This window comes from Myotis daubentonii, chromosome 8 (assembly GCF_963259705.1).
Source record: "Myotis daubentonii chromosome 8, mMyoDau2.1, whole genome shotgun sequence".
Lineage (NCBI taxonomy): Eukaryota > Metazoa > Chordata > Mammalia > Chiroptera > Vespertilionidae > Myotis > Myotis daubentonii.
The window spans coordinates 90,665,443-90,794,354 of NC_081847.1; the positions used below are offsets into that span (position 1 = coordinate 90,665,443).

General features: G+C 41.0%; 1 protein-coding gene, 1 long non-coding RNA gene and 1 other non-coding gene across 11 annotated transcripts; 2 read left to right on the forward strand and 1 right to left on the reverse strand.

Annotated features, from left to right (window-relative positions):
• Positions 1 to 38,574: 38,574 nt before the first annotated feature.
• LOC132240047 (uncharacterized) lies at positions 38,575 to 41,645 on the reverse strand. The gene is made up of 2 exons (XR_009454214.1): positions 41,329 to 41,645; positions 38,575 to 39,799 (listed from the first exon to the last, which is right to left on the reverse strand). It is a non-coding gene; the product is annotated as an uncharacterized LOC132240047 (long non-coding RNA).
• A 56-nt stretch (positions 41,646 to 41,701) lies between these two features.
• TRAPPC8 (trafficking protein particle complex subunit 8) lies at positions 41,702 to 115,933 on the forward strand. Of its 9 annotated transcripts, none has more exons than XM_059707384.1 (31): positions 41,705 to 42,172; positions 49,060 to 49,254; positions 52,705 to 52,788; positions 59,282 to 59,371; positions 60,649 to 60,823; positions 62,881 to 63,034; positions 65,310 to 65,403; positions 65,854 to 66,113; positions 66,469 to 66,584; positions 67,303 to 67,453; positions 70,856 to 70,956; positions 72,715 to 72,820; positions 79,199 to 79,219; positions 80,095 to 80,226; positions 81,813 to 82,037; positions 83,714 to 83,822; positions 85,409 to 85,603; positions 86,022 to 86,156; positions 88,552 to 88,622; positions 89,100 to 89,226; positions 93,598 to 93,752; positions 99,095 to 99,537; positions 101,257 to 101,404; positions 102,684 to 102,780; positions 105,160 to 105,228; positions 105,317 to 105,375; positions 107,866 to 108,033; positions 110,170 to 110,271; positions 112,696 to 112,841; positions 113,870 to 113,959; positions 114,915 to 115,933. In XM_059707384.1, exons 1-31 carry the CDS (start codon positions 42,016 to 42,018, stop codon positions 115,147 to 115,149), a joined length of 4,410 nt encoding a protein of 1,469 aa, XP_059563367.1. In that variant the 5' UTR covers positions 41,705 to 42,015; the 3' UTR covers positions 115,150 to 115,933. The 9 variants fall into 9 exon arrangements, with proteins under 9 accessions (XP_059563374.1, XP_059563367.1, XP_059563368.1 ...); XM_059707385.1 differs by having other exon boundaries at positions 86,022 to 86,152; positions 88,548 to 88,622; XM_059707386.1 differs by having other exon boundaries at positions 41,706 to 42,172; positions 65,857 to 66,113.
• Positions 80,453 to 80,584, forward strand: LOC132240364 (small nucleolar RNA SNORA31). Its single transcript, XR_009454286.1, has one exon. It is a non-coding gene; the product is annotated as a small nucleolar RNA SNORA31 (small nucleolar RNA).
• Positions 115,934 to 128,912: the final 12,979 nt, after the last annotated feature.

A 128,912-nucleotide genomic window follows, 5' to 3' on the forward strand; every position in this document is an offset into this window, starting at 1 on the left:
TGTAAACGTAACCAAAAATATCACTTATTAATACGATTTACTTAGGGCAGTGGTTCTCCACCTTGTCTGCACATTAGAATCACCTGGGAATCTTTTTAACATCCTGATTTCTGGGCCTCATCCTCCGGAAATTCTGTTTCTTTGTCATGGGGTGGGGCCACAACATTAGTAACAAAGAAACAGAATTTCCGGAGGATGAGGCCCAGAAATCAGGATTTTTAAAAAGATTCCCAGGTGAATCTAATGTGCAGCCAAGGTTGAGAACCGCTGCTTTAGGGCCTACTGTATGCCAGGCTCTATTCTGGTGCTGGGGACGCAGTTCCCAACAAACAACATCCAGCTTTCACAGGACTTACTAAAAAAAGGAAATTTATTTTGAGATAATTATAGTTCCACATGCTTTCTAAGAAATAATTCATAATACATACAATCCTATATAATACAATAATGCACATAAATATAAAATAATCCCATGAACCTCACCCAGTTTCCCCAGACTTGAATTTTCATGAGAAGGTGTGAGTCATTGACAAATAAATGAACAAGATCATTTCGGATAATAAGAGCCATGAAGAAGCTAAAACAGGGAGAGAGGGTAGGGGAAGGATAAGAAGGTCAGAGGAGACTTTTTGGATGAGGTGATATTTGAGCAGCATCATGAATAATGAAAAGGAGAAAGCCATTCAAAGATTTAGGGACAAAGCTTGCTAAGCCCTGGTTACAGGGAGTGAGGCAAGAACAACAAACAGAAAGAAGGGGAGTGGAGTTGGAGCATGGGGGACCAGGGGTGTAGATGGGATGAGAAGAGGTAGGAACCAGGCCTGATCATATCCAGTTTCACAGGCCTGGACCAAGAGTTTGGGCTTTATTCCAGGTGCCATGATTTGATTTGGTCTGCTATGTGGTGTCAAAAAGACGGGAACAAAATAGGAAAGCAGAGAAGCCAGTGAGGAGGCCACTGAATTAGTCCAAGTGAAGATGATAAAGGCCCGAACCTGCAGGTTAACTGGGTAGAAGAGGAGAAATGGACCGGTTTGGGATATATTCAGAAGGAAGATCTAACAGGGCTTGCTGATGAACTGGATTCCAAAGACCTTCACCTCAAATGCCCAACAGCTTACTGACCCAGCCACCTGGTTGCTTTAGGCATCTTCAGCTCAGCATGTGTAATAACAAACTCATTATGGTAGCCTCCCACCTGTCCCACCTCCAGCTGTTCTCTCTCTTAGCAAGTGGCACTACAAGCCAGCCGGGAGCTCAGCACAGACACCTGGAAGCCATCCTTGATTTCTTCCTCTTCCTCATTCACACTGAATCAATCACAGTCACAGTCAGCATTCTGGCCTCCATATATGTCTCAGAGGTTTCTTATTCAGTAGTGGTTGAATTGTTTTATGTTTCTCTGTTCCCCTGGCCAGTTACCACTTACTTTAAATCACAGCATGCTCTGGTGTGACCGGCTGCAGTAGCTCCTATTCTTTCCACCCGCATTCACTATGGCCACACTGCAAGTAAAGTGACCCTTTGAAACACAAATATGTATCTTGTTACTCCTTGCTCAAAACCCTTCAATGCAGTAGTTCTCAACCTTGGCTGCACATTAGAAGCACCTGGGAATCTTTTTGAAATCCTGATTTCTGGGCCTCATCCTCCGGAAATTCTGTTTCTTTGTTACTAATGTTGTGGCCCCACCCCATGACAAAGAAACAGAATTTCCGGAGGATGAGGCCCAGAAATCAGGATGTTAAAAAGATTCCCAGGTGATTCTCATGTGCAGCCAAGGCTGAGAACCACTGCCTCAGGATTAAATTCTTACTCTGATTTACAAAGCCCTGCAGATTTTACTCTTTCAACACGGCAATCACTGTCTCCTTTATACTGCACGGCTCTGAACTTCTCTACTTCTTTCACTTTTTTGAGTGCACTGAGTTCTTCCTGTTTTCAGGGCCTTTGTACCCCTTTTATTTTTTTTTGCTTTGCTTGACACCCATCGCTCTCAACTACTTTCAACTCTAACTTCAGGTCTTAGTCTGATGACTTTCTTTCTTTCTTTCTTTCTTTCTTTCTTTCTTTCTTTCTTTCTTTCTTTCTTTCTTTCTCTCTCTCTCTCTCTCTTTCTTTCTTTCTTTCTTTCTTTCTTTCTTTCTTTCTTTCCTTTTTCTTTCTTTTTCTTTCTTTCTTTCTTTCTTTCTCTTTCTTTCTTTCTTCCACATATCTTTATTGATTTTAGAGAGGAAGGAAGAGGGAGAGAGAGATAGAAATCTTGATCAGCTGCCTCCTGGGGATGGAGCCGCAACCTGGGCATGTGCCCTTGACCAGAATTGAACCTGGGACCCTTCAGTCTGCAGGCCAACACTCTATCCACTGAGCCAAACAGTTTGGTGACATTCTATACCACATCCACTTCTCATACTACCTCTTCAATTCTTTCATAGTCTGCTCTATTTGCCTTCCAATTGATTCTGCTTGTGGCTACTCCAAAAGTTAGAGAGAATGTATATAAAGTACTTGGCATGTATGAGGCGATACATATACTTATATATGTAACTCAATACTAATCTTACAAGGTAGATATTATTGTTCCCATTTTATAGGGTCAGAAAATTTAACTTAGCAAAAGGTCACATAGTCAATAACTGGCAGAATCATGTTTTAATTCTAAATCTTTTATTTTAAAATCCATGTGCTTTTCACTAAGGCACTTGTAACAAAATGAAAAGTGTTAAGACGCTTGGGAAAAATAAACAAATTTAAAAAAAATAGTGCAGGAAAATGGGATCTGGGAGGATAGATGTTTAAAAATCAAACATCTGATATTATTTATAAGGCTCTTAATAAACTTATAAAGCTGGCAACAATGATGAAGATGATGATTAAGGTGTCAGCCAGAGAATAAATTCACAATCCAGACCGTGGGCCCTAAAGGGCATTAAGAAGCACAGCTTAGTATAAATCAACATCTCTGGCATTAAGAAGGCTCATGCATCTCTCAATAAGCCAAGGGAGAGCACAACTGCCAGGAATGCACACTTTACTTACTTCCCTGAACAGAGTGATGGAAGGAAATGAATTTACAACTTCCATTTGTGCCAAGCCAGCATGGCCATGGCATACTCAGTCCCTGTTCGGGCGCCATATGTGCCGAGCCAGCTCAGCCAGGTTCAGTGAGCTTGAGAGGGGGCAGTGAAGAATTGAGAAAAGACAGACAAGAGAAGGAATCTGGGTCTGAAGTTTATTTTTACGCCAAACTCAGAGAAAACCTAAATGTCCATAGGGAAATACTTCCTTAAAGTGTAGTAACCTTACTCAACAAACAGATAAAACATCATTTAAAAAACGTGCAGCTTGCCATTTTTAGGCCCATTTGTAGTATTTCCTTTTAAAGATGCACATAGGTGACATGACATATGGGTATTTATTATAGTGCTAGGGGCCTGATGCATGAAATTCATGCAAGGGCCTTGGCCCCAGCCCCACCCACTGCCACTGCCTCTGGAATTGAACCCAGGATCCTTCAGTCCGCAGGCCAATGCTCTATCCACTGAATCAAACTGGCTAGAACCGTAGTGTGTACTTTTTACCCCTAATTGCCCACCCCTGGTGTGATCTGCCACTTTTCTGGTGTCTGTCCTTCCTAAACATAGGTGATACACACTTCCTTTTTTGCCTTCTAGCTCTGCAGCTTCTTACCTATACTTCCTTTTATCTTGATTAATTTATTCAAAGTTAAGTTCTTACAACCAAATCACTGACATATTTATCCTTTATTCTCAAGGCCTTTCATAGCCTGGCAGGAAAGATGGACAGAAAAATAGCATTACATTTATAGTTCAATATGAGAAAGAATGATGCTCTCTTAGCCCAGGGGTTAATATAAAGAAAGAGAAGGGAGCCCTAGCTGGCTTGGCTCAGTGGATAGAGCGTTGACCACTGAGGGGTTGCGGGTTTGATTCCAGTCAAGGGCATATGCCTGGGTTGTGGGCTCGGTCCCCAGTGGGTGGTGTGTAAGAGGCAGTTGATCAAAGATTCTCTCTCATGATTGATATTTCTATTTCTCTCTCCCTCTCTCTTCCTCTCTGAAATCAATAAAAATGTATTTTTTTATATAAATTTTATTGACTTTTTACAGAGAGGAAGGGAGAGAGACAAAGAGCTAGAAACATCGATGAGAGAGAAACATCGATCAGCTGCCCCCCGCACATCTCCCACTGTGGATGTGCCTGCAACCAAGGCACATGCCCTTGACCGGAATCGAACCCGGGACCTTTCAGTCCGCAGGCTGACGCTCTATCCACTGAGCCAAACCGGTTTCAGCAATAAAAATGTATTTTAAAAGAAAAGGAAATAAAGGGAAGGGAAAGAAAGAACATTCCAGAGAGAGGGAAACTAGAATGAAAGAAAGGTGGAACATTCCAGGTGAGCGCAGATAAGGAGGGAAGAAGTAGCACTCTCTGCTAGAAGAGTCTATAGTCCTTGTTTCAGAATTTTAATCACACAGAGGGTAATGAGGAGAGAAAGAAACTGGAGACCTAGGCAGAGGTAAGGTCATGGAAGCTACATTTGACAGGTGAAATATTTTCAACTTGCTTCTGTGGCTTTGTGGGTGAGAAGTGATCAACCAAAGAACTTGTATGCATATATGCATAACCCATGGGCACAGACAATAGGGTGGTGAAGGCCTGGGGCAGGGGGGTGGTGGTGGGGGGTGGGGGTGGGGTCAATGGAAAAATAAAGTTTAGGGAGAAGAGTGACATAGGCACTCTGCCTATGTTAAGGGGTCTCACACTTTATCTAGTATCAGAATCACCTGAGGAGCTTATTAAAACGGCCTCATTTCAAGGTATTTCAATTAAATGAGCCAGGGGTGAGCTGTGGAAGCTGCATTCCGATGCCGGAGTCAATGGGCCATTCTTAGAGAAACAGTTCCAATGTGGTGGGCAAACAGCAGGTCCTTCAGATTCCGCTGACAACAACAGAGACGTCAGGTGCCAGGAGTTACTTACATTCATTCCTAAAGTAATCGGCCCTTAACCTAGACCACACCTTCTCAATCCTGGATGACATTACCCTGGGACCCAACATCCATATTCCTTAATTTACAAAGACAATTAAAAAAAAAATACCTATCTATAAAGCAATCTGCTGGGGTCCAGCCCCAGCGGGTCCAGGGATTCCCAAAGGTGTGGACGGAGTTGGCGAAGAATGTTTTACACAGAGACAGCATTCAGAACTCTCTAGCTTTCCTTAGTCTCCGTGGATCTTCCTGTGCCTGGCTGAGGCCACAGAGAGAGAGAGATCCCAAGGCAAGCTGAGCCTTTATTTTATAGTGAGAGGTAAACAAGGTAGTGGTTACCAAAGTTACACTGTTCTTGTGAGTTTCACTTGTTTACACTGTTCTTGTGAGTTTCACTTGTTTACACTGTTCTTGTGAGTTTCACTTGTTTTTGTTCTTGTGAGTTTCACTTGTTTATACCATGGTTATACTTCCTGCACTTCCTCAGCCCATTAGCTTCCCAGATAAGATCTAGGGAGCCTCATAAGGTCAAGCCTAATTGTGCTAAGAGGACTGTGCCCTCTAAGCTGGGAATTGTTTGTGACTTTACCAACAGGTCAGTCCGAGGCTTAACCCTATATCGGCTCCCCACAGCAATCGAGAGTAATATTCATAGTATTCTACAGAAACAAACATCTGAGGTGTGATCTTGAGTAGTGTTTAGCACCCCTCCACAATCTCAACTGTTATTCGATGACAAAATGAGGCACTACTCTCTTCTTAAAAGGACTTCATCACAGTTCTGCTGAAAGCAAGATCTAGGAGTAAGTTCAGCCGGGTGAGCCGGTCAAGGACCTGGATCTCTTGCCCAGTTTCAGCATAACTGGGCCTTCACACTTGAGAACTGTCCTCTGTTTTCCCGCCAGCCAGTCTCACTGCTGCTGGTTGATGGATTTCCGGAGAGCAAATCAGGGGCCGCCATCCCCATGCCATTCTGATCATTGCAGCTCACTGCACGGCGGACAGTCACATTGCAGCATATCCTCAAAGCATGCTGACTCACTCCAGGATAACTCCGTGGGCAGCACACCTGGGTGATGTTTACGCCAATCCACATTTGGGGTGTTCTGGTTCAATGAGCATGAAACCACGGCATGCCTAGAATGAGAAAGGATCATAGAGGGCATCTGACCCAGTTCTCTCACTTGGCAGACACGTAAGCAGCTTCCCAGTGAGGTGAAAGCATCACATTGCATCCCTCAACATTTCAAATGAAAAATTTTTAATCATTTAGTACTTGGAAAGCCTGGCCTGTTTATAAGAGATATCTATTATCATAAACGATGAAAGGATAAGTAACAATAAATGATGTAAATGGTAGTTTAAAACAAAATTAGAAGCAATATACCAAGGTAGCCCAAGATTATTTATAAATCTTTTCATGATTTTGTGCAAAAATAATTATATAGTTTGCCATTGAACATTCTTCTATAACCTGTACAACTAGCTACCTTTTACTACAGAAGAATGTCAGTGCTTTAGGTTTTAACTACAAATATGTAATTGCTTTCTACGCTGCCATTATAAGCAAGTAATATAGATAATCTATATATATAAAAGCCTAAGTGACCGGCCGACTGGCCAACCATTCAACCATCTGACCGGTAGCTATGATGCACACTGACCAGCAGGGGGCAGACGCTCAATGCAGGAGCTGCCAAGCTGCAGTGACTTGGCAGCTGCCATTCTCAGGTGAGGCACCCAAAACCAGAGAGGAGGGAGCCCGATTCTGGGGTGTGTCACCTGAGAACAACCCTCTCGCAATCCTGAACCCCTTGGGGGATGTCAGAGAGCCTTTTTCAGCCTGTTCCCCGCAGGCCAGGCCAAGGGTCCCCACCAGTGCACGAATCCATGCACCGGGCCTCTAGTAATATAAATAAGATGTCCCTGGAGTGAAGGAAATGTAAACTTTGCTATTCCCATTTTACAGATGGAAAACTCAAGCATATAAATAGGCCTAACACCCAAACACACCATTAATTTCTGGCCTATGCCTTCACAATTTGAAATGTAAGTCAGCTGAAAAATAGACACAAAGAAAGTTTGGGAGAAGTTACATTCCAATGATCTGGAGTGTCAACAACTAGTGTGTGGGTTTTATGCAGGAATTTCTGTGAAGATAAGTGCTAGGAGCTATTCTTCTGTGCCTCAAACCAAGAGAGCAATTTCTCCATTTAAAAAAATGGCATACCAGTAAGAGTGTGGGCATCATCTTTTGACATTTTGTCAAAATCCATATCAGGTAAAAGAGCCGTAATGTCTTCATATGTGGGAAAAGCAACAATTGTCTTTAAGGAAGTGCTAGAGAACACTCATTTTTGTGTAGTATTGTGTCCCACTCCTTCCTTCCCTACTCCCTTCCCCATTTATATTCGGTCTCTTGGTCCTTTGTATAAGCCAGTGATGGCGAACCTTTTGAGCTCAGCGTGTCAGCATTTTGAAAAACCCTAACTTAACTCTGGTGCCATGTCACATATAGAAATTTTTTGATATTTGCAACCATAGTAAAACAAAGATTTATATTTTTGATATTTATTTTATATATTTAAATGCCATTTAACAAAGAAAAATCAACCAAAAAAATGAGTTCGCGTGTCACTTCTGACACGCGTGTCATAGGTTCGCCAACACTGGTATAAGCGATAGGAAAGGTGGGACAGGGCACAGAGACATGGTCCACGTAGGAACTGTGGGCCACAGACAAAACAATGGGCCAGAGGGGATGATGACATGCTGCATGGCAACTCTGCAGATGCCGTGCTAGGTACATAAAGCCTTCTGACAGCTGGTGCCCAGCCAGGTTAGGTGGGGTGACGGCTGGATGGGGTCACTCTCTGACCCTTTACAATTGGCAACAGACATGAAAGGAAGAGATGTTATGGATCAATGGACACTGGAATTAAGTTTATTAATTTTAAGACTTCAACTGAGATTACTAAAAGTATAGCATTTCTCCAACTCCAGTGTAGTATACCAAAACAATGTATCATCACTGGCAATAAAAGCACCCTATTCAAGAGTACATAAAAAAGTCATACAAAGAAAATTAAGTTAACTCCATAAATGCTTCTTTAAGGCACTGGGTGATTGGATCTAGCATGTTAAAAAGATACCACAATTTTTCTTTAGTGTATGTATAAAGCTCTAATGAATTGTTTTGGCCTATTTTTTTTCTTCTATTGATCCCAATATAAAACTGACTTCCCTTCTAATATATTAAGCTGGTTACTATTAAAATGCCAGTGTGGGTGAGGTGAACCACTTTGTGATCAGATGCAAATAAATACAGTCCGTCAAATCTGAAGCTATTCATTTTTTAAACATATGAGCCTAAGCAAAGACTGAAAAATAAGTGGCTTAAGTTTGCTTATATTTAACCTTTGTTTATATTTACAATTGCTATTTCTTATTTCCTTATATTTATAATTAAATACTAAATTATATTTATAAATATTGTTTATATTTGCAATTTCAATATTTCTTTATAATTACAATTGCTTGCCATAATATATAAACTAACAAACTCAAAAGATTTCATGACAATTCTACTTTGTTCGATTCGTTTCAGAGAATCATCTGGAACTCCATTGCCAAATGAGAACGAGTAGCCAAAAGGTTGGTCGAAAACTGAGGTTATGAATAGTGCTTTGTAGATAGCAGTAATACACAGGACAAGCAGGCTTTAAACAATGTTTGTGTTAGAGTGATATCAGCTCAACCGTAACTGTGGGTTAATTCTACTCCACACACAAAGCTTACAGCAATAAAAACGGAACAAACATTTTAAGCTGAACCGCTGTGCCCGGCCCATAGGAGGCCTAACAGGGAAGTCAGGCCTTTGTGGCGTGGGGGTGCCCTCCTTCTAGCTAGCATTATTCTGGTGGTCTCCGCGTCCAGGTGAAGGTAGAAGACCCGGGGACTAAGTCAGCAGCTGCAGTGAGAGAAGAATCATTGCGTCTTTCTCTCTGAGGCTCTGGGGGGGGCGGGGGGGGGGGAGAGAGAGAGAGAGAGAGAGAGAGAGAGAGAGAGAGAGAGAGAGAGAGAGAGAGATGCCAGATGGCTCTCGGTGAGATGCGCTGATGGCTCTGCCATGGTCCAATCCCCTTGGAAAGGGATGGCTCCACAGCGAATCGATAGGGCAACGCCATGGCTCCTGCACCGCGGACCTGCGTGGGCAGAGCACCCGCCCCGCCAGGACCGCTTCTCACGCCGCCAGTGACTGATGACTTGATGCAGACACAGCAGTGGACCCCCCCTCTCCGCCCCCCCCCCCCTTCCACGCCTTATTTGTGTTGACACGGTGGGTTAGCAGCTACAGAGCAGTCACAGACACAGGAGCTGCTGCTCGCAGGTGCCGTGTGCCCATCGGTCGGTGCGGGCCATGGCCTGGCTCCCGCGCCTCCCCCCGCGCGGGCGGGCCTCCGCTCCCTGGGGAAGGGGGACCTGGCAGGGCCACGCGGCTCCTCGCGGCGGTGCCGGGTCTGCACGGCACGAGGTTTCCGGGTCTCAGGGCTGCACGGCACCGTGTGTTCTAAGATGACAGCAATGAAAAGGGAAAGCTGCGAATGACCCCCGAACCCGGCGCTACTGGCTTCATTTCCTCGTATGGCCCTGCCGAGTCCTCCAGAGCGAACCTGCTGGGGCTTCTCTTCTGCTTAGGGCTCCCCACCCCCCCCACCCCCGCCTTTCCGTTCAGCCGGAGCAGCCTCCCTCCTGGACGTGACTTTGCACCCAATGCCCCTCCCCCAGCCGCCAGCCGCTGTTTACTAACTGGTCCAGCGGTGGCTACCTGACCCGCGCAGGGCCCAGAAGTCTGTTCCTGGGAATTTTGAAATCAGGAGGCAGCGAGATTTCAAAAGATAGAGGAGAGCGCCAGGGAGGGGGAGGGAGGAAAGGAGCAGTGTCTGCGGTCGCTGTGGCTGTGACAGGCGGACCTGGGTGGTCGCGCTCTTGGGGGGGTGTGGGGTTGGGGGACTGGCAGTGAGAAGGGGGAAGCCCAGAGGGATGTGGGGGGTGAGGCACCTTGGATTCTACAGCGTTTTGGGCTCTGGCTTATTCGTGCGCCCCAGCGGGACTCTGTCCTTGGATTCTGTGAAATGTCCTGATTTTCCAAAAAGTTCTCTTTTGCGTAAGATAGCTGCAGTGGGCTCTTGTTCCTTGTAACCAAAAGGATCTGAACAAATAATTGAAAACAAACAAACAAAAGCCCAAATGCTCTAGCCCTGGCTGGTAGCTCAGTTGGTTTAACAGCGTCCTCCTGATCAAGGCACACACAACCAATGAGTGTGTAAATAAGTGGAACAACAAATCCAGGCAGCTCTCTCCCCTCCCCTCCCCTCCCCTCCCCTCCCCTCCCCTCCCCTCCCCTCCCCTCCCCTCCCCTCCCCTCCCCTCCCCTCCCCTCCCCTCCCCACCTCTCCCCACCTCTCCCCTCTTCTCTCTCTCTCTCTCTCTCTCTCCTCCCCTCCCTTCCTCTCTCTGTTTAAAATCAATCAATAAATTAAAAAAAAATGCTCTAGGCCTTTTTCCATTGTCTGTCTCACAAGAACGCCGACAGGTCTAGGGGGAGGCGGTGTGAGTGAAGTCTGGAGGTGCCCTGCTATCGGCTGTGACCAGACCAGTAACTCACACAGACTTCAGTTGATGGGGGAGGAGGCTTACTGACAGGCACCTGCCAACCCAGAGGAAGTGCAGCTGCCGGGCAGACTTCATTTCCTTTTATCGTGCCCCTCGTGCCGCCTCCTTCTCAGGGAAGAGGTGAGGTAACTGCCAACGAAGAGTTCAAGGAAACATCCCTCGTGTTCCCACCCCATTTTCACGGCCCTTAATTCTGGCTACAATTCCTGTGGCTCAGGCCCTGTCAGGTGCTGAGGTGAGGCCTGAGGTCTTTTTCAAAATATATTTTTATTGATTTCAGAGAGGAAGGGAGTTGGAGAGAGAAACTTCAATGAGGAGAGAGGATCATTGCCTCCTGCATGCCCCACACTGGGGATCGAGCCCACAACCTGGGTCTGTGCCCTGACCAGGAATTGATCTGTGACCTCCTGGTTCATAGGTCAATGCTCAACCGCTGAGCCACGCCAGCTGGGCGAGGCCCGAGCTCTTAAACTAACACCTGGAGAGCAGGAGGGAGATTCCCCAGGGTCACTTTCCTGCAGAACACGGCTGCTACGAAGGGAAGGTCAGGGGTGGGCAGAGGCTGGAGTCTGCTCTGCCCTCCCCTTCGGGCTGGCTGGCATCTCTACACTTGCCCCTTCCTCCTCCCTGTGAGGAGCTGTGGGTGTAGGACAGGGGTGGGCAAACTTTTTGACTCGAGGGCCGCAATGGGTTCTTAAACTGGACCGGAGGGCCGGAACAAAAGCATGGATGGAGTGTTTGTGTGAACTAATATAAGCTCAAAGTAAACATCATGACATAAAAGGGTACGGTCTTTTTTTTTTTTTTTTTAGTTTTATTCATTTCAAACGGGCCGGGTCCGACCCGCGGGCCGTAGTTTGCCCACGGCTGGTGTAGGATGACCAGTACTGCTGTGGAGCCAGACTGCCTGAGCTCTGTCAGGTTTGCGGCTTTCCTCTGCGTCTTCTTGTCCCAGCAGCAGCTACCCCTGTCACAGTCTTTGCTTAGAGAAGGCACGGGCGCCTTTGTCTGCACTGAGGAGTCTTCAGTCCATGTGGCTGATGTCTCCTCCTGAGACAGCCCTGGAGGCCGGGAATGGGCCAAGCAGCTCCCGCGGTGGGTGAGCCTCTTGGCCATGGGCCAGATCAGCCACATTTTAGCTGGGATGCATCTGCTTCTGTGGCAACTTGGTATTTTTCTTGGCCTGGTATTTCTCAGCAGAGGTACCGGGCTTGGAGATGGCTGGCACACAGTAAGGACTATTGCAGGTGGCTGAGAGGCAGCACAGATAAGAGCACAGAAATCTCAAAACGGAAGGCCCAGGCTTAGCTGCCAGCTCTGGCACTCACCAGCTGTGTGAACTTGCATAGCTTACTTCACCTCTCTGTGCTTCATTAGCTTCGTCTGTAAAACAGGGTTAGTAATGGCACCTACCACATAGCGTTGTGAGAATTGAATGAGTTAGTATATGTGAAGCACTTTGAAGAGTGGCTGGTACATTAGAAGCCCTCTTAAGTATTTCCTGGCATTGTTATTATTATTATTATTATCATCATCAATTATTACCTTAGGTTGGATTCTGAGGAAATAGACTCTGAGATAGGAATTCAGATACAGGAAAGTTATTGGGTAGTACTCCACATCCCTGCCTTCCTGTAATTTTGGGTCCAGTCATCCCCTGAGGACAAGTGTAATTCAGAGGTAGGACAATTTCTAGTGGCCATGAGCCACTAGCAGACATCACTCCTGGCAGATGGCGGCAATCAGTGCCTTGGCATGGGGAGGTCTGAGTGGGGCATGGCAACATCTACTACATACATCTCCATGCATGACCCCCCTGACATGAGATGCATTCCCCAGGAGCCAACCCAAAGACATCCATCGGTGGTATCAGTGCCAAGTTCCGTGATCTGCGCATTGTGTTGTTATCTTTATCAATTCTAGCTATAGTTCCTCAGGGGGCCTGGGTCTGGATGATGAATCACTCCCAACAACCCAATATTCAAAGAACTGATTAAAATGATAGGAAATGGGAGGCTGGGCAACAACACAGAGTTCAAAACACATCATTTCCTGTTGGACAGAGAGACTTGGTTAACCGGTCTGAAGCTATGCCCCTGATGGGGATCTGCTTTTTATTGTCCTAATTGAGCCCTAGTACTGTCCTCTGGGGTGACCTCCTTTATTCAGAGTCCTCTTCGATCATATCTGGGCTGAGCACCAACACAAAATCCTCTGCTCAGGGCTAAGCAGCAACCTATTTAGCAATCTATTTCTTGATGGTAGGCTTTCCAGGTCATGGGATTATTTGGGGATTGAATGGTTGGGAGATGTTGAAAGTGATGATACTTCCAAAACTCCTCAATAAACTTCCTTTATTGGGCCGAATTAAGTCATATCCATCTTCAAAATAAGAATGGCCTAAATAATTGAGGCCTGGGATCCTGAGGTATTCATTGGGAAAGGGGGTGGGTTTATCAGGCTGGAGCATAGCTGTCATCGGTTTCTCAACCATTTGTCTGCTATACAATGAGAAAGGAAGTCATTGATGTTGGGCAGTGATCCAAACATTGCCCCTTTAGTAATTCAACTGGATGAACTGGTTGACCGAGCAAGATATATGAAGCACTTATGAACTTGGAAAATTTTGCAGGCTGATTTTCCCCAATCACACTCAAGAATCCCAAACTGTTCTTTCAGCCCAAAGAACTGCATAAGGAAGATGATCTTTTCTGGAATATAGTTGAGGTAGAGGCTTCACAGGAAACTATGTCAGCAGCAGAAAAGGATTAGCAAGTTAATTTATTTGTTCTTACTTGCATTGCTATTGGCTTATTGTTCATTTTACATTAGATGCTCTGGTTTTAGAAACATTAATGTCAAGGGTTAACTAATAATATACTAATCGATTGTCTTGTCTGTCTCCTCAATTAGGGACCTGATCTCATTCAACCTTAGGGACCTAACAACTAGTTTACGGCTTAAACATGGTAGGAACATGAGAGTTTGTTAGATGGCCAGTGGAAGGTCCCTGGAACTAGTCACTCAAAGTTACTTCACATTTCCCGATAATTTAAAGATGAGCTCTACTTGGAAGGAAACGTTTACTTCTCTATCTATGTAACTAACATAAATTGCAGGAATATAGGGAGTTCTTGGGAAATTGAATTATTAATATTAATGTCAACATAATTTTATAAGTAAACAAAGTCTTCTCAATTACTTGAAAGTAGTTAAGAACTATCTGCTTAAGATGTATAAATATGTCATCTATTGTTATGTAGTGAAAACCTATTAACAATCATCATTTAGCCCGGCTGGTGTGACTTCCTGGTTGAATGTTGATCTATGAACCAGGAGGTCACGGTTGGATTCCTGGTGAGGGCACGTGCCGGTTGTGGGCTTGATTCCCAGTAGGGAGCGTGCAGGAGGCAGCCGGTTAATGGTTCTCTCTCATCATTGATCTTTCTACCTCTCTCTTCCTCTCCCTTCCTCTCTGAAATCAATAAAAAATATATAAGCAAACAAAAAAAGAAGTAAAAAAAAAAATTTCATGGATTCTCAGCCCGACAATCACTGAGGCAGGACTTCCTCCACCCTCTTCCAGTTTGGCCATGGGTATTTCTGGGGGCTCTCATGAGGTATCCCACACATGCTTACAGAAGAGGCTGTTTGCACTGGGCACCATCACTGAGTCACAGATTCAGCCCACTTTGCTGGAGGCTGCTGTGTGCTCTGGCAGGGCTGCCCAGATTCTCTGCCTAACACAGGGCCACTTCCCCAGTATATCTACAATTGTAATTGGCACCACTCTCTCTGCTGGTTATTACCACTGAAAGAAGTATCTTTTCCTATTAATAAACATAAGTATATAAGATACTGTTATTGGTTCATGTTTTGTATTTAGTTGTACACATCAATAAACGGTCATATAACTTTGTTATATATTTTAATGGCATTTTATGCATTGTACCATAATTGATTCAACCAATTCCCTATGATTGAATATCTGGTTATTTTCTTTTTTGCTATTATAAATAATCCTGCATTGAACATCCTTGCAGTCAAACTTGCACTTTCCTTCATTTTTGCTGTAGGATCCTAAGAGTTAATTTAACGTCTTACATGCTTCTTAAAAACAAGGAAATGATTTTACAAGTAATTCAAGGACTGAATAGCTTTCAGAATGTAGAAGAGCCACTGATAAAAATAGAAAACACTAACAATCATACCCTGTATGCCAGTTTAATTACCAGCTACAACAATTCTAGGAAGAGCTGCTCAGTGGCTGAGAGAGGCTATCTTCCTGACTCCGCGGGTGTTGTTTAGAAACTGCTCACCACCAAGTAAACAATGTGGTTTGGGAATGATTTTCAGATGTTGTTATTGCTTTGCTTCAAATACGTAGCTAATCCATTTGAATCCAAAGAAAAATACAACAGGAGAACTTAATGAGCTTCTTCCATTTTACCATTTTTTACTAGTTAAGCCGTGTAAACATTTAAACAGGAGAAGTAGAGTTTATGTAAGAGAGCATTCCAGAGAAACAAAAAAATGGGAGCTCTAAAAGGGCAAAGAAAAGCCTTCCGGAAGTTTCTAGAGCAGAGCTGGCTGTTGGATTTGCTAGGACCAGAGACAAACTCCCAACTGAAAAACGGAAATTAGGAGGGAGACGGGGGCTCCACATTTCCGTCAGTTCTGCTGGGTTTCTGCTGCTGGTTTCTCTGCTGTCGATCGGAATCTAAATCTGGTTTGCCAGGGGCAAATCCCAGGTCAGCTCCCTGTCGGTTTCTTCCAGTCTGCATTGTTTTTCACAGACAGCTTCTGCCTGCCACAACCTCCACTCGCTGATAAGAAAATTCCCTAAATCCAGAGAGATCCCTTAGTCGTCACCACTACACTGAGTGACGTACAATGCATTTCCTGCCTAAAATAGTAATAGCTATCCTTGGTAGAAAGCTCCTTACTTTCATTATTCGAATTACCTTAATTATCCTCACAATGGCCCTCCGTTGCTGCAATCTGCAAGAAGCAGAAACCTGACTCAAGCCTGTTTGAACAATAAGAAATTGTCTTGGCTCCTATAACAGGAAGTTCAAAAGTAGTATTGGCTTCAGGCATAATTCGATCAGGATTCTGGCTCCATTTCCCTGCAACGCTGTTCAGTTCTATATGTCAGCTGTGTTCTAAAACTGATTTCCCTGGGGGTGTGGATGGGCGCTGGAGGCAGTTGGGGTTCCTTCTGTGCTTCTCGGTGTATGGAGTGAGAGAGAGAGAGAGACTTCCTGTGGTTTGTCTAGCAGAGCACAGAGAACGTTTCTCCCAGCCTCCATGAAACCCTTTGCATGAGTTCACTCGAGCTGCCATAACTAAACACCATAGGCTGGTGGTTTAAACAAAAGAAATGGTTTTTGTTTTTCTCACAGCCTGGAGCAGTGGTTCTCAACCTTCCTAATGCTGCGACCCTTTAATACAGTTCCTCATGTGGTGGGGACCCCCAATTTCATTGTTGCAAATTGAACATAATGAAAGCATAGTGATGAATCACAAAAACAATATGTCATTATATATGTGTTTTCCGATGGTCTTAGGCGACCCCTGTGAAAGGGTCGTTCGACCCCCAAAGGGATCGCGACCCACAGGTTGAGAACCGCTGGTCTGGAGGCTGGAAGCCTAAGATCAGAGCACCAGCATGGCCGGTGCGGGCGAATGCTCTCCAGGAGCTCCATGCCTCATCTTGGGCTCCAGGCATGGAGGGCTAGGTGCAAACATAAATAGTTCCCCGCTGCCCTCTGGGCTATTATTGAAGGCCTTCTAAAACAAAGTCTTTACATTTTAAAGGTCTTTTAAGTACTTCTTACCTAACTTCATTGATGGAATGTCCCCTCCACTTTCCTGAAATCTCTGGCAGGAGGGTGAATCAATCAGCAATGGCCAATTGTTTAACCAACCCTCCAATGTACTGAAGTCTCCATAAACCCCCTTAAATCTCTTGCCAAATCCAGCTGCTTGCAGAACTCCAAGCATCCCTTCCATCACTAGATCTCCCTGCACTGGTTCACGCTGTTCAACCTGACGGGACGCCTTTGACTGGATTTTGTGACTCTCCTGGTGGGAAAAAAAACCAGAAACGTTGATATGAGATACTGCGATATTCTTCTTCATAATACAAAATATATGTTTGGTCTTTACCCCTGTTTCTGTTTCACAGGCCTCTTAAAACACTTGGAATGTCTGAAGTGATGAGAGCACTGGGAGGATGTTTTTGTTATAGTATTTGATCCCTTATTCTGTGTTTCTGAAATAGCTCCAGAGCCATGAACGTGAGCGCAATGTCTTGCTGTTCATAACAAGCCCCTTTCAGCCACACCTGAGTTCATGTTACTGAGGTAATTTTTTGGAAAGCTTCCAAGGATGAGGGCTGGTTGCCAGGGCAACCAACTATGATTAGAGGGATGGCACTTTCAGGACCCTCCATCCTAAACCTCCAGGAAGGGAGAAGGGCAGGAGGGTGAATCAATCAGCAATGGCCAATGGTTTAACCAACCAACCTTCCAATGTACTGAAGCCTCCATTAACCCCCTAAAGGACAGGGATGGTCATCCCATGAAGGTGCTAGGAGCGAGGCGTGCCCAGAGAGGGCATGGAAGCTTTGGGCCCTTTCCAACATACTTCGTTCTATGCATCTCTTCCATCCGGCTCTTCCTGAGTTTTGTCCTCTTGTCATAAACCAGTAATCTAGTGAGTGCTGTTTTCCTGAGTGTTGTGAGCCGCTCTAGTAAATTAATTAAACCTGAGGAGATGGTCCTGGGAAACTCCAATGTACAGGTGTTCAATCAGAAGCACAAGTGACAACCTGGACCTGTGATTGGCATATGAAGTGTGTGTGTGTGTGTGTGTGTGTATGTGTGTGTGTGTGTGTGTCTGTGACGGGGGTGCGGTGCAGTCTGGTGGGACTGAGGATGTCTAGGCCCAAGGTGGAGCCACTCCTGCCTGGGTGTTGTATCAGCAAACCAAAACTAAGGTAACTTTCGAGTTCCTGTAAACGCTCTGCTGGACCGGAATCACAGTATATCCAGCCAGGCCACCCCCAGCTGCCAAGACTCTGTATTGATTTCCTTGTTCTAAATGAGGTTAGATATGCCACCTCAGCCAATCAACGCAACCCAAATAGTTTTCCTTATTTCCTGATTGACCTGCTCGCCCTGCAAGGAAATCTGGACCTCCAAGCCAATCATGCCCTGTTCCATGCCGCCTCTTCTAACAGCCCATACAACCCACCTGCTGCCCAACTGTCCCTCCGCCTCTTCTAACAGCCCATACAACTCACCTGCTGCCCAAATGTCCCTTGGGGAGAGTGCGTCACTGTTTGTGAGGCACCGAGCTTTCCCATGCTCAGGTTGTTTCCCTTTGAATAAAGGACATCAATCTGGTTACTGAATTGTTTTATTTTTGTCATTTGACAGCCCTTAGCCTGTGGGATCGGATGCTAGCTTCAGGTAGATGTGTCAGAATGGAGTAAAATTCTAGGATACCCAGCTGGTGTCCCAGAATTGCGAGGTGTATGGAAAACCCACACATCTGGCATCAGAAGTGAGTCAGTATTATCAAAGGGTATTGAGAGTAGGGGAAGCACACGGGAGTGTGGCTTTTTTCTTTACAGGTACATATGGGTTTAAGCCCTCTGCTGTTCCCTGGCTGAGTGACTTAGGACAAGTTGCTTAAGCCCCCTGAGCCTCAGTTTCCTCCTTTGTAGACTGCAGATACTAATACCTATTTCCTAGGGTTGTTCTGAGCAATCCAAATCCATCTGTGACAAGAAATGAGTATACTTAATAGACGGGAAGTCCTTCAAATCCCACTGCCTTCATACATTTTCTTTCATCTTCCAAAATTGAAGTGGTGACTCTCTGCGCTGGCATACAAATCACAGCTAACACAATTGGTTTGATTATTAACCAAGTACTGTGTTGTGATTACTCTTCTGTTGCTGTCTTGGACTATTTGAAAGACTTAACTATTGAACTTTCCAATCCTATATAATAAAAGGGTAATATGCAAATTGACCCTAACAGCAGAACGACTGGGAATGACCGGTTGCTATGATGGGCACTCACCACCAGGGGGCAGATGCTCAATTTATAAAGATGGCTTCTGCCTCAGTTCCTGTTGCAAAAGTTGTTTTCCTGGTATTCTGGAATTTCCTGGCACTCCAACCATTTCCTATCAAGAATGGCATCCTTGCCCTAACCGGTTTGGCTCAGTGAATAGAGCATCGGCCTGTGGACTCCAGGGTCCCAGGTTCGATTCTGGTCAAGGGCATGTACCTTGGTTGTGGACATGTCCCCAGTGGTGGGTGTGCAGGAGACAGCTGGTGGTCAGTGTGCTCCCATAGGGGGAGCTCAGCTCAGCCATGAGCCGGGCAAGTGCAGCAGTGGCGAGAGCCTCTCCCGCCTCCTTGGCAGTGCTAAGGATTTCCAACTGGAGGAGCTGGCCTAAGCTGCAGTCAGATATCCCTGAGGGCTCCCGGGCTGCCAGGGGGATGTCTGACTGCCAGCTTAGGCCTAACCCCCCACCAGAGAGTGGGCCTAAGCTGGCAGGTGGACATCCCCCGAGGGATCCTGGACTGTGACAGGGCCCAGGCTGGGCTGAGGGACCCCCCGAGTGCACGAATTTTAGTGCACCAGGTCTTTAGTTGGGTTATAAGCAACTTGTGATCTGCATTATGGGGACAGTGTCTTGCCCATATGTCTGGAAAGAATACCCACTGCAGAACTTTCTCTTCTTCGGGGGTGGTTAACACTTTAATATGCTAAGTAAACAGCAGTCATTCTCAATGGCTCACAATAGAAACACACACAGGGAGACTATCCACACCTGCATTTTAACAGATGGTAGGGGTCATTGTGATGCAGATGTGGCTAGTACCGGACTCTGAGATTGCCAGTAAACGCAAGAGCAGCCTGCTTAGCCCCCTCCCCAGGTGGTCCTGGGCCACTGTTTACATTTCAAAGTCCTTTTGCCCCAATTTATAAAGATGGCTTCTGCCTCAGTTCCTGTTGCAAAAGTTGTTTTCCTGGTATTCTGGAATTTCCTGGCACTCCAACCATTTCCTATCAAGAATGGCATCCTTGCCCTAACCGGTTTGGCTCAGTGAATAGAGCATCGGCCTGTGGACTCCAGGGTCCCAGGTTCGATTCCGGTCAAGGGCATGTACCTTGGTTGTGGACATGTCCCCAGTGGTGGGTATGCAGGAGACAGCTGATCGATGTTTCTCTCTCATGGATGTTTCTAACTCTCTATCCCTCTCCTTTCCTCTCTGTAAAAAAGTCAATAAAATATATTAAAAAAAAGAAAAAGAAAAAAAGAATGGCATTCTTTATGGTTCCAAGCAGGACCACACAGTATGTTCCAGGCCAACTCGCAATGCTTTTCCTGGTATTGGAGCTCTGTCTTCTCCTTGAGCAGTGGTCGGCAAACTGCGGCTTGGCAAACTGCGGCTTGAGAGCCACATGCGGCTCTTTGACCCCTTGAGTGTGGCTCTTCCACAAAATACCGACTTCTGCGCATGGGCCACGAAGTTTCAATCACACTGTACATGCACACCCGCACGTGGTATTTTGTGGAAGAGCCACACTCAAGGGGCCAAAGAGCCGCATGTGGCTCGCCAGCCGCGGTTTGCCGACCACGGTCCTTGGGGACCAAGGGCCTGTCTCTGAAACCCAGGCTGGCTGGTGAGTGGAGGTTGCCACCAAACACCAGATCTCCGGGACAATGCTCGCCTTACCTGAGGGCATGGCTCTTTGCCCTCCGGGCCGGACTTCTCTTGTCAGCTGAGGCAGACTCCCACCCCTTCCGAGGGTAGTGAGTGTGGCCAAGGGCCAAGATTGGTGCCTGTTTTACTGAGAAAATAGCCATGCTTCCTGCAACAGGGCAAGTGCTGCTGCTAATCCAATGATCTGGTCAAAGTACAAGCAGTCCTCAAACACGGGGACACAGATACACGGTAGTTTGCACTCACAGGGCTTTGCCAGTTCCGCTCGTCTTGTAATCTACAGCACACCCAGCCCTGCACAAAATAGGTCATCAGGTCAGCATGCTCTTTGGAGTTCCAGCAGACCTCGTCGCCTTGGGGGTGACTCTCCCTCACCCTACCCACTCCAGCTTATCTCCTGTGGGGGGAGGGGGGGGTCTCTCGATCTCTCTGCCAAGTCATTGACTTGAGTTTCTCCGACTCCTAATCTGAGGTACCACTTGACACCAGAATAGGCCCCAAGACACCTCTGCCTATCATTATAGTTTTTCCTTTAGTTAAAGGCACCTTCGTAAAAGGCCATATTAAAAATGCATATTGACTTGATGGCAGAGAATGCCAATTATGACACCTAGAATGTCATTGCTTTAGGGTTATCACAATACTGATACTTTCAAAGGCAGCACTTTTAAGGTGTGTGTTTAGGGGGGTAATGGGAGGGGATTGATATCATTTGTCAAAGGGCTATCAGTATAATTTGTCTCCTTGAGGGTGTTTCTGGTAAGTAGGAGAACAAGATTAGAAGAGCCCAATTAAAAAAAATCCTCTTTGAAGTAAATTCAGCTCCTTTCTCCCTCTCTTTGGTGATCTATCCACTTCTGGAAATTCAGGTAAATTCAATTCAACAAGCATTTTTTTGAGGCCAACTTTGTGCCTGCATCCTACTAGGCACTGGTGATACCAAGAGGAATAAGACATAACCCTGGCCTTCAAGAAACTCAAAACCTGGTGGGCCACTCAAAAAAGAATTATGTGATCCACAGAACTTATCTGTCCCTAACTCAGTCAAAATTTCAGCCCTCGCAGTTGTTTTTATTTCACTTGAAAAATCACACACACACGGTTAGAAAAACAGAAGAATCACACGAAAAATGACCCACCACTCCAGCGTACCTACTGCCTCTTCCACGGACAGTTTCTCAGGAGATCGCAGTGCGTTCTAAATCTCTCTGTCCTCTAGAGATCTTGTTTCTTTTTGGCTGTTGAATCTTTGTATAAAGCAGCTTAACCGCAACTAGATTCACACTCACAGTAAACCCCACTGAGTAATTTCCTCCGACCACTTTCAGAAGCCAGAGCAGAGACAAAGCGAGCAGCATGGAGCATCACAGCTGTCGCAGGATCTGAAAGGCTGCCACCTGCACGACAGACGCACTGCCTCTGCTTTTCTTCGAAGGGCACGTGAGTCCCGGAGCACCAGTGGGCGCATTTAGAAGGAACATAAGCAAGAGCCTGCTAATCACTGTTTCCTAAAAATAGAACGGGCTGCCTGGGCAAGCAGTGAGTTCTTCTCACTGGCTTTAAACAAGGCAGAAGCTGGACCACTCTTTGAAAGGGGTGCTATAAAGATGAAGCTGCCTGTACATGTCTCACATGGCATGTGTGGCCTGCACTCAGGAAGGAGGAGCCCCTGAAAGATGCCGGGCCAGTTTGAACCCAACTGAATCTCTTTTTGTTGTTGTTAATCCTCAACCCGGGAAGTTTTCCATTGATCTGTAGAGAGTGGAGCGGGAGAGACACACACAGAGAGAAACATCCATGTGAGAGACGCATCAACTGGTTACCTCCCACATGGGGATTGAATCTGCAACTGAGGTACATGCCCTTGACCAGAATCGAACCCAGAGCCCTTCAGTCTGCGGGGCCGATGCTCTATCCACTGAGCCAAACTGGCTGGAGTCCCAACTGAATCTTTTGAAGACCTCCTTTTTTCTTAAATCTTTTTTTTTTTTTTTTGTGAGAGGAAGAAGAAGGGAGAGAGAAGCATCCAACGGTTGCCTCCGGCATGCATCCCCAGAGGGGGTCGAATCTGCAACCTGGGTATATGCACTGACCGGGAATCGAACCACCACCTTTGGGTGTCTGGGACAACACTCCAACCAACTGAGCCACACTGGCCAGGGCTGAAGATCTCCTTTGTTGCTGCCTTCTAAAGTACCGAGTATGAAAAAATAAAATACTGAGTATGGAACGTTCATTGAATGAGCTGCTTTCTTTTGGGACTGGAGGAAACGTGATCAAACACGATGTTATCTGTGTGGTTACCAGGTTAGGACACCCTCGAGGAGGTATTAACACGAGGACTGCTGGTTGGGTCCGCCGGCTTTGCCAGTTTAGAAACACATCTGTTTGAGAAGTGACTCACTTCAGGCCGAAATGCTGTTGCTTTAAAAAAGAGACGGAATCTGGGACATTAGTCAAGCATTTAGAACAAAGTTTAAACCCAAACTGGGATCGGTGCCTGGGTATTCATCAACCTTGCGAAGGAAAACAAAATAAAATTGAAAACAATCTGTGGAGATGAAGTAAGGCAAAGAGTCATCGGGACATGTACATGTTTGTGCAGATGCACTTTTAATAATGTTGTTGCTTGTAATGTGCCACCGATGACAAGTTTGAAACCAAGCGGACATTTTCTTCACACGTGCTTTAAACAGGACCCTAGCGTTCATTTAAAAAGCTGCTTGGGTCCGGTGTGGCCTCTCAAGCATTTACTTGGCTCATCGTCTGGAAAACCAGCATTTTCAGACCCAGAACTCTAAGTTATAAAGAAATATTTCTCCTCATAGGAGTTGCTACAACCCATCTCTGTGTCATTTATAGAGTTGGTTCATCTATATAACAACTGTTCTTTTATGTATCTTTAAAAAATCGTAATGCCGAACCGGTTTGGCTCAGTGGATAGAGCGTCGGCCTGCGGACTCAAGGGTCCCGGGTTCGATTCCGGTCAAGGGCATGTACCTTGGTTGCGGGCACATCCCCAATCGGGGCGTGCAGGAGGCAGCTAATCGATGTTTCTCTCTCATCGATGTTTCTAACTCTCTATCCCTCTCCCTTCTTCTCTGTAAAAAATCAATAAAATATATTTAAAAAAAAATAAATAAAAAATCGTAAGAGCCCTAGCTGGTTTGGCTCACTGGATAGAGCGTCAGCTGGGGACTGAAGGGTCCCAGGTTCGATTCCCTCAAGGGCATGTACCTTGGTTGCAGGTACATCCCCAGTAGCGGGTGTGCAAGAGGCAGCTGATTGATGCTTCTTTCTCATGGATGTTTCTAACTCTGTATCCCTCTCCCTTCCTCTCTGTAAAAAATCAATAAAATATATATTTTAAAAAATCATAAGAATAGTTTACACTTACTAAACCTGTATTCTGTGCAGGCATTGTTCTTCATATGTATTAACTCACTTAAGAAAATCTGCATTAGAGGTGAAAAACTTAAGGAGGAGAATAGACCTTTTTCGTACATGCGCAGTCCTTGTGTTGGTGATATGTATAGCAGTAATGGCCTTTGGTTTTTTTAGTGTGTGTGTGTGTGTGTGTGTGTGTTTCTCAATGAGATTGTCACACTCCGCTTTACTTGAGACTAATCCCAGAAAGTTCAGAAAAGAGAAGTTATCTAAGACCCACTGTATCAGAATCTCTGGGGGCAGGACTCAGGAGGCTCAATTTTTAACCAGTATCTCTGGAATTCCTATCAATATTGAAGTTTGAGAACCACTGCGTATCCCTGGTAATTCCTATCAGTGCTGAAGTTTGAGAAACGGTGCTGCAGTCCCTTGAATTACCCACTGGTCACCCTTCTTTTGCTTCTCCTTTAGGAGCCTTGCCCCTCTCAGGGCGTTCCTGTTGTTTTTTCTCCTTTTCACGGTGCCACTGGCATTTCTACTCAGTTGCAGGTAGAATGGGAAACCTGAATTATCCTGAGAAAACATATTGGGAACCCTCTTCTTGTATTTTTTTTTTTTAAAAAAAAACCATACATCGGGGAAGAGGTAGAATAGAGAACGCCACACACACATAAGGTCAAGAGTCCATGAAAGAAACAGAACGTCTAGCAATCACCATAGCACATACCTGTGTCTTCAAGACTGAACGTTGGCAATTTTATTTCTTGCAGGTGTCGTCACTAGCAGTGACTGACAAAACCAAGCACTGGGAGTCTCTTGGTTTTTCAGATTTTCACACCTCTCATAAAATATGCTTATTTAGCCACTTAGTAGCATAGCATTGTTTTTGAAAAAGTAGTACGTGTTTATGGTAAAACACTAAAAATGTATAAAAGGATAAACAGTGAAAAATAAAGTCCATCTCACAGTAGCTGCAACCAATGACACACCACTGGGGCCAATTTATATCCCAGAGATAGGTGTTCTATGCGTACCAAGCATATAAATGTATATATAACCCCCCTTTTGTACACAGATGGGAGCATGCTGCGCACAACACTGGACATCTTGCTTTATTCCTTCAACCACAGATCTTCCAGATTATTGCAAATTAGCACATCACTCTTGTTAACAGCATATCCATTATGTTAGAATAATGTAGCTCTGGCTCCCCTTTGTCACTTCATGGATCAGAAGGTATCTTGCAAAGACCTCCTTGAGGACTGAGATCACTGTCTCCAGGCTTTCTCAACCACGCTTCCTGCCAGGTACGCTCCAATGTGACAGCGGTAACATAGCTGAGGACTATTTAACCCCACTCTGCTATTGGCAATCACCCTAGGTAGACCTTAGGTCCCGTCAATAATGTTGCACAGCTTACAGGTAAAAGGAAGATTGAAGGGATAGGATTTGCTAAAGCAGGGTTTTGCAATTTCAGGCTGCGACCTATGGGTAGATTGTGAAATCAATTGGGCGGGTACAGAAAAGGTAAGTATTGTTTTAGCAGACATTTGTTTCCATTTGACAAGTATGTGTGGACTTGTTTCTGATATGAATTATTTCCCTAACTGAAGTCACAGCAAAACCAAATTTGAAAAACCACTGTGTCCAAGTGTACTCCATGGGAAAACAAGTCCTTTAAATCTTAATGAAATGTAGGGGGATTATGGTGTTAAAGATAACTGAGGCATATTGAACATTGGAAGAGTTTTATTTTTTGAGCAAAAATCGATTGGAACAGGGCAGTGCCGGAAACAGGTAGGAGCGCTCATGGGACAGGAGGGGGGTGAGGGGTGGAGTTGGGGAGAAAACTTATACAGAGAAAGTGTGGGAGTAAAGAGAGGAACTGATGGGCTACAGCTTCAAGCCCTGGTGGCTGTTTGTAGTTGATTGTCCTTAGGTTTGGTTTCATAACTTTGAGGCATTTACAAGCTGGGATTTGGTTTGCTCAGTAGGCCCACAGGATTAGAGTCACCTGCCTGACAGCCTCTTTGTTCAATTGATTTAACAGTGATCAAATATGTTTGATCCGGCCAATTTGCCTTCTGGAGGTTCAAAACTCCCATTAGTATATTAAAAACCTTCAAAATCTTGCATTGAAGAACCCTGTTTAATTAAACATTTCCCAAAGATTGGCTGCAGAGCCTCCTCTGTGTGCCTCACCAGCACGGCCAAGGGTGAGCCTGAGGAGGGGTGGTGAAGGATTGAAGATAAGGCAGACAAGAGAATACAGCTGGGGCTGGGTGGATCTTCTGTGCCTGGATGAGGACACAAAAGACACAGCCTGAAAGCTGATGCTTTATTTTATAGTCAGATTAAAACAAGGGTAGATTAACATGTATACGAATGTTCTTGTCTTGGCAACACTTGCTGCACTTCCCACAGCCCATTAGCTACTTAGGAAGGAATTAGGGAGGGCTACAAGGCCAGGCTTAATTATGCTAGGAGAGCTCTCCCCTCCAGGCAGGGACTTGTTTGTGGCCCTGCCACAGGTCAGCCTGAGGTTTGACATTAGAGCTGCTCCCTACACCTCTGGATTCCAGAGACAACACCTGTGACCCTCCTCCGGCCCTGGCATGGGGAGAAGCGCGTGCACCTGTGCGGCGTGGCCTCTGAGCTCCGCCCGGGAGTCCTGTCTGTGAGTGCCAACTCCTGTCCCCGAGTCTGATCTACCTCAGTCCAACCCGGATTACTACCCAGGGGACTGTGGTGTGGACACGGAGAGACGTGCAGGCCACTGACCGTCAGGAAACAGCACCCAGGACCCAGCTGCTCACCCTGCCTTGCTTTTGATCACTCATTTAAATACTGGGGTTTCTTCCAGGTCTGTGGCCAACACCTCTTTTCAAGCTTCCTCCAATCCAGCCATGCTAAGTGAGGTAACCCCCCTGGGGCCAGAGTGGGAGACCCCAGGGCCTGCCCTGCACAAGTCCTTCTGCAGCTCCGGATTTTTAACGTCTAGGAATGACTTGGTAACTAACTAGGCTGAGATACTGTCGCGCTGGACAAGTTACTTCACTCTTCCGGGTCCCAGTGCCCGTGTCTAAAATACAGAGGTTGGCCCTGACCGGTTTGGCTCAGCGGATAGAGTGTCAGCCTGTGGACTCAAGGGTCCCAGGTTTGATTCTGGTCAAGGGCACGTACCTTGGTTTCGGGCACCTCCCCAGTGGGGAGTGTGCAGGAGGCAGCTGATCGATGTTTCTCTCTCATCGATGTTTCTGACTCTCTGTCTCTCTCCCTTCCTCTCTGTAAAAAATCAATAAAATACATTTTTAAAAAAATAAATAAAAAGTAAAGAGAATTAGGTAAAACTAACTTAATAATTAACATATTAAAAAATAAAGTAAAATACAGAGGTTGGACACTGCTTTGGGAGGTCCCATCCTGCATCAGTATTTGGGTCTTTAATCTGATGTTCTTGATTTTAAAGTAATCCTGAAAAAAATGTTCCCTCCTTGCCAGGCCTTGTATCGACTGCTGGTGAGATGACCAATAACATTTGCATCTTGTCCCCAGCAGTCACCAGCTTGGACAAATTGTGATTCCAAACTCTGACCTCGGTGCAAGAGCATTTTGAGAAGGGCAGACTTGTACCTGGTTACTATTGTGACTACAGAAAACATGCCTTCGTCTCACAGAAGCATCTGCTCTGCTCAAAAAAGAAATGTGAGCGATGTTTATGCTGGAAAATAGATGGTGCCAGTTTTGTTTCTTGTTCTCTTCGAGAAGAGCCGCGATATCAAGGAGTGTCTGGCCAACGGCCGCATTGTATTCATGCTCTGACTAATCCTCTCTGGTGCCATTCTCTGTTCAGGCAAGAATCACTTCTGAGCAGCCAACAGACTGCTTGAAAACGGAGTGAAATTAAATTAGTTACTGATGCAACTATTCCTGAAAAAAGGGTAGAATACCCATGCTAAACCTAAATTCAAATATACTGAGAAGGTGGGTACAAAATTAAATGTCCCATAAACCTTTAACCGTATATTCTGTAAGTGTTCTTAAACACACACACACACACACACACACACACACACACACAAACAAAAACAAAAAAAGAAACAAGCAAAACATGCTGGCTTTTTATTTGACAACATCCAGGCATATTTTTGGAGTGTCTGCTACGTACATGGCAGTCACTGTCAAACTTGTTTTGTTTTTTTAATTTCTATTTGTAAGTGAAGTCCTCTCCAGACGATGGGAGACAATAGCTGTATTGTACCGTGTACTGGTCGGACCACATCTGGAACACTGTGTCCAGCTCTAAGCACTGCATTTTGAGAGGAACACAGACAAATGAAAGTCTCCTCTGAGAAGTGAGGGAAAAATGGAGAGGGAACTTAAAACCGTGCAGAAACGGAGCTGCCAAAGAGGGTGTGTATTTTTAGACGGGAGAAGAGCAGGTTATGAAGGCACACAATAGCTAGGTAGCTCTCTTCCGATATGTAAACGTAGGCAGTGTTCTAATTTATTGCTCTGGAAAGCAAAACGCAGACAACAGGTTGAAGTCCTGCAGAGCCACGGCTGAGCTCAACCCCAGGTGCAGCTCAGTCTTTGCTTTGGTGCTAGTATTAGTACTTGATCACAGAGGGAACCAAACACAGGCTGGGCTATCACCCGGCTGCAATGGGGTCGCTTCTGCTGAATAAGTTGCAGGGAGAGTTGGAAGGGGTCTACCTCAGCGAACGTGCCTCAATCAGAGTTGACCCCTTCCAACTCTCCCATCCACACTCGTCTTGTGTACTTGTTTCGTCTCCTCTTTCGTTCCTATATGTCCAAACCATCTCAACATACCTTCCTCAATCCTCGACACTACACCTTCTTTCACTCCACAACCTTCCCTGTACATGCGCGCCCGCACGTGGCATTTTGTGGAAGAGCCACACTCAAGGGACCAAAGAGCCGCATGTGGCTCGCGAGCCCCGGTTTGCCGACCTCTGCCCTAGGAGACTGCTGCTAGGAGACAGCGGGAGGAGTAAGTCTCCCCTTTCCAGGAGCACTTAGCTGCATGGCAGGGGTAGGGCATACTCTCAGATGTCAGTCCATCGGTGTTGAAGAATAGAGAAGCCTACAGGTTCTGATGATGGTTAAAAAAACACGACTTCATATTTGAATACTAGCATATATTTGTCAAAGTTCGTTCACATGTTATGCGACCAAATAGAACATTGTAAAAACTTTAAAATAGTCTTGAAATGTTCGGAGTCCGAAACACCAAGTTCTGGGTACCCAGTGAAAGGCCAGTGAGTGTGGGGGGTATCAGTGATGACCTCTGCATTTTATCTTTGCAGTAACCAACACAAAGGTCATTTCCCGGATTCGCATTTTGGCCGACTGTGTAGTTTGGGCGGTGAGAGTGAGTTTTGTGGTGCATATGTATTGTCCAGAGGGAAATCTGACCAGGCAATTGACACAATTGCTTAAAAGCATGGACAGCAGGTCCAGGCTGCATTTCATAAGTCTATTCTGGTTGGTTCTAATAAATCTTCTCGTTTTAGGGCTTGTGCTAGTGAATCCTCAAACTAAAGCAGAAACATTGAGCACTATTTTTTCAAATTATTATTCTTTAGACCTGTGCTACTTCTCAGAAAAGGTCAATTCTAGTATTTCTCAAGTGCAACATTAAGAATTTGATTCAGCCCAGCCAGCATAGCTCGGTGGTTGAGCCTTGACCTATGAACCAGGAGGTCAAGGTTTGATTCCCAGTTGGGGCACAGCAGCCGATCAATGATTCTCTCGTATCATTGTTGTTTCTATCACTCCCTCTCCCCTCCTCTCTGAAATCAATAAAAATATATTTTAAAATATATTTAAAAAATAATTTGATTCAGGTCCATTCAGGAAGTATTTAATGAGGAGAAAGTACAAGCTCTGACATTACAGCTCTGGCAACAGCAGAGGCATAGCCTGTAATAGACAGGACTGTGGAGTCAGGGCCTGACAGCTGGAGTTATTTTATTTTTAATTTATTTTTTTGACAGCGGGAGTTTAGCTTCTAACTCCACCACTGACTGCAGCCAGTTAATTTCTCTCGGCCTTGGCTTCCTCAGTTGTGAAGTGGAGATAATGACAGCACCCACTTCTGACTAGAGTTGCTGTGCATTTTCAGAGAATTCACACATGGAGAACACTCTCACATCTAACCTTTGGTAAACGGTCTGGAAGTGCCAGCTGTCATTATTCAAGGATTTCTACTCGGAGTCCTAAGAATTAAGCAAACATTTCCTTAACCCTACCATGTCATTTGAACTATCAGGAAAGAAATTTAGATCCTAGACCTTTTTTAGAAATTACACTTTCACTGTCTTAGAATTTCAATCATAGATGGACAAATGTAAACATAATAACGTTTGGCTATCCTATCTAATAAAAGAGAAAAATGGTAATTGGCGTACGACGATACCCTTTTCATTGGCTAATCAGGGCTATATGCAAATTAACTGCCAACTATGATTGGCAGTTAACTGCCAACTAAGATTGGCAGTTAACTGCCAACAAGGTGGCGGTTAATTTGCATATGTAGGCACAATGCAGGGAGGCAAAAGGGAAAGCAGGAAGAAGCCCCCTGCCACTGACAGTGATGGGAAACCCAGGGGGGAGCTAAGAGCTGGGGGGCAGGGCAAAGGCGGCCCTGGGGCCGCCTTTGCCCTGCCCCCCAGCCATGATTGGAGAATCAGGCGCCTTTGCCACCCTGGCCAGTGATAGCAGGAAGTAGGGGTGGAGCCAGCGATGGGAGCTGGGCACGGTTGAAGCTGGCAGTCCCGGGAGCTAGGGGTCCCTTGCCTGGGCCTAAAGCGGAGCCCACGATTGCGGGGCCGCTGCAGCTGCGGGTCCCCGCTGCCCGGGCCGGACGCCTCAGCCAGAGGCATTAGGCCTGGGCAGGGGCGGAGCCTGCAACCGCGGGGAGCTGGGGGTCCCCTGCCCAGGCCTGACACCTCTGCCGGAGGCCTCAGGCCTGGTCAAGGGGCCGATCCGGTGATTGGTGATCGGAGGGTGATGAGGGTCAACTCCTCTGGCCGAGGCATCAGGCCTGGGTGGGGGGCGGAGCCGGGGGTTGGGGGGATATGATGGTCCCCTTGCCTAGGCCTGAAGCCTGGGTCAGAGGCGTCAGGCTTGGGCGGGGGGTGTAGCAAGCGATCAGAGGGAGATGGGGGTCCCCTGCCCGGGCATGATTCCTGGGCCAGAGGCCTCAGGCCTGGGCGGGGGCCAGAGCCAGTGATCAGGGGAAGATGGGGGTCCCCTGTCCAAGCCTGACACCTCTGGCGGAGGCGTCAGGCCTGGGCAAGGGGCCGATCAGGCGATCGGAGGGTGATGGGGGTCTACGCCTCTGGCGGAGGCGTCAGGCCTGGGCAAGGGGCCGATCAGGCGATCGGAGGGTGATGGGGGTCTATGCCTCTGGCGGAGGCGTCAGGCCTGGGCAAGGGGCCGATCCTGCGATTGGAGGGTGATGGGGGTCAACGCCTGAGGGCTCCCAGTATGTGAGAGGGGGCAGGCTGGGCTGAGGGACACTCCCCTCCCCACACACACCCAGTGCACGAATTTCGTGCACCGGGCCCCTAGTTTAAAATAAAAGGATTTCATGTTTAAAAAAATGAGAGACTTTCCCTGGCTGGTGTGCTCAGTGGTTAGAGCGTCAGCCCTCGCATCCAAGGGTTTTGGGTTTGATTCCTGGTTAAGGGCTCATACCTGGGCTGCAGGTTCGACCCCCAGCTCTGGTCAGGGTGGGTGTGAGAGGCAACCAATTGATGTCTCTCTCTCTCACATTGATGTTTCTCTCTCTCTTTCCTTCCTTCCTTCCTTCCTTCCTTCCTTCCTCCCTTCCTTCCTTCCTTCCTTCTTTCCTTTCTTCCACTGTAAAAATCAATGAGGAAAAATATCCTCTGGTGAGGATTATCAAAGAGAGGGAGGGAGGGAGGGGGGAAGGTGGGAGGGAGAGAATTTAGGTATATGTAGATTAAGGGACTTACTGGAGATGGACAGAGGAAGACTATACTAAGGGATTTTGTTTTCTGATAAACTCTAAAGCATTGCTTAAGTATATAAGCCATAATCTGCAGACAAAAATAAATAAATACCCAGAGCCAACTTTGGATCACAGATACTATTAACCCTTCTGTGCCCTTGGTGTTTTTATAAACACAGCTTTCAATAGAAGGTCAAAGCCCAGCTCTAGTTTGCACGAGTGAGTTAAGTCACATACCTTCTGGGAAATGTACTCATTTGCTTTCTTTAAAAATATATTTTATTGATTTTTTACAGAGAGGAAGGGAGAGGGATAGAGAGTTAGAAACATCGATGAGAGAGAAACATTGATCAGCTGCCTCTTGCACACTCCCCACTGGGGATGTGCCCGCAACCAAGGTACATGCCCTTGACTGGAATCGAACCCGGGACCCTTCAGTCTGCAGGCCGACGCTCTATCCACTGAGTCAAACCGGTTAGGGCCTCATTTGCTTTTATATGCCAGCAACATTAAAATAGCATCTATACACAGGCAAGGTGGAATGGCTAACTGGGGAAAGCAAACCATACAATTCAAACCAAATGACTGCCTTTGGTCTGAGTTATCCAAATAACTATGACTAAATTGGCTGTTCTTTGTTTTATTTTGTTGGCGTTCTTTCTGAAACCATGGGGTCAATGGGAAAAGTAGATGAACAAAATTATTCAAATAGTTGTCCCAATTTTCTACCCAGGGACAGTCAGTGCTGGCCTTTAAAATAGATAATTTGAGGTGCAGTGGAAATGTTTTGCCCAAACATAGAACCTGAGCTCCTGCCATTTTACTGTTACAACATAAGTTCTATTTAGATTTTATGTTTTAAAAATATTGACACGACTCAGATGTTTACTTTAAGCTAGTATCGGCCCAAACCTACATTTATGGTGTCACTACTGCCTGTCAGCAGAAAGCAAGGCTAGCACATTGAGTTCTAAATGCTGTCTAGGAGGAGAAAAAGAGCTCAGACATGCCATATAAGAGAGGACCAATGTTTTTCAGTTTTTGTTTTTAATTGTTGACAGTAAATTTCCCATTTACCAGTTCCTTCCCCTTTACCCTCTTCCTCCCAGCCCTGCCCACCCCAGGCCACTATTATCTGTGTCCACTGGTTATTCTTAATCTCTTCCCATCTCCCCTCGGAGACACATTAGTCTGTTCCATGCCTCCATGTCTCTGGACTTATTTTGTTCATTAGATTCCACTTATAAGTGAGATCATGTGATGTTTATCTTTCTCTGACTGGCTTATTTCACTCAGCATAACACTCCCCAGGTCCATCCATGCTGTTGCAAAGGGTGAGAAAGACCTTTTTTTACTGCTGCATAGTATTCCATTGTGTAGATGTACCACAGTTTCTTTATCCACTCACCTGCTGATGGGTACTTGGGCCGTTTCCAGGTCTTAGCTATTGTAACTTGTGCTATGAACACAGGGGTGCGTATATTCTTCCTGATGGTGTTTCAGGCTTCTTAGGATATATTCCTAGAAGTGGGATCACTGGGTCAAATGGCAGTTCCATTTTTAAATTTCTGAGTAAATTCCATGGGGTTTTCATAGTGGCTGCACCAATCCGCATTCCCACTAGGGTTCCTTTTTCTCCACATCCTCCCAGCACGTGTTTGTTGAATGTAAGGCTATAAAATTTTCTCTGAGCACTGCCTTAGTTGCATTTCCTCTCCACCCCAAATAAGTAGCTTGTATTTTCGTTATCATTCAATTTGAAATATTCTACATTTCCGTGTTGTTGTTTTTAATTTGGCCCATGGATTACTTAGAAGTCTGTTGTCTAACTTCTAAATATTTGAAGATTTCCAAATATTATGGACTCAATGTTTGTGTTCCCCCCCCCCATTCATATGCTGCAGCCCTAATGCCAATATAGCTGTATTTGAAGATGGGGCCTCTAAGGAAGCAATTAAGATTAAGTAGGGTCCTAAGGGTGAGGACCTGATCCAAGAGAATTAGTGTCCTTATAAGAAAAGACACCAGGGGATGCAGAGGGGACCCTAAAAGGCCTTGGGGCTCCACAGGTCGTACTTGAGGGGGAGCCTTTCGAAGAGACACTCATCCAGCCCAACCTGGGGCCCGCTGCCTCCAGAGGTGAGTCAAGTGTCACCCATCTTCCTGATGAGTTTCACCTCCTCACCCAGGAAGTGGTACTCAGGGAAGTGAGGAGTTGAGCTCTGCACAGGTAGAACCAGGGCCTGCAGATCCACTAGGGCAGTGGTTCTCAACCTTCTGGCCCTTTAAATACAGTTGCTCATGTTGTGACCCAACCGTAAAGTTATTTTCGTTGCTACTTCATAACTGTAATGTTGCTACTGTTATGAATCGTAATGTAAATATCTGATATGCAGGATGGTCTTAGGCGACCCCTGTGAAAGGGTCGTTCGACTGCCAAAGGGGTCACGACCCACAGGTTGAGAACCGCTGCCCTAGGGCCTGGGTCAGGTTCCTCGCCAAGGCCAGGGCAGCCTTCATGGCGGCCTGAGTTTTGCCCAGTGATCCTGGGGAGAATGCGGCCACCACGCTGGTTTTGCATCTTTAAGAGACGCTGGGCGCCCTGGTGCTTCTTCTCTGCCAACTCGAGGAAGAAGTGGTCCACGTCCTCCAGAGCCATATCATCACGGCCGGTCAAAATAGAAGCCCAGAGAGAGGTGGCTGACCACAGCCTGCACCTCGATGGAATAATTCTGACGAATTTGGGAGCTCATGGTTGTTCGGCAACAAGGAGTTAAGGTAGGAAAAAAACCCGGTGTGTTGGCTGGTCTCAGAGCTGGTTCTGAAGGTGGAGACTGGATAAGACACAGGAGAGTGACTGGAGGGACACAGGGAGGCTGGGTTCCTGGGCCTATTCCATCCAAACACTGTTGAAGCAAGAGACAGATCCAGGACCACCAAGGGAACTGTCCATAATTTTATTTTTTTAAAAACTGAGTCATATTCCACATATGTATATACCACAATTTCTTTATCCAATTCTCTGTCGATGGACATTTAGGCTGTTTCCACATCTTGGCTGTAGTGAATAGTGCTGTAATGAAATTGAAATGCTAAAATGTCTTCAAGATACTGAGTTGAATTCTTTGGAATTGCACAAAGTAGGATTGTTGGATCATATGGTAATTCTATTTTTAAGTTTTTTTTGAGGAACTTCCATACTGTTTTATTTATTTACTTAAAAGACTTTAAAAAATTGATTTCTAGAGAGAGGAGGAGAGAGGGAGAAAGAGATAAGCATCAATGTCAGAGCAAAACACTGACCAGCTGCCTCTTGCATGCTACTAGAGATGGAGCCTGCAACCCGGGCATGTGCCCTGATCGGGAATTGAACCTGTGACCCTTCAGTGCAAGAGACAATGCTCCAACCAACTGAGCCACACCAGGCAGAAACCATACTGTTTCATATAGTAGCGGCACCATTTTGCATCCCCATCAACAATGAATATCACTGCCAACATTTGTCTTCTGTTTTTCTGATAATAGCCATCCTGACAGGTGTGAAATGTTATCTCATTTGATTTACGTTTTCCTGATGATTTTGTGATGTTGAGCATTTTTTTTCATAGGACAATTGATCATTTGTATTTTTTTTTTTTGGAGAAATGTTCATTCAAGTGCTTAGCCTATTAGTTTCTTTCCTATTGAGTTGTAGAAGTTCTTATATATTTTGGAGATTAACCCTTTACCAGATATAGAATTTGAAAATATTTTCTCCCATTCCATATGTTGCCTTTTCATTCTATTGATTGTTTCCTTTACGGTGGAACTTTGCAGCTGAAACTATTTGACAATAACCCCAAAAGAAATCTCCTTTTTTTTTTTTTTTTTTTTTTTTGCCTGAATCTAAGTGGCTATGCCTTTGCCATGATTTGTCTTCCTCCGGATTCCACATTTCTGTCTTACTACTCTCTCTTCTCCGCTCTGCTTCACAATACTGGGGAAAGATTACCTAGGGCAGTGATCGGCAAACTGCGGCTCGCGAGCCACATGCGGGTCTTTGGCCCTTTGAGTGTGGCTCTTCCACAAAATACCACGTGCGGGCGCGCATGTACAGTGCGATTGAAACTTCGTGGCCCATGCACAGAAGTCGGTATTTTGTGGAAGAGCCACACTCAAGGGGCCAAAGAGCCATATGTGGCTTGCGAGCCGCAGTTGCCGACCACTGATAGGGGATATTAGTGAAGTAGACTGTGCCGTGTTGGGGGTTAAGTATGGTTCAGAACCATGGAGAGCGGCATTCAGGGTTCAAACCTCTAACAGCCATGATCTATCTGATATTGACACGTCTTTGTTGGCCTGGTCTAAACCCTAGAGTTTAGAGCAATGCCTAACATATAAAAAGTAGCCAATAAATATTTGTTGAATGAAATGAAATGACATGCATTCTCCCTAGTGGAATCAATGTGTGGAGGACTATGAACATTTCTGTAGCTCTTGATACATGCCACCAAATTCTTTTCAGAAGTGGGACATTAATTTATACAGCCACCAAGTAAAACTTTGATTTTTCTCTTTATATCCTCACTCATTTTTCTTGTTTATTAAAGTACTAAAGGCCCAGTGCATGAGATTTGTGCACTGCAGGAGGGAGGGGCCTCAGCCTGGCCTGCGCCGTCTCACAGTCCGGGACCCCTTGCTCCTTACCACCCACCTGACTCAGAGGCAGGAGAGCCTCCCGCCACCACTGCTGCACTCGCCAGCCATGAGCCTGGATTCTGGCTGAGTGGCGCTCCCCCTGTGGGAGTGCACTGACCACCAGGGGGCAGCTCCTGCGTTGAGCATCTGCCCCGTGGTGGTCAGTGTGCAACAAAGCGACCGGTCTATCGATTTGCATGTTAGGATTTTATTATATAGGATATTTGACAAACAATATTATATTAGCTTCAGGCGTACAACGTAGTAGATCGACATTTATAATCCTTATGATGTGATCACCACAGTAATTCTAGTAACCATCTGTCACCATACAGACTTATTATGATAATATTGACTATTTTCCCAATGCTGTGCATTACATCCATATGACTTATTTTTCATAACTGGTGGTTTGTACCTCTTCTTCTTCTTCTTCTTCTTTTTTTTTTTTTTTTTTTACCAATTCCCCCACCTCCCTGCCCTCTGGCAACCTTCAGTTTGTTCTCTGTATCTATGAGTCTGTTTTTGTTTTGGTTGATTTGTTGTGTTTGTTTTTTTATTGCCCATTTAAGTGAAATAATATGGCATCTGTCCTCTCTGACTTACTCATTTACTATAATACCCATTTAATGATGTTAAGTCTTCTGATCCATGAACATGAGATGTCATTCCATGTGTTTAGGTCTTTTTAATTTTTTTTCAAATTGTATATATATATATATATATATATATATACACACACACACACACACACACACACATATATTTAACTTGCATAGCTAGTTAGCAAAAAAAATAACTATCCCTGTTATTTTTGTGTAGCTAAAATAATTTTTAATGTATTAGAATTAAGAATATTTACAAAGAAGTACTCATTAGTCCTGGCTGGTGTGGCTCAGTTGGTTGATGGTCGTCCTATGCACCAGGTCACCAGTTTGATTCCTGGTGAGGGCACATATCTGGGTTGTGGGTTCAATCCCTGGTCAGGGTGCATATGGGACCCAAGCGATCAATGTTTCTTTTTCTCTCTCTCCCTCTCCCCCCTCTAAAAAAAGAGGAAGTACTCATTAAAACAATACTTGTTGCTCTAATTAATTTCTTAAATCGGAAGAAACTGATTTAGTTAATATATAAAATTTAGTTAATATATAAACTGAGAAAAGTATAATGAAAAGTGCTTGAGACTGGAAGTCAGGAAATTGGGAAGCTTTTGCTAGTTGTGTGCCTAAGCAGGCTTATAACCTTTGCAAAAATTATTTTACCTCTCTAGGACTGTTTTCTCACATACAAAATAATATTGCAACTTTTCCTAAGTAGGAAATCAAGGGGCTATGATAGTAATCAATATGGCATGCAACTGTATTTATTTATTTTTAAAATATATTTTTATTGATTTTAGAGAAGGGAGAGGGATAGAGAGATAGAAACATCAATGATGAGAGATAATCATTGATTGGCTGCCTCCTGCACACCCCACACTGGGGATTGAGCCCACAATAGAGCATGTGCCCTGACTGGGAATCGAACCCTGACCTGGTTCATAGGTTGACACTCAACCACTGAGCCAAGCTGGCCGGGCCTGTATTTATTTTTAGATCAAATCTTGAGAAATAAAGTATTTATAAACTGTTTGCGGTTGAGATGTTCAATATTTCCACCCTCCCCCCATCTTAGAAGTATGAGTGAAAATATATATTTTTACTTGCTGCAGATTAAATTAGAGGAAGCTATATATGGAGGTTAAATATCTATAAGTATAAAATAAAATTATGGGCTTTAGAATGCAAAATTATGGTTATGATTCATTCTTAATATAATTGAGAAATAGATGCCATCTTTTGTAATCAGAATATTAATGTTAATAAGTTGTCTTAAAACATCCAGTACAGTAAATAAAATAAAGTATGGGCCAATATGCAGATTATATACTTAAACCTTTCTTTTTTTAGTGTTTTAAAGTAGCATAACAAACATTTTCCAGCTGAACACACTTTAACGTGCAACTTTTCTGGGCACCCCCTGACCTCCCATTCTCTGAGTAGGTGTCTCCTTTGAAGAAATGTATTTAGTAATTAGAATTGTTTTTATTGGGTTTTAAAGCCAGTACTCAATAGCACCATCTACTGTTAACACAGTGAAATTTAATAACAGTGGAAAGAATGTTATATTCTCAGATCTTCACGTTGAAACAAACACAAGAAATATTCAAACCCCAAATTTCTAAGCTTACAGATAAAGAAAGCGAGGCTCAGAAAAGATAAGTAACTTGTCAAAAGTCACAGATAATACTATTGCAAACTAAAATTTCTCTAGGTGCTTTCAAAGCAAGGAAACATGGAAAAGCAATTTATCGTACTGATCAAGTCTCCAGGGTTAAAAACCACGCTGGCTGTTGATGGCTCCCGTGCTGACCGTCTTTCAGCAAGTTCATCAACGGCTTGGTGCTACCGTTTCTACATCTGAAAGCTGGTGACACAACCTTTTGAGGGTTTGTGTGAGAAACAGAAGTAGGGGACAATGTATATAATGTACCATGCTTGATATACGTGTATCAGTAGTGATGACATTATTTTTATTCACAAGTGGTAGAGCTGCTTTTAAATCCAGATGCTTCTGGTTTCAATGTCTGTGCTGTTTAAAACTGACCACACCAGCCAACAGTCTTATTATATGTACAAAATAAAACAGATCATGAACATTTGCTAACACAGCATGTAAGCCCATTGACATTCTATAGGATTCTTTGATTTTGGTGAAGAAGAAAGCTGAGCCTCACCTTCAGTACTTGGAAGACAGATCCTTAATTTCTTGTCTTATTTAGTCCAGCAAGCTTCCTTTCTTTTAGTCATAGAAGCTGTCCTCTTGGCCTTGAGGGTGTGCACATTGCCAAGGCCTGGCCAGTCATAGCACCGAGTTTGTCCTGGACACAGAGAATGGTCCAGAGGACATGGATGCAAAAAGAGCCAGTGTCTGGAGGAGTCAGAGACACGAGAGCAGTGTGGTATCTTTGGCCCCACGCAAATACCTTCCGCAGGGTACCTCCTTCTTAATCCAGCGTGCTGGGGACCCTGGACTGTTATCCCATCTTTGTTTTCCTCCTCTTCATGAGCCCCTCGGAACCCATGTCTTCCGGTCTCCTTTGGAGATAGGTGTGACCAATAGGCTCACTGGAGCCAATGGGATACGAGGGAAATTGTTGAATGCCCTTTCTACAGTTTGCTGTTACACCATCAGTCCATGTTTCCCAATGTGTCAGTGACTCAGCTCTAACGTTGAATGATAGCAGCACCTGAGGAAATGGACACCTTGGATTCACTGGGAAATAAATGGGTTTTTACAGTGAATCACTCACGGAAAACCCTGCGTGTGAATGTGCTGGGAGATGGTAAAGTCCAAGCAGAAGATCACTCGAGCTCAGCCACGAAAAAGGAATGAAGTACTGATTCATATCACAACATGGAGGAGCCTTGAACACATGAAGGTTCAAACACATGAAGGTTTCTGACTATACTAAAAACCACTGGATTGTATACTATAAAGGGGTGAATTATAGCTCAAGAAAATAAATTTAAGCTAAATTGCCCTTAAGGATCCTTCTTTAAAAATGTAATACAGCCCTAGCTGGTTTGGCTCAATGGATAGATCTTTGGCCTGCAGACTGAAGGGTCCCAGGTTCGATTTCGGACAAGGGCACAGGCCTGGGTTTTGGGTTGGATCCCCAGTAGGGGGCGTGCAGAAGGCAGCCAATCAATGATTCTCTCTCATCATTGATGTTTCTATCTCTCTCTCCCTCTTCCTTCCTCTCTGAAATCAATAGAAATATATTTTAAAAAAATGTAATACAGCTTGTTTTATCTTTAGTGTAAAAAATAAATCGCCTTTTTACTTTTTGAATTGAGTACCAGATAAAGTAGTATGCTTGCCTTTAGGAACCCTGTTTCTAAAAATATGTCTTTTAACTCATCACATTCAATTGCATGAGATTCTTACATTATAAAATGCAAGGGAATGGCATTAGAGGTATTCAAAAGGGATCCTATGTACCCCCGGGGATGCAAGAAAAATTTCCAAGAGGTGCTCTGGCACGGATAGTTTTAAGAAAATTAATTTCCGTATCCTCAACGTGCAGGTTATTACCTTTTCACAATTGATCTGTGGCTAAAGCGGCCATGTCGTTACCATTCCTCAGTTTACAGAAGGAAGTCATATGTCTCACCTGTCCTACGTTCCTACCATCGCACAAACCTCACGGGGTCAAACAACCCGACAATTTGCGTTACTGATGTTGGGGAAACCTCCTTTATATCAAGGCACCATAAACCGCCATGGAACATGGCATTTTCCCTTGCCTTGTGCTTTTGGCCCATAATTCAGAAGCAATGCAGACAACTGAGTAACGCTATGGTAAAATTCATCCCGTTCCCTTCTACCCATTCAGAGGAACAATCTGTAAAAATGGAAGCCAGGGATGGAAGCCGGTCCAGGACCTCACAGCCCCCGCAGCACCGCAGGCGCAGGGCGTTCCCCTCCACCCCGTTAACTGCAGGGCACGAAGGGGCGCACAGGGCTGTTCTCGGGTTCAGTTCGCATTCGTGTCACTGTGTTTCCAAAAGGCAGGCTGTGGTCAAACGACGCGTGGCCTGATCAGGCCGCTCCAGGGGACCCCCACGCCCCGGGCTGGTGTGAGAGTGTGGGGGGCAGGGGGTAGAGAGGGAGGGCGGGGCAGTACCCCCTCCAGGGAGCAGGTGCCCTCGCCGCTGCACCGGGAGCGTGGGAAGGGCCGGGCAGGGCTAGGCGAGCGAGCAGAACACCGTTTACCTAGTTTCCCAGAGAGCCTTTGGGGTCCCACAGAGGCCGGGGGGCGTGGAAGGCGGGCGGCGCCCTTGCCACTGGGACAGCGTGGATCCTCCGCGGGGGCCCGCCCGGGGCCCCCGCACCGCGCTGGGCTCCGCCGAAACCCGGCGAGTAAAGCGGCTGTAACACCGCCTATCGCCTCGCCTGGCCCCGCCCACCACGCCTGTAGCCCCGCCCCAACCCCGCCCAGCGGGAGGGTGCCAGCCGCCACACGACTTCCGGTGCTAGCGTCCAATCGGCTTCCGCCGCTCCCCACTTCCTTCTCCTCCGCTCTTTCCCCGCCCCCACTGCCTCCGTCAACGCCGTCACGTGAGAGGCGGGCGCGGGGGCCGTCGGGACTAGTTCTGCCGGTGGGTCAGGGTTCGGCCTCAACATGGCGGTTCCGGTCGGGCCGTGACCGAGGTTTCGCGGTCGGAAGGACTCCCCGGGGCTCGTCGGCGTGTCCGCCTCATGGGTGGGACGTGAGCCGCCGTGGCGAGCGCGGAGGAGCGACGGTGACGGGGCGGGGTCGGCGGCGTGGGCCCCGGGCGCCGAGACGGCGGAGTCGGGTCCTCGGGTTGGTCTCGAGGCTTCCCTGCGGGGCCCCGCCCGGCCGGGCTAGGCCGGCGGGCGGCGGCCGGGGCTGCTGCCGCCGCGGGGCGGCCGTGAGCGATGGCCCAGTGCGTGCAGTCGGTGCAGGAGCTCATCCCGGACTCCTTCGTGCCCTGTGTCGCCGCGCTGTGCAGCGACGACGCCGAGCGCCTCACTCGCCTCAACCACCTGAGCTTCGCGGAGCTGCTGAAGCCCTTCACCCGCCTCACTTCCGAGGGTACGTGGTCCCCTCCCGGCCCCCGGAGCGTCGGCGCGCGGGGCCGGGAGCGGGGCGGGGGCGGGCGGGGCGAGGGCGATGTTTACAGCCCGGAGGGCGGCGCGTGCTGGGCGGCGGGGCCGGGAGGGAGCCTGTCGGGGCCGCGCCGTCCTCCCCTCAGTCCCTCAGGACGCTTCCTTCCCGCCTCGCACCTGCCGCCTGTTCGGTGGTTCCCGTCACGGAAACGGGAGCCGCCGCGGGGGGCGGGGGAGCTGTCGGAGGGAGGCCGGTCCGGAGCGAGCCGCGGAGCCGGCCCGGCTGTCAGACTGCACGCGGGGCCTGGCTTTGAACAGCAGCGAGGCGCCTCTCTTTCTTTCTAAGCTCCTGTTTGCTTATTTTGCTTTTTTTTTTCCTTCGAAAACTTAAACTTTTTCTTATATTCCTATATCATATTTTACTTCTCCAGAAAATAAAAAAAAAAGTGTTATGGAAATAATAGAACTTGACACAGCCTCTGCCTAATGGGCCAGGGAGGAAGAAGAAATGGTTCATTGAGTCTGGATGGAGTCATCTAGATGTGTAGGGAAGGGAAAGCCCTAAAATTTGGTGTTTCAGATCGAAATTAAATCATTAGTAGAAATGTGTCTTTTATTGAGGAGGTACCTGATTTTTTACAGCTTTAGACTGCAGTGGTTCTGAACCTTCTGGCCCTTTAAATACAGTGCCTCCTGTTGTGACCCAACCATAAAGTTATTTTCGTTGCTATTTCATCACTGTGATGAATCGTCATGTAAATATCTGATATGCAGGCTGGTCTTAGGCGACCCCTGCGGAAGGGTCGTTGGACCGCCAAAGGGGTCGCGACCCACAGGTTGAGAACCGCTGCAGCTTAGAGTCTTTATTAGGGAGGGGGGGGGAATAGGTGTCACAAAAGCCCAGGTATGATTATCCAGTGCCTTCATCTGTACCTCGCAAACGGAACCTGGGGAAGCGTGTGTGAAGCGAGGGCTTCATGCAGCGCGGCTGTGCACGTGGACGCAGCGATGATGGGGATGTGGTTGTGGGGACCTGTGCGCGGAGACGGAGCCATAACCTGCCGCAGGCCACCCTCCGGGCGGGCAGTGCCTGTCGGTTCCCGTTTAGTTAGTATTGGAAGGGGAGGGAAGGGTCCGCACAGCTTTTGGGAGCCCTCGGGTCCCGTCGGCCTGCGCCGTGGCCAGCTCCTCCGGGCCTGCCCTGAGTCAACAGGAACAGCCAAGTGCCCTACATTCTTCAGGGCTTTGAGAGGCGTGTGTGCGCTCTCCTGCGTGGTGAATAAGTAATAATGCCAGTACCCGATACCTGTTTTCCGAAGCTTTCCTCCTGTCGTCCTTAGGAGCTCCATGGGGCAGATAGTGGTGTCCTCATTGCACATCTGAGGACACGGAGGCAGGGAGCTGACGTGCCCGGTCTTACAAGTGGGAGAGATTTACACAGGCCCTGTGACTCCAGACAGGTGGTCATCTTACCTCCTGGCATATTTTTTTATTTTTTTAAATATATTTCTTTATTGATTTCAGAGAGGAAGGGAGAAGGAGAGAGGTAGAAACATCAATGATGAGAGAGAATCATCGATTGGCCGCCTCCTGCACACCCCACCCCCACACTGGGGATGGAGCCCACAACCCAGGCATGTGCCCTTGGCTGGAATCGAACCCGGGACCCTTCAGTCCGCAGGCCTGCGCTCTATCCACTGAGCCAAGCCGGCCAGGGCATCCTGGCATATTTAGAATTACTCACTCACACTGGGCAGCAGCACTGTCCAACAGAGATATAATGTGAGTCACGTATATAATTTAAAATCATCTAGTGTTCCTGTGATAAAAAAGTGAAAAGAAGCAGGTGACATTAGTTTTAATGACTGATATGCATCTTATTTAACCCAGTATTTCCAAAATGTTATTTCAACATATAAGCAGTATTAAACAATCATTTAAAAAAATCCTCACTTGAGGATATGCTGTTTTCTGCCCTTTTTTTTTTTGAGGATATGTTTTTTTTCATTTGAGAGGAAGGGAGAGGGAGAGAAAAAGAAAAACATCAATTGGTTGCTTCTGGCAGGTGCCCAGACCTGGGATTGAACCCACAACCTGGGTATGTGCTCTGATTGGGAATTGATCTGGTCACCTTTTGGTGTGTGGGGGCTCCACTGCAACCAATTGAGCCACACAGGTGAGGGTTAAAAAGATCTTAATGAGGGGGCTGGGCGGAGTGGGGCAGAGGAGGGAAAAATGGTGGACATTTGTGATACTGTCAACAATAAATAAATAAAAAGCAACCAATGAATGCATAAAAATAATGACTTAATTTTTATCTGAAAAACCAGATTTTAGGACTTTGCCTTCTCTATAAATATAGATGACCCCATCTAGATTAAATTAAAAACTTGTTCTAATTCCCTGGCCCATTAGGCAAAGGCTGTTTCAAGTTTTATTATTTCCATAATACCTTTTTCTTATATACTATTTTTTATTTCCCAAGTTTATTTGAACATGGGATCAATTTTTCAGAAACAAGCTCTTAACTTTCTTGAGGAAGCAGTATTCCATAGAGCAGCATATACTGGGAAATATTACTTCATAGTAAAGTATTCAAGATACGATCTGGTAACCTATAAAATTAAGAAAATGGTAGATTTGAATTTCATTTTTTTAACTTTAATGGAATTTTATTGACTTTTTTTTAATTTCTCTTCCATCCTCATTTATTCTTCCTATATCCTCTTTCACACCCCTTCCCCCTTTTCCGGAAATCACCACACTGTTGAATTTCATTTTGAAACTGAGATGTTATATGATATACTAGTGACCCGGTGCATGGATTTGTGCACATTGAAAGGACATTAATTAGAAGGTAGCCGGCGGGGCGTGCCTGGGCGAGATGGGCCGGAGACCCAACTGTCAATCTCCTGCAGTCTGGGGAGTGAGTGGGGTCCCTCTGGCAGGTGGCCTGCGGGGATTCTGCTGAAACCAGCTCTCTGACATTCCCCGCGGGGTCCTGGAGTGCCAGAGGGCACTCTGCAAAGTTCTTCTGCTGCCAGGTCCCCGCAGCTCAGCTGCTCCTGCGTTGAGCATCTGCCCCCTGGTGGTCAGTGCGCATCATAGGTACTGGACAGTTGGATGGTTGCTTAGCCTTTTATATAGATAGATAGATAGTCTCCTTTTGTGCAGTTATAATCTTTTTTAAATATATATTTTATTGATTTTTTACAGAGAGGAAGGGAGAGGAATAGAGAGATAGAAACATCGATTCAGCTGCCTCCTGCACACTCCCTACTGGGGATGTGCCTGCAACCAAGGTACATGTCCTTGGCCGGAATTGAACCTGGGATCCTTTAGTCCTCAGGCCGACGCTCTATCCACTGAGCCAGACCCGTTAGGGCAGTGCAGTTAGAATCTTAACGAAGCCTTGATATAATTTAGTTCTGAAGCTTTTGAATTTAAGAGCATTTCTCTTAATTATAATTAGCTCTTATATTGTGATATTCCTGTTTCTATTATTATGTAACAAATGACCCCCAAACTTAGTACCTTAGAAACAAAAGCATTTATTGTTTCTCATCAATCGGAGTGGCTTAGCTGGATGCTTTTGGCTCAGGGTCTCTCTTGAAGTGGAGCTGTCAGCAAGAGCTACAGTCATCTGGGGCTTGAGGATCCTCTTCCCAGCTCACTCATGGTTGCTGGCAAGTTTCACTTCCTCACTGATATTGGCCTGAGACTTCAGTTCTGTGCCATGTGGGCCTGTCCATAGGCTCCCTGAGTTGCTGTGGCATGGCAGTTAGCTTCATCCAGAGGGAGTGATCAGAGAGAGAGAGAACCAGGATAGAAGCTGTACTCTTTATAACCTTATCTCAGAAGTGCTATACTATTGCTTTTGCTGTGTGCAGTTGGTCACACATAGCAACCCTAGGATGTGGGAGGTGACACAAGTGTGTGTAACAGGAAATGTCAGGATCATTGGGGGCCATTTCAGAGACTGGCTGCCACACCTGTTAACTCATTTCTGGATTTATTAGTAGGGTTACCTAACTGATAAGCCCATTCTGAATATAGTGCAAAACTAGAGCATCCTTTTTGTGTTAATACTTATGAATACTAAAAGATATCTGGCCAATTTACAACTTTGAGAGAGGTTTATATATATATATATATATATTTAATATATATATTTATTGATTTCAGAGAGGAAGGGAGAGAGAGATAAAAAACATCAATGATGAGAATCATTGATTGCTGCTTCCTGCATGCCCCCCAGTGGGAATGTGTCTATATCGGAATTGAACCAGACCTCCTGATTCATACGTTCCACGCTCAACCACTGAGCCACACTGGTTGGGCTTGAGAGAGGTTTAATACACACATGGCTACTCACGTTATTCAACAATTATGAACTAACTTTAAGGAAAATACTTGTTTCTAAAAATGTCAGAAATGTACCATAGTATTTCTTGTTTTTTGGTTTCTCTGTTTCATAGTTAGACTAGCTGGGAAGTTTAATTAGGGAGAGAGCTCTGTGTGTGTTTAAGTTAGAAAAAATAAACAGTTATAGAAGAATGCAGAGAATACAAGAAACATCCAGCTTCCCACTACCCAGAACCAACAAATATTAACCTTCTTATCATATTTACTTTGTGTCTTTTTCTTTCCTTTGAAAAGAAACCAAACATTAGAGATACCCTTGAAGTCACCTTTAAACCTTTCCTTGGTCTCATTTCCTTCCTTCATAGGCAACCATTATAATGGAATTTGCATGTATTTTATTTGTACTTTTGTACATATATTTATAATACAAGTGCACATATTTATTCCATATAGTTTTTATAAACTTTTGTTTTATTTTTTTTTAACTAAAAGTTTAGAAATCAACAGAGGTTCACAGGAAACTTAGGAAGACAGTTTTTACAGATGTAACCTTATTTAAAATATAGGCAGGCCTGAAATTAAAAGTTTAGTATAAAGCATTTTCCATTGGGAATAAAAGTGTTATTTTATTTTTTTATTTTTTTAATATATTTTATTAATTTTTTACAGAGAGGAAGGGAGAGGGACAGAGAGTCAGAAACATGGATGAGAGAGAAACACCAATCAGCTGCCTCCTGCACACCCTCACTGGGGATGTGCCCGCAACCAAGGCACATGCCCTTGACCGGAATCGAACCTGGCACCCTTGAGTCCGCAGGCCGACGCTTTATCCCCCGAGCCAAACCGGTTTCGGTAAAAGTGTTATTTTTTATGGGTAGGTATCCAAAGCCAGTTTTCCAGAGTTGCCTCTTATTTGTATACAGTGATTCATGATGTTCTTATAATAGTGTGTTATACCTGCTGCCTGCATCACCTCTTGAACACTTCACTACATGATTATGTATGTGCCAGGCATGGGGCTCAGTGCTTTACATTTACTATCTCATCCAACAATATCCCACGTACATCTTTAAAACGCTGTGAAGTAGGTTTTAGTCACGTTACAGGTGAGGAAATTGAAGAACAGAAAAGTTAAAAGTTATTTAGGGTAACCTGGTTAATAAGTGGTGGGTTGGGATTAAAATAAAGTCTGACTCCAGCCGTTGCTGATTTGGCTCAATGGATAGAGCGTCAGCCTCCGACTGAAGGGTCCCGGGTTTGATTTTGGCCAAGGGCACATGCCCGGGTTACAAGCTCGATCCTTAGCAGGAGGTAGCAGATCAATGATTCTCTCTCATCATTGATGTTTCTATCGCTCTCCCCCTCTCCCTTCCTCTCTGAAATAAATAAAAAGGTATTTTCTAAAGAAAAAAGAGTCTGACTTCAAAAATTGGACCTTAATATAATGGGCTGTTCTAATACTTCTCCAGAAACTGCTTGAATATATTTTATGAAAAGATATGCTCACATTTCCTACTGTGCACTGTGGATACTGTCTCAGTATAATCTCCTAAGAACCTACATCTTGGCCTGACACTCTGAGCCACTGGTTATAAATCCCATGGACTTGAGGCAAGACCTGTAACAGGGTAGCGGCAAGAGCTATTGGGGATGGGAGAAGGGATTTGGGTGTTGATTTTTTTAAATACGCTTTATTTTTTAGTGCAGTTTTAGGTTCACAGCAAAATTGAGGAGAAAGAATAGAGAGTTTCTGTATACCTTCTGTTCTAGTACCTTCCCACTATCAACATCCTAGGATTTTTTTTTTAAATATATTTTATTAATTTTTTACAGAGAGGAAGGGAGAGAGATAGAGAGTTAGAAACATCGATGAGAGAGAAACATCGATCAGCCGCCTCCTGCACACTCCCCACTGGGGATGTGCCCGCAACCAAGGTACATGCCCTTGACCGGAATCGAACCTGGGACCCTTCAGTCCGCAGGCTGACGCTCTATCCACTGAGCCAAACCGGTTTTGGCAACATCCCAGGATTTTTATGATAGTACAATAGTGGCTGAGAATGCAGGAAGCACACTCGGGGAAGTAGAGATTCCAATGCACCATTTAGCTCCCCTTTCTTCCCCTTTACTATTTTCAGCGTTGATATCACAGACTTCACACTGCTCTGGACAGCCTTAGTGTGAGGTGAGAATTAGCAACGTGGCATGTATGGTGGTTGGTCCCTGGCAACTCTAAACAGGAAGAAGGAAAATACATACTTACTGTAGGGACATGAGCAGTAGCATTGCGAGAGAAGGTTAGACTGTCTGGCTAACCCTTTTAGTTATATGAGAATGTTGTAAGTCAGTTGTATTTATGGAAGACTGTTCCACTAGGAATTTCTGGTTTCTGATTTGATCATCCTTTTTGTTTGTAAAACATTAACCCATTTTTTTTTTTTATTGTTGTTATAGTTGGGTTGTTATGAATTGTGTAGAATTAATTTCATGTTTTTTTTCCCCCTAAAGTTCATATGAGAGATCCTAATAATCAGCTTCACATAATAAAAAATTTGAAGATAGCAGTAAGCAACATCATCACCCAACCGCCTCAGCCTGGAGCCATTCGGAAGCTTTTGAGTGATGTTGTTTCTGGCAGTCAGCCTGCGGATGGACTAGTAGCTAATGTGATTACGGCCGGAGATTATGACCTCAACATCAGTGGTATGTAATAAGGTTTATTATTTTTAAAAGGAATTTTTCTTTTTTTAGAAACAGTAAATTCTGTAACTTGGAACTCATTTAACAAACGCTTACCTGCTTACTGAATAATAGATCTGGAATACAATGTTGAAAATAGCAGTTACTGCTTCTAAGGAAGTTATAATCAAACTAGAGGCCCGATGCACGAAATTCATGCAAGAGTAGGCCTTCCTTCCCCTGGCTGCTGGCACCGGCTTCCCTCACAGCCCCGGCTTCATCCCGAAGGTCCTCCGGTCTAATTAGCATATTATGCTTTTATTGTTATAGCTAGATGAGTAGGCAGCCATTGAAACTGAATTACATGATTTTATTTTTTCATAATAAAATTGATTTATAGTTCTACTTGTGAAGCTAATAGATGCTCCATGAAGGCATGGACTTTGGCTCTTTATTTTACTCCTGGCACCTAAAGTAATGCCTAGAACATGTATATAATAAATATTTCTTGAATGAAAGAAAAATGGTAGATGAAAAACGACATATTCTTTTGTGACATAAATAGTACTATAATTAAATAGTACTATAATTAATGTATGGATAAATATTTAATATTTTCTGAGTGCTTTAGTGATAAATATTTTCTTGATAAGATTGGTGGGTGAGATGATATATTAATATGTAAAGTGAGTTAGCAGTATTTGGTGTGACTCAATATGAAAAAGAGGGACATGGGATAGGTTTTTAGAGGGAAAAGATTAAAAGTACATCATTTAATCAAGATATTTCAGTAGCCTAATAAAATAATCTTTTTAGGTCAGTGCAATTTGTAATATAATATTTTAATTTATTTAAAATAATTGCATACCATATTTAAAGATTGTGGTAAACATACTAAGAACTTAAGTGGTTTGTTTTAGGTCACAAAGTTAGTTGGTTATACTTGTATAGATAGAAATATTTGTAAAATTATTTTGTTTAAATGTTCATAATTTTTCTCCTGTGTTAATTACAGCAAGATACATTGATAATTTCAAGTTTAGACTATTACGGTTATCTTTCCATATCAAAAGATCGCCTTTCTGAAGTCGTCTTCTACTCCATGGGGAATGATGTCCTTCAGTGGGAGAGAGAGTTGGGGACAAAAAATCTAGATATTGCAATGGTTTGTGGCTCTCCAAAGGACTGTGGTACATAAATAGATGCACAGCACGTCTGTGGTATTATTTAAAAGTGTTTTTTTGGGGGAAGAACCAGTTAGGAAAGAAAAAGGCTCATGGGGGAGATAATGAAATAAAAGTTGCAAAACACCATTCTTCTCCATTTTGGACTGATTGCTGTCCAAGGCCTGCTCCACAGCTGTCATCTTTGGGATTTCCTTCCCTCCCCTTCTCTGTAGTCTCTCATTCATATCTTTTTTGGCATATTTCCTGGGTTTGGTGAAGGACATCTCCAAGTACCTTCCTAAGAAACTGCTGGGAAGGTAATTTTTTTGAGAAATGAATGTCTGAAAAGTTTTTTTCTTTTATACTTGATTATTGATTGGTAATTTCACTATATATATTCTAATTTAGAAATAATTTCTCACAGAATTGTTTCACTCCTTGTAACTTCTAGTATTGTAAAGAAACTGTATGCCATTATGATACTTCTCCCCTTATTCCCTTCAACTTTTAGAAGCTCTTCTGCATATTTTGAAATTTCATGTTGGACCCGATTTAACTCCTTTTTCACTCATTGTATTGTGTAGCCCCTTTTGATAATCTGGTCATGCATAATCTTTAATCCTGAGAAATTCCTTCTGTTTTTCTTTTTCTTTGTTAATTTCTTTGTTGTTTTCTTTGCTCTTTCTAGAAGGATTACTGTTAGCTGGATGTAGGACTTCCTGAGTTACTCCTCTGATGTTTTCATCTTCTAATATTGTCCATCTCCATCTCTTAGGTCTTTATGTTTTACTTTCTGGGGGTATCCTTGATTTATTTTCTATCTTCTATTGAAATTTTAATATTCCCTTGCTCTTGATTTTTCTTTTATTTTTAGAAAATACATTTTTTATTGATTTCAGAGAGGAAGGTAGAGAGAGAGAGAGAGAGAGAGAGAGAGAGAGAGAGAGAAGCATCAATGATGAGAGAGAATCATTGATTGGCTGCCTCCTGCATGCCCCCCACTGGGGATTGAGCCCGAAACCTGGGCATGTGCCCTCTCTAGGAACCTGTGACCTCCTTGTTCATAGGTCGACGTGGTTACTGAGCCACTCCGGCTGGGCTGATTTTTCTTTTTGTGGCATGTAGTTCTTGTTTCCTATTGTGGTAACTTAATTCTGAGAATATTAATAAGTTGTTAAGTTTTCGTCTCTTACGATTTTTCTCTCATTTGTATTATTTTTCAGTTTGTTTTGTTCTCTCTTTCATATTGGAATCTTACCTCAAATGTCTGGTGAGCCTGTGGCATTATTTTCTGTTTCTAATTGAAGCATTAAAACCCTGACTGGGCATAACAAAACTTGTCTTCTCTATTGGGTAGTGAGACTGTAATAGGCTTGAATGTTACCCTGCTTTTATTACTCACAGTTCTTTAATATGGGGTCATTTATTTTCTCCAGAGTAAGTTTCTCAAATCTGATGCCTGGCTGCTAGAGGTGGGCTTATTTTTTTAAATGATGTATTAAAGTGGTTTGATAGATAGTTTATAGGAACAATATGGTCATGATTTGGTTGTGAGAAATTATTTTATCCAGCTGACTGGCATGGCTCAGTGGTTGAGTGTCAACCTGTGAACCAGGAGGTCACAGTTCAATTCCTGGTCAGGGCGCATGCCCAGGATCTGGGCTTCATCCCCCAAGGGGGACATGCAGGAAGCAGCTGATCAGTGATTCTCATTATTTAATGTCTCTCTCTCTCTCCCTCTCTGAAATCAGTAAAAATATATTTTTAAAAAATGTCCTGTATGTTAATATCTATTAATAAAATGATTGCAAAGTAATAGTTTAAAAATTTAGTTTATCCAGTTAAATTACTTATATTCTCAGGCCCCTGCTAACACTCCACATAAGGAAGGATTGAGTGCTGTTTGTCTTTAAACACAGGTGGAGGCACTGCTTTATAGGCGATGCCTTTAGGCAGATTTTAAAAAGAACCCCCGGTGGTTTGGATAAGCTACATCGAAGAAAAAAACAGTTTCTTCAGCTTCTCCCTGTTCCTGCTTTAAGACATCTCCTATGTCGGTCTTGAAGACTGAGAATGTGATACGCTGAAGCACTGAATGCATTATAATAAAATTCCGTTATAACAGTGATACTCTAGAGATGTATGAGTGATTTCATCCGTTTCAAATAAGATATTCTCTATGTCTAGAAAAGTACTTTTAATTTTTGCCATTAATGTGAGCATACTTTTTACCCATTCTATTTAAGAAATACATGTTATATCTTTACTTCATGAGACTAGCTTATCAGTGCCATGTTTTCTTCATCAGATCGGTCAATTAAAGCTAGTGTTCCTTGGTACAGTAATTGGAAAGACACATTGATGGAAATGAAAGAATCCTCATTAAATACAGGTATTTTCTATATTGGTCTGAGTTTTCCAGATTGTTCTCACTCTACTCCTTGCCTATTATCTTTTTTCTACTCAGCTACTTAAAAAAAAAAAAAAATATTTGTCCCAATTAACATGTCTGCCTAATTTTTCTAAAGCAGAGGCAGTCTGGTGATGCTTGTGCAACTTATGTTATTGATCCTATCTATTGTTTATTGTTTACTCTTGATTTACATTATCTTCTAAATCCAGATATTGTTTTAGAATAGTATAATTTGGGTTACACCTTGTTTTGATAAGAATGTTTTTTCCTACTTTTTTCTCTGGAGAGTAGTCATGTGTAAACACTATTTTAGAGGATTGTTTAAATATTCTTTAAAATTTTTTCCTAAATTTTTATGTAAGAATAAAAAGCATAAAGAACGCTTTTAAAAATGACAATTATTTAAAATGTCTAGTGCAATATAAGAACTTAGTGTTCTTATTTTTCCAATATCTTAAAGTATTTTGCTATTTTTCATCATCCTGTGAATTATTATCAATTACTGTCAACTAAGTGCAAGAACGATGAAATTGCCTAGATGATACAGTAGTGAAATAAATCATTACTACTATATCACCCTTCAGTTTTAAATTTTGTGTTGCCCAAAGTATATTGCATCTTTTTATTTTACATACCAAAATTGATTTTATTGGTGGCCTTTTAAAATGTTTTTATCTAAGAATAATCTGTTTCTTCTAATAGCTTTCCTCTTTGTTGTGATCTTTGTCATTTCATACCAGTTGCTTTCTTTCAGTTTTTGCTAATTCATGGTTTTCTGCTTAAAGGTTAAAATAGGTCAGAAAAAAAAGGAAGCATATTGGAAACATATTGAAAGTTTTGGGTTGTGTAGGTGCTACTTTTCAACAGTCGTCTCAGCATTTTCTTTCAAGAAGTTATAAAGGAAGAATAAAGACATATTTGTAGCCATTATCTTTGTTTTCATCTTTTTTCCTTTGAACGCAGATGAGTATAGAGAACTTTCATTTTTAGTCCATATTGGCAAAGAAAATAAATTTGACAGTGGAAGACACAATTTTTCACAACTAGCCAAATCAGAAATGAGGGCAGTGTAACAGTAGCATTCTAGACTAGCACTGTCCAGTAGAAAATTGTGAGCCACTTACATAGTTTTTAATGTTCTATAGCTACAGTCCTATCTAATAATAGACAAACATGGTAATTAACCGTACCTTCTCTATGCCTCCCATGTGCTAATCAGCACAATATGCAAATTAACCAAACCAATATGGCGGCCAGCAGCCACGCAGCTGAAGCGAGCAGGAGGCTTGCTTGCTCCAGTGATGGAGGAAGCCAAGGTTCCCCGCCTGCCACGGCCCGGCTCTGAGCTCTGAAAGCAACAAAGTTTCAATTATAGAAGCTAAACAAACCCCAGATACCTGCTTTCAGCAGGCCCTGGCCTCAGGGCTGGAGCAACCGGCTCTCAGCAACAAAGTTTCAATTATAGAAAGTAAATAAATCCCAGAAAAAAAGAAAAAAAGGAGAGGCTGGGAGCTTCAGTCGCAGGCCAGCCTGAAAACGGCCCTCAGCCCCTCACCCAGACTGGCCAGGCACCCCAGTGGGGACCCCCACCCTGAAGGGGGTGTGGCTAGCCTGAAAACAGCCATCAGCCCCTCATCCAGGCTGGCCAGGCACCCCAGTAGGGACCCCCACCCTGAAGGGGGTGTGACCAGCTGCAAACAGCCATCAGCCCCTCACCCCGGCTGGCCAGGCACGCAAGCGGGACCCCCACCCTGATCCAGGACACCCTTCAGGGCAAACCAGCCGGCCCCCACCCGTGCACCAGGCCTCTATCCTATATAGTAAAAGGGTAATGTGCCAACTGACCCTAACAGCAGAAAGACTTGGAATGACTGGTCACTATGACACACACTGACCACCAGGGGCAGACGCTCAATGCAGGAGCTGCCCTCTTGTGGTCAGTACGCTCCCACATGGTGGAGCTCTGCTCAGCCACAAGCCAGGCTGATGGCTGCCAGTACAGCGGTGGTGGTGGGAGCCTCTCCTGCCTCCTCAGCAGTGCTAAGGATGTCCGACTGCAGCTTAGGTCTGCTACCCGCTGGCAAGTGGACATCCCCCGAGGGCTGCCGGGCTGCCAGAGGGATGTCTGATTGCCAGCTTAGGCCCAGTCCCCCCCGGGGAGCAGGCCTAAGCCAGCAGGTGGTCATCTCCTGAGGGGTCCCAGACTGCTAGAGGGCACAGGCCGGGCTGAGGGACAACCCCCCCCACCCCCAGTGCACAATTTTTTGTGCAGCGGGCCTCTAGTAAAGAATATTAAAAAACACGTGAAGCCTGGCCAGTGTAGCTGAGTTGGGCATCGTCCTGTGCACCCAAGGGTTGTTAGTTCAATTCCTGGTCAGGGCACATGCATGCCCAGGTTGTGGGCTCGATCCCTGCTTGGGATGTGCAAGAGGCAGCTGATGAGTGTGTTGCTCTTACATCAATGTTTCTCTCTGTTTCTCTCCCTCTCCCTTCTTTCTAAAAATCAATAAAAAATCTTGTTAAAAAACAGGTGAAATTAATTTTAATACTATATTTTTCTTAATCCAGACTATACAAAATATTATTTCAACGTGTAATTGGAAATTTTACTTTTTTTGTACTGCCTTTGAAATCTATATCACATCTTGATTCAGACAAGCCACATTTCAAGTGCTTGCTAGCCACATGTTGCTAGTGGCTAACTACTTACTGGACAGTCCTGCAAAAAAATTTTACTATTTTTTTTTTTTTTTTTGCTGTGCCTTTATTCTGTAAATAATCTGTAAAGTGAATAAAAAATACAGTAAAATATCAAGGGTCAGTTAGATCCAGTTAGTAAATGGCAATGACTATTTTTTCCTGATATACTGAGGACCAAAAGGAATATAGTTTGACTAGAGGACAATTTATTTTTAAAAGATCTTCCACTGTGGTGTCTTAGAAATTTAACAATAGGGCGTAAATAATCATGACCCTCATCTCTTTGGAATACTTTGATTTTTGCTGATTTTTCTGAAAATATTTGATTAGAAATAGTCTCCTCAAGAATAGTTCTCATGGGTGTTGTGAAAATATAAGGTTAGTATTTCTTCGTTTTTAATATTACCTAAGATCTTTTATGATTTGCAAAATGCTCATAAGTTTTATGATTTCTGATTTCAGTTTTTTGTAGCTTTTATATTAAGATTCTTTGTATTAAACAGTATTTTCTGATAACCATAATGTCAGATATTCTTTACTTTGAGGCTATACATTTATATAATTAAATATTTTACATTTAATTGTTTAATTCCTTTCCTTTATTAGGACATTTTTATTCTGAATATATACAGGGTGGGGCAAAAGTAGGTTTACAGTTCATATGGAAAATAATAAACTGTTTTATCAACTAAATATTAGGTTTTGAATATTTATGTAATGTTCTAAATATATTTAAAAAATAAATCCTCTGTCATTTCAAGAAAATAACAATAAATAATACTATAAGAATAAACTGTGTTTTGTGTCCTCACAACTGTAAACCTACTTTTGCTCCACCCTGTATTTAATTTTGGTATATCTGCTACTGTTTATCTAAAGTTGCATAGTCATAAGTGCCAACCTTATTTGTAACATGTTAGTATTTCTTAGTTTGATAGTGATTTTCTGGCACTTTCAGCTTTTGTATATGCCTAGGAAGGGTAAATACGTGATTTACAGGTGATGCTTATATTTAGGACATTCGATCTTTTTCACCTGCAGATTTGGGGTCAGTAAGTACTTTTGGTTTCAGTAGAATGAGGACCCAAGTTACTCTCGGTTTAACTCACTGCTGTAGCCCTTGTTAGACATTTGTTGGGAATAGTAATAACCTCATGGCTCAGAGCACTGACACTGAAAAGGGAACAAAGAAGGATGGCTGGGAGGTAGCCCATCCTGTTGTTTTTCTGGCCCTTCGTGCCTTCCTAACCTTCCTTACCAAGACAGAATGCATTCTGCACAGAGAAGCTGGTAGGATAACATGGGTGCTCTTTAAATTCCAAAGAAAGAACATACAGAGGTGGAAAGGGGTATGGGCAAAGTACTAATTTCATCCCCAAATAAGTATAAGAGAATTTATTAAGGGAGAGAATCATAACTAAATGTTGAAGTCTTTTGTTAACAGAAGACATTTTGGGTTACTCGACAGTAACAAGACTATTACGTTTTCCACTTTCTACAAAAATGTCATTTGAAAAAAAAAAAAAAAAAGGTTGCCCTTGATTTATTGGCATGTAAAGTAACTGAAGGAGGACTTATTAATTAGCTCCTTAAGGAAATAAAAGGCTGAAGGGAAAATTTACTCTCTCTTTGTGAAAGTGACCTTCTTGAAAGATAAAACCCACTTTTGCCATATATATTTTTAAAACTTTCCTTTGTTTTTCATTTCCTTAGTGAGTACCCAGTATCTTGTTACCAGTATTTAGAAAGTATTATTTCAATTTAAGAACTCATGTGTGTATACTTGCTTTTTTAAAATTTAACTTTATTTTGAAATATACATATATTTTTATTGATTTCAGAGAGTAAAGGAGAGAGAGATAGAAATATCAATGATGAGAATCATCGATTGGGTGCCTCCTGCACGCCCCTTACTAGGGATGGAGCCTGCAACCCAGGCATATGGCCTGACCAGGAATTTCGGTTCACAGGTCGACGCTCAACCACTGAGCAACACCGGTTGGGCATAATTTTTGCCACTTTTTATATAGATTATAATATTTCTGGGAATGTTTTTCTTTTTCTGTAGCAGTGAACATGAAATTGTTACACTAATAGCCCTCCTAAACAATACTAATATATGGGTTATTCTCATAAGGCATTGGTTGGAATTAAAGGTTTGTGTATGTATGCTACCAGGTGAAATACGCTATTTGGTCACGCTGAATAGCTTTTTTCTCTTCAACCTTCCCACTCATTTAATGTAGTATTAAACAGGAAATCTATTTGCTGTTTTCAGTGATTAAGATGAAAACAAAAAATACATATGACTTGGTAATCAGCTTAAGAAACTAGGAATAGAGTGTCCTTTCAGAAATACTGTGATTTAGATCCCTGGTTGGCAAACTGTGGCTCACGAGCCACATGGGGCTCTTTGGCCCCTTGAGTGTGGCTCTTCCTAAGCCTTAGGAGTGCTCTAATTAAGTTAATAACCATGTACCTACCTATATAGTTTAAGTTTAAAAAATTTGGCTCTCAAAAGAAATTTCAATCGTTGTACTGTTGATATTTGGCTCTGTTGAATGATGAGTTTGCTGACCACTGATTTAGATAATCTACTTAAACCTAGTGAAATGACTAAGTTTAAGTTCAAATAAAAAATGTTAGCCCTAGTTGGTTTGGCTCAGTGGATAGAGCACCAGCCTGTGAACTGAAGGGTCCCGGGTTTGATTCCAGTCAGGAGCACATGTCCAGGCTGTGGGTTTGTTCCCCAATAGGGGGCTTGCAGGAAGCAGCCAATGATTCTCTCTCATTGATATTTCTATCTCTCCCTCTCCCTTCCTCTCTGAAATCAATAAAAATATATTTAAAAAAATGTTAGAATAGTTGTAATGTAAAATGCTTAGCATGGAACAAGAGGGATTTGATATTTTAAGAAACACTTAATATACATGTATACAAAAAGTGAAAACACCTATCTTTTATATTTGATTATAAGGTAAATATGCTTTGAAATTCCATTTAAAGAGGTTTTGTTACTGTCATAGTCAAGTAATTAAGTTACAAAGTAGTGTTTGTCAGCCTTGCCACTATTGACATTGAGCCATATAATTCTTTGAAGTGGGGGCTGTCTTGTTCTGTTTATTGTAGGATGTTTTGCATCATTCCTCTTTCCCTTGATGCCAGTAGCACCCTGTCCTCACTCCCAGATGTGACAACCCAGAGTATTTCCAGACATGGCTAAATATTTCCTGGTGGTTAAAGCCACTCTCAGTTGAGAACCAGTATTCTGAAATGATATCATTTATGACAATGTGACTAGTGGCAAGAACGCAAAACTGTACTTCTAAAATTGTTTTACTCATGTAGGTGATATTTAAAGCATTAATAGGTAAGTAAATTGTGGGATTATTATGTAGGTTTGGGAATAAATCAGTTTTATATTTGCAAATATAGGGTGTGCCAAAAAATGTATACATATTTTAACAGCTGATTCTATTACATTTTGAAAAGAAAATGTATTTTAATAAATACTGCCTTTATAATCAAAGTGTGTATACATGTCTTTGGGACACCCCCTGTATGTACTCCCATATATGAATGTATTTGTGTATATGGCTTTATACATACAGATACATCATATGTATATATTAAATAAAGCACAGGTGAAAATGCTTGTTTATTGCTAGAAATTACTAACTTATGCCTTTAAGGAGTGTGGACTTGAAATTTTGTCTGTTGTAAACTGATTCTATTGAGAAATTTTAACTGTTTTGTTTATGATTAATTTTAGCTACTACTCCATGGTTTGAGTCTTACAGAGAGACCTTTCTTCAGTCAATGCCCGCATCAGATCATGAATTTCTGAACCACTATTTAGCGTGTATCCTTTGACCTTTTTGTTCTCTTAAAATCAAATGTTTTGAAAGTTACTAATCTCAAAAATAGTTATATGAAGTCAAAATTATTGAAAGGATATAGAGAATGTGGTTTTTAAAAAATATATATTTTTATTGATTTCAGAAGGGAAAGGAAAGGGAGAGATAGAAGCATCAATGGTGAGAGAGAATCATTGAATGGATGCCTCCTGCACACCCCCTACTGGAGACCAAGCCTGCAACCCGGGCATGTGCCCTTGACCAGAGTGCAACTCTGGACCCTTCAGTCTGCAGGCGGATGCTCTATCCACTGAGCCAAACCAGCAAGGGCTGGATTTTTTAAAAAGTGATAATGCTTCAGAAGTGTTCGTTATTGTTGTGTTGTTAAGTGGTGTCCTAGATAGGGATTGGTGTAATAAATTAATTTTTGATTATAAAATAAGAATACTGAGGGATTGTTTATTGTTTTTATCCCCCAACTCAAGTGGTTTATGCATAATAAGTGTTTTTTAAAATAATATGTTTTTAATTATTTTAGAGAGAAAGGAAAGGATAAGGAGAGAGAGAAAGACATCGGTGTGAGAGATACACATTGATTGGCTGCCTCCTGCGCGTCCCTTACTGGGGATTGACTGAAACCCAAGCATGTGCCCTGACCACGAATCGAACATCGACCTTTTGGTGCTTGGGATGACTCTCAACCAACTGAGCCACACAGGCCAGGGCACGCGTAATAAATTATTAAGCCATTTTAGAAAGAGAAAGTGTAGACCGCAGTGTTAACTGGCTTGTGAAGATTGCCTCAATATAATTGCTTTTGCAAAAGCTCATATTTAAAAAATTTTTCAGTTTTTTAGTAAGCTGTTTTGTAGCTATTAACCTCCTTTGACAGTTAATGGGTTTTTTTAGTTTCTTTAATGAGATTACAGAGAAAAGTTAAGAGGTAGGATAGAATATGAAACTGCAGGGAAATGGAATGGGGAGGAGCAAGTTTCAGCAGAATTGTTGGATATATTGGTAGTTGTTCGATTTTGATATTGTCCGTTTTTATTTTCTTGGATTTCCATATTGATATGTAAATGACCTAACAACTGTCAGGAAAAAATCTTTATGATTTAGAACCTTGAATAGTATTGAGGTGTTGGAGACACTATTTTGTGCTTGCTGTGAAAACCTATGATATCAATTTCTTTGGCTCAGAAATTATCTTCCTAAGTTTATTTTAATAGGATATTTTTATCATTGAGTGCTAAGTGATAGTTACCTTAATGTGGTTTATAAGGTATGCTGGTTGCATCGTCTAGTGAAGCAGAACCTATGGAACAGTTTGGAAAGTTGTCACAAGAGCAGCATCGAATTCAGCACAATAACGACTATTCCTACCCCAAGTGGTTTATACCAAATACACTTAAATATTATGTACTCTTACATGATGTAAGTGCAGGAGATGAACAGAGGTAAGCTTTCCATTTTTAATTAAGAGATTTTCTTCTTTTAAATGATACAACTTTAATTTGAACATGGTTTATTTAAATTTTAAGTATATTTTTCATCTGAGAAAGTAAAAATTTAGTAAAAAAAATCATATAACTATCTTTTATTTCAGAGTTATATTCAATAGCTGAATCATTTTATGTTAGATTTCATATGCTTACCCAAACTTTTCTTTCACTGTGAATCTCTATTAGCATAATCATTGTACACAAGTGCTTGCCATTTTACACCTATATGTCTAAGGTGTTATTTCTTACTTTATATATAAAGTTATTTCTCACTTTCTTTTTTCCTTCCCAGTTTTCGTCTGACTTTTCACTTCCTGGCTGTTGCTTATAGGCACTTCATTTTTCACTCTTCACTCTCTTGTCACTTTATATTTTTAGCCTTGATGTTTTTCACAACCTCAGAAACACCCAAACATTTCTTTCTTATGTTCCCTTTGCTATTAATTATTAGTGATTTGCTGTAGTCCTTTTATCTTTCAAGATAAGTGAATAACATATCTTTAAAAATTTCTTAAAAAATAAGATAACACTAAAAGCGATGTTACTTACGGAGTTGACTTTGACTTTTGGTTTAAGATGTGTATCAAATCTTTTGTTTCTCACTTTTCTGATGTCACAGTGACATTTACAATATGCAGTTAAGTAATTATTTCTTGCCCTGATTTTGAGCACAAGCCATCTTTTTAATAAATTTTCTCTATAAAAGCAAAGAATTATTTTGAGGATTACTAATCTTTGAAATCATAAATAATCTGTAGCCTATAGGATAAAGAATAGGAATAATTTTGAACTGGCTGTTAAGATTAGTTTCTGTCAGTTAAATATGTATCTTCTAGGACATTTAAGTGGTAGTTCGGGTATTAGTGATTCATATGTTTAGCAGTATCATTGGTAAATCGAGTTTAGTTTATTGTACTTGAATATATGTACATGCATGTATCCTTATATCTGTGTTTATAGAAATTTATAACTACTTTACTTTTCTAGCCTTAATTTTATAGTATGTACTATGGTTTAATTGTGTGCTAGGCTTGTTATTTGCATAGTATTAGCAATTTAAACATGATATATAGGGGTGTTTTTTTTGTTTTTGTATCAGATGGCTGATTGACTAAAAAAAAAAAAATACCTGTTTTGTTTGTTTGTTTTTGCATCAGATGGCTGATTGACTAAAAAAAAAAAAATACCTGTTTAAAGTAGATTAGCTCTAAGTACCACAATTTCATTTTCCATCAGAATGTACTGTTTGCTTCTTAGGCTGTTTTGTCATTTGAATTATTTTGTTTCCCACCAGCGAGGAGGTTTAGCTAACATAAAGTATGGAAATCAAAATGCTTTTTGTTACATTTGATATATTGCTCATGGATATAGTTATTATACATTTTGTAAGAGAAATGGAATGATTTTATGTAATACATTCTATGGCTGCTCTTCTTGAGTTTCCTCTTCCTTCTGTACTGTGTCCCTTTGGAGACAGCTAAGTGAAGGGTAAACTGGCAGCTAAAGATTTGTAAGTGTGGGGTACTATACTTTTCTATTTTAGCACTTGGGTTTTTGATAAATGTCTGTTCTCTAAGACAGAATTTCCCAAAGTCATATTTCTTGAAATCCTCAGAGTTGAAACAGTTAACAGTACTGTTTGCTGTTCTTTGTAAATTCATAGTGCACATTAATAAATGGAAGACTTAGAGATGGTTTGTTGCAAAGAAACGGACTGTTTACTGTAATTTCCCAAACTAGTTTGACCGCCAGAACTCTCTTTGAGTAACATAGGAGTAGCTTGCAAAATTTTATTCCCATGAAACACTTTGGGAACCCTGCTTTATCCAAGCTAGATGAATTTCAGTTACGATCATTATCTTTGTTTTCAGTTGAAAATTAGTCTATCTCTAATTTTCTATTCTGCCCTTTTAGGGGATTATTTTTACATCATCTTAAAATTATTTTAGTATCTTTTATTGCCTAAAGTCTGCTCCCTACTTACTACAAACGTTTTTAATTTTTTAATTTAGAGCTGAATCCATTTATGAAGAAATGAAACAGAAATATGGAACTCAGGGTTGCTATTTACTTAAAATTAATTCTCGAACATCTAATCAAGCATCAGATGAGCAGATACCAGATCCTTGGAGTCAGTATCTTCAGAAAAATAGTATTCAAAACCAGGTATATGTAAAAAACAACAATGAAGCAAACCATAAAAGCTCTATTTCAGTTTTATGACATAATGGTATCTGTAGAATTTTTTATATCTTAGTTTAACTAATATAATTAATAATATTTATTTTGGAATCTGGCTAGCTTTCATTCATCACCATGTGAACTCTTAAATCAGTGGTTCAAAGCTATTTTTAACTAATAATAATCCCTATGTTACTCCTTTCAGGCACATACTATCAATGTTAATTGATCTTTTTTCCTTAAAAGATGAAAAGTGAATTACACATTGAGAATTGAATTATGTACATTTAATTCATTATGAACACTTACAGTCAGTTCTTTATTATTCACATGCTCTGGGGTTGCCTTCCTTCATTTTCAACATGCTGTTCTTATGGCCACCTTTTAGAGCTCATACTTTTTTAGGTGGTGGGTGCGCTTTTTTCCATAACTTTCCGTGATTCTTTTCCTTGGAATTTTCAGGAAGTGTTGTTTCTTCCTCATCTTTCTTAATCTAGAGTTCTATACTAATGTTAACTTTTGTCTGAAATGGGTTGGTATATGGTTTCACACGGTCAAACTTTCTAAAAATATATGTTTTTATTGATTTTTTTAGAGAGCAATGCGAGGGGGAGAGAGTGAGAAATATTGATGAAAGAGAAACATCGATAGGCTTCCTCCTGCACAACTCCTGTTAGGCATCGATCCCACAGCTTGGGCCTGTGCCATGACCAGGAATTTAACTGGTGACCTCTTGGTGCATAGGACTAGGATCAGTCCATTGAGCCACACCCATCGGGCAACACACTGTTAAAAAAGCATTGTCTACCGCTTGGTAGTAAATAGTCAAATGACAAGTTCCTAAGATTAGTTAAGATAATCCAGAGTTGACTGTTTTTTGTTTAGAAGTAGGATTTCTTAAGTAAATGGAAAATATTTTTATTTCGTATAATTAAATAACATTATATTCTCTTTATGTGAGCTTTTAAAAAATATCAATTATAAAGTTTAACTTTTGATCTGCTGTAAATATTTAATAATCTGTTTATTTGCCCTTTTTGATCCACATATAGTTCTGAACTGATATTTGCAATATTAAGATGGTTACTGACCTTCTTTAAGATAATGCTGGGGGAAGGTAGAAAGAAAGAACCAGTTGGATGTGAAGGGGCTCTGTTTTAAAATGGTCCTAAGGCCACACTCAGAATAGGAATAGTAGTGGAATATTCAGTTTAGAGCCCAGTGTCTAATGTTGAGAAGGGCAACATAAGTCAGACTGTTCAGTTTGAGAACTTTTAACACAAGACCAGAAGTATCAACAGTTCTATAGCTTATAACGCTAGAGGTCACGATTGGAGGATAGTTTAAACGTTACTGAATCTAACCCCTGTTTTCTAATGCTTTCCTTTCCTTTGAACCTATGAATGAATGACCTCAGTTACAGCACGCACTATCTTCCCAGGTGACCCTTTCCATGTCTGAACAACTTGAGGGTCAACCAAGAATTTTCTCCATTTGTTTGTACTCATTTGTCCTGTGAGGACTGTATTAAGTTTTCTGTTAAGACAACTTTTAAAATATAGGAGGATGGCGTTCATGTCCCCTTCTGTATTTTTCCAGGCTAAATATACCAAGTTTTTAAAAAAAATTTCTTAAAGGGTTTAGACTTTTGTCATGATCACTTTCCCGTTATTAAATTCTATTTTATAAAGAATTTGGAATATTTGGAATAATACCTCACACTCACTGGTCTCATTGACTACACCGAGTATATTTAGTTTGTTTTCTTTGTTGACTGAGAAAACAGTGTATTTGTTCAAATAAGCATTGCATTGGATATTTTTCCAAAACATTTTGATATGTTCAGTATGCATTTCAACTTATTAACCCTGGGTTCATGGCCAGGAGATTCCCTGCCATCTCTTTTTTCCCCTGGCTTGACCTTAGTAGTACATTTCTTTTGCTGTTATTCCTTACTTAGATGCATACACAGATATTCATATTGGCTTGTACCCATCACATATAAACAGATAAACTGGGATGGAGATAATTTGATTCCAGAAGAATCAGGGTAATAGATTGAATGTGAAAGTAAATTTAAGAATATAGTAGGTGTGGACTGGAATGCTAGAAAAGCTGTATAGAAAAAGAAGAAAAGAGTCTTGCTGTAGCAAATAAATGAGGCTTACAGTTAGCAGAGCAGCCATATTTGTTGATGGATTTAGAGTTATCTTAGAATGATTAAGTGTAAGTGCTAATGCTGTTTATTTTGTTTTGATAGGAATCATATGAAGATGGCCCTTGTACTATATCTTCAAATAAGAATTCTGATAGTAACTTGCTTTCATTGGATGGATTAGATAACGAAATCAAAGGTCTTGATACCCTTTCTGTAAATTTCTCTTTTTGATTGAAAATATGCACTGTTGTCAAAACATGCTAAACTTTATAGATTAAATATAGGGGAAATATTCATAATAAAAAAGATAATCTACAGGTTAGCTTTTTTGAAGATTTTATTGAGACATTTGGATTGTTTTTATTTGACATTTAAATTTTATTTTATGATTATTGAAAATAATTCTTTATATCTAAGAACTGTATTTTTCCTGATTTATTTACATGACTTTTAAAATTTCTATTATGCTTAACAAGTAATAACCCAAGCCCTGTAATTTTAAAGGGGAAAAGATGAATGTTATTGTATCATAGATGTCTAAGATATACAGAAAAATAAAGGATTCCAACATTCTTTTTTTTCTTTAACAGTATGATAGTAATATTGTTACATTAACAACAGAGTAAAAGAAAGGTCTTTTTTTCAGTAGATGGCTTACCAAATAACTTTAGAGCCCACCCACTTCAATTGGACTCATCTAGTGACCCTTCTAACAACATTGATGGCCCAGATCATGTAAAACCTGCCTCCTCATTACATGAAGCAAAGAAAGCAAATCCTGGAATTATTCATGGTGCATGCTTAACCCTTACTGATCATGATAGAATTCGACAGTTTGTACAAGAATTCACATTTCGGGGCCTTTTGCCACATATAGAGAAAACAATTCGGCAATTAAATGATCAGGTAAGATTTGTTTCTTTTTAGATTAATATTTTTTAAAATTTTAGTACATTGTACACTTGAGAGTATAATAGTATAAGTTTTTAAAAAGTATTTAAAATGTTTTTTTTTTTTTTTTTAAAGAAAGACCAATATTAGGTTTTAGTAGCATTATTATCTCTAATGAAATTCTGTTAAATCATTTTCACTAGGGATTTTTCAGCATATTCAACAGTTTGTAAAAAAAATCAGTGTTGTTAAAAATAAATATTTTCTTACTATTAAAGCTTTTTTACTTATTTAGAATAGTTTTCTTTTGTATGTAAAATAAAAATATTAAATTCTCATATTTGTCAATGTATTTAATCTTTTCTTTTAGCTTATATCAAGAAAAGGTTTGAGTCGATCTCTATTTTCTGCAACTAAAAAATGGTTTAGTGGCAGTAAAGTTCCAGAAAAGAGCATTAATGAGCTGAAAAATACATCTGGATTGCTGTGAGTGAAATAGTTTCTTTTTTTTTCTCCCTGTGTTTAACTCTATAGTGTTTGACTATACGATGACCTGTAAAAATATGACTATTTTTACACTTTCTTACTTTCACATTGGTCAAAACTCAGGTAGGTAAGAATAGTGACTATAGGTAAATTCCATTAATTAAAAATTTTTTTAAAGTAATTGGGTGTCTAAAAATAAAGAAGATACCTGGGAGTCACTTTACGTTGGTTCTGTTTTCCTATTTGTAAAAAGGTGCTTTTTTGTGTGTCTTTGTAAGATTAGGTGTTCATTAATGATTCTTCTGTGTTAAAATATTGTGGTCTTGTGATTCTAAGACAGCCTGTACTTAGAACATTTTATTTAATATAAGTTATTGTTTTAATGTAAAGTAAAAGCACGTTTTGGATTTAAATTTTTTTCCTGGTTGTACGTAAAACTGGCATTAGCTATTTACTTCATAATTTGACCATGGAGAAAGTGTTTGCCTGTTGTTGAGAAGTTCTCAGTATAGGGGTATAAATTATTTAAATATAGATATAACTATAGTTCCAAATATCTTTGAGACTTGACACTCTTTCCTTGGAGATAGGACTTTTGTAAAACATGATCGCTTTTTACAATGTTCTGGGCAGTTAAGCAGCTATTAAACATTTGATGATACTTAGTGGTGTATGGGTCATAAATCACAAATTACTTTCTTATATTTTGTATTTATAGGTATCCACCAGAAGCACCAGAGCTTCAAATCAGGAAAATGGCTGACTTATGTTTCTTGGTGCAGCACTATGATCTGGCTTACAGTTGTTATCATACTGCAAAGAAGGATTTTCTTAATGACCAAGCAATGCTTTATGCAGCTGGTGCCTTGGTTGGTATTCTGTATAATTTATTTCCGCTACCATAGCTGTAGAAATTTCTGCTAATGAAATGGCAAACAAAATACCTAGGGATAAAGTTGTACTCAAAGAGCATACAATGCTTTACAGGTTTTGAATTAGCTGAATTGATGGATTTTCCTCAAGCTAGTGCTTTTAAACATGGTAGTAGGTAAAGGTTGATTTCTTAGTTTTGATTAACACTTTCTAATTTTTCTGTATGTTTTCAAAATTTAATTCCAATTTCAGTTACTATATTCAAAGTGTAAAGTTTACTTTTTTTAGAAGATGCTTTTATTTTGGACTTCTTGAATAGTCTTTTAAAATTGCTTGAAAATTTTTTTTCCTGATGTAAGACTATAAATTGGTTAAGAACATGTACTTTGACGTAAGACAGACTGTTCTCTTATGTAAATTACTGAGTATTTGTAAGTTTCGGTTTTCTTGTCTATAAAATATAAATCCTAATGGCACAGGATTCGATAAGGTATAAGGCATGTAAGGTGCTTAGCATACCTCCTTGTATGTAATAAGCTATCAGTTAGCATTGTACCACCTATGGTACAACGTCAGTAATTGGTGTGTAAACTTAGGTGTTTTAGAAAGAATTTTCTATACTTGTTATCACCTTTCAGTATTTTTGAAAAGTTGTTTTAAATATATATATAAAATTTGCTTCCTGTGCCTAGAAAAGAGTAAAACTAGCATTGTTACTTTCTACTTAATCTTCTTTAAAACATGCAAGCTTATAAACAAAAGTGTAAAGAACAAACTGTATAAGAACTTAACCCCAAAGTGCCGGGGAGCGCAATCGCGCTCCTCTTGCTCCTCTTGCCTTTCGCCAAAAGTGCTGGGAGCTCTATCGCGCTCCTCCTGCAGTGTCACTATTAGATGCTAGTAGTTCACTATTTATGTGGGGGGAAAAATTTAAAAACCTTAACTCAAAATGCCTTGGCAATTTTAGCATCGTTCCTAGAATATTGGTTGGCACTCAAAGGGTTAAAATACTCCGTTGGGCTGTTATGATGTAGACACGTGTTTAATTGCTTCTGTTTTGTATTTTTTAATCCTATGTATATATAAAACTAAAATGGGTAATTTAAAAATGTGAAGCTAAAATAGCAAAATTATATTACAATTCTCTTTTATTTCTGTAATATTTTCAGTGAAAAAGTCAACTAACTTGTTGACCATCTTGTTCAGGAACAGAAAATATGCTGTGTTCAAGTGTTTTAAAAAATTATGTGAGCCCTAACTGGTTTGGCTCAGTGGATAGAACGTCGGACTCAAGGGTCCCGGGTTCAATTCCAGTCAGGGGCATGTACCTTGGTTGTGGGCACATGCCCAGTGGGAAGTGTGCAGGAGGCAGCTGATCGATGTTTCTCTCTCATCGATGTTTCTAGCTCTCTATCCCTCTCCCTTCCTCTCTGTAAGAAATCAATAAAATATATTTTAAAAAAAATTATGTGAACTGTTCTTGGTTAGACATTCTCTGATTTTTCTATTACAGTCATCTAATGTAAGTTAATGACACCACACATACTGAATGTCATCTCATTAATACCTTATAACATAGGTTTAAATTTACAATTATTAAATTTTACATAATGTACCTGCAAATTTAATGTTTGTATGGAGGTAAAAATCTTCTAAAGATATGGCAAAAATTTCTATGATTTTATGGCACTTAAGTTTTTTCATTTTTTATCTGTAGTATGATAAATACTGCCTTAAGCCATTTAGATGAAGATATTAATAGTAGCTATATGAGAGAAAATAGTTTAGCACTGAAAAATAAAGGCTTATTGCTATGACATAATGTGTGCGTGCGTGAAAATCCTGGTAGTCTGTAAAAGCTGCCCTAAAAGTAATGGGCCTTGGGGAAAAATGTCGGAACAGTCCTCTTAAAACGTGTCTCTGTAACTGGAACACAGACAAAAACATAAGTAGTAAGTATGTATTTTTTTGTATAATATAAGTATAGTATAATTCTACATAGTCAATATATTTGATATTTTTATGCAACATAGAACTATGTAAATTCATTATATTAAAATATAAACTAGTTAAGAAAATACGTTTCAGAGCTGTAGAATATTTTGTCACACATGGATATGACATAGTTTTATTTGGTTTAGTCACTAAATTTTGGAGCAGGCACTTCTGGGTGCTGAGGATACAGAGGAACTTTGAAACATACAGTTCATATTGTCATGGAAATCATAGTCTGTCAGGTTAACGGCTTTAATCATATTCTAGTTTTTAGGTAAATTATTTTTGTGTTTTAAAAAAATGTTACAGAGGAATACATTACTTATCCTAAAAGTAGATTGGCATTAACAATTTTTCCCTTTAACTTAATGAAGATTTCATTTATTTCTAGTTAAATTTTTATTAAGCACCTTCCCTACCTCTTTTTCCTTCCCTCCCTCCCTCCTTTCTTATCTTTTTCCCTTCCTTCCTCTCTAAAAAGCAATGAAAACATATCCTTAGGTGAAGATTAAAACAATTTTGGACGTAGTAGGATATTTTACTAAGAAAATGAAACCTGTATTTTAACCTTTATTTATTAGTCTTTTAGCACCATTGTATATTATTTGAATTATTAACTAAAGTTATAGACCAGTGGTTCTCAACCTTCTGGCCCTTTAAATATAGTTCCTCATGTTGTGACCCAACCATAAAATTATTTTCGTTGCTACTTCATAACTGGAATGTTGCTACTGTTATGAATCGTCATGTAAATATCTGATATGCAGAATGGTCTTAGGCGACCCCTGTGAAAGGGTTGAGAACCGCTGTTATAGACATTAACAAGAAAGTGGGCTTTGAAAATTATATAGACCTAGAAAATTGACAGTAACATAGGTCTTAGAAATGGTCTTTGTGCTTTTGTTAGGGTAAGGATATAAACTAGAGTGTGAAAATAATTGAAAATACATATAGTGCAAGCTGTTGTGAGCTCTGTTCTTCATATTTTAATGCCAATAATTGGAAAGAGATGTATTTCATTTTGTCTCTGTATGTTCCTATCATTGTTCTCTTCTCTACTTACTGAGAAAAGGGGAATAATAGGGAGGAGGTGGCAGCTGAAATCTTAAGCTAGACTTACGTGGTAGATATATGTGCCCTCACTCAAAAGTCTTCTTCAAAATCTCATTTTTTCTTCTTTCCCCCCAAATCTCATTTAAATACTGAATAACAGACTTGGGAATTTGACTAGAGAATTTAAAATTTAAAAGCTTTAAGTATATTTTTAAAGTCAGTGTTAGGCTATAAAATTTGTACATGTACATGCATAAAAATCTCATCAAATTTCATTCCAGTATTTAGGCTTCCTGAATGCTGAACCACAAGCGTTTCTGAAATAGTGTAAATAATGTCTTTTCTTCCAGGAAATGGCAGCAGTGTCAGCTTTTCTTCAGCAAGGAGCAGCGAGGCCATACCCTGCACATTACATGGATACAGCAATCCAAACGTACAGGGATATCTGCAAGTAGGTGACTAGAATATTTATGTTCTTTCCATTTAGAAGTAAATTGGCATTTATATTGTTATTGAATATAAATGGTTCTGCGTTTTTCATGCAAGTTAATATAGTCAGAGACAAGATAAGGTAATTTTCTGAAACTAATGTTTCCTATTTTATTTGGATTTGTGCTCAGGAATTGGTTATGTGTAATGTCGAGGCTACATGTTATATTGAGGGTGATTTGTATTGTGGGAACATCTAACCTTAACCGCTGTTAAACCAGGAGTTAGCCATTTTGAACTTTCCAGGTTAAATAGGCAAAACAAAAACAGTTCAATAATAGTCCAGGGAAGGAAATGAGAGCTGTTTTGTACACATCGTGAGAACTGTTAGAACTCATTACTTATAATGAGACTATGAGCTGGTCCAGAAGTAGTCACGGAGTTTCATGGGATGGTTGGGGAATAGACCTTGAAAGAAAGGTGGTTGGGATTTGATGGACATAAAGACTATTCAGAAATTGTGATTGGCAGGAATGATGTTTTGGATGCTGCCTGACTAGAGAAAGGGAATTGAGCCCTGGCGAGGTTAGGGGGTTTGAGAGTATTAAAAGTGTTGGGTGGTACATATGGTAAGATGGTATGCGAGAAATCACTGTGGGGAGCCTCAACCCTCTATTATTTAAGCTGAAGTTAAGAGTTATGTAGTAGTAAATGGGAACTTACTGAATATTTGAGTACAGCCTTGACATAATAAAAGTTGTTTTTCAGGAAGATTAATCTGACTTTTCTATGTAGCATGCATGGGTTGTCTTAGAATGTTGTTGGAGTATAAGTAGTACTTGTCATGGTGTTATATTTACAGCACAACACTTATACTAATAATTGACATTTATTGAATGTTCAGCATTTGCTACTATGCCAAAGTAGTTTACATGCTCATTTAATCTTTTTATTTTATATATATACTTTTATCGATTTTTTACAGAGAGAAAGGGAGAGGGACAGAGAGTCAGAAACATCAATGAGAGAGAAACATCGATCAGCTGCCTCCTGTGCAGTCCCCACTGGGGATGTGACTGCAACCAATGTACATGCCCTTGACCGGAATCGAACCTGGGACCCTTGAGTCCGCAGGCCGATGCTCCATCCACTAAGCCAAACCGGTCAGGGCATCATTTAATCTTAAGCCTATAAAATGGTACGATTATTATCTGTATTTTACAGATGAGAAGACTAAAACTTAAGAGTTTAACTTGCCCAAGGGCACACAGCTAGTAAATGGTGGAACCAATATTGAATTTTACCTATTATGCCTTATGTAATCTATTTGAGAATAGATTTGGAGATTCTGGCAGGAGATACAGCTTTCTGTGAAGAAAGAGGAAGGATTGAAGGAGACTGAAAAAGAGCTAGGAGAGTGAGGTAGCAAAGGGAGCCAGAAATAAGAGTGAAAAGTTTGTATTCATTTCTGTTCCGAGCAAGTTTTATTTGTTAAATAGCTGCTGGTTTATGGATACTAGATAAGTCTTAGCGTTTTGCACACTGGAAATGTGACTTTACTTAGTATTTTTACCACAAAATTATATGATGAAAAGCTTTGAATAGTTATGAGAATTCTTAGGGTTCTTTTAAACTTTTTTGGTAAGTGGAAAACAAGGACATGGATTTCTTTTTACTCAAAAACTAGAATTGGAAACGTTTGTTGAACACATAGTTACTATGATGTGTAAAGATATTATTGTAGTGCTAATTATATTTTTCTTGTCTTTTATTTTTTTAGGAATATGATATTGGCTGAAAGATGTGTATTGCTTAGTGCTGAAATCTTAAAAAGCCAAAGCAAATATTCAGAGGCTGCAGCTCTTCTAATACGGTTGACCAGTGAGGTACTGAAACTGTGTAGTATTTGTTTTAATTAGTGTTATTTCATAATTTTTAGAAAGTGTCCCCCTTTTTTTGAGGATGTATAAAACAAAATTAGAGAGGAATCTCTCTTTGGGAATTTATAACATGGCTACTTTAGTTATTTGAATAAATTTTATATGCAATATTTTATAAACTGATTTTATTTATAGATTTAAGTCTACATTATTATTAACCACAAACGTGTTGTACATATTCAGTGAATTAGGTTGTGACCTATGCATAACAACAATTAAACAAGCGTGTGCATCATTCCTCATGTAAAATTGATACTTAAAAGAGTGATCACTCAGGAATTTTTAATCTTATTTTAGTAGTATGATGTTAAAAAAAATCACCATAAGCGTTTAAAAAATCTATATGAATATTTCAAAAGAGAAAAAGTAATCCATTTATAGTTGCCATTAAAGATTTATAACATTAAGTTGCATTTCTACAGACTTGTAAAGAATGATAGTAATTTATTTAAAAGTATGTTTAAAGACACATTTTTTAGATGAACGTGCGTAAGAACAGAAGAAAGAAATCAAACACCTCCTTTGCTCCTTAAATTTTAATGTAATGTACACTACATTTTTATTTATTATCATCGCCCGAGGATATGTTTTTATTGATTTTTAGTGAGAGAAGAAGGCAGAGGGAGAAAGGGAGGGAGAGAGGGAGAGAGAGAGAGAGAGAGAGAGAGAGAGAGAGAGAGAAACATCAATATGAGAAACATCCATCAATTGCTCCCCGACCGGGGATTGAACCTGTAACCTGGTATATGGGATGATGCTCCAATCAACTGAGCCACCCGGCCAGGGCTATTCACTATGATTTTACTTTTTGGACCATTCTGTACTTTTCACTCTATATATTTTGGGGGGTGATTTGTTCATAGGCATGATTTTCACTCTCAAATCTGTCTCCAGCCCTGACTTTTTGAGTTTTAGATTTGTATGGCCAACTGCCTTTTAGACTTATCTTTAAGTTGACATACCAATGAGTAGACATATAAACTTCCTTACCTTATAGATCATGATCTTAAATGGTCATAACCAGGTAGCTTCTCAATTTGCTCAAGGTTTTGAAACTAGTTGAGATGCACCCATATTCTCTTACCTGTCAGTAACACAATTGGGGGAGGGGGTGATTAACTTCTTAAATATCCCTCCTTAATGTCCTTTCTCTGGCCCTTTTTCTGTGATGTCCTTCATATAGTCATCTGCAGTATACCAGGTTGTCCTAAGTGTCTCTACCATGCCCTCTCTTATAGTGCTGTGAGACCTGACTTGTCATATTACATTTAAGTTATGCGCTTTTGAGAGTAGGGGACTGTGCTACCTTCTATATTTTTATCCTTAGTGCCTAACACAGGGCTTGGCACATGGTATGTAATTTACAAATGTTGAACTGAACCTTAATTGTTTTCAAAAGGTTTCTGTATGCTATAACTAATTAGGTTGAGAGATGATATTAAAAATGTTTAATAATTGATTCTGCATGAACACTGACCAGTATGAACTGTTGCCAGACATAAACTGTTTGATAGAGCTGAATATAGGCTCCTGTGTGTTGATGTTCTGTAATATAATAAGTAATCTTTACTTGGGTTTGAATATGTTGCTGTTGTTTTTAACCTAGGGATTTCTCAGTGAATATAAAAGGAATTTGTGGTTTAGGAGCTTGGATAAAATTTTTTTAGAGCAAATTCTTCTGTCTGCATTTTAACTTTGTAATTTTCTGTCCTTGTTCTCTTTTCCTTTCTATCTCTTTGCTTTCACCTTTCTTTTTCAAACTTGGATGATTTATTTTGTCATGAAATTCTAGCAAACTTATCATTGTCATTTACTACTTTGGAGTAATGTGTGGCTTCTATTTCTCTAGAAATTGATTCTCAGTGGCCTTCTCTGCTGTACCTTTCAGATATTTCTTTGAGACAGTTTAAAAGTAAAGACTTCTAGGCATAATGTATATAAAGTTATGTTAAATTTTAACTAATGTGTATTTATTGTATGTATCTCATTAACTAGGAGGGCTGCATAATATCGTAAAAAATTCACTCGTCTTGAGGATAGGGAACTGTGTTACATACTCTTGACATTTATGAATTGTGCTTGTTAGATTTTGCTAATACCATTATAGCAAAAGAAGCTGGGAGCCTGGGTGAAAAGAGCTGTGCTTTGACTTTCTATTTTGGACTGCAAATGGATGGGCAAGTGGATGGTATATTGTGTTGTTCTCAGTGTGGCAGAGCAGTCTCAGCTTAATGACAAGGCATGCCACATTCACCTCCATGTAGGAGAGTGGGCCGGAACTTGCTGTTTAAGAAGGGATGCTTTTCCTCTGCTTGTGTCTGTTTCTATGTTGAACATTTATTCTAGTCTTATAGCTCTTTTTGTCTACTACTGCATTTAAAGACATTAAATCAGTTTCCCAGGGAGAGTAATAGCAACAGTTTTTATAAATTTCTCCAGGTTGGGAGGAACCGTCCTGTGTTAAACTGATCAGCTGGTAGCACCTTTCCTGGTAACCTCACAATTGTGTGAAGAAAAAAATCTTACAGCCATCCTGGGAGTTGATTTCAGTTAAGCTTGTGTTTATTCACAAGGTGGAGGTGTTTATTCACGCCTCCTAGCTTAGATGATTTCCCCCTATATTTATCCTCATAATTTAAGTTAACGTTGCCCTTTCACCTTTTTTTTTTTTTAAACATTCTCCCGAAGGCAGGGTTTTTAAAAAATATATATTTTATTGATTTTTTACAGAGAGGAAGAGAGAGGAATGGAGAGTTAGAAACATCAATGAGAGAGAAACATCGATCAGCTGCCTCTTGCATACCCCGCACTGGGGATGTGCCTGCAACCAAGGTACATGCCCTTGACTGGAATCGAACCTGGGACCCTTCAGTCCTCAAGCTGATGCTCTATCCACTGAGCCAAACTGGTTAGGGCCCTTTCTGTTTTTGTTAAAATTACCTCTTGGTTGTGGACAAAGTTTATAGGCTAGAGTTCTTGTTAAAGTGGTATCATAGGTTTGTTTTGTTTTCTTCTTCTTCTTCTTCTTCCTTATAGTATATACTAGAGGCCTGATGCACGAAATTTGTGCAAGGGGCTCGGCCATTGCATCCCCAGCTGCCTCGGCTGGCCCTTGCAGCCTCAGATGGCCTCGCAGCCCTTTGCAGCCCCGGCTTCATCCGAAGGTCATCCGGATGGTTGTCCAGAATGTCGTCTGGATGGTCGTTTGGCTGTTCGGTCTAATTAGCATATTAGCTCTTTATTATATAGGATAATAGTCTTGTCATATCATGAACTACAGAAAATAAAATATTCTTCAACTCATTCATAGCTTCTGCTCTCTGAATAAAACTCTATCACTAAAATGCTTTCATTTTCCTTTCAAAAACATTCATGGCAGTTGTCATTCTTTTCAGGGCTTTTTTTGTGTGTTTCAAAGCAGTGTTTTTTTCTACTAGAGGTGTCACTGAAAGAGATGAGCTAACAAAGAACTAAGCTGCAATGAGATATGAATGTAGTTATTCAGATCTGAAAATTCATTCTTTCTCAGACAATAGCTTTACTGGATAAAAGAATCAATTTTTTTTAAAAATATATTTTATTGATTTTTTACAGAGAGGAAGGGAGAGAGATAGAGAGTTAGAAACATCGATGAGAGCAAAACATCGATCAGCGGCCTCCTGCACATCTCCTACTGGGGATGTGCCCGCAACCCAGGTACATGCCCTTGACCGGAATCGAACCTGGGACCTTTCAGTCCGCAAGCCGACGCTCTAGCCACTGAGCCAAACCGGTTTTGGCAAAAGAATCAAATTTTGCTTTAGCTAAATTAATACATGCCATGGACTTCCAGGTCTCTCCTAAATTGGTCAGTCCTTGCGGGTTAAATTTGAGAAGGCTGAGGGTTTACTGTGCTCGTTCTCATCTGGATTATATATTAGAGTCATTTATATACTATCAAAGATATCTATGGCATATCCTTATATTAATCAGAATGTCCAGGATTGCTGCCCATCCAAGTTTTGCAATTTAATGATGTTTCATTGGCAATTTAAAAATACGTATTTATTCTGTGTGTGTGTGTGTGTTTGTATGTTATGTGTGCACACATGCTAGGAATAAACTTAAGAAATATATAGGACTGAGAGAAAAAACTATGAAACTCTATTGAGAAGTCTGAATAAAGTTCCAAAATAGAAAAAGTAATTAGAGGGAATTACCTGTTCTATTTATTAAAATGCATTTGAAGGCTATAGAAATTAAAACTGTTTACAGTGATAAGAATAGACAGGAATGGAATGGAATGAGAATTTAAATACATATGATTAGGTGTCATTTAATTTAGTGAAGAATGTTAGATAATTCACTGATTGCTATTGTGACTTGCAGCTAGCTGTTTGGGGTTGGATTAGTCATTACATGATAATATAACTATAGCTGGATTATAATGTGAAAAATAAAACAAAACAAAAAAACTAGAAGAAAATACAGGAGAGCATTTAAAAAATCTAGGAATGATAACATCCTTTCTGAGTTTGATGTAGTATCCTGAAAACAATGGCAAATATAATATGCTTGACTTCTAAAGAATAAACTCCTTCATGTCAAAATTGGGAAATACTATTTGCAAATGTATGATAAAGGCTTGATACTTATTAAGTGTACAAAGGGCTCTTACAAACCACATAATCACAAAAACCCATTCACAAAAGAGTATAAATAGGCAATTCACACAAAAAAGCACAAAGACCTTTAAACATAGGAAAAGATTAGCAGCCTACTGTTAAAGAAATGCATGTTGAGAAAGAGTCATTTTCCTTTTATTAAAGAGATAGATGTTAAAAAATGATCTTGGGCTGAGTAGAGAAAATATGTACTCTCATTCTCTGTTGACAAGAATATATATGGGTACTTCTTTTTGTAGCAGTTTGTCTATCTTGATTAGAATTTGAAGTATAAGCATAGCTTTCATTAAGTCAGCAGTTCTATTTTTAGAAATTTGTCTAATAAAAATTCTATATAATAAAAGCATAATATGCTAAGTGTCTGAACAATTGTTTGACCATTCAGTTGATCACTGACCAGTTGCTATGACACGCACTGACCACAAGGAGGCAGATACTCTGACCGCTAAGGTTAGCTTGCTGCTGGGGTCTGGACTGGGCGAAAGGGCCAGACTCATCCTGGAGCCCTCCCAAGGTTCCTCCCCGGCCGGCCGGCTCCCATCACCCCTGAAGGTGACTGGGTGAGACAGCCCCTATCTCTGGGCAGGCTGAGGGACCCCACCCATGCACAAATTCATGCACCCGGCCTCTAGTATTTATATAATTAGTCACATTTGTTTAGAAAAATGTAAATATATTTTTATTGATTTCAGAGCGGGAGAGAGAGATAGAAACATCAGTGATGAGAGAAACTCATTGATTGCCTGCCTCTTTCACACCCCCTACTGGGGATCGAATCCGCAACCCAGGCATGTGCCCTTGATCAGAATCGAACCCAGCACCCTCCAGTCTGCAGGCCGACGCTCTGTTCACTGAACCAAACCCGTCAGGGCTAGAAAATGTTTATTGAAGTATTTTTTCTTATAGTTAGAAAAGTTTGAAGCAATAATAAATCAGTTGGAGACTGTTAATAGATTAGGGTATGTTTGTGTAATGGAATACAATGTAGCTTTAAAAGAAATGAGAAATGAGAGATGTAGATATCTTGGAAAGATGTCCATGATAATAAGTTTAAAAAGCAAAATAAAGAATACTCTAATATCATTTATGCATAGAAAAGTGTGTGTTTTTAAAAAACTAGCATATAAGCACACATGTAATATATATACTAGTATACCACTTTAAGCTGGCAAATTGGATGAGGCATGGGATGGGAAAGAAAGATGTTCACTTTTTTTCCTTCAAACATTTAGTCTTTAAGGAAAAAAGAGTTTGTATTAATTTAAAATAAAGAAAATATTGTCCTAAGAAAATGAAGATGTAAGCTTCCAACCCCTCCTCTCCCCCATGGTAATTCTGATGCATTGATATAGAACCACTTGTTAATTGTATATTCCTAATTTCCTCACTTACTAGCTTTTGGCTCTTAGTTACCAGAAACATTATCTGATTATTTAGTTTTTGTCCTGAGGGGTTTGAAATAGATAATATCTACCGTTTACTGAATGTTTCTGGAGTGTTTCCTTATATCTGTTCCAACTCTAATATAATTTTATGATTGCTACAGAGATAGTTATAATAGTGTCTGAATACTTTTTGATGTAACTATAATCTGTTGAAATGATTTCATTTAAAGTCAATGTTTTCTGTTTTCAACTTTCCCTGGGGAAAATAATGGCAGCAGAACACGTGGAAGGGCATGGTAAGTTCTGCTTGAGAGTAGCTGGAAACCTAGAGAAAGTTTTGGTGAAAATGTTGTTGATACTTGATCAGCAACCTTCAGTACTTTCTCTCAGTGATTTAGAAAGTAATGATGGCTCTTTCAGTTGAAAGATTTTTCTTATGGATTAGGATGTAAGTGCAGTATGTGGTTTTTGTAGACACTGTTGTAAGATTCAGTTGAGGTGGAAATAATTTGAGTTTTGCCATTCATTAATATAGCAGGCAATACTCCTTAAAGGGGAAGCCTTCTGAACTTCTTAATGCAGTAGCTTTTTTGGTCCACTTGAATCACAGCAAAAATTAAGAATTCTTTTCAAATACAATAAAACTTTATGGAGGATAAAGTAATAGATTAAATTATTTTATAACTTACATACATTGTTTTATTTTTCCTTTTTTTTTTGGAGGGAAATACACTATTGGATGTCACAGATCAATTTGCAGAAGAAATTAGATAGGTGTGAATCTTTTTTGGTGTGTTTGTGTGTGCTCTATTTTCTGGTTTATCATTAATCAGTATATCTGTATTAAGTTATCAGTTTACATACTGTTTTTCCATTTGAAAAGGGATTGCATTTCTTCAGAGGCTTTTTTACGTGGTGTATGTCATAACCAGGCATTTGGCTTTATGAAAAGCAAAAGCAAATACTTCATGGTAGAGTGTTTTCTGAAGGTTTTTTTTTTAATGTGCTTATTGGGAAAAAGAATTATCAGGATTGGATTACCCCTTGCTCTCTGCCCTCAGATACTCTAAGTTAAACATTGAATATGTTATTTATTAAGAAAGTAAATGTTTTTCACCCATTTTTTTTTGTGTGTGTGTGAAACTCACCTTTTCTCTTAAACATTCAACAGGACTCTGATCTTCGAAGTGCTCTTCTTTTGGAACAGGCGGCTCACTGCTTTATAAATATGAAGAGTCCCATGGTGAGAAAATACGCGTTTCATATGATATTGGCAGGCCATCGGTTTAGTAAAGCAGGACAGGTGAGTGCATTTTCTTTAAAAAAGAACACAACTTATTATTTTAGTTTCTATTTGTTATAATTTGTTATTTATTTTATAAATGTATGTCATTTGTCAATATTTTATGACTTAATATTAATCCTAAAGACAGATACAAATTTTGTTTCAAGGTACTGTGTAATATTTTATGTTGATAAGAGCATGAGATTTGGATTTAGAAAAGTCTGGGATTCAGTCTTGAAATTCTGTGCATCTATTTGACAGACCTGGAGCAGTTACTGTTGCTGCCAAGGTTCCAGTGCAGATGCAAGAAAAAAGGGTCCTCGTGCTTTCTATCTGTCTGATTGTGGCAGCCAAGATTGAATGGGGGAGTACAGTGAAAAAAATACCTTGATGTTCTGCTTACAACTTGACTTTGGTAGAGCAATTTTTCTGAGCCTCCTTTTTAAAAAAACAACAAAAACATTTGGAATTTTGCCCCAATATGTGTTAGGCTAACCCAAATCATATATGTGAAAATCCAGATAAGATGAATGCATTCAAACAGCATTTACTATTGAGTAGGGGTTGAACCTTCCCCCACTTCAGCTCTGCTCTTGTGTTGTCTTCCAGGGTGCTTTATGATGGCATTTACTAAGTAGTAAATGAGTAGAAGTCTTCTTTGTCCCCAGAAGCAGTTGGGTTGGCGAGATCTTCATTAACTCCCACGGTCCATTCAAGCATTAGTTGGAGGGAGCTTTGCTGGAGGTAGAGAGTGGTAGCAGCAGTCAGATGGTGGTTCCCTGCATGCTGTCAAATGGTAGATGACGGTAGTTTGCTTTCATTATCTCTTTATAAAGAAAACATTTCTTAAAGAAACAAATAATTCTGGCAATACATGGTGCAAAGTTTGTAATCTACCCTGGGATGGGGAGTGGATACAAGAGTACTTTCTGAAGCAAAAGGTTTAGTGGAGGGAGGCCTCTTCCTTGGTACCAAATTCCATCTTTAGGAAGTTGTCTGCGTTCAGCAGGTGGCAGTGATTATAGCTGATTAATTCCAAATATCTGCTCAGATGTGGCAGGATGCAGGGGGCAAAAAAAAAAAAAAAAAAAAGAAAAGAAAATAATACCAAACGAACAAAACAGTAGTCTAAAAATGTGTGTGTGTGTATACAACTGTATATTCACATATGCAGTTTTAGCACACATGGGGTATTTCCATTCAGCCCAGTGCAGTGGTATAAAGAGAGATGACCCTAACAAAATTGAGACTTCATAAGATCACTCTCGTGTATAAGCTAACAGCCAAGCCTCTAACTAATCCGTAACTCCATAACGCTACTGCTTTGGAAACTCCCAGGTGGTGTTCCATGAAGTCATCATTATTTCTGACTTTTAGACTTCTTGCCCTTGGACAAAACAGCTGCTTGCTGTAGGACCTCTTGGTTTTTAGTAGTAATTGTTGAGAGGTTTTCCAAAATGTTGGTTTTGTTTTCTTCATTATCCCAGCCTTGGAAGGACCCGTTACTAGTTACTTGATTTTGTGTGTGTGCGTATTTATTTTTTTCAGTCCCAGAGAAATTTAAATTTGTTGTGTAATACTTTGTTGTGTTTATTTTCTTACAGAAAAAGCATGCTTTACGCTGCTATTGTCAAGCCATGCAAGTTTACAAAGGAAAAGGCTGGTCTCTTGCAGAGGATCACATTAACTTCACTATTGGGCGCCAATCCTATACTCTTAGGCAGCTGGACAATGCTGTGTCTGCTTTCAGGCATATTTTAATCAACGAAAGTAAACAATCTGCGGCTCAGCAAGGGTCCTTCCTCAGAGAATATCTTTATGTTTACAAGGTGAATACATAGTTTCTGGAGTAGATATTAAAATTTTAATCATTTTTAGAAAAAGCTTAATATTTAGTACTATCCAGCAGGAGTCTAATAAAGTTTTATTAGAATATCTATATATATAAAGCCCAAGTGACCGTTACAACCGGTCGCTATGACGTGCACTGACCACCAGGGGGCAGACGCTCAACGCAGGAGCTGCCCCTGGTGGTTAGTGGACTCCCATAGCCAACCTCCTGTCATCACCGGGTCTCTAGTAGTCTGTGAGGTCCGAAAGGTTGGTGACCACTGGTTTAAGGAAACCTTTGGAGCAGCGGTAGCCAGCCAGTTATCCGTGGACCACTGGTGGTCCGTGAGGTCCGAAAGGTTGGCGACTGCTGCTCTAGTGTATATATAATTATCTGATATAATAAAATGTGACAAGCTGTTTTTTGGTCATAGCTCGGAGTTGCATTGCCCTTCCAGAATTCTTTAAAAGATAAAATTTTTAAAAATACATATTTTCATTCATTTCAGAGGAAGGGAGAGGGAGAGAGAGCTAGAAACATCAGTGATGAGAGAGAATCATGGATTGGCTGCCTCATGCATGCACCCTACTGGGGACGAGCCTGAAACGGGGCATGTGCCCTGACCGTGAATCGAATCTGGGACCCTTCAGTCTGCAGGCCGACACTCTATCCACTGAGCCAAACTGGCTAGGGCAAAAAAGAATTTTAATATTCCAGTATATATTTGATTTGTGGCTGTTCTTAGAATCTTAAAGAAATTACATGTTTTCTGGACTGTTTCATTATTATGCTTTTGGAGTTTTTAAAAAAAATCTTAATTGATTTTATAATATATTGGGTCCTCATATCACCCTGTGGAAAGTATGTCCCCTCTATTTTCGCTATGAAAAATGAGGTATGGACCTGTGGGAAGTAGACAAATTATTATGGTGTAATCCAGAAAAATTGAAGGAAAAATATTTCCCTGATACAGAAGGATAAGAGATGTAAAGCATTGTTTTATGGGGAAAATTGGAAGTTACAATTTTTTTGTATAGTCCTTTGAAGAGTGAATACTATTGCATTTCTGTCCTGTAGGAAGTAATTACCCTTTATGCTTTATTATTTAAAATCATGTGGATTAAAATTTTGGCAGATAGGATGCTGTAATGAGTCATAGGAAGTAAAATGCATACCAAGATAATGTTTGGAAGTTTAGCATCCAAAGAGAGCTAATTAGCTGAATAATCTTAGAAAGACTTTCTTGGGCCAGAATAAATCTCTAAATTCTATATCTCTGATGTATTAAGTAAAACTAGTAATTCTTTATCTTACTATTTTTGCTTAACATGTTTTTAATTCCTCGTGTATTAAAACACGGGGAAGCAGCCCTGGCTGGTGTAGCTTAATGGTTAGAGTGTTGGCTTGTGCACCGAAGGGTCTTGGGTTCGACTCCCAGTCAAGGGCATGTACCAGGGTTATGGGTTCACTTCAGGCAACCCATCAATGTGTCTCTCTCACATTGATGTTTCTCTCTGTATTCTCCCCTCCCTCTCTCCCTTCCACACTGTGAAAAAGCTATGGGAAAAGTATATCCTCAGGTGAGGATTAACAACAATACAAATGGGGAAACAAATATAAGGAAAATGGAGTTTACTCAGAAATTCTTTTTTATTTCTTTTGTCTTTCTCTTAGAATGTAAGTCAGCTATCACCAGATGGGCCCTTGCCGCAGCTTCCTTTACCGTATATTAACAGTTCAGCCACACGGGTTTTCTTTGGCCATGACAGACGACCAGCAGATGGTTAGTAAAGGTTTTTTTGGCCTTGTTTCCTAGTGACTATTTTTTTTAAAGTTTTTTCCTCTCTCTGCTTAAAAGAATGTGTTGTTGTTAAAGAATATTTGAAAATAAATAATCCTATACCATAACACCTACCATTCTGCCATCTGAAGATAATCATTGCATTGTTTTTTTCTTAGCCCTAAAAAGTAAATAGCTATAATTATAATGGCTTTTCTCATATAAAGAATGCTCCTGTAATTGTATAATCTTGATAATTTTTTAATGGCTGTAATATATTACATTCAGTGTATAAAAGTACTTTATTTTCACATTTGTTTGTTATATATAATTTGACTGTTTCCATCCTTTTTTATATAAAATCCTGTTGTAAGAGTCATCTTTATGAATAAAACTTTTCTTAACTTTTTATTATGGAAGTTTTCAAATGAACATAGACATACAGAACAATTGCCCCTATTCTGTTGTTCTTGTTGTAAGGCTTTCTAAAATACAGGATTTTTCCTTAGTATTGAGCCTTAGTATGGCAGTACTGGGCCAAAATTAAAATACAATGCATGTTAAAGTAAAATAATTCTAAGCAGTCTTATATTTAAGCTTAATATGTTTCTTGAGCTAATTTAGTGTTTTATTTAAAAAGTATTTATAGCCAAAACCGGTTTGGCTCGGTGGATGGAGCGTCGGCCTGTGGACTGAAGGGTCCCAGGTTCGAACGGTCGAGGGCATGTGCCTGGGTTGCGGGCACATCCCCAGTGGGAGATGTGCAGGAGGCAGCTGATCGATGTTTCTCTCTCATCAATGTTTCTATCTCTCTCTCTCTCTCCCTTCCTCTCTGTGAAAAATCAAGAAATATTTATAACAGCATTGTTTTTATAGCCAAAAATGAAACAATAGCAGCACATGAGTTGACAGATTTTGGTATTTTCATATAAAGGATTCATGCTGTAGAACATGAGTGAACTAGTTCTACATGTTTCAACATAGGTAATACCTACAACAAAAGGCTGAGTGAAAAAAGAATGATAGAGCAAATACAATTTCATTTATATATTTCAAACATAAAAACTAATTCTGTGCATTGTTTAGTATATACCCATATATGGTAAAGTAAAAAAAAAAAAAAAAAAGGATGAGGATGCTATACTTCTACTTTGGAGCAACTCCGGGAAGAAGTGGTGCCAGTGGAGATGAAGGATTGAAGAGGGTTTCACAGATCTGTAACATTTCTAAAAAAGTGATTTTGGGGTAATATGAAAATATACTTCTGTTAAATTTTGATATACAGTTATTTGTTACATTATTCTTCATGGGTTTTGTTGTTTGTTTTTATATGTTTGAAGTATTTTATATAAAATTGCTGTGGAAAATGAGAGAAAATATATCCTTTCAGAGTCAGGAGGAAAAGACCAGAAGAGTTCCAGATAGGTGAGGGTTAATAAGAGGATATCTTTTCTCATAGTTAATTGGAAATAGGCAAGAGTGAGTGTATATATATGTATTTGGATAACTTAGATGTTTATTTAAAGTGTCTCATTTGAGTGTAGTTAGTAATAAATATGTATATTTAATTTTGATACTTTTTTTTTTAGGTGAAAAGCAAGCAGCTACTCATGTAAGTCTTGATCAAGAGTATGACAATGAATCCTCTCAGCAGTGGCGAGAACTTGAGGAACAAGTTGTGGCCTTGGTTAACAAAGGAGTAATTCCACCCAATTTCCATCCCACGCAGTACTGTTTGAATAGTTTTTCAGATAACTCAAGATTTCCTCTTGCAGTTGTAGAAGGTGATATACTGGAATTTTTACACATGGTTTTTGTTAGTTTGTTTTACTTACAGTAGATTCAACATAATGTTTTGTATGCCCCAAGTCACCAGAAGCTGAGGATGCAAAAATAAATTAGGAACTCAAAATTTAGCGAGCTGCATTTATAAAAGCAGGCGGTGGGGCTTCCAATATAGGTAGATGCAAAGTGCTGTTAGAATGCCAAAGAGAGAATGCCATCTCTAGAACAGAGAAATGGAGGAACTGCTTTTGAGGAGGCAGTTCTAAAACTAAATCCTGGATAAACAGACATTTACAAGTTGGTAAAGGATAGTCTAGGCAGAAATTCAGAGCTATGAAACAAGGTGTATTCAAAGAATTTGCACACAAGATGAAGTATAGGATATTAAAGTTACTGACTGAGGCATTTCTTTTATAGAACCAATCACAGTGGAAGTGGCTTTTAGAAACCCTTTGAAGGTTCCACTTTTGTTGACTAATTTGTCATTGCTTTGGAAGTTTCAACCTAAAGATTGCAGTGGAAAGAATGATGAAGAAGTTAAAGAACTAGTAAGTTATTAAAAGGTATTTGTAATAAGCTTGTTTCAGTGATAGCATAACAGATGCTGTAATAACATTTCAACTTCTCTGTTTAGTGGACTGTACTTACTCCTTTTTAAGCTTTTTTCCCCTAGTTATAGAAAGTATTTTATATACCTATTGTTGAAAATTGAAAATGCAGAAGAATATAAAGAATAAAAATAAAAGTCTCCTCAGTTTTTAGAAGTAGCCATTTTAACACTTCACTGTTTACTCAATAACTTATATTTGTATTTTTCCCTCACATAATGGGATTGTTCTCATATAGTTTTTTCATTTTATGTTGATTTATTTGCATATTGTAATTTTGAAATGTCTTGCTGTTTCATTTTTGCGTAATCATCGTACAAATGATCTGTAAGTTATTTTATCTCTCTATTGGTAGTTATTTTGGAAGGTGCCATTTGTTTACTATCAGTCAGTCCATGAAAATTTGGGTGCATAGTATTTTTTATAATGATTATTTCTGTAGGAAAGATTCCTAGGCATGAAGTTAGAACATTTTTAGGGAATAAATATTTTCATATTTTATTGGTTTCTCAAAAAGTTATACCAACGAGTTTCTCACCAGCACAATATGGGGTTTGGTATCTCATCTTTGCAACATGAAGTTTTCTTATTTATAAAAAAAAATCTTGAGTTGATAGGTTAAAAAGTGCCATCTTATACTATTTTATATTTTATCTTCTTGATGGGCAGTAAAGTAGAAATTCTTATATTTGCATTTCTTTTTGTTTGAATTATATTTCTTTTTTACTATGTCTGTAGTAAGCTCTTTATATATTTAAGATGTTATTTTTGAAGTAGGAATGTCTGGAACAACGAATTTTTGTTACCCAGTTGATAGTATCAGAAAGAACTTGGACAAAAAAAGAAAGAACTTGCACAAATATAGTTTTTTACCTAGTTATTTATTAGTTCATTTACTGATATCTTTTTTTTTTTAATATATTTTATTGATTTTTTACAGAGAGGAAGGGAGAGAGATAGAGAGTTAGAAACATCGATGAAAGAGAAACATCGATTAGCTGCCTCCTGCACATCTCCTACTGGGGATGTGCCTGCAACCCAGGTACATGCCCTTGACCGGAATCGAACCTGGGACCCCTCAGTCCGCAGGCCGACGCTCTATCCACTGAGCCAAACCGGTTTCGGCGATTTACTGATATCTTTTATATAAATTTTACTTCTTAGTACTACCTTCCTGTGTGCTTTAATAATGTGGTAAGCATTATTTTGGAACTGGGAAATATTCCAACATGTTCATGTTCATTTATGAAGGGAGAACCTGAAAGACATCTGTTGTATTAACTTTGAACTATTTAAACTTTTCTTTTGAAGTGTTTCATTTTTTAAAAAAAAGATTGGCTTATTTAAAACCTTGCTGTTTAAATTAATTGAAGACATTTTGTGATTACTTATACTCATTGTGAATAGTTTGAAAGAATGAGACTTACAAGGCTCTATTCTGACTTGAATTTTAGTCATTTTTCTAACGTTTTATGGATACCTGGAATACATATTAGAAGAGTATGAACCCTTTACTCCTGGGAAAAAATTTAAATATCTATTAGCTTTTAAAGTATATTAGTTTGTTTAATAATTAGATTTCAAAAGAGGTTTATTAAAGCCAAGTAAAAGTTTTTATTGCTTATATTGAAGGTATTCTTTTTTCTATAAATTTCAAACTCTGGATTCCTTCATGAATTTCAACTGATGGACTAGATGCTGAACTGGAATTTAGGGAAATTACTCCATGGAAAAAGTAAATCTGTGGTCATGAGGATATGGTTTACTCCAGGTGTGAGCCAGTTAGTTGTGCTTGTTACATGGCCAGAGACTAGAGTTCCTTACTGATGTCATTGATTGGAGTAGACAGGCCTTTTTGCTCTCCCCACAGCCCTTATTTTCCACCAATTTTTTAAATATCCTGCTTAGGCTGCCATTACTTTTCCCATGTGTAATTAACCAATTTGGAAAAAGGTGCTGGTTGGAGTGAAAGGGAGAACTTGCTCTTATTGCAAGATTAAGATAAATGGCCATTTTGACCATCGTTGATAATAAGCAGCTGAACTTTCTCTCTTGAGGTTTTAACCTCTTGGTGGTTGCAACTTCACTTACTGTCCTTAGTTGAGTTGTACTGAATTAAATTGGGGGGAAAAACAAGTGCCCACTACTGAATGGCTTTACTGCCCTTGTAAAAGTAAAACTCTTTGCATATTGCTTAGCTCCTTAGCACATAGTAAGAACCTAGTAAATATTAACTATAATTATTGTTGTTCTTAGTGTTGATACATAGGAATGTTAATAATCTGATAACTTTATTTATTAGAATGTATATTTTACAAAATAATTTATTTTTTAGGTAGCAAGTGAACCCGAAATGATTGGAACTGAAGTTATTTCAGAATTCTTAATTAACAGTGAAGAATCTAAAGTGGTAATTATTGATTATTTTTCAGTCTTAAGTCTTTCTGAAAGAAAGATGACAGCTTTTTAAAAAATCAGTTTATTCAGTTTGTTTTAGGTCCTGGTTTTCTTAAAAACTAGAATTTAAGAGATTAGGATACTGGAATTGCACAGGAGGAAATTGGTGGAAGAATAGGTTTGCAGTGGTCTTTGGTTTGTTAGTTTTCTAAGAAGCCTGGTGAAAAGTTTTTGCTTTTTTCTTGCGGTCAGTATATTTGGTCGACCAGAAGATTTCATTATTATTAAAAGTATCGATGAGGATCCAGGCATCTGTTGAATTTAGAGACTTCCTTTTGAAGAAAATGTTTCCCAATAAGAAATATTAGTTGATAATTTAAAAGTTTAGGTCATGCGTTTATATTTCTGCAACATTACAGAATTTAGATGTTCTACTGTTTTTATGATACTGTGAAAACAAATAATGAGAGTGACTTAAATATCTCCACAGGCCAGACTAAAGCTCTTTCCCCATCACATAGGGGAGCTGCATATTCTGGGAGTTGTTTATAATCTGGGCACTATTCAGGGCTCCACGACAGTAGATGGCATCGGTGCTCTTCCTGGATGTCACACAGGTAAAGCGATGGCGTTACTAAACAGTTAGGAAACTTGTACTTAATTCAATCTCTATAGAATAAAATGAATATGAGGTATTTTAAAAATAGGTTTAATGTACTTTCAATTCAGCATTTAGTCAGACGGGAGAATGAATAATTTGGATTATTTTAAACTCCGACATTTTTCAAAAATAAACTTATTCCCTTCTAATGTATTTTCTTTTGATAATCTTTAGTTTCTACCATATGTATTTCTCTTTTCTGTTATTGATCCAAACTTAATAAAGCCTGACCAAATATATTTAAACCATTGATTGATTTTTCTGCTGCCAATACAAAAACCATCTTAACATATTCTATTTTTGAATATTGTCTTTTAGCAAATTAAAGACCAGTGTTTTCACATCATTGGATATTAAACATCTTAAATTCTGTCATCTCTCCTATGAAGAAAGTAGGATTTTAGTGTTAAGGTGATATTTTGGTCTCCCAGATGATGTTTTACAAATTTTAGAAGAGTAAAACTCTAAGATACACATTTAACAGAGTTTACTTTTTTCTTTAAACTTAGGGAACACTTCTAGATCTAATATTGTAATTGTTATATGTAGTTATTTAAGTTGACAAGATGCTACACAGTTTACTGTAAAATCCCTTCCTTTGGCCCTTCATTTTTAGTAGATAAGGCTTATTTTTTTAAAACAGACTTGAATTTAAATATAAATGATTTTTGTACAAAGTAAACAGAAGTGGAATGAATCCATAAGAATTCAGAATTAAAAACAAAAAATTTACACTGAAGTTGAGTATGGTATTCTGCATTTTAGTACTATATTTTTAATTCCTGGGCAGCGTTTATAAGTAATCTTCCTAATTTAATGCACATTTTAAGTAAGTAAGCTGAGTGTTAAGAATCCTAAGATCTTTTTCTTTTCCACTTGTACATACTTAGGATCTTAATCTAATACCAGTAATTTATGGTTTTCAATAAACTATAGATCATAGTTTCATTTATGCTAACAAATACATTTATTAACTAGAGGCCCAGTGCACGAAAATTCATGCACTGGGGGAGGGGGTGGGAGAGGGTCCATGCGCTGGCTTAGGCCTGCTCCCTGGGCGGAACGGGCCTAAACTGGCAGCCAGACATCTCTCTGGCAGCCCAGGAGCTCTCGGGGGATGTCCCAGAGGGAGCAGGCCTAAGCTGCAGTCGGACATCCTTAGCACTGCCAAGGAGGCCCTTGCCACCACTGCTGCGCTCGCAGCTGTCAACCCAGCTTATGGCTGAGCGGAGCTCCCCCTGTGGGAGCACACTGACCACCAGGGGGCAGCTCCTGCATTGAGTGTCCGCCCCCTGGTGATCAGTGCGTGTCATGGCAACGGGTCGTTCCCAGTCATTCCGCCATTAGGGTCAATTTGCATATTACCCTTTTATTATATAGGATATTATAATTTACTAGGTATATCAGTTAATAATGCGGATTTTTTTAAATAGATGGAGTTACACATATGTTGATATATATATGCGATTTGATATGTATGCTGTTTTGTTGTATTGATAACAAGCTTCAAAATTTCATAGGTCAAATTTGCTGAAGGTGTTAACATCATAGATATTTTTACACTTAAAAATGTTGAATTTTGCCGAAACCGGTTTGGCTCAGTGGATAGAGCGTCGACTTGCGGACTGAAAGGTCCCGGGTTCGATTCCGGTCAAGGGCATGTACCTGGGTTGTGGGCACATCCCCAGTAGGAGATGTGCAGGAGGCAGCTGATCGATGTTTCTCTCTCATCCATGTTTCTAACTCTCTATCTCTCTCACTTCCTCTCTGTAAAAAATCAATAAAATATATTTAAAAAAAAGAAAAATGTTGAATTTTGTGCCCAAAAAAGAGCATTTGCGGTAAGTTACCATTCATTATTTTGAAGAAAAGTGCTGCTGAATACTTCAGGAAGCTTTTGATGAACATGCTCCACCTCAAGATACTTGTGAACGCTGGTTTAAACGCTTTATAAGTGATGATGTGAAAGACAAAGAACATCCAGGTCAACTGAAAAAGTTTGAAGCCCAACAATTACAAGCATTATTGGATGAAGATGCGTGTCAAACTCAAAAACAACTTGCAGAAAGATTAAACGTTGCTCAGCAAACAATTTCCGATCATTTACAAGCAATGGGAAAGATTTTAAAGGAAGGAAAATGGGTGCCACATAAACTGAACGAGAGACAAATGGAAAAACGAAAAGTCATCAGTAAAATATGCTTCAATGGTACAAAAGAAAGTCTTTTTTGGATTGAGTTGTGACTGGCGATGAAAAGTGGAGAATCCCAGAAGCACAAAATCATGGGTTGATCCAGGTCAACCATCAACATCGACTGCAAGGCCAAATCGCTTTGGAAAGAAGACAATGCTCTGCGTTTGGTGAGGTCAGGAAGGTGTGGTGTATTATGAGCTTCTAAAACTAGGTGAAACCGTTAATACTGATCGCTACCGACAACAAATAATCAATTTGAACCACGTTTTAATTGTGAAACAAACAGAATATTCCAGAAGACAGGGCAAAGTAATTTTGCTTCATGATGACGTGCCATCACACACTTCGAAACCAGTTAAAGATGCGTTAAAAGATCTTGCCTGGGAAGTATTAACACACCCGCTGTATTCACCGGACCTTGCTCCTTCAGATTACCACTTGTTCCAATCAATGGCACATGCACTTTCTAAGCAGCACTTCAAAACATATGAAGAAGTGGAAAATTGGGTCTCTGAATGGTTTGTCTCAAAACAAGAAAAGTTCTATTGGGATGGTATCCACAAATTATCTGAAAGATGGGGAAATGTGTAGCTAGCGATGGACAATACTTTGAATAAAGCACTTTTGATGTTTCTCTTGAAATTATCCTGTTTTCTTGGATTACAAAATCTGCATTATTTACTGGTAAACCTAGTATACTAGAGGCCCGGTGCACAGATTCGTGCACTGGTGGTGGGCATGGCTGGTCAGCCAAGTGGCTATGGACCGTCCCTCTGAGCAGCTGCTCCTCCTGTGGGAGCAGCTGCTCCTCCTGGTCAGCTGAGTGATGCTCCCACTGTGAGAGTGCACTGACCACCAGGGGACAGCTCCTACATTGAGCATCTGCTTCCTGGTGATCAGTGCATGTCATAGCGACTGGTCGACCGGTCATTCTGCCATTCGGTCGGTGGGCTTTTATATATATAGATGTTATTTTAGGACGTTAATGAGAACAATCCCTGAATTCACTATTGAAATAAGTTGCATCTTGTAAGCAGACTTTTCATGATTTAGTGTAGTTTATTATTATGTAAAATGCTAATAGGGATATAGATCAAACAAAGTATAGGAAATGCTACATTATATGTCTGCTCTGGGAATATCACAGTCACCATCTGAACATTAAAGGCTCTGAGTAGTCTTGCAGGAAAGATAGTTGAATACCCTTGATTTTTTTTCCACCGTGTGGAAGCTTTTGGGAGATATCTCATATGAATATTAAATGAGTTTAATTGTCTTTGTACAATCTATTGAGATCATGTAGTTATCCAGAAATATTAGTATATGCATTTCTATCAGTATTTGTTAGTTTACTTATATGTTTGAATATGAGTAAAAGGGAAAGTTGTAGTTATAAAGAAATACTAGCACACATTTATTATCAGTATATGTATTAGTATAATATATTTGAATATGAGTAAAAGTGAAAAGTTGATCTCTTTCAATATTTTGGAATTTTTCCCTTTGAGAATAGATATATTTTTTTAAGATACTATTTTTAAAAAATATTTATGCTTTGTTCTTATACCTTTATTTTTATTGATTTCAGAGAGGAAGGGAAAAGGAGAGAGAGAGAGATAGAAACATCAATGATGAGAGAATCATTCATTGGCTGCCTCCTGCACACCCCACACTGAGGATCAAGCCCGCAAGTCAGGCATATGCCCTTGACCAGAATTGAACCTCAGACCTTTCAGTCTGCAGGCCAACACTCTATCCACTGAGCCAAACTGGCAAGGACGAGAATAGATCTTTTTCATAACCTGAATCTAATTGTTGGTCCAACACAGTCATTTTCTTAGATAGAAAAATTTTGGATAATAGCCATTATGGTTAAATATAGGTTTAAAAATACAGGTTCCTATTTAGTGATAAGTAGTCTTTCTGCAAAGTAAGAAAATCTAATAAGATGAGAAATTAAGCAGCATAAAATAGGTATAATGAAAATAAAGCCTAATTCTTTGATTAACCATGCTAGTCAGTAGTCTAGAATTTTCCGAGAAATAATCTGAAACTTGAGAGTATTCATATATTCAGGCTAACCTGATATTAACATACTAAGTTTGCTAGGACACTGATTGTTTTTTATTTCAGGGAAACAGTCCTTGAGTATGTCAGTTCGAGGGAGACAAGATTTAGAAATTCAAGGTCCTCGACTTAACAGCACAAAAGAAGAGAAAACATCTATAACATATGGTCCTGATCGACGATTAGATCCCATAATCGTTGAGGAAATGCCACTGTTGGAGGTATTTCACTTTTTAAAAATTTGTGGGTTTAATTATTTATTTATAAGTTCAGATTATACTTTGAGGTTATTTTAATTTTAGGCTTTGAGGTTATTGATATTACATTGATCTTTTAAAGTTACTAAGCTAGGATTAAATTCAATTCACAAAGATAAAGGTAATCATGCAACTTGGCATTAAGTCACAGCCTGGTTATGAAATATGACCCTCAAAATATGAATGTAAATTGGGAAAACACTTCTAAAAGAAGATTTTTGTTAATTAAATCAATGGCTTTTTTTGTGTGTATAAAGATATAAAAGTAATATGGGAATGCTGTAAAAATTTAAAGCAATATGAATAAAAAGCAATGTTCCCTTCAACTTGTTTGTTTGTATCCCCACCCCACTTCTGCATTCATGCCGAAGGACTTCAAGGTCTTTTAATTGCAGAAGACTCATTGATGCTAGTTTGCAGAAGCCAAAAAAGAGAAAACATTATTTAGTTGAAGGGTATTGGACATCTCCTGCCAACTGAAGTAGTATAGAATAATAAGTCCCAAAGAAAAATAAGGACTCAGCAGCTCCAGGGAATGTAGCAGTAAATGTTTGTAGGCCTTTAAAAGCATTGCTTTTGATATGGCCTTAGTCTTATAACTTACAGTTTTCGTGCCACTTTAATACAAGTTTCAAATTTCTGGGAGAGAATTCTGGCCTACCTTGGATCAGGTATCTCTAACTGTGAGGCAGAATAAATGCAAGGTTATGAAGGCTAAGGGTAAACACTGGAAGGCAGTCCTTCCTCTTGCATCCTCAAATTTCTCTAATAAGGGAAGTTATAAGCTTAGTCATTTCCTCCGGCACCCAGGACCCAGGCCTTTGGTTCTGCCGCAGTGAGGCTTGGCTTCGTTACTGACATTTTTTTGGTAAACGTCATTATGTATATATTGTGTCCATATTCTAGTTTAGATTAAACTTTAGAAATGAAATTGCTTGGTCAAAGGGTATAGAAATTTAAATTTTTGCAACATACCACAAAATTACCTTCAGCAAGGCTGTAGCAGTTTGCACTTTTCTTTGGAGTGGGACTGCGCATTGCCATGCTATGTATTTTTCAGTTGTTTTTTTTTTTTTAACTTTGGCAAATCAGATTGGTGAAAAATGATATTGTTTTCATTTACATTTCTCTGATAACAAGGCTTGTCAATCTTCATATTTTTTTGTCTATGTGATTTTTTTTCTTCCATATGTTCATATAATTCTATTAATACCCCTTTAATTGGTGTTGTTTCCCTTTTCTCATTGGATGATTTTTGTGGGTACTAATTCTATACCTATAGTAGTAGGATAGGTAACAACTCATGACAGTGGTGATGTGTGTGTGTTGAGCATAGGCTATTACTGAGCTGCTTATATTCTTTCCAGGTTTTACACTTGCTTAATTATGTTGCATTTAGTGTCGTGTAAATAGGGCCAATAAAAGACTTAAAGACTAATTTCAGTGCTAGTTTCTGTTTATTCCTATTTTGCACCTATTTTAACTTTAATGTGGTGTCTTTCACCATGCTAAGGTTTTTTTTTGTTTTGTTTTAAATATATTTTATTGATTTTTTATAGAGAGGAAGGGAAAGGGATAGAGAGTTTGAAACATCAATGAGAGAGAAACATCGATCAGCTGCCTCTTGCACACTCCCCATTGGGGATGTGCCCACAACCAAGGTACATGCCCTTGACTGGAATTGAACCTGGGACTCTTCAGTCCGCAGGTGGTCACTCTATTCACGGAGCCAAACTGGTCAGGGCCATGCTAAGGTTTTCAACATATATAAAATAATATCTGATAGTCTCTTACTTTGTCGCTTCTAAGTTTTATAATTACACAGACTTACCTGGTCAAACTTCTATGTGTTTTATTTTTAATCCAAGGGAATTTTATCTTCTGAATGTCAAGGGGTAGGGATCAAATTTTGTTTCTAGTTCCAATTACTATTAATTGAATATTGCAAGCTTTTTATACTTTCTAATATACTAATATCCTGAAAGTATGCATACGCTGTTTTATTTTGTTTTCAGGTGATACCTGTTTGGCTCAGTACTATTCCCTCATTCCTTTCTGTGTCAATACTGTACTCGTGTGTGTGTGTGTGTGTGTGTGTGTGTGTGTGTGTGTGTGTGTGTGTGTATATATATATATATATATATATATATATATATATATATATATATATACATATACACACACATATATATATTTGACTCATAAAAGAAGGGAGAGGGGGAGAGAGATTTAGAAACATCAGTGATGAGACAGAATCATTGATCAGCTGCCTCCTGCATTCCCCACACTGGGGACCGAGCCCACAACCCGGCAATGTGCCCTGACCAAGAATTGAACCATGATGTGGTTCGTAGGTTGACGCTTAACCACTAAGCCATGCTGGTTGAGCTATTCCTAATACCTTATGTCAGAAATATTTTATAGAATTTGAAGTTTAAAGGAGTAGTGAAAGAAGTTACCAGTCTACAGTCTGATGAAATAATGTCTTATTCTAGAGGCTCTGTACACTAATTAGTGCACAGGTGGGGTCCCTCAGCCTCCCAGCAATCAGAGCCGATCAGGGCCATCTCGCCCAGTCCCAGTTGGGGCTGATGGGCCCGGCCGGCCTGGGAGGGACCGCAGGAGGTTGGCTGGCCAGCCAGGGAGGGACCACGGGAGGGCTCCAGGGCATGTCTGGCCATCTCACCCAGTCCCAATCGGCCGGACCCCAGCACAAGCTAACCTACTGGTCTGAGCATCTACCCCAGGGGTGGGCAAACTTTTTGACTCGAGGGCCACAATGGGTTCTTAAACTGGACCGGAGGGCCGGAACAAAAGCATGGATGGAGTGTTTGTGTGAACTAATATAAATTCAAAGTAAACATCATTACATAAAAGGGTACGGTCTTTTTTTTTTTTTTTTTTTTTTTTTTTTTTAGTTTTATTCATTTCAAAAGGGCCGGATCCAGCCCACGGGCCGTAGTTTGCCCACAGCTGATCTACGCCCTGGTGGTCAGTGTGCGTCATAGTGACTGGTCCAACGGTTGACTGAATGGTTGACCGATAGGTTGGACAATTAGCATATTATGCTTTTATTATCTATCTATATATAAAAGCCTAAGCGACCATTAGAACAGAACGACTGGTCAACCAGTTGCTATGATGTGCACTTACCACCAAGGGACAGATGCCCAACGTAGGAGCTGCCCCCTTGTGGTGAGTGTGCTCCCACAGCCAACCTCCTGCTGGCCAGCCCCTTGATAGGCCTTGATCACCGGCCAACCCGAGGGACCCCACCTATGCACGAATTCATGCACCGGGCTTCTAGTATAGGATATTTATCAAAACAAGTGAGGATGGCCCTGGCCGGTTTGGCTCAGTGGATAGAGCGTCGGCCTGCGATCTGAAAGGTCCCGGGTTTGATTCCGGTCAAGGGCATGTACCTTGGTTGCGGGCACATCCCCGGTAGTGGGTGTGCAGAAGGCGGCTGATTGATGTTTCTCTCTCATCGCTGTTTCTAACTCTCTATTCCTCTCCCTTCCTCTCTGTAAAAAATCAATAAAATATTTAAAACAAAAACAAAAACAAAACAAAGTGAGGATGAAAATTTCTGAAGCTCATTGGAAAAAAGATAAAAATTAAAATGTTGTGTATATACACTACCATGTTAATATAGAAAAGCAGAGAGAAGAGCAGGCCCATTCAAGTTTCCACTGACTTTCTTGTATAGACTATGTTGTGTATATATCTAGTTTATTCAGCCAGACTTGTGTGATAGATGTTTGATTTGTGTCTAGTCCTTTTCCCTTACAGATAAACCACAGTGAATAAGCATATGCATATCATTTTGCATATTTGTATTTACACATGTTTTTTTAAGATACATTAGTAGGTCTTAGTCTTACTTTTCCATTTAAATTGAAATTGTTACCAGTATCGACTGTTTAAAAGGACTTTGAGTAACTGTGCTTTTGAAATAAAGGCTAGATATGTTGATTCTTCTTAAAGAGCCAACTTATTATATTTAGTAAAACTTTTATTCTGAAGATACATTACACAACATCTCCATATGGTATATCACTGAACTGTTACTTATACCATCGCCTTTCCCATCTTTACCAATGCCGTAGCCTTGTTAATAGTATCCAGTTGTCTGTATATTTTAGTGTGGCTGTGGTACTCTGTCTCACTGGTTACTCATGTAGTTGTTTTGATGTAACATCTCAAAATTGATATTCCTGCACATATATTTGGTAACTTCACTTAAGTTTATTTGACACTAGCCAATCAGTTCAGGCAGTGTCTTCAATATAACGCTATGCCTGCTTTATTTTTTCCTCTTTTTAACCTATAATTTGGATTCTACACTAATCCCTTATTTTCTCATATCCATTTTAAAGCTTCTAATACCCACAAATTTTATATGATTCCTTAAACTCTGGTGATAATGTAGTTCCATTCAACCGTTGATTAAGAAACACAGGTATATCCCTTGGATTTTTATAACTCCTTTGGGATTGCCAGCCGTAACTTTATTGGAACATTTGTCCTCATACTGTTTATAGTTGTCCTTTCTGATATACTCTCAGCGTAGTTCTGACATTTATACTTAACGATTCTTTAAATGCAAGTAGTTGTCAGCCCATGTTTCTACCTCTTAGTGTAGGTCCACAATATCTGAAAATCCCGAGGCCAGATGTGTGTTGGAAGTCACTTTTTGTCTTAATTTTTAGAAATTGTGTGAATATGTTCATATTTATGTCCAAAGTGTTATGTAACTCCTGTTGGGCTTGTGGCAGCACCTGGTTATCAAGCTCATTTCTTGAGTGAATCATAGACTAAATGAATAATACACTAAATGGGAACAGCTATATAAAGTCCACATTAGTCAACTTCAGCTTTTGCTCCCATGTGAGTTCCTGAAAGCTTGAGGTTCTTCGAGCTTTTGGAGTTATCAAATTATGGGTATGGAATCATGGATCTCTGTGTTCTTCCCTTTTAAGACCTATAATGTACTAGTATCTTTTCATTTTAATGATGTATAAGTAAATGAGCTATTTTTCAAGTTGATATTGATAAGGAGTTTTTGACTGATAATTATTTAATTCATACTCCGTATAACCATATTAAATTACTTTTGACTTTTCTTGTCTGTAATCTACAGAGTTGTGGAAATTAGGCCAGTAACCCTCTGTTAGTGACATTTTTCCTTTAATTCATAACTGAACTCTGCTACTGAGTAACATTGGTCTTAAAGTGTCATTCATTCACTAGGGGGTCAGAATTGTTAACAGACAATATAATACTATTTTTTCCCTCCAATGCAGGTGTTCTTTATACATTTCCCTACAGGGCTCCTGTGTGGAGAAATCAGAAAAGCATATGTAGAATTTGTCAATGTCAGCAAATGTCCTCTTACTGGATTGAAGGTTGTTTGTAAACGTCCAGAGTTCTTTACTTTTGGTGGTAACACGACTGCTCTAACACCACTAAGTCCCTCAGCTTCTGAGAACTGTAGTGCTTACAAGACTGTGGTGACAGAGTCTACCTCTGTGTGTACAGCGCTCACCTCGTCAGCGTCTTCTGTAGACTTTGGCATTGGCATAGGAAGTCAGCCAGAGGTGATTCCTGTTCCCCTTCCAGACACTGTTCTTCTACCTGGAGCTTCAGTCCAACTACCACTGTGGTTACGTGGGCCGGATGAAGAAGGTGTCCATGAAATTAACTTTCTGTTTTACTATGAAAGTGTTAAAAAGCTGCCTAAAATACGGTGAGCATTAGGAATCTTCTGATTTAACCTCTTCGTTTAATATATGTGTACAAATTCAAATAAACATTTTGATATTTGCTAACATGTCATTTTTTTATGAATTACTTCCTTCCAAATGCTACATGATGTTTATATTTGAGGCTGTTCCTAATATAGCGAGCTATAAGTTCTAAGTGGCCAAAAGTAGAAAAAATTAAGCTACACTAATCTTTTAAAAGAAATATATTTTTATTTGATTCAGGGAAGAAGAGAGAGAGAAGAAAACATCAATGATGAGAGAGAATCACTGATCAGCTGCCTCCTGCATGCCCCCTATCAAGGAAGAGCCCTCAACCCAGGCATGTGTTCTGACCAGGAATCGAACCGTGACCTGGTTCATAGGTCAATGCTCACCCACTGAGCAATACCAGCCAGGCTAGTGTAATCTTCTTAGTGGCTTCTCTATTTATAAACTTTATGATTCTTTAATAAAACTGAATTTTTTGGCGAGAGTTATCACATAATAATGAAGTTCACAAGTGTCATTTATATATGAAGACAACATGCCTGCAGTCATTCTGTTTTAAGAAAATTATTTTAACTTTCTTTTTCCCTTGTGCCCTCCCCTGCCCCACAAGAATCTATGAAAAAAAAGTATGTATGTGCTTGACAGGTGATTGGGGTGGTGTTTTAATGGTGCTCACTGAAGAAATCAAACCTGCCTCTCACAAGGACTGTGGCCTGTCCTATTACACAGTAGAATATTTTCTTTGTGTTAATGCATTGTCATTTTTATAAATGGAGTGATTGTGCTACATTTATTTTTTTTATTTTTATTTTTTAATATATTTTATTGATTTTTTACAGAGAGGAAGGGAAGAGGGATAGAGAGTTAGAAACATCGATGAGAGAGAAACATCGATCAGCTGCCTCCTGCACACTCCCCACTGGGTATGTGCCCACAACCAAGGTACATGCCCTTGACCGGAATCGAACCTGGGACCCTTGAGTCCACAGGCCGACGCTCTATCCACTAAGCCAAATCGGTCAGGGCTGTGCTACATTTATTTAATGGAGTATTTAAAATATAAGACTCTGAGGAGAAATGATACAGTATTTGTAAGCATAAGAACATTTCAGATCCTTGGTCAGTGCTAATTCTCCTCAAGAAGATGATAGAGAATACTTTGGCCAAGACAACAGGGAAGGCTTTATGGAATATAGTAGAGATGAAATGAGCTTCCAAGAAAAGTGAAGATTTCAGAATTTGCATATCGGGGGATAGGCAAGAGCATAGTGGGTCTTCCGGGACTATATGTATGAGGATTTATGAGATTTACAACCTGAATGAGTGAGTTTGGCCACAGTGTAAAACATAAAGGGGGAAGTAAAGGGGAGTAAATACAGCTTGAAATGTAAGGCTTTATTGTGGAGGGCTTTGAGTGCCAGGTGAAGTGTGGAGTTGACTTGGTAGGTAGTTTCTTTGGAGCTGCTACCACAGAGGAGGCAGTCAGGACATTACTACATGAAGATGGTTTTCCTAAGTCAGAGAGACTAATCGTACCCTCCAGATGAGGAGAATGTATTGAACGTAGGCCAGCTGGGTACTTGTACTTTATTATACATGTATATTTTTAAATGATTCTGAGAGTGATGAGGTTTTAAAAGCTTTCTTTGGAATTAGAGAGTCATACACAGGAAGAGGTGTTTAGATTAAATTTGCAGTTTTTGTTTCCTCAGTCACAGGATATTGAGACACACAGCAGTTATTTGCACCAGCCGGTCTCTGAACGCACGTGCCACCGTTTGCAGAAGTAATTCTCTGGAAGATGAGGAGGGCAGAGGAGGCAATATGCTAGTCTTTGTGGATGTGGAAAATATCAATACTGTAAGTTGGTTTAAAACTAAATTTTGTTTTTAATTCTATTTGAAGTATTTCCTTTGTTTTTAGTAATGGATATTTTTCCATTCACAAGAACAGAGTATGAAAACATACTAATTCTCCATTAGCTTTATAATTTTAAGTCTCCAAATAACAGGATCTGGTGGCATAAATATGGTACATTTGCACATGATAATGTAGCCTCATATGCTAGTAATTCAACCCAAAAGAGCTCTCACCATTGAGAATCTCTTTTGTAATTAAATTTATATAAAGTTCTGTTAGGATTTCACATTCAGTATTAATTTGATAATCCTTCACGTACATTTCTGACAGTACAATTTCCTTTATATAAAGCTTTTCAAACATTTTACCATTCCTGTTTATGTACTCAAAATATAAAAATAAATATTCTTTAAAAAAGGAATGCAGTCTCATACTTAAAATAGGATCTGAGCTTTAGAGTGGTTCAATTCAAATACTTATTAAAATATTAATTCTATAATGTACTTTGCTTTTAGCTTCATAAATATGTAAGGGCACTTCTTTTTAGGATATTTAGGGTTAATGCACTAATACTTTGATTATCCCCCCACCCCCCACCCCCCCCAAATCAATAATTGAAAGAGAAAATTTTAATTTTCATATTGGCTCTTCTTCAGGAGAATAAAAACATACGTGACTTAAATAACTTTATATTGGGATTCTGTTTTGTGAGTTGTGTGTTTTTTTCCCCACATCATTTTATTTTTATTTCATTTTTTAAATTATTGTTGAAAGTTTTACATATATCTCCTTTTTCCTATTGACCTCTCCCCATTCACTCCCGCCCCCTAGCACTTACCCCCCCCTATTGTCTGTGTCCATTGGTCATGCTTATTGTTTTGTAGAGTTTTTTGTTCATTTTTTTGCCTTACTGGGAATGGATTATATCAGAAAGATGAGAAGAAATAAAACGATATAGTTTTGATTAAAAATTGAGAACAAATAATTCTCGATCTATTAAACACTACCAGTAACTCATTATGAATATTTTTAGTGTTTTAAAATTTGCCACTAGGAATACATTATAAACATTTCTTAGATGGCAGTGTTGGTTTGTGTGTTTTAAGAATGTTAAAGGAATTTAAATAAACTTTCTGAAATGTGTATTGTTAATTTTAAAATAAAATTTTCATCTTATGTTAATCGATGTTGACTTTGGTACCAGTGTTTGAATATTGTTTTCATTAGAATACGTTAGTGCTCCTAAATCCTGAATGATTCTTTCATTTCTTTTTGATAGAGTGAAGCAGGTGTTAAGGAATTCCATATAGTACAAGTGTCAAGTAGTAGCAAACACTGGAAGTTACAGAAATCTGTAAATCTCTCTGAAAACAAAGGTTTGTGCCTTTTTCCCTCTTCATAGTAAATTCTGACATACCTTCATTGCTTGACTTTGTTTTTCCCTAGAGTAGTACCATAATATGGTACCTTCTTTATAATTGATTTTATTAAGCATTAAATTGTGCCTTCATTAGTTTATATAACTATAAATCAAATTACTTGTTTTAATTGATTCTTTTCCATCTTTTTATTCTCTTCAAGATCTATTTGCATTATTTTTTATTCACTTGTAAAATTGGTACCTGGATATACGATCACTGTCAAAATTTCAAACAGTACAGAAACTTAGAGACCAGAAGATGGATGTTTCCTTTGCCACTAGAAGGCTGGGTTTTCTGAATATAACCATGCATGTACTCACTGGCTCTTCTGTGTGTTTCCATACCTATTAACGGTGAAAAAAAAGAGTATGCATACTTGTGATATATATCGACAAATTGTTTTCCAGAGTATTTCTATCAGTTTATCATCCTGCCAGTAATGAGAGTATCTAGTAGAGTGGAGGCTGGAAAAATGGTATTTGCTCCATCTGGAAATGAATTGTATGATACATATTCAAAAGATATAAAAAATGTTTAAACCCTTAGCCTTAGGGTCATCCTTGTTTTGGACATTTATATAAAGGAATTAACAAAATAAGGGAAAGCCCATACAGGTCAGAGCAGTTTATTGCAAGATTTATGCTCAGTAGGGAAAAATTCAGTGTAGCTGTAATGTAAAGTAAGCTGCAACTAAAACTATTTTGTGGTAATTAAAATATATTAGCATTTTAGAGGCTTTTGCAGTGGTGAAAAAATATATTCTAGCAAATTACGTGCATATAACAATATTGGTATAAATCATGCATATTATGCCCTAACTGGTTTGGCTCAGTGATTGGAGTGTTGGCCTGTGGACTGAAAGGTCCCAGGTTCGATTCCGGCTAAGGGCATGTACCTTGGTTGCGGGCACATCCCCAGTAGGAGGTGTGCAGGAGGCAGCTGATCGATGTTTCTCTCTCATCAATGTTTCTAACTCTCTATTCTTCTCCCTTCCTCTCTGTGAAAAATCAATAAAATATATTTAAAAAAATAAATAAATAAATCATGCATATTATGAAGAAACTAGAGGCCTGATGCACGAAATCCCTGAAAGGGGCTTGGTCCTCACAGTCGTGGTGGCTGCCTTGGCCCTCACAGCCCCAGCTCTGTCCAGAAGGTCGTCCGGCCTTCCGGTCTTATTAGCATATTACACTTTTATTATTATAGATACAGAAAGGAAATGCGATAATGGTAGAGTGGTGGGATTGTAGACTTCTTAGCCCACAAATTCTAATCTTTCAAGCTTTCTGTCTATCTATACTGTCATATAGATAGATAGACAGACATACAAACATGTATTTCAAGAAAATTTAATTTTATCCTTTTAAAGAGCTGAGATTTACTTCATTGAGATGAAAGCAAAGACATTTTTCTTTAAACATCCTATATAATAAAAGCCCAGTGACCGAAACGGTGGAACGGCCAGAGACCGGAACGACCACAGCCCCTCGCCCCAGCTGGCCCCACCCCCCAGGGAGCGGTTAGGGGCGATCAGGCAGGCAGGCAGAGGTGGTTAGGGGTGATCAGGCAGGCAGGAAGAGGTGGTTAGGGGTGATCAGGCAGGCGAGTGGTTAGGGGCAATCAGGCAGGCAGGCAGAGGTGGTTAGGGGCAACCAGGCAGGCAGGCAGGCAGGCGAGTAGGATGTCCGACTGCCAGTTTAGGCCTGCCTGTGGGATCAGGCCTAAACCGGCAGTCGGACATTTCCCAAGGGGTCTCGGATTGCAAGAGGGTGTAGGCTGGGACAAGGGGGACACCCCCCCACCCCCCGCACGAATTTGGTGCGCCGGGCCTCTAGTCTGTAATATATAAAAGCCTAAGCGAACGACTGGTCAACTGGTCGCTGTGATGTGTACTGACAACCAGGAGGCAGACACTCAATGCAGGAGCTGCTCCCTGGTGGTCAGTGTACTCCCACAGCCAACCTCCTGCGGCCGGCCAACCACCCGTAGTCCCTACCCCCAGCTGGCCAACCTTCTCTGGTCCCTCTCCCCCCCCCCCCCCCCCCCCCACCAGCCAACCTCCTGCAGCACGCCCCCTGGCCAGCCGGCCCCAATGATCCCTATTGGAACCTCCTGTGCCCCCCGCCCCCCCCCCCCGGCCAACCTCCTGCGGCCCCAATCAGCCCCAATCGCCGGCCAGGCTGAGGGACCCCACCTATGCATGAATTCGTGCACTGGGCCTCTAGTTAATAATTATGAATTATTTTCCAATTTGACTGAGGAAATCTGAATAATGAATTGCTTTTAACATGTCATAAACTGAGAACGATCTTTGAAATTTTCTTTTCTTCCTAGATGCCAAACTTGGCAGTAGGGAAAAAGGAAAGTTTTGCTTCAAGGCAATACGATGTAAAGAAAAAGAAGGTAAATTCATTTTACTTTAACCTTTCTTTGTGGTCATTTTATATTTCATGGCAGTGATATGATTAGGTTTTTCCCCTCTATTTTTCAGTTGCCACGCAGTCCTCAGAAGAATACACCTTTGCAGATATCATCTTTGGAAATGAACAGGTATGCAAATAAACACAGTAGCATTTAATTTTTTTATATATTTTTTTTTAATTGTCTAAAGTTTTACACAGTAGCATTTGATTTTAAAAGTCACAGTTCTCAAAAAAAATAAAAAATAAAAAAATAATAATAACAATAAAAGTCACAGTTTTGGAACATCTACCTCTTTTGGCAAAACTATTACTTTAGTGATCCCCAAATTCTTTGGTGAATGAACTTGTCAATTTTGTTGGGTTTTATAATTTGACTTCATGTCCCAGAACAGACCAAAAATGCTATAAGGGTTATACCATTTTAATTAATTACTTAAAATTAACTTTCTTTTAAGAGTATCATGAAATACGTATAGTTCTTGGGGCTAAAAAAAGAAACAGGTTTATATGAAGGAACCTGTCTACTAGAGAAAGTGGTCACAGTGGAACACAGAGATGATACTCCTCCGGATTTTGTTTACCACATGACTGAGACCCAAACAATGAACTCTTATGATTTTAAGTGTTTTATTGTCTAGAGCAGTGATACTCCCAACTTCATTATTTGTAAGAATTCCTTAGAGTAGTAGTTTTCAAACTTTCAAAATGTGCATATGAGTCACCTGGGGATCTAAAGTGCAGATTCTGATGTAGCAGAACTGGAGTGAGCCTGAGAGTCTATATCAGGGGTCCTCAAACTTTTTAAACAGGGGGCCAGTTCACTGTCCCTCAGACTGTTGGAGGGCCAGACTATAGTTTAAAAAAAAACTAGTCGGCTGCTAAGCAACAGGCAGCAGCGGCAAAAACACCCGGCGGGCCGGATAAATGTTTCCGGCGGGCCGCAGTTTGAGGACCCCTGGTCTATATTATTATACTGGAGGCTCAGTGCACAAAATTTATGCATTCGGGGGCGGGGGTCCCCTCAGCCCACCCTGCGCCCTCTCGCAGTCCTGGAGCCCTGCTGGGGGAGTGGGCCTAAGCCAGCAGTCGGACATCTTTAGCGCTGCTGTGGAGGCGGGTCGCGCCACTGCCACTGAGCTCACCAGTGGTGAGCCTGGCTTCTGGCTGAGCGGCTGTCCCCTGTGGGAGCGTACTGACCACCAGGGGGCAGCTCCTGCATTGAGCGTCTGCCCCCTGGTGGTCAGGGCACATCATAGTGACCAGTCGTTCTGCTGTTCAGTTGATTTGCATATTAGCTTTTTATTATATAGGAATCTGCCAGGTGATCTTGAGGTTATCTGCAGACCCTATTTTTTACTTAGAGAATTTTGTAAAAATGAGAGCTTTGCCTTTCCACCTCTAAAGCTCCATTTCCTTATGTCTTGGGTGGAGATTGGGAATATGCATTTTCAACCAGCCCTGCAGATAATCTGAAGAGGAGATCTGGGGATCTGCTTCTAAAAAATTCTAGACCAAGGACGTAAAATTCTGTGTTGTTGTGTGCTGTTATTGGTATTATTTCTTCCTTGTGTTTTTCCCCTTGATAATTCCAAACATCCTTTTATTTTTGTATTTCTCTTATCATTTGCCTTCATCTGTCTTACTCTTTGTGACTGTCTTTTGACATTTTGAGGAAAAAGCTATTTAGAAATAGCTCAGAGCACCAAAACCCCAATAATTCTAAAACAAGTATGACTTTCGCAGCTACTGTGCTTCCTGAATGGTTGAATTTAGCTTCAGGACTTCAGTTGTTGTGTTTTGTTCATTTTTTAATTTAAAATATCTAGAAACATCATCAGGACTCTTAAATTATATTCAGGTTGTAATTGTTATTGTATTGTTACTGAATAGTTTTATACGGGAACATTGAAGACAGAAACAAAGGCATTTTCCCTTCTGATGAATCTGGTTGAGTAGAACTTACCAAGCATTGCAGATCAATGAGAAAACTATGGAACAGTAGTTTACCAGAAAAGTTCACTCCTAATGGGGAAAATGTACATTTTTATTAAATCTAAGGTTGGCATCTATATAATACAGCCTGTAATGCAGGAAATCTAAGTAAGAGATTTTACAGTGAAACAAGATTCCATTAAGGGAAATCCTGTAGTGCTGAGTCCATTTAAAATTCTTTTCTCATATTCTCTCCCTTTAAGTGAAAAAGCCAAATTAATACCAGAGACTCACTTGCATTCTGCTTGGTGAGATGTTGCCTAGTGTTCTAATTATTTGAATGAGAAATACTTTAATATTTTAATAGTAAAAAAAATTACTTTTCATTCAACAATTTATTTTTTAATCATTTTCTTAGAACTACTCATTCATCATGGATACTTGAAAGGTCAAACCTAATGTCACAGCAGTGTAGATTATTTTGAAGTAACATCTTTTAAGATTCCGGGTAATTTGTACCAGATATTTTAGGTGTTTAAGTATTAGTGTGGCCTCTCTACAGTCAACACATGGACACGAAATTATCGAATAAGCCTTTTGGATATGTACAAGTTATAGAAATAAAAATTTGGCAGGGTATATTCAGTAGAAAACATTTATTAGATAAGTGATATTCTTTTAACAGATAATAAGTTCCGCAAGCCCGTGTGCAGATTTCTTTTATCGAAGTTTATCCTCTGAATTAAAAAAAGCCCAGCCGTCAGCACATACGGAAAAACAGTCAGTAGAGGACGCTGTGAGATTAATTCAGAAGTGCAGTGAGGTGGACTTGAATGTTGTCGTATTGTGGAAGGTAAGTGTTATTACATTATTTCAGCAAGCATTGCTTATGTATTTGATTCTTGAGCCGAAGAACAAATGTAAACTGCTACTTATGTTTTTTCCTGTGTCAATATTCCAGTTTCAGTATTACGGTTGTTTTATAACTTTTTTAGTAGTTCCATAATGACTTTTTTTGCCACAAGGAAGAATTCTTTCAAATTCAGTCGCTTTTCTCTGTATTATTGATATTTCTAAGTGGTGCTGAGAATACTGCACACATGATGAGCTTCATGGCAGCAGATATTAGTAAACTCTTTACTAATTAGTAAACTCTTTCCAAACACTGAAAAAGGGGAAATAGCAGCATGAACCTCTTGGTACCCATTACTCATTTGTTGCTATTCATCTTTCATCTATTCCATTTGCCAGTCGCCTTTGTTTCCCTTTATTTTTACCTTTATTTTTACCTTTATTTTTTGCTGTAGCATATTTTAAAAATTATTTTTATTTATTTATTTTGGAGAGAGAGAGAAAAACATCATCAGTTTGTTGTTCTACTTATTGTTGCATTCATTGGTAGATTCTTGTATGTGCCCTGACCGGGGATTGAACCTGCAGCTTTGACATACTGGGATGACGCTCTAATTCAGTGGTTCTCAACCTTCCCAATGCCGCGACCCTTTAATACAGCTCCTCATGTTGTGGTGACCCCCAACCATAAAATTATTTCCGTTGCTACTTCATAACTGTAATTTTGCTACTGTTATGAATCGTCATGTAACTATCTGATATGCAGGATGTATTTTCATTGTTACAAATTGAACATAATTAAAGCATAGTGATTAATCACAAAAACAATATGTAATTATATATGTGTTTTCTTTTTTTTAATATATTTTATTGATCTTTTACAGAGAGAAAGGGAGAGAGATAGTTAGAAACATCGATGAGAGAGAAACATCGACCAGCTGCCTCCTACACATCTCCCACTGGGGATGTGCCCGCAACCTAGGTACATGCCCTTGACCGGAATCGAACCTGGGACCCTTCAGTCCGCAGGCCGACGCTCTATCCACTGAGCCAAACCGGTTTCGGCTATATATGTGTGTGTTTTCTGATGGTCTTAGGTGACTCACCCCTGTGAAAGGGTCGTTCGACCCCCAAAGGGGTCGCGACCCACAGGTTGAGAATCACTGCTCTAACCAACTGAGCTACCCAGTTGGCCAAGGCCTGGAGCATTTTTTTTGTTTTATAATGACAGAACATTTTATCTTGTGCATGCTCCTTCATATGCTTCCAGCAGATAAAGAGGAATACAACAAGCCTTTGCCTCCATGGGTATTCCAGTAAAGAAAAGGAGTTTGTCTCATGACACTGTTCGTTTGTACTAGTGCCTTCGGCGCTCTAGAGCAAATTGGAAAAGATTTCAAGATGTGTCTCTGAAGCATCCAATCCAGCTGTGTTATATTGAGGCAGACAGATTTCGACACATACTTTATAGATTCAATGAATAAATAAAAGTAGAAATGCTGACACAGCCATGTTAGTAATTGATAGGTAGTAGCCATAATATTCCTACCGTCCATTAAATACTGCGTTAGTTACTTTTTTTTTTTTTTTGGAAAAACAAAGCTGAGTTTATTCATTTCTTGCATTTGAAATACTCCTCGGTGACATGCTTGACCTGAGACTCTTTGCCATAGTCCGTAACCACCGCACAGCTGCAGCCAACCATTTTTACGGGCTTCCCTCTCTGTCGGTTTTATAGTGGCTGATTTTTTCCCCTAGTTTCTTGTCAAGGTAATTAGGTTGATTTGGCGTTGGGCACAAAGGGCCTCTGCCAACTGGACATATAGAGGCTCCTCAGAGTGGAGGCAAGCACACACAGATGGGCTTGGCATTTGGCTGAGGCTGTGGCAGCTTGGAGAGTTCCGCACGCTGGGCCACGGTGGCTGAGGGCGGTCTTCAGCACTGAGCAGCATTAGCCCCATTACACCTCCAGCAGCAATGCGCCCTCAGCCATGGAGGCAGGTTACGGATGGAGCCAAGATTTGAACGCACCCAACCCCACCGCAGCCTAACTCCGCAGTAGCAGGGAAAGAGAGTCCCTGAGTTGCTTTTCAGGTTGCTGCTAAGCAGGGTGACATTCCTATGCTTTGTGTCTTAGGCTTACGTAGTGGAAGACAGTAAGCAGCTTATTTTGGAAGGTCAGCATCATGTCATTCTTCACACTGTAGGAAAAGAAGCCTATTCGTCTCCTCAGAAACAGGTACTAACAGTTTGCTTTGGGGCTTTCCTGTAAACTGGGGGTGAAGGAGGTGGCGGTTGTTTTTTGTGTGTGGGGAGGTTGTATTTTTGATGCAATCTGGCTTGTGCAAGTCTTTCTGTTGGGATTTGAGTTGATGATTGGTTGAGAAGACTGATTAAAATGAGAAATTAACATAAATTTCTTATAAAATTCATTAACCCCTTTTAAGAGTATTAAGATGCATTTGTGATGTTGAGGTTTCCTAAGGGATACTCTATATTGAATCTATAATTCATATTATATAAAGAATTGCTTTGCTTGGAAGAACAGTGTTCTCTATATTTCCTTACTTGTTGTGACAGGCCCGCCCTGTTGTGGGATTCCAGGGGCACCTCTTAAAATGTAACAGGCGCCCTCTGGGGTCAGGCAGCAGCTGGGAATCGTGTTCAATATTTTCTTATTTCTCCTGAAATGCTGTTTGATCTTACCAAAAAGTTCTCACAGTATCTGTGAGCAAAAGTTAAGCACGTTTAGTCCAGTAATTCAAATAGTTATCTTATATTGTTTTTATAGATACTAGATCTTAATTTTCCAGCTTTAAATTAAAAAATTAAACAGATGCTATACAACGGAATGACTATAGCGTTACTACTAAGCACTTTCACCAGATGAGAACCACAACTTTTGGAGTTATTGTTATTATTATAAACCCCTATTTACATATGAGGAAGTTAAGTCTTAACATATTAAATAGTTTATCTAAGATCATAGAGCTAATATGTGAAGTTGCTGGAATTCATGGAGACAGCCAGTCAATGATTCTCTCTCCTTGATGTTTCTATCTCTTTCTCCCTCTCCCTTCCCTCTTGGAAACCAATAAAAATATATTAAAAAACAACATTTAAGTTCAGCACATAATAAATGGGAAATGAATAAGTGATTCCATATCCTAGTTTCTTTATCCTAAATTATATTGCAGATGATTCCAACTGTTTGTTTAAATAACAGCAGAAATAGTGTCTGCTTTACTTTATTGGTTTTAACTTTGTATTCATTATCCTATACTAATAAAAGAGAAAAATGGTAATTGGCGTACGACCGATACCTTTTTCATTGGCTAATCAGTGAGATATGCAAATTAACTGTCAGCCAAGATGGCGGCTGGCAGCCAGGCAGCTGAGAACAGGAAGCTTGGTGGCCCCAGCGATGGAGAAAGTCAAGGATCCCCGCAGCTGCGGGGCTCTGAGCTCCTGAAGCAACGACTCCAAAAGATACAATGTTTCAATTATAGAAGCTAAAAGATGGCGGTTAATTTGCATACTCAGGCTCCAAGCAGAGCGAAGCCAAACAGCCCTGAAGCAGCAGGGCAGAGAGGCCTCAGGGCCTGGGATCAGCAGAGTCCAGAGGCCTCCTGGCCCCACGATCAGCGGAGCCGAGAGGCCTCCCCGCCTGAGATCAGCGGAGGCCAGAGTCGGCCCAGCCCCGCAATCAGGGAGGCGAGAGTCAGGGAGGCGAGAGTCGGCCGCGATCAGCAGAGCCTAGAGGCCCCCCAACCCCGGTGATCAGCAGAGCCGAGAAGCCTCCCAGCCCAGGTGATCAGCAGAGCCGAGAGGCCTCCCAGCCCAGGTGATCAGCGGAGCTGAGAGGCCTCCCAGCCCTGGTGATCAGCGGAGTCCAGAGGCCTCCCGGCCCCGGTGATCAGCCAAGAGACCTCCCGGCCCGCTCCAGGCCCGTGATCAGCGGAGTCAGAGGCCCCGCGATCAGCGGAGCCGAGAGGCCTCCCAGCCCAGGTGATCAGCGGAGCCGAGAGGCCTCCCAGCCCAGGTGATCAGCAGAGCCGAGAGGCCTCCCAGCCCAGGTGATCAGCGGAGCCGAGAGGCCTCCAGGCCCCAGTTATCAGCGGAGCCAAGAGGCCTACAGGCCATGGTTATCAGCAGCCGAGAGGCCTCCAGGCCAGGGATCAGGGGAGCCGAGAGGCGTCCTGGCCCTGGGATCAGCAGAGCAGCGAGGCCTCCCAGCACCGGGATCAGTGTGACAGGGTGCGGAGCCCCAACCCTCTGATCGGCCCTGCTCTGTGTGTGACAGGGTACAGAGCCCCAACCCCCCTGATGGGCCCTGCTCTGTGCATGACAGGAGTGGCGCTGCAACCTCCCTATGGACCCTGCTCTGTGCATGACAGGGGGCGGTGCCCCAACTCCCCAATTGGCCCTGCTCTGAGCCCGACCAGGGGCTGCACCTAGGGATTGGGCCTGCCCTCTGCCACCCAGGAGCAGGCCTAAGCCAGCAGGTCATTATCTCCTGATGGGTCCCAGACTGTGAGAGGGCACAGGCCAGGCTGAGGGACCTCCTCTCCCAACCCCGAGTGCACAAATTTTTGTGCACCGGGCCTCTAGTACATTATAATAAGGCAGTGCTTTTATTGTCATGCATTTTTTCTTTTTTCAGGAGCCACCAGAAATGGAACCATTAAAATTTTTCAGGCCAGAAAACACTGCAGTTTCTTCAAGACCATCCGTAGAGCAGCTTTCTAGTCTCATTAAAACAAGTCTTCACTACCCAGAGTCACTTAACCACCCATTTCATCAAAAAAGGTTTGAGGGGTTTTTTGGTTAAAATTTTTATACAACACACACACACACACACACACACACACACACACACACACACTTCTATAACTGACAATGGCATTAACCCAAATGCTGAAGGAGAAATTTAGAATAATAGTTAATCTATAGGTATTGGTGTTAGTAATTTACCCTTTACTGCAGTTCTCTGTGTTGCTGCTGTGGTTAAAGATGGATATTGCCTCAGCCACCTCAGTTGCCCAAAGTTTCCTTTTAAAGAGCAGGTTTATCATTAAGTCAGAAACAAGGAAAAAATATTACATCATTTTGTGTTTGTTTTGGAGACAGAAATTAAACCCAAGACATGAATGCAAAATAGACACATCAAAACAGTTCAAATTTCGACAGCATTAATTACTTAAGACTTACCAAGTGGTAAACTTCCAGAGGAAAATGAAGAGGGAGTGAAGTGCCAGGTTCCTGAGATGTGTGGGTGAAAGAAGCGACAGGAATGAATGAAGAGGAATAGAAAACCAGGAATGGGGTGGGGCTGGCGAGGCAAGAGCCCCATTCCCAATGAAAAAGCACTTGGTATCGGCCTGTTCACTGAGAGACTGTGAATGAGGAAGAGACAGGATTACATGTTGGCATTTCCATGATTTAATTTTTTCTCCATTAGTCTTTTGTAGTTGAGATTATTTACTTTTGTTTTTCATTTTGGGAAATAACCACCTAGAAATATTTTAGTGTTTTCGTTTTGTTTTTTTAAAAGATTAACTATAATACATTGAAATAAAAAATGGTTTTGTGGGCGTGTGTATTCTTCAGGATGTGTGTATTGTGGATGTGATACTTACTCAGGTATTGTATTACTACGTTTTACTTTATTTACATACACAATTTGTCTTAAGTGGTTTTGGAACTCAGTTTTTTCCCTTCTTAAGTCTAGTGGTTTTTAAGGAGCTTCTTCTCTATTAGGTACTCTTAAGTGTTATTTACTCGAAAGTTGGTTTTTAAAAACACACAGCTAATTATTGTTTATTTTTCTTCCATAGCCTTTGTTTAGTACCAGTCACCCTTTTACTTTCCAATTGTTCTAAGGCTGATGTGGATGTAATAGTTGATCTTCGGCATAAAACAACAAGGTAAAGGTTTATGTAGTGTAAGGTTATTTTATAGTTTAAGGTTGATTTGAGACCAATTTAATATTTTGAAATTCTGAAAATAGTTACTAACATGGATAAAGTTTACTCAGGCGTGTCCTGATTTCTTCTGTTTGGTGTTGCAGAAGTGTTAGCAAAGGGTTACGGAGGCTCGTCTTAGCATAGGATAGGGACAAAAGAACACATCCCCCAAAGCAGCACATTAATTTGACCAGAGCTAAAAATTTTTATAGAAGTTTGTTGGTGAGAAAGAACTCTAAAATTGAAAACCAGCAAGTTTGTGATAAAAGGTGTGTTTGGTTTTTTTTAAAGTTTTATTTTCCTGATTGTAAATAATACTTTAAAAAAAATGCTGGTTCATACTCCTGCAACTGATATGCCAAGAACTGGTGCTTTTTGGATTGTTAGAAAAGTAATGTGAAACATAACACTGATTATTGTTGATTAACATCCCAGGATCGGAAGCAGCTCTCTGAAATCCAAACACATTCTGTGTATGATTATTTGTATTGTAATTAAGGAACTAATGACTTATTGGTAGATACTGGGTTGCTTTCCACTTTTCAGTATTATAAACAGTTTCAATATTATAAGCATTCTTATATACACATGTTATTATGTATGGATAGCCAGGTGGTGGTTAAAAGCTCGGGTTTGAAAACAGGTTCCATCATTTGCTAGCTGCTGTTTTGAGTGTTAAATAAGATAATTCACTCTTAGCCTTGTACCTAGAACATAGTAACTGTTCATAAATGTTAACTAGTATAGCAATAGTAGTAACAGCATTGCCATTATAGTTATCATTAATAAATAGTTGGCTTCATAAAATTATTTCTAGAAATAAAATTGCTTGATAGAAGGGATGTGTTAATTGGGACTTTGGGGATAAATTTATAAAGAAAAAACCCTTCAACTTACCCTTTCCCTCCTTCCTTAGTCCAGAATCATTGGAAATCCATGGGTCGTTTACGTGGCTTGGACAAACACAGTATAAACTGCAGCTTAAAAGCGAGGAGATTCACAGTTTGCAGCTGAAGGCATGCTTTGTCCACACAGGTGTCTATAACCTTGGAACCCCTAGGGTATTTGCCAAGTTATCGGACCAAGTTACAGTGTTTGAAACAAGTCAGCAGAACTCCATGCCTGCCCTAATCATCATTAATAATGTGTGACAGCTTATAAAGTTGTACTGAAATCCACAAGAATCAGTTTATTTTACTGACTGACTTTTACAGCAGTATTTGAAATACCTAACTTGTTCTGGAGGTTGGTGTCGGATCACTGCAAAACACTTGTCAATTTGTTGATGATGTAAAGCACGTTGGACTGAGAATACTGATATTCTTCTTTTGTATTTCTTTAAACCTGGTAATAATTTACATGCTCATATTGCAGAATTTCAACATATCCATGCACCTTATTAAGCACCATCTTAAAAATCAGTGTCTAAGTCTGCTGTTACAACTTACTGATGGTATGCGAACATTAGACGATTTTGAGGAAGAAAGGCCTGGTTGGCAGTACTCCTATTAAGCCTTTAGTCAAATTCCAGCTTTACTGTGAAGTTCAATAGAGTATGAAATAGCAATTTTCCTGTCTTCACACGGTTCTCTAAAATCAGTTCTGAACTTTGGTTATAAAGTCATGGTTCAGTACCTGGTGGTTCCTATGGCTTATACATAACTTTGTAAAAAGAAATTTTTTTCTGATGCTTTGAATATAGTTTTGAAAGGAGTTTGACCTTTTTTCCTCATTCATCTCAGCATAGTGTGCAGTATTTCACAATATGAGATTTTTGTCATTTAAATTATCATATTCTTTATTATGTAACTTTAACATTTGAGTTGATCTGTTTAAAATATAAATCTCAGTTAATAAAAAAATAAGCTTTTCAAAAATGTATTATATTTATAACAAATGTACTGTAAATAGAATAAAGACACACTATTCACTGTATACATTTATTAGATGCTCTTTTTTTTCTATTCTGAGGACCTAATATATTCTTTATTTAAAATGAATGCCAACTGTATTATGATGGCAGGTACTAGACCGATTTCCTGAGAAAGCATTATATCATCTTTGTTTCCAAAAGTGAAGCACGGTCTTTGTTCCTGCAGTCCTTGTGACCTTGTTACACGTGGGCACATGAGTCTTGTCTGTCAGTGTGTTGTGTCTGATGCCCAGTTACAATGTGTAACCCTCTTCTATCCGGGAGAAGGAAGACCCGTGCTCACTGAGCCTGTTAGAAATGACCACCTGAAGACCGGTGCTGGTATGGCAGGCCAGGTCATCCAGCCTTCCTGCTGAAGCCAAGCAGAAAATCCACACTACGTAGAAGAAAACATCTTCACAAAAAAACTGTGACCAATGTAGCAGTTATAAGAGGACCATAGTCCGGAAGGAAGTCCAGAGGTGAGACCGTTCCTTGGGACTGCTTTCCTCGAAGTGTGTGACCACGTCTGAAGCAGCAGCCGAGAGGCAGAGCCTTGCACTGGACATACGTGAGGAGGACAGGTCAGGAGAAGTCATCTGAACGGAAGCAAGGAGAGGAAAAGGGTGGGAACTGGGTGAAAACGGTGAGTCCGTACGAGATCCTGTCTGTTTATTCGGAGTCCTAGAAAGGAGAGGGGATAAGGCAAAACAGTATTTGAAGAGATTCTTCGAGGATTTTCCAAGTTGCACATCAAGTTAGAGATTCAAGTAGTTCAGTAAGCTCCAAACAATACGAGTGAAAAGAAATCTCTGTATCCAGATGCATCACAATGACACGGTGGAAATTAAAGATGGGAGGAAACTATCTTGAATACAGAAGACAAAACTTACTTGGATAGTAGTAATTCAACAAATACCTGACTTCTCCCCAAAAGTAATGGAAGCCAGAAGATAGATAGTGGGGTGTCCTCACAGGGTTGAAACCAGCTGCTAAGCCAGAATTCTCCACTCAGCAAGAATACCTTTCAAAATGGAAGTGAAACTAAGATATGTTCAGACAGAAAAACCCAGAGAGTTCACTTCAGGTGGCCGCAGGACAATAGTGTCTGCCCAAATCAAAATGTTCCCATTCATTCTCCAAATAAGTGTGCCAATCAACTAGAAGAGCAGGTAAATCCACACCTGACTCGTGCTTTCAGCATAACTAGGCAGGTTATTGCTCACCTGATGTCCGGGGAAGTTTTAGCACTGATTCCCACCTGGCTACCAGCCTCTACTGGGAGCTTTTGTGGTGAAAGGAGGTGGGGAAGATGGATCCAGAAAGCCTGGGTAGAAAATAAGACAACAGAAGACTTCAGGGTGAGTTGAAGTCACTAAACAGAAGTTGGCACTAACTGTGAAAGTGTTGAAGGAAAGGGCTGGTGGAGCAGAGCTCTGGTGATAGGCAGGTGTCTGAGTCTCTGCAGCAGCAAGGAAGAGGGACCATCCACACAGCTAAGGACATGCCTCCTGACAAATTACCTTATCAGTCAGCTGCTTAGACTATTGAGCATTTTGAGGCTTGTGCAGCCCACATAACTTCCCATCTCAATTGAAATTCTTCCATTCAAGATTCACACCCTTGGGCCTGATTTCCAACTCCATGAAGTTGCACATGCATGTAGGCACCCTAAGAGCATACCCCAATCTGTCTTCCAAATGCCAGGCTTGCCAGCAGCTTATACGAGCAGTGCCTCCAGGGAGGAGAGGAGGCTGGTGGGGCAGCAGGAGCGGGGCAGGGACTAAAGGGGAAGTGGTAGGAAGGATGCTGACGAAAAACGTGGCCCATTTCATGATTTTTCTCAGGGTCAAACCTGTTTGGTGATGCTCCATCGCAGCATGTCGTGTCCCCTACCCACCTCCCAGCCCTGTAAAGTTTTATTCGCTTTAACACTAAGTGGCATTGTCTTCGTATCTTGGGAACCTGGACAAGGGCAAAGGAGGAGAAACAAGAGTGGACAGAGCATAGGGTGAAGGGATGCCTCATTCCTTCCTAAGGCGGGTTTCGCTTAAAACCTAGCAAGTGATTTCTGAAACCACCTACGTCCACTAGAGGGACCTGGAGTACAATATTGCATCAATACTATCTTTACAATTTGCCTTTAAAATGTTGAAATGAGCATTTTATTATGAGGTAGTACTTAGTGGAGTTGGAGTTAGCATTAAACATTTTGTGGCTACAGAGAATTAGAACCAGGCAAGTTATATGATAATAATTTGCCAGCCTAAGGTACCAAAGATATTTAGCCAGGAAATACTTTTTCATTAAAACAGTTGTTGACATTTTAGTAGTTTTTATCTCATCCATCCAGAAAATCAGGACAGATGGCTTTTCTTGAATTTTTTATATTTTAAAACATTTTTATTGTTCATAAAGTCATTTAATTTGTCACAAAGCAGTCTAAAATGGAGACTCAAATAGAAAATTGTTAAATCAATAAAACCTCAGATAAAAAATGGGTAAGAATTCCTCTGTCCCACTTGTCAGCTGTGGACAAATCTCTTTGTTTCCTTATAATACAGGATTTTTAATGGTATTTAAGTGAGGTAATGGGTTTTAAAGTGCTTGGAACATGGGGTTGAATGCATAGTAAATCATGGCTACCTGGCCAAATGCCGTGTTGGTGAGCCACGCGTCTCAATGTAGCTGGAGGACTCCTGCCTGTGGGAGATGGTGATACTGAGTGAGAAGACTGCAACCAGAAGGCCCCAGACTGAGAACAGAACATTTACCAGTTTGAGTCAGTCACTGGGGCAGCTCTCTGAAGTGTCTCCCAACTACCCAAAAGTCAAAATCTGGCGCTGGTTAGAAGTCGGCATACATAATCTTTCAAATTTTAAAACAGAAGTTACAGTAATAAACTAAAACATTGATTTCAAAGTCAGGACTGAGGTATCAAGTGTAATCCTTAAATATTTGGGTGTTACAAGGCAGGTTGTAATATTTTCTAAGCAGTAAAGTAAGGTGTGCGTGCGATTGGAGTGGATGACTTTACTGTGGATAATAGGCCATAATCTCTGCAAACAAGGCTGCGTTGGGAGATCTCGTATGAACAGCTCCCACCCGGCTTTCCTCCTGACCGAATTTGAGACCTTGAGAAAGTCAGTCACTTAACCACCCACCTTCATTTTCTCCTCCGTGTGGTGTGCCTGCAGTGCCTCCCCTCTCGTGGGACATTGTGAGGAGCAGTTGACTTAATTCCATTAATGTCTTAGTTCAGTGACTGACAGGTGGTAAGTATGCAATAAATTACTATTTTTAAGCATGCTTTACTTAAATTCCATTTGAGAATGCTCTTTGTGAGCCCTCTATTAGATGCATCTGAAATGACTCTGAGCCAAAAACCCATAATCAATTCTGTGGGTAGCAGCCATTGTGCTATTTTAAGTTTCCAATTTTGTTCAAGATTATAGGCTTATTTTGATTGCAGGCTTGGGCCGCATGTACCTGGACCATGAGATTTGCATCCTTCCTATCATCTACACTAATAAAAGAGAAAAATGGTAATTGGCGTACGACGATACCCTTTTCATTGGCTAATCAGGGCTATATGCAAATTAACTGCCAACTATGATGGGCAGTTAACTGCCAACAAGATGGCGGTTAATTTGCATATGTAGGCACAATGCAGGGAGGCGAAAGGGAAAGCAGGAAGAAGCCCCCTGCCACTGACAGTGATCGGAAACCCAGGGGGGAGCTAAGAGCTGGGGGGCAGGGCAAAGGCGGAGAATCAGGCGCCTTTGCCGCCCTGGCCAGTGATAGCAGGAAGTAGGGGTGGAGCCAGCGATGGGAGCTGGACACGGTCGAAGCTGGCAGTCCCGGGAGCTAGGGGTCCCTTGCCTGGGCCTAAAGCGGAGCCCACGATCGCGGGGCCGCTGCAGCTGCGGGTCCCCGCTGCCCGGGCCGGACGCCTCAGCCAGAGGCATTAGGCCTGGGCAGGGGCGGAGCCTGCAACCGCGGGGAGCTGGGGGTCCCCTGCCCAGGCCTGACACCTCTGCCGGAGGCCTCAGGCCTGGTCAAGGGGCCGATCCGGTGATTGGTGATCGGAGGGTGATGAGGGTCAACTCCTCTGGCCGAGGCATCAGGCCTGGGCGGGGGGCTGAGCCGGGGATTGGGGGGATATGATAGTCCCCTTGCCCAGGCCTGAAGCCTGGGTCAGAGGCGTCAGGCTTGGGCGGGGGGTGGAGCAAGCGATCAGAGGGAGATGGGGGTCCCCTGCCCAGGCATGATTCCTGGGCTAGAGGCCTCAGGCCTGGGCGGGGGCCAGAGCCAGTGATCGGGGGGAGATGGGGGTCCCCTGTCCAAGCCTGACACCTCTGGCGGAGGCGTCAGGCCTGGGCAAGGGGCTGATCAGGTGATCAGAGGGTGATGGGGGGCTACGCCTCTGGCTGAGGCATCAGGCCTGGCTAAGGGGCAGAGCCAGCAATCGGAGGGGTCTGGGGGTCCCCTGCCCAGGCCTGATGCCTGGGCCAGAGGCATCAGGCCTGGGCTGGGGGCAGAACCAGTGATGGGGGGAAACGAGGGTCCCCTGCCCAGGCCGATCCTGTGATTGGAGGGTGATGGGGGTCAACGCCTGAGGGCTCCCAGTATGTGAGAGGGGGCAGGCTGGGCTGAGGGACACTCCCCCCCCACACACACCCAGTGCACGAATTTCGTGCACCGGGCCCCTAGTCTCTTAATACTTAGAGTCGTGCAGAATACACACTGGAAATTCTTGCTGAGTTGAAGCATGGAATTGATTAAATTACCCTTGTCCATTAAAGACTGGATGGATTTTGTGATTAACACAATAGCTCTTCGATGGCTTTACTATAACATATGGAATGCTTTGTAAATGACAAATACTCCTAATCCTGGCATTTAGTTTAATAAGAAATGAGCTTTTAAAACTGAATTCACTCGCATGCCTAGAAATTCATTTGTAACAGTTGTTGCATTGAAAACTTTTGTTAATGTGATGGGTACCACTGTCATGCTGTGCTCGTGCTGGGTATACCCAGCCATCTCTTGATATCTGAAGGCACTCTTCATATGTTTTTGCTTAAGGGGGAAACCACTTCGTTTTCACTAGAGGCTTTCATGAAAGCCTTGTTATGTACTAAGGAGTGGGTGAGATAGTTTTCTCCTCATGCCTTCACTAACAGACTCAGTTTGATGCTGCTTTCTTATTTCTTAGTTTCTTGCATTGAAAAATGCAATATTTTACCTTAAAACAATCCAAAACCCTGATTCTGTCCAAGAAAATGGTTCCCCAAAGCATTGCAAATGTCATTAGCAATAAAAAATTATGTGAGCCCTGGCTGGTGTGGCTTAGTTGGTTTGGCATCATCCCGTGCACCAGAGGATTGCCGGTTCGATTCCTGGTCAGAGCACATGCCCAGGTGGTGGGCTCAATTCCCAGTGTGGATATTAGCGTATATTGGCCTTTTCTGAAAGGTAGTACATGGTGGTGGTTCTCCACTTAAGGAATTTTACTCTCTTCTACCGTTTGCTCTTGTCTAATATAATTTCACTCTGTTCCCGTTTCCATGCCCCCACTGTCTCCAAACAGCTAAGTCTGTCCTTGCTGCCAGGAAGCAGGGAGGAGAGGCCTGCAATGTTCTTCAGCGCTTTTCCTTCTCTTTAGGGAAATCAGAGCAGCATGAAAATGAGCATTCCCCAAACTAAACAGACAGACACAGCACACTCATGGTTGCCGGAGGGGTGGGGGTTGGGGAACTGGTTGAAAGAGGTGAAGGCATTGAGACATACAGATTGGTAGTTACAAAACAGTCCTGGGGATGTGAAGCATAGCAAATTTATAATAATAAAAGCGTAATATGCTAATTAGACCGGCAGCCGAACGACCTTCCGGACATCCTTCCAGATGAAGCCATGGCGGCAAGGGCTGAGGCAGAGGCGGTTAGGGGTGGTCAGGCAGGCAGGCAGGCAGAGTGGTTAGGGGCAATGAGGCAGGCAGGCAGGCAGAGGCAGGGGCGATGAGGCAGGCAGGCAGAGTGGTTAGGGGTGATTAGGCAGGCGGGCAGAGTGGCTAGGGACGATCAGGCAGGCGGGCGAACAGTTAGGAACCAGTGGTCCCAGATTGAGAGAGGGATGTCCAACTGCTGGTTTAGGCCCGATTGGTCCTAAACCGGCAGTCGGACATCCTCCAAGGGTTCCCGATTGTGAGAGGGTGCAGGCTGGGCTGAGGGACCTCCTCCCCATCCCCCTGTGCACGAATTTCATGCACCGGGCTGCTAGTATATCAGTAAGACTAATAACTAGGTATGGTGCCAGGTGGGTATTGGAAATGTCGGGGGAACAATTTGTAAAGTATGACTGTCTAGCCACCGTGCTGCACACCTGGAACATACAAAATAATACCGAATGCAAACTAACTGAAACATAAAATAAAGATAAAAAAAAGAAAATAAGCATTCCCACTGTCTCAACTGCACACAGATATTCTGAGAAAAAGGGTGCCATTTCTGCAAATTAATCTACTTTAAATGAAAAGGATAAGACGGTAAGAAACCTAACCTCTCACCGAACCGGTTTGGCTCAGTGGATAGAACGTTGGCCTGCAGACTCAAGGGTCCCGGGTTCGATTCCGGTCAAGGGCATGTACCCTGGTTGTGGGCACATCCCCAGTGGGGGGCGTGCAGGAGGCAGCTGATCGATCTCTCTCATCGATGTTTCTAACTCTCTGTCCCTCTCCCTTCTTCTCTGTGGAAAATCAATAAAATATATTTTTTTTTAAAAAAAGAAACCTAACCTCTGTTTAGCATGTTCCTAGACTCTTGCAAAACTGTTGCACACAGTGAAATGCATACAGTAGAAGGTCTTAATGAACAATTACCCTATGAGACACCGGATTTCAATAAAGAGGAAGCAATTTGAAAAGACAGGTCTGTGGCGGGGGTCAGCAGCAGCTCAGGAGGATGTGGGCTCCGTATTAGAGAAAGAGCCTGCTGCAGATTGCAGCCTGCTCAGAGGTTTCAGACTCTGTTCCAATGGTTTTTATTCTTAACCATGATTTTGTTTAGTTTGTGATTCATAGATTCTCCATTTCATTTAACTTGTAACAAAGAAAAGTCATAATGAAACAATTTGGATCTTAATTTTTCATGCTGAGGAACAGGCAAGTTTGCTAATCCTATAATCATATCAACAAACAAACAAATGAGTGTTTATTCAATTTGTTAGAAAATTTGGGATCTCACTTGAGCAGCTGGCTGTCTTTGCCCACCAGATTAATTGTAATGAATGATCTAACTTCTTAAGTAAATGAATTTGAGAAAATTCTGGATTAGATGGGTTTGTGACGAAGAGGCAGAATTACTAGGTTGCCCTGGGTACCTGAGAGATCTCACTTTGGGGCCTGGAGTTCTATTAATAAATTCCACTGGATAATGAGATTTTCCTTGGTCACCAGTCAGCTCTCAAAATTAGGTGGAGGAAGCAATTTGAATATAATGTAGCAGTGTGAACCTGCGCGCCAATGCCGCAGGTAAGTAAACATGGGCTGCATGTTCAGTTCCTATTTTTTATTTATTTCCTTTTCAAAAAATATGATTTTGTTGATTTCAGAGAGGAAGGGAGAAGGAGTGAGAGAGAGAGAACATCAATGATGAGAATCTGATTGGCTGCTTCCTGTACATCCCCTACTGGGGATCGAGCCCAGAACCCCGGGCATGTGTCCTGACCAGGAATCGAACTGTGACCCCTTGGTTCATAGGTTGACACTCAACCACTGAGCCACGGCAGCCGGGCTCAGTTCCTATTTTTAAAGGATGGGAGGGTTTGGCACGTCCTGGCAGCTCGGGCCCTACATGCCTGGCCCATCTCCTTCTGATTGTCCCCAGCTGTCCCCGTCAGTAAAGAAGCCCAGTGGCCGTCCTTCTGGGACAGCCTGTGGCAGTAAGACAAGGCCCCGGCATGTGCTACCTTCAGATCCCACCTTCTGCAAAACCTGAGCCTACTTACAAGCAAAATAGAAAAAAAGGTACCAAAAGGGCTGTGCTTAATATGATGTTATGGACAAGACTCTCTGATGTCAATCATGACGAGAGCCTAAGACCTTCCTTTTAGGGCCACATTCAGTCCCAGTTTCAAATCTGCCCATGCCTCTCTCTAGCAAGGCCTGCTCCCAGTCTCTGCAGCCCTTCCGTGTGCGTCCCAGGTTTGGGGACAGAAACCTCTCCCAGGCTCGAACCACCCGCCATGGTCTGCATCACGCTTCTGCCCGAGGCTCTCAGTGCCTTGCACCAGCAGCAGCTCTCTCCAGATTCTCAAGGCTGGTCAACGTGCAGCCTGAACACTTCTTTCCTGTCCTGGCCAGTAGCAAGTTCTTTGAGGTGAGAATGAATCACTGGTCACTTCTTCCTCTTTTAAACCCTTACTGAAATGTGTCCTTATGTAATAATGTGCAAAACATGTAACATTCATTAAAATAGGATTAAGTAAAGAGACTTGGTAACCCTTTAGAGAAGATTTTAAAAGGTAATGAATATTTGTATTAAAACAATTTTTTTTTTTTTGCAAAACAGACTTATTTTTTTTGCCAACTTCATATTGTTTTAATGCTACAAATGTTGTTAAACTTTTCATATTTTTGAAATTGTCAATAAGGAGTGTCATTTTCTAATCAGAAATAATACATCTTAGTTTTTTAAAAAAGAAATTAGTTGGAAATAAATATGAAAATATTAACAAAGACTGTGATGGCAGAAATATGTGTTTGTTATATTGTTAAATTATAATATACTAGAGGCCCGGTGCACAAATTCATGCATTGATGGGGTCCCTTGGCCTGGCCCGTAGGGATCGGGCCAAAACCAGTTCTCTGACATCCCCCGAGGAGTCCCAGATTGCAAGAGGGTGCAGGCCAGACCAAAGGACCCCACTGATGCATGCTTGGGGCCGGGGAGTGACCACGGGAGGGCTCCAGGGTGTGTTCGGCCCATCTTGCCCAGTCCCAATCAGCCAGACCCCAGCAGCAAGCTAACCTACCAGTCAGAGCATCTGCCCCCTGGTGGTTAGTGCGCATCATAGCTACCAGTCAAATGGTATATATATATTTACATTTCAAAACATTTTAAAAATTGTTTATTTTCCATATTTTAGGATTAAGTTGCAAGTCCTGATTACAAAGTCCTTTCTGTACATTTTGGGTGTGCCAGGATTTAAAATCCAACATCCCAGTTATTATGTAATTCATTATTACGTCATTGGCTATGCTCATAGATATAAATGAATAATCATTCTACAATTTTATTTTCTAGTTTTATATTTTTGGCCAAAATTGAGTAAAAGAAAGTATCAATATTTCACTAGTGATTGAAGACCTACTCTCAATGCTAACATATCTGTTTCGTAGAGATTTCAGTAGAGCCGGGGTTCATTCACGTTCTGATTCTTCCTGTTGTAATAGCCATTTACTGCCCACATTGTGGGAACCACCGCTGCCAGCTGAAATGAAAGCATGTAGCCAGAGGACAACGTCCCGTGCTCAGCCATCAGGCCTGTGTGCCTCATCTAGTAATTGGAGGAGGACAGATAAAGGGTTCAAGAGGCATGGTCATGTCACGTTCTTCTCAAAGCAGCCTCCAGGGGGCAGAAGAATCACAAGCCCAAGAGCAACTCTGCCACCCGGAGATTCCACATCCATCTTTAACAACATTATGGGCTGTGCTCTTTAATTTCATTTCAAATTGATTTATTTTCACGATATATGGTATCAAATTTCAAAGTCACAAAAAGATGTTCTTATTCCCCAGAAACAACCTATATTATGACTTTCATATATATCCTTCAAGAGACTATATGTGGGAGTTACTCTACTCCCTCCATTATACAAATGATAGCACCCAATAACCTATTCTGTATCTTGCTTTTTTCAGTCACTATTGGATAAAATTCAGTATAAGAACATAGCTTTTTTTTTTGTTTATGGATGCAAAGTATTCTAGCCATGGGTGTGCCATAATTTTTCAACTAACTCCACAAAAGGGCCTTTAGTTGTCTCTGTAGTAGTACGGAACACACATACTAGATACTTTTAGGTACTACAGAACCTTGAACACACATGCTTTCAGGTACTGCGGACCCTGGAACACGCATGCTTTCAGGTACTGCGGAACCTGGAACATGCATAATTTCACTTGCAAATTGAATGCATCTATATGTTACAAACAGAGACTTGCTTCATGCCACGGGCTGGCCAACCTGGAATCCATAGGCGGCGAGCGGGCTGGAGCCTCAGGCAGGCAGCCCTGTGTCTGAAATGTGTGCAGCAGGCAGGCAGGCTCAGGAAGGAAAGATTTTAAAACATGTAGATGGCGAATTCACTCATACACTCCCTTTTAATTCAGCCAACAAATATTTACTACACGTCAGGCTCTGTGCCAGGCACAGGGTACATAATGTGAGGAGGCACGGACCGGGGCCCATTCTCCAGGGGCTTCCTGACGCTCTGACAAACCAGGCATCTCTCCAGGGTGTTCCCATCTGCCCTGCTCCTGCTGCGACCCCGCTCTGAATGGCGTCACCGTGCTCCCCCTCCCCCTCCTGCCCGCAGCCCCACTTCATAGAGGAGCAGAGCTGCTGGCTGGCATCTCCACTCTGGCACCTCTGCAACAGGAACAGTCTGCTGGGCGCTGAGCTCCGGCCGCTGTGAGCCCCGTCCCCTCTCCCTCCCAGTGGTGAGCCCCCCCCCGCTCCCCCCCCTCCCCAGTTCCCTCCGGGGTTAGCATCTGGCAGTGCTGTCACCTGGGGCTTTCCTTTTCCCACCAGAGCAACCGCAGACTGAGGGGCCCTCCTGGTGGTGCTGTGCGGGCCTCAGGGGCGATGTGCTCAAGAGAAACCGCTCTTCTTACCCTTCAGACACGCTTCAGCCTCACTCCCGGGCTCTGGGGCTTTCCCAACCATGTCTTGTCTGTGGGTGGTTGCTGGCTGGCCTTTTTTTAAAAATATATTTTATTGATTTTTTACAGAGAGGAAGGGAGAGGGATAGAGAGTTAGAAACATCGATCAGCTGCCTCCTGCACACCCCCTACTGGGGATGTGCCCGCAACCAAGGTACATGCCCCTGACTGGAATCGAACCCGGGACCCTTCAGTCCGCAGGCCGACGCTCTATCCACTGAGCCAAACTGGTCAAGGCATGGCTGGCCTTCTTGTGAAGAGGACTGAAGTCAGGAATGACCTCTGGTGCCCTCTGGATGACATCACCGCCAGAAAGGATTGCTCTGTTACAGTCTTGAGGCAGAATTCCTTCTACTCTGGGAAACATGTTTTTGCTCCGAAGGTCTTCAAAGCACACCAACAACGGCAATCCCCTTCACCTGTGGTGTTAACTGTAACCTACGAAATGCCTTCACCGCAACACCTAGATTAGTGTCCAACCAGATAACTGGGCACCACAGTTAACACAAACAATTTAACCCTCCTATCAAGGTCCTCTCCACGGCGGCCGTGTCAGTCACTCTCTTCCCTGGAGTGTGTGAGAGTGGCATGTCCAAGGCGGCCGTGGAGGAGACTTACCAAAGCGTTAGAAAGAGGCCCTGGTTGGCGTCTAAGGCCTCACACGACTATGCGAGTAATAGCCGTAGCTCTGTGACAGCTCCTCCAGGGTGCCGGGGGCTGAACTTAGTTTTGCTGGGGAAGGTGGGGGACACGATATGGAACTGATTTTCAAAAATCCCCTTCAAACTGTAAATTCCCTCTGTAGACAATGTTCTTCCCAAGGAAAGCTCTCTCCCCCGCAGGACACTGCTCTCTCCGGAGGTCTGACCGCTCGCTTGCTGTGCGCATGCTCTTGGCTGCCCAGCAACTTGGACCATCCTCAGCACGATTACTGTCACCCATGCAATCCCAATGAACAGAGTAAGACACTCTCCTCCAAAGAGAGGACAATTGCTATTTTCTTTCAATTCCAGTGTATGCCGAGTTAGGGGTAGGAACACATATTTATTGCCTAAATGTTTTACTTTGGTAAGTGTACATCTGTTATATAATATGAATCTGGAAATGAGTCTAGAAATAACTTGTGAGGCCATCTGATCTCTACCCCTTACATCCCCATGTAAGACAACTATGTGAAAGCAGCCAACACATAGGCCCACGGACTCTATTTCTACCAACTCGGATGTCTTCTTAAGGCTAGAGCCTGATGGTTTAAACCTCAGTCCAAAAAGGACCTTGAGAAAATAAATTCTTCAAGGGTCTTTTCCCTGGTCAAATATTGAAGATAATGCTCTAGGCTTCGTATGCCTCAGCTACTGGTCTGCTTAAAAGTTCTCAATCTGATTACCATGAAAGTAAATGAGAAAGCCGACAAAAGCTCTAAGTATTTGGTGCAGTTTGCCGTGAGATGCAATAGTTACCTGTTACCCAGGGGCACTGTTCCAGAGTTTGGGCGGTTAACAGAGAAAGTTACTCCCAAAATGCTTCTATACCTGAGCTTTTCTAACGAGGGTCAAATGTCTGTGGAAAGAAGTCATTCACTCTCATGCAGTCTAAGAAGGGTGGGTTGTTTAATTACTGAGAACATTAACGGAGGTACAACATAGGGCTGAACAGACACCCTCACCCCTGCATCAAATGTTGATGGAGAATGATATCAAGACTTAACGTGTCTGAGTGGGTACCTTGCAATCCAGTGTCGGTATTCAGGGGTATTATAAGAGTCAGGCTCTTAACGGGTCATAGAAAAGATTAAACATGAGACGAACGAGAATAGATAGATGGTGCTATGGCTTCGCTAATGCTCTGGAAATGGGTGCTGCTAGTTGTCTTTCTGAGGACTGGATGAGTCTCTCCTGGCAGCACACTAATATTCTAGGCACGTGTGGATGTGTGAAGACTTGGGCTGCCATCACGAAATCACTCCCAACGGCAAAGAACTCATAGAGGCGCGTTCCGGAGGCAGCTCAGCTTCTGCCGCGCCACCTGGCGTGTAGTTGGGGGGCCGGGTGGGCAT

Coding starts and splice junctions, on each gene's coding strand:
- TRAPPC8 (XM_059707384.1), top strand. CDS start 42,016: ATGGCCCAGTGCGTGCAGTCGGTGCAGGAGCTCATCCCGGACTCCTTC. Junction 101,405..102,683: donor ATGTGGAAAATATCAATACT/GTAAGTTGGTTT, acceptor TCTTTTTGATAG/AGTGAAGCAGGTGTTAAGGA. Junction 105,376..107,865: donor TCATCTTTGGAAATGAACAG/GTATGCAAATAA, acceptor TTCTTTTAACAG/ATAATAAGTTCCGCAAGCCC.